This window comes from Uloborus diversus, chromosome 8, assembly GCF_026930045.1.
Source record: "Uloborus diversus isolate 005 chromosome 8, Udiv.v.3.1, whole genome shotgun sequence".
NCBI lineage: Eukaryota > Metazoa > Arthropoda > Arachnida > Araneae > Uloboridae > Uloborus > Uloborus diversus.
In genome coordinates, this window is record NC_072738.1 from 1,449,249 (window position 1) to 1,593,427 (window position 144,179).

Sequence of the window (144,179 nt, forward strand, 5' to 3'; positions counted from 1 at the left end):
GAAGGTTACTGAAATTCAGTGGAAAACGTTCCTGGTTTTTGCGCGATATGTTACTGGCAGAAATTGGGCACATCAGCTGCCTATTATTTTTCAGGAACGTGTCTGAATCGTTTTTACAGTGTAACATCTTAGTCGCCAGGAAATGAAAATAAAAACTTAAGCAAACAAAAAGACCTTACATTGAACTATTCAAAATGTGAATTTCGTTTTAAGCCGCAATCATTGAAAATACTAGGAATAAAAACAACAATAATGGTCTCAAACTACAAATAAAATTTCCTTGCTCAGTTCAAAATTTAAAAATGATATAGACGTACTATAACTGTAAAATTAGGCGCTATTAATGTTTTCTAATAAATAGACAACTTTCTGAACTTAGTATGGTGACAAAATAACTAAATTCTTTAAGTCACTAATTAAAGTTCAAGTAACAAACTTATTTCATTTTTTACACATACACATTAATAATACGTTGTTCAGAAAAAAATTTAAAAATTACCCGATTAAAAAAATGCAAATTTTTGAAAGTGTCAATATCTCTACATAGTATAGAATGAAGTCCCCAAAAAGCGTCTGTGTGTTTGAACTCGCAAAACTCGAGAACTACCCAGCCGATTGCGCTGAAATTTTCACAGTTTGTTCCTTTAAGTCCTGAGAAGGTTTGCAGACCAGTTCGAATAAAATTCGACGAGTAGTTCTTTTTTAATTCCAATTTACGTCCAATTTTCACATAAGTTCTGAAATATGGGGGTGAAAAATTACTTGCACATATTAATATTTCATATCGTTAGAAAGGGTAGAATTTTCCTCGTTCTATGTAATTTGTTCCAATGCTCTAACTTAATTGCGGCGGGAGTTATTTGCATTTTTAGCTCGAATTTTTTTAGGCTTAGCTGAAATTTAGGCACTTCTTTCTTCATTAAACAAATCAATAGAAAGTGAAGGAATTGTCCCACAGCTTTCTTTTTGACGCCATTGGAAAAAACGACCTTTTTTACTCCAGATCTAACTCGACCTATGGTCGAAAAAATAAGCTTTTAGCTCGAAAGGAAAAAAAGTTACAAGCCTTTTTAAATCAAGTGTAAGAAATCTCGATTTCATTCAAATTGTGAACCATTTTCTTTCGCATTTTAATTCCTTAAACTTATTTTATTTTGTATTTCCATGGTTACGCATTTTAAATCCATCTTTTTGGATTTCATTTCTTAAAAGTATTTTAATATCTGTTATTAATGTTTGGAAAGGAAATCATGATGTTTTTTTTTTATTTATTTTTTACGCCTGATGGTTAAATATACGTCACTTGACACAATTTTTATTTTCAAGGTGGACCGGGCAAAGCCGGGCAACGCAGCTAGTTACTTATAAACTATCACATAACATTCAATTTTAATGCAACAGAAAGAGCGATAATTAATGGATTAAGAATAATATTCGCGATGGATTTTCTGTCCCCTAGTCGCCAAAGAATTTTCAGTTACTTTTATCCTGTATATGTAACCCAGGAACAGAGTGTTTTCTGCATTAATCAGCAGCATCAATTACATAATCTAAACTTTATCTGTGACCGCCAAAATGCGAAACCGAAATTACTATCGTTAAAAAAAAAATCTGAAGTAATAGGCGTTTAATAATTAGACACTCTAAATTCTTTTTTTTTTCGTTTTAATATTTATCATTAGAATTTACTGCAGCATAATTAAAATTTATTAATAACACCTTAAAAAAAATCTTTTTCAAGGCTCTTTCCAGTAAAACCCACTTTTTTCAGCGAAAAGCTTGCACTGCATTGACAATTTCAATATAATCACTTTTTTTTTTAATTTTCACACTTTTAGAGCCTAACACTTCATTAGATATCAGAAAATGCTACGAATTTCCAAAATTACTAGTAAATATTTGCTAACTAATTTTTTGTTGCAATTTTCAAAATTTCCCTCCAAAAAAAAATTTGATTTTTTACGCCTCTCATCTTTTATTTATCATAATTTTAAAAAACTTATTTTGCATGTATATCAGATGTTAAAAACGTATTTCGCAGTAATGCAATCAATTAACATTTGCTCAGAGAGCTTTAAATTAAAAAAATAATAATAATAAAATTTTTGTGTTTACGGAGCTATTAGCATGACTAAAAATGTCGAAAACGTGGTTTTGAGAAAAACGATGAAGATAAAATTTATTTTACTAAAAAATGGTAGATTTACCTCTCATTTAATTTTTCATCATTTTATTGATAATACGTTTAATTGACTGAAAAACATTTTTCGGATTTAGAAAGTGGAATATTAGGCCATTTGATTTTCTTACACTTTCGGCAGCGATTGTTTATTTGGTTTTACGTAGTAAAGGAAGTTATTGTCAGCACGAAAAAATCTTCTTTCAAATTTCGTCCTAAATTTCCATTTCACTCACCCCAAACGAATGCTGGGTAGTTTTTCAAGCAAAAAGTACGTGTATTATGTACCTACGGACGTATGGGCTGTCGAAATATTTAACCCTCCCCGAGTTAATTACGTTTTATTGAGCAATCACGATTGCTTATTGTTCTCATTTGACTGTTTTGGCGTGCTATCATTTTATTGTCCCACCAGCACCCTCTGCCAGCACCACCGTCGACCGGCTCCTCACGATGCTGCTCCTATAGCGAAAACCGTCTCCAGGTTGCGTCAATATCCTGCACACACCCGCATACACACACGCGCATACAAACTCACACACCTACACACACATACACCTACATACACACACACACACACCTACACACACACGAACGCCTACACACACAGCACTGCATACAAAACATGCACACACATGCATACATACACACACACGCTCGTGATTGCGAAAAACATAGTTTGAATTCAAGATGCAAAAAATTCAAATTATTAATTTTTTTTCTTCTTTCTCTGACTTTTACTGGGAAAGTAGGCTAAAAAGTGATTTTTGTTTTCTCTTAACATCAGTTGATACGTATGTATTTATCCAACGTAATTCTAACACGTGACGTCGTATACAGATTGGAAATTTTGTGTGTTTGGTCTATATGGGGTCTTATTGTGCATTTCCTATTTTGGTTGCAGTCGAATTTGGTTAGTTTCACATTTCAACTGCAAACATATTTTCATTTTTGCTGCAAATGCGATCGTTCACATTTAAGCTCTCACATTTTTATGTGAGCCGAAGAAATTTATTTACTTCATATTCTAGGATCATGTAAATTCATAAAGCGACAGCAGAAATTCCCAGTAAGAATATTTCAATATAAAATATTTTATATTGTTTTGCATGCTATTTTAGTTCAAATAATCAATTTTCTGTTTCAGAGAGGAAAAATAAAGATAGTGGAGAAACGCTTTTGGACATGTGTATGGAAGGGCAAGAATTTCTGAAGCCTCGTTTTACATATGATGACAAGAACTGGGCTCAAATTCATGATGGATGGAAAAAGTTAGCTAAAAAAGGTCAAAGTTCTTTACTTTTTAATTTTTTCGCAAAATTATTTTTTTATCTAGAATTCACAAGTTTATCTGATAGAAGAATTAGTGTGTCTATAGAAGTTAATATTTTATATCTCTTTGCTAATAATACTCAGCAAGTCAGTTATAAATTTTCAAAATGTTTAAGAACATTTCTTTCAAAAAAAAAAAGTAATCTGTACTAGTTTGAGAACAAAAAAAAAGTTTAAAAGCTGCATTTTAAAAAATAGTAAGTTGTTAATGTCATTACGATGTATTGTCCTAAACCGCAAACATTGAACCTTAGTTTTATAAATTGGAGAGCTTAAATGTAGACACAAAGATTAATTATTTCCATACTTTTAGTATATTTGGAAGTTTACACGTCATAAAAGGAATTTTCTTTTTTTTATTCATTACTTTTCACAAAAATTAATACCTTGGGGTAATTCTCATTACCAATATGCAACAAGAACATAACGTCGCACTTTCATTCGCTTTCCTAACACTGTTGTTAGTCCAGGTTGGAAGTCATATGAACCAGTGAGAAGCAATGGGATGTAAATGGTATTTATAAAGTTTCGAAGAAAACGCGTTTAAACTTAAAGATAAATTCCTAGGAAGGCTTTCATTGAATTTTTTTGAGCAATCACGATTGCTTATTGTTCTCACTTGACTGTTTTTGGCGTTCCTTTGATTTTTCCCACCGCCACCCTCCGCACCATCACGGTCGACGGGCTCCTCACGATGATACACCTCTAGCGAAAGCCGTCTCCAGGTTGCATCAACGTCCTACACACACGCGCATACATACACAACTACACGCACGCACACACACACATACACATACACACACATACACCTACACACACGCATACATACACACACAAAAACATGCACACAACTACCCACACATTCATGCCTGCACACAGACACAAACACATATGCCTACACACACATACACATACCCCCCTCAGACACATACACACACATACACCTACATACGTACATACCCATACCCACACACTCATACCTGCTCACAGACACAAACACACACGCCTACATACACACACTCGTGATTGCGAAAAACATAATTTGAATTCAAGATGTCAAAATTCAAATTATTTTTCTAAATTATGCTGTATAGCAACACCTACCGGGGCTACTAGTAGCATCTCTTGACCCAAGACAGAGGAGAGGTTCACCTACCATCTGTACTGGTCATCTCCAAATTTGTAATTTTGCCACTTACATCCCTTTGCTTCTCGCTGCCTCATGTATTCTTCGTTGCTGCCTCTCACAGTGGATTGCAACCCAATGCTCCTACGTAATTATTCGTCGTCTAGAACGGCGCTATCACCCTCTTAATTTGTAAAAAAAAATATGATCACACTCTGTATGTCAGCCTCTATAAATTGACCATCTGTTAAGCTGATCCCTTAGGTACGGCACTGCAAGGGATCAACTTACACAGGTTCCATGTACGAATACGTACCTCGAATAATACGAGGCACGTTTTTAAAGTACCGTTTTGAAATAAAAAAAAAAGAACAAGTACAGATAGAACAAAGAAATTTGTTGGACAAAAATCTACCACACTTTCGCTATTTTTCGACGCTGCTCTTTGATTTTCTAAGCATTTGCCAAAGCGTGGTACAGGTTTTTGCATACCCTATTCGCAGAAAGTTGCCTCCTGTGAAGACAACCATGAGGATTCTTACAGAGCTTTGGCTGGGAAGTTTTTGAACATCCTCCGGAACTGCCCGACCTCGCTCGCAGCAACTTTTATTTGTTTCGGCATCTAAAGTCTTTCCTTCTCGGTCAATGGCACGACATCAATGATGATCTCAGAGAACATGTTACCCCATAGTTGACTACACAGGCGGCAACTTTCTACGAATAGGTATACAAAAACCTTTTCCATGCACTGTAAAAAAAATCCGAAGCTTTAATGGGTATAGAAATTAACATTAAAATATGAACATAGAAATTTGCTGGGATTTCGATATATAGAAAATTTCGATATGTGGAAGTTCGATCTATGGAGGTTCGACTGTAATTTATTAGTTTTTTGTTTCATTATCTTTTCATTTATTAAATTATCCTCTTATTTATTTACTCATTGTGTTCAAAAATATTTTTTTAAATCGATTAGAAAATATTTCATTCGAAAAAATTTTTATTTTCCAATTTGCCCCATGGAAAAGAAAGACGAATACAGCGAGAAAATACATATGCACGTGCAGTCCAGCCAAAACAAAAACTCAACATTGATCCGAATTTTTTATTTTTACTTCATGTGCTTCGTACGAAGAAGTTTTAAAATGAATTCACAGTTTTGAAGCATAAAAAAAAGACATTGTGGAATTGCACCTTTATATTGAGAAACGCTTCTCTTCAAAATATGCATTGAAAATCTCTCGAGATCTTCAAAACAAAGTTTAAACACACATACTTTTTTTTTTTTTGACACGTAATGAAAATAGGGCTTTTTTTACTTTCCGTAGTGCTTTAGTCTGAAATGACAACTGTAGTTGATAGTATATGCTAGGACTTTTCGTCAATTAATCTAATGTAAAGAAATAAAGTTTTAAGCATTTCTTCTGCAAACATGACATCTTCGGCATTTTCAGATCCAATAAATTTAACTCAATTGTATTTTGATCTTTACTCAAAATCAAATAACTTTATGACAGTGAGAATTTCTTCGGTTGAAATTACTCTTTCTTTGTTCAAGGCGACTTGATTAAGAATGCTTTTCAATCAAATGATTTACTTTTGCTCATATCCATCTGTCAATATACATGACAGATAATGGAAGGCCAGAGACAAACTTCAGACTCCGGAATGATTGACTCTTTTTTAAAACTTTTTACTTGTTTTTAAGTATTGCGTTCAATATTTTTACATTTTATAGTTTTCCATTTCATCTTGCCACTATTTGTCTTTTTACTTCCTTTTACAAAAAAGGAAGTATTGTGTTCGTGAAAATAATTTCACTCAAAAATCGGCCGCCTTAATTTCCAATTTGCTCACCCCCGAATGAATGTTGAGTTTGTTTTTCAACCCGACCACACGTGGATATATGCCTAAGAACGTACAGACTCCCGAAATATCCATTTTGACGATCCCCAAGTTAATTACGAGTTTTCTCGTGACGTGTGTATGTGTGTATGTATGTCGCATAACTCAAGAACAGAATGTCCTAGAAAGTTGAAATTTGGTACTTAGACTCCTAGTGGGATCTAGTTGTGCACCTTCCCTTTTGGTTGCATTCGAGTGTTTCTAAAGGAGTAGTCTTTTGCCCCTTTTTGGAGGAAAATCATTGTTAATTTCGATGTAAACTCAAGTGGTGTTATAATTTAGCGGATACTTGGCAATATATCGCCAGTCTTTTGGTCGCCAAATTTTGTCGCCAACTTGGCGACAAATTTGGCGATTTAAAAAAAAAAAGAAATTTAATCTGGTTTTAATTTCGCCACTGTTGGTGATATTTAGAGAGTAAACTATTGAATCCCATTAAAACTGCCAATAATGAGAAAATGACATTAAATTGGAGTAAAAGGAAGTCATGTGATGCACACATCAGCTCGTTTTAGTTTACATTCAGATTTACTATTCTGCGTGTGCGTTCAGTGGTACTTATGCGCGCTGTAGTCGATGACTTGTTCCTGTGCTGAAAGGCACTGTCAACTGTATAAATAGGCAACTGCTGAAAGTTTAGAAACAATAAATCTGTAATGTTTCTACTATGAAATACTACTTTTTAAATAGCTAATATACTTCAAAGACAATGTCTGCATTTTTGTTACATAATAGGCAGGATTTTATAGTAATACAGTGAAACCTGTTTAAGTTGACCACCTGCGGTGCATTACTTTAGTGGTCAACTTAAACAGGTGGTCAACTTACAAAGGTTGATTTTTATGATAAAGGCTAATTCCGTGCCTGAAAAAAGCGGTCAACTTAGACAGGTAGCAATAAAATCTGGTTACTTAAATTTTGAACTTAGCATTGTGTGCAAAAATTAAGCAATGTAAAATCGCAGATCATGGACCTGGGGATTTTAGTTGCTGTTACCTGCAGTCTGAAGCCAGCTTAATTCATCCTCAAAATTAAATACGCTTTCATCACGCAGTGTCAGTTAGAGTAAATGGAAACAAACTCTCCTACCGGAGTTGTACTGATTTTTGAAGCAAAACTATTGATGAGTTAAGAATAAGAAACACAAAGAAGACATTCCGAGAGTTCTGCTTGTTTCCAAACAATTGTATCTTAGGTGTCTTCAATGTTTGAAGATGGCGCAGTTTTTTTTTTAAGATTAAGGATTTTTTACACTTTTTTATGTAACAGATTTGCGAATTCGAAGTAAATGATTTTAACTAGTTTTATTTATCAGGTAGAAGGATATTATAAACATATACAGTTGGCTCTCTGTTTAACGACTTTCAGGAGACCACAAAAAATCGTCCTTAAATAGAATGTTTTAACACTACAGTGGATCATCTGGGACCGTGAAAAGCCATCGTTAAATAGAGAAAGTCGTTAAATAGAGCGTCGTTAAACAAAAAGCCAACTGTATTTATGAAATTCATCTTCCTTACAATTCTGAATGCGCAATTGAAGTGTTTCCATTTTCCCCTTATTCCGTGAAATGAAAAATGAATACTACAACTAAGTTTTTCATTCTTCTGCTTTAGGAAGACTAAATTTTGGTGTAAATTACTTTTGTGTGTGTTTTTATAAATTTAACTCATAATTTAATTTTTTGCATGATTTCTCTTTTTTAAATATTTTTAGAGTACATTTGAGAGATTTAGCGAGTCGCATTCGGCCTGGGGGTCCCAAATCGAAGTATGTTTGTGACGAACTTCTTGAGCCCCTGAACTGATTGTGTATATTGTGGTTATATTCCTACATCAAAATCATAGGGTGAGAAATAACTGCTTCTATATCACTGGGTTAAAAAGACACGCTGGGAAAATAAAAACACGATTTCATTCGCTAGCAAAACAGTGATAAAAATCGAATTTTTCATGTCTAGTTACTTTCTGACTCTCATCTTGGCTTCAATGCACAAAATTTTCTGTTTATTCAAAAGAAATGGTAATATCTTAAGCTGAAACATTGAAAATCTGTTTATGTTCGTACGAGGGCAAATCAAAAAGTCTTTGCGCCTATTTTTCAAGCCAAAGTGTGGCTGGGCATAAAAAACGAACATGTACATTCCCAGCAGTGACAGTTCCCTTAACCGTACCAGCCGTATCTGCTTTTTGCTCGAAAGAGCGAAGCTGCTATCAATCATTTAAGATGACGGTTGTCTTTAGACGTCCACAGCTTATGAGCAGCGAAGTGTTATTTGTTTTCTATGGAGCAAAAGGGACAACCCCCCTTGTGTCTCTTCAAGTGAGTCTCCAAGAGAGACACTTTTCCCCGTGCGTGGGGAGCATTCTCCTGTGAACTGCTATGGGCTTTCGTCCCTTGCTCCATAGAAAACGAATAACACTTCGCTGCTCATAAGCTGTGGACGTCTGAAGACGGACCGTCATCTTAAATGACTGATAGCAGGTCCGCTCTTCCGAGCAAAAAGCAGATACGGCTGGTACGGTTAAAGGAACGGTCACTGCTGGGAATGTACATGTTCGTTTTTTTATTGCCAGCCATACTTTGGCTTTAAAAAAAAAGGACGCTAAGACTTTTTGATTTGCCCTCGTACCTCAAATGACCTAATCGCGAACAATCTATTTAGGTGTTGCTGCTCCATCTATGTGTCCGATGGCGTACAGTGAAATCACGCTGGGAGCTCCAATTCCTCAAGACACGATCGACTGCGCCCTCATGGCTGAAGAAATGAGGAAAACTTTAGGAAGATGGTACGTGTACATAACATTTCATGAAAAATTATGTTCATATTAGTTTTAAAAAATAAAAACCTTGCTTCTGCTGCTAAGTTTGGTCACAGTTACATTGATATTACTTACTTGGCGATACCACACTTGTCTTTTTAGTGAACTTTAGATTAAAATAAATATTTTAGGAAGATAAGAAGTTCCACCAGGTAAGTCAAACAAATTTACATTAAATCCATAAAATTTCATTTAATTGTAAAATAATGAATCGAATTAAACAACGTTTAAAGCTCAACTAAGAAAGGTAAAATAATCCTCCAGATAAATATATCAGATTATTAAAAACCATTTAAATAGTCTGATAATTGTAAGATATTCAAACAATTAAATTACACAACGTTAAAAGCTTAACCATGAAACGTATAGAATTCTCAAAATAAATATATCAAATTATTAAAAACCATAAAATGTTCATAAAAATGTAAAAACATGGTGATGGCGCAAACTTTATACTCTGTTTTTACCGAGATAAATTAACAAGGCTTCAAACGCCAAAAAACTGCAATTCTAAACTCTCAACTTTTCTGGAAATGAAAAGAGTTATACGTATTTAAACAATTAATTTCACAACTTAAGCCGACTTAAGTGGTGTAACGGCGCAGGTTTGAACCTGGCTCCTGCCAGTGTATTTTCAAGACGCGAAAAATCAACTGCGTCCGTATCATTTAATAATGCAACATGTAAAAAATCCCTCCAGTAATCGTTTGGCTTTCTGTACTCTTGGAAAAATTAAATTCTTAGAATAGTTCGAATTGAAGGTGCCTCCATCTGGTGGGGAAATGGGATATCAAAAGCCTCATGAATATGGTAACCTCCGAAAGCAAGGCCGTAGCCAGAATATTTTTTCGGGGAGGGACATGGTCGGAGGCAAATGTGGTTCGAGACATGTAATACAGGAGGAAAATAGCGTTTAAAAAATATGTTTATTTTGTTTTTTGCAAAAATTAAACTAAAATAAAAAATATTATTAAATATTTATTTTAATTAGCAATTTAGTTCATTAATGTCTGATAATTGATTTATATTACACCAAAATTATTCATCAGATAGAAATGATATTTTTGTATGAGATATCTATCCCTATCAGGCCACTATCTGATGACTGCCCAACTCAACAAAATAAGACTTATATGGTCTATAATGTATCATATAGTTCATATTCACTATTACAAATGCATGCGACGGGGACTCTTAGAATAATTTTCGGGGGAATAAATAAAAATAGTCACTATTAAAAAGTAATCTACAATGCGTCAACTAGAAGGTAAAGTTTTTTGCATCAAAATACGTAAATCCTATATTCATTTATTTATTAAAATCGACCTAAGTCAAGCATTTAATCAAAAGTATGATTGGGTCAAAAATGATAGTTTTGATCATGTAAATTTGTTACGTCTCTTATTGAAGTTTTAAAAATATGATGTTTTAAAAATGTCCTTCTGTTTCGCTCTTTTAAAAGTGTTATTCGTAATAAGAGGCATTAACATTCTGTGATGGATCAAGGTGTAAAAAAAAATAATAAGGACTTCTTTGAAAAAATAAATAAATAAATAAATAAGATATCAGACATTTTTTATTTAGGTTAGATGTTTTGATTTTTAAAAAAGGGATTTAAAATAGTTGTTTTGATCCCCCACTTCTTTGATACCAGCCGCCTTTGCAGGCGGAAAATTAAAAATTTAAATTTTCAGGCTGAGTAAGAGAGTATTTGAATAGATAAAAATGGTCAAGTGACGATAAAAACGTATGGACAGAACAAAAATTATAGGACGAAAACATAATGGAAAATTAACTTAAGCAAAGGGAAGTTTTACTGACTAATTAAACGACAGCATAATTGGAATTCAGAATCTAAAAAATATGTATCCAAGAATTTCGGGGGAGGATTTGTCCCGACGGTCCCCACCCTGTCTACGGCCCACATAAAGAATGGATGCAAAATCAGAGGATCGCACTTATATCAGAAAAAAGTGAAACATCTCATGCAGCCCTATTTTTTTAAAAGAAGTAAACAATGCAAAATGAAACATTTACAGTTTTTTTTTTTTTTTTTTTTCTGAAAACACCTTGGGAGTTATTTTTACTGTGAAAAGTGTTTGAAAGTATTTTTAAAAACTAAGGAAAGAACTTCCGCATTTTAAGTAATCAAAGAAAGTGATACATATTTTTCTGACGTAGAGTTTTCATATTTTGCTGCAAAGGTTTCATCAGATCGGTAATGAAGTTTTTGGTTAAATTCCCTATGGTGATGCTTTATCACGTGAACTTTTGAAATGTTTTCTCCAAGTTTTTATGTAATTGCTCTTTTCTGGAATGGTTTGTGAATGTCTTTCTGAAATTGCTGTTCCAATTTCTTTTCTTAAAGTCGTCTTTGAAATTGAATTTCAGTGATACAGCCACAAAAAATTGAATAAGCATGGCTCATTAAATAATTACATAACAACAAAGCTAAAACAGGTGCAATAGACCTCCAGAAAAATCCAAATGTTATGTATTAAGCATTAAATTTTAAATTCATCATTAATGATTTCGGAAACGTTTGATTAGCAAATAAACACATCGTTTTGATCTTTGCAGAAAAATTTTGAAAATGCAGACTTTTGTGGTTTATAAAAAACTAGTGATACTCGCACGGCTTTGCCCGTAATAGAAAAATCAAAAGGTGTTTTAGTTCGCCTGTATATTTACAAATAATGTATGGTGAATTTTCTCGCCAGTTGGCTTGTACCCATCTTACGGTTCCACGTTATGATAATTTCGTATCTCGCCAATCGGCTTGTGCCCATCTTATGGTTCCACGTTATGCTAATTTCGTAATTTACTCGTCCTTCTTATGATTTTTTTTTCTTAAAATTGGAACAGAAAAAGAACCACATCGAATTTTCGAAAAATCGCTTCGAGGTGCACACCCCCATGCTACATACTAACTTTGTGCCAAATTTCATGAAAATCGGCCGAACGGTTTAGGCGCTATGCGCGTCACAGACATCCTACAGACATCCAGACATCCTCTGGACAGAGAGACTTTCAGCTTTATTATTAGTAAAGAAGAGTACTTTTCCGATGAAATTTATCGTTTCATCTAAACACAACAAAATTTGCAAAATTATTGTTACGAAATGGTTCATGAGACACGTTGCATTAAGAATTTTTAGATTTTAAAACATTTTCAATAATTTACTATATTTCATTTACATTTTCTGTTTTAGTGTCGACTTGTCCTTCTTGCCTAAGAAATGCAAGCCTCGGCGACGAGTGAAATGCTTTACGACTGATAGATATAGAAACGCTGACGGTACCTGCAACAACAAAAAACATCCCTTTTGGGGTCAAAGCGGAACTCCATTCGTTAGAATGGCAGAACCACACTACAGTGATGGTAGGAATTTTTTTTGAGCAATCACGATTGCTTATTGCTTTCATTTGACTGCTTTTGGCGTGCTATCATTTTTCCCACCGGCGCGGCGCCATCCTCTGCCAGCACCACCCGTCGCGTCGGCCGTTTCCTCACGATGCTGCTCCTCTAGCAAAAACGTCTCCAGGTTGCGTCCATATCCTACACACATACGCACACACAAACATATACACACACATACACAAACACCACCATACACACACATACACCTACACACATACACAAACACATACACACACAAACACATACACACACAAACACATACGCACACGCATGCATACAGACACCTACACATACACACACATACACACAACTGCCCACACATTCATGCCTGCACACAGACACAAACACACATGCCTACACACATACACATACCCCCCACACACATACACATACCCCCCACACGCATACATACAAACACACACTCGTGATTGCGAAAAACATAATTTGAATTCAAGATGACAAAATTCAATTTTTTTTTTTTTTTTTTTTTTTTGAGCAATCACGATTGCTTATTGCTTTCATTTGACTGTTTTTCGCGTTCCTTTGATTTTATTTTCCCACCGCCATCCTCTGCAGCATCACCGTCGACCGGGTTCTCACGATGCTGCTCCTATAGCGAAAGCCGTCTCCAGGTTGCATCCATATGCTACACACACGCGCATACACGCACAACTACACACACGCACGCACACACTCATAAATAAACACACACACATACACACATACACAAACACATATACACAGGCATACATACAGACACCCACACATACACACAACTACCCACACATTCATGCCTGCACACAGACACAAGCACATATGCCTACACACATACGTTTAAGTAACCCGTCCGCCAAGTGTTTAGAGAAATGCTTTCTCTACTTGTTAGCATTTTACTATGAAATGCTTTTATGCAATTTATATTGCCAATCCATCTCAAGGTGTTTGTTAAATAAAAAAAAAGATAAACAAATGAAAAAGAACGAATGTAGTACAGTTGTTTTGCAATGACATATTTTTACATTAGTACGTTGTTATATTACTATTTTTTTTCCAGGTATATCTGCAATTCGTAAAGCAAAGAATGGTGACGAACTTCCTAATGCAAGACAATTGAGCCGAAAGTTGTATTCTAGGAGGTTAAAGCCAGACGGAAACACTACGACATTATTTATCGTTTTTGGTTTGATGGTGGATCACGACGTAATTCAGACTGGCATTGATTCAAGTAATAGTTTTTATTTTACATTTGATGTAACTACTAAAGCTTGACCACGAAAAGAAGGCAGATGACCTTGAAGCGAAGCATCATTTGTACCATTTGTAATAGTGCCAATTGTTTAAGTGCCAATCACTGGGATCGTTACCCTATTTGTTGATGTGAAAATATTTTTTGATGTGGTATGTTTTTTAAAAATAGCATATCTTTACAAAAAGGTTCTATGAAAGCATACATCAAATTGCTAAAATGTGTTTCTAGTACAAGGAATCAATGAAAAATTACTGGCTAAGCATTTAGTTATAATGTGAGCATAAAACTTTATGTAAAATGACATGTGGAGTTTGTGCGTAAAAATTGTGCCTGTACGGGCATCTCATAAAAAATGCACAATCATAACATAGAGTACACAATTTTGAAGTATTTAACCCAATGAAGAGGTTAAGTCTTTAGTTAAGTCTAACAATTATTCTCCATCAGTTTCTTCTGTTCTGAAAATGCAGGCAAATGTTTTTCTAAGTTATCTAAATTGAACTGACCCATTTTTTATTACTCTTAGTAAAAAATTTGGGGGTGCAACCGCCCCCTCTGCCCCCCTCCTATTTGCCAACACTGCCCTATCATTAATGTTGTGAAAGTGACTCATATTCACGCCAACCTCACCCTATATCCGAAATTATCTCTGAAAAAATTACATCGTTCTCTGCTTTATGGATTTTATTTGGTGTGGTAAAATGTTCAAAATCACAAATTTTGTGTAGTGATGTTAAATTTTGTGTGAGAAAATATTAGTTTATAATAAGTTTTATTTATCATAAGCAGCTCCAATTACTTATTGTACTGCTTGTATTAACCACGTTTTTAGCGGGGGGGACGGGGGAGGTTGGCGGGATCACATGTTAATGTTCAAAGGTGGGTGCAGAGCCTAAAAGGGTGAGAATCCCTGGCCTAAGGCACATACATGTGTACTTGGATCCTGAAAGTCTAATGCTACCTGTATGTTTAATACATAATAAGGAATTTAAAGTCATATCTTTAAGAAAACTGTTATATCATCGAGCCTGAATTCAGGAGGGGTATCCATCAACTAATTTTACTTTCTTTTCAGATGGCATACAATGCTGTGATGAGCTGTATGAGTGGTATCCTCAGTTACGGCCCCGTGAATGTCTGCAAATTGAAATACCCGAGGACGATCCTTTCTACGGGCCGAGAAATGTGAAGTGCCTGAACTTACTGCGATCAGTCCCCGTACATGGGGAATGTATGGGTAAGCATTTAGTCAGTCAAACTTGAAATTGAACTTCCTGAGATCAGTTGTATTTCATGAGAAATATTATTTCTGAGAGCTGGAAGGAATGAGACAGATGCATTTATACTAAAAAGGGAGAAAGAATGAGAAATTAGTTCTGTCTTGTCCAGTTGAAGTAGCAGATGAGAACCAAGCACAAATTTAAAGCAATAAAATCTTCTGGGCAAGTTTGAAAATTATTTTTTTTTCACTTTATTTCGGCCTAATTGCAGCTGGTCCTATCCTTTTAGGTTATCTCCAATGGGTAAACATTCAAGCAGTAAATATTAAGACTTCATAGACTTATAAGATCAGTTCCAATTCATGGGTAATGTGTAAGTCGCATTGGTTTGTTCATAAAACTAAATATCTCCTGTATTAGTTTATTGCAATTCCGTGGGTAAATACTTCTGTTTATATTCACTTACATTTTATCAATACGTTATATGTATTTAATCCGTTAAATTCGAAATAAACCTTCCTGAGATCAGTCTTAATTCATTGGGAATGAGACAACTGTACTTATGCCAAAAAGAGAGAGGGGGAGAAATTAGTTTTTGCTTATTGATAGAATTAGCAGGTTAGAACCAACTAATACCAGTAGAAATCCACTACATCTACTGGACAAGATGAAAAATTATTTTTCACATTTTAGTTGGACATAAATGCAGCTGTCCCATTTCTCCGGGTTCTGCCGTATGGGTAAAAATTCAAGCAGTAAAAATCAAGACTGAACTTCATGCAATCAACTCTTATTCATGGATGATGTATTAATAAACGTTCAAGCAGTACACTGCAAAAAAAAAAAAAAGCTGTTGTTTTTACAGTAAAATACTGGCAGCTCACATTCCAAAGAAAAACTGCAAAAATTACAATTCTAAACTGTAAAATTTGCAGTAATATACTGTTTTATAACAGACTTTTACTGTGAAATTTACAGCGATAAACTGTAAAATTAGCAGTAATATACTGTCTTTTAATAGAGTTGCCCTGTGAAATTAACAATGATTAACTGTAAAATGAGCAGTAATATGCTGCTTTTTAATAAAACTGCCCTGTAAAACTTACAGTATCAAACTGTAAAATTAGCAGTAATATACTGCTTTTTAATAGAACTGCCTTGTAAAACTTACAGTATCTAACTGTAAAACTAGCAGTAATATACTGTTTTAGGAATGACTTGACCTGTAAATTTAACAGAGATAATATGTAAAATTAACAGTAATATACTGTTTTGTAACTGAATTGCCCTGCAAAATTAAGAGTATCAAACTGTAAAGTTAGCAGTATTATTCTGCGGAATTAACTGAATTGCGCCATAAAAACAGCAGTAGTATACGGTTTTATAAATGCTTTGTACAGTAAAATAAACAGCAGTAAACCATAAAATAAAGTTTTCAATTTTTATGCAAAAGGGGTTTTTTCACCCTATCGTCTCTTTTCATAGCCGAAATCACTGCTTTTACAGCTGAAGAACAATATAGAAAAGTAAAGCAATTGAGTCTGTATGTACGTTGTAGAAATCAGTCTACATACGAAATGTGTTCCTTTTCTAAAGTTTTTCAACAACAAAAATAATGTTTCAGGCAATGAAAAGCGACAAATAAAGAAATATAAAACACTTTTACATAAAAATAGTTAACTGCTGCTAAATATATGTTTTATTGATATTAATTTCCTTGTACACAAAATAAATCAATGCCCCATCTCAATATTTTATAAATACCTGTTAAAGAAGAAAAAGTGGTGCATTTTCATTTCTACAAAAAACTTTTAGCTCGATTGCTGACTTAAAAATTTACAAATAGAAGGACATTGCAAAATATGGTCTGAAGCTTTAGTTTAAGAACAGTTATAGCTTTTTCATAATACAAAACTTTTTGATCCATTAAGGTAGTAAAAATGAGAAAGTTTTTTATATATAACTGAAAATACTACATCGTATCTTCACTAAAAGTACTTTTTTCACTTCCAGCATTCTTGTAATGCTAAAATGTGCAGCATAACGTGAGAAATGTTTTGCAATATGCAATCCATTAAACCTTTAAGTTTATTTTAACTTTATGCATGCAATTATGTGCATTTATTTTTCTTTTATGGTAAAACAGAATATTTTCATGGTTTTCTTTTTTTTTTTAATGTTATAAGTTGCATCTTGATCTACTTTATTTGAGAAATACTAGTAACAAACTAATTTTATTTCACACCATATGTGCAGTATACAGCATTTAGACTGCACAGAATGGTTTTTATTCTCAACTGAATATTATAGATTAGATAATACTTTATCCTATTAACCTTTTAAAGTTTACATAGATGAAAAGTATAAATATGTGACGGTTTAGAATTCCAGAGCTACTAAACAGAAACAATTTTTCACTCGGTATAATAAAATCTGCAGGTTTATGAGTACTAGTATTAAAGTTAAAAATTGGTTTTACTACTCCAAAAATTATATAACTTTATATTATGTTATACTGTTTTCATGAGAAAAAATGAAACATTCACACCATTAAAAATTGCCAAATTATTTTATTTCGTATACATCACCTATAAATATTGATTAGTAGTTTTTACAGTGAAATAGCAGAAATTCATTTAAAACCGAATGCTCATTTTTTCAAGGTCAACATTTTACATTACAAACTTGATTCTTCTTTGTGACATCTTTGCCGACTTAGGTGCCATCATTAGGCCTTATATCATGAAAGCATCTGTCAAAAAAAAAAATGTTAGAATCTCATAAAACTTTTGGACACCAAAAAACATTCATGGAAAAATCAAATTACGTAGGTATAAAAATACGCCCTAAAATGATTAAAAGTATGACTCTGAATGATCTGAAATTAAGATTGCCTTGGGAGTTGCTTTTATTTTGAAACCGCTTAACATATACCTAAATTGTAATTGAATCGTTTATTTCAGGAACCAGTTAAGCGCTAAATATGTTGTTTTAAGGAGAAAAAAAATGCTGTGCAGCAATTTGGAAACTACGCATTTGAAACGGTGGTTTATTAGTGTCTAATTAAAATAGACCTAATCTGAATATTTTACATAAGAACTCAAAAAAGAAAAAAGAAAGAACATAATCTTACATTTTATCTTCCATGTCAAGAAATGCACTTATACTGGTTTCTGAAATCCTTATATATTATTTCTGTAGCCTGTTTTTGGTTTCTACGCCAGATTTTCCTCAATTCTTGATCGATTCCCTATTGGAAAAAAAAATGATACCGGAAAAAAATATACCGGCTTATGAAACACCGGAACCGGTATCATACTTCCGGTATGTCAGTATTTATACCGGAACCGGTGTTCCATAAGCCGGTATAATTCAGATCCCGGTATCCCATACCGGAACCGGTATTCCATACCGGAACCGGTGTTCCATAAGCCGGTATAATTCAGATCCCGGTATCCACATACCGGAACCGGTATCCCATACCGGAACCGGTGTTCCATACCGGAACCGGTGTTCCATAAGCCGGTATAATTCAGATCCCGGTATCCCATACCGGAACCGGTATTCCATACCGGAACCGGTGTTCCATAAGCCGGTATAATTCAGATCCCGGTACCCCATACCGGAACCGGTATTCCATACCGGAACCGGTATTCCATACCGGAACCGGTGTTCCATACCGGAACCGGTGTTCCATAAGCCGGTATAATTCAGATCCCGGTATCCCATACCGGAACCGGTATTCCATACCAGAACCGGTATTCCAATAATACCGGTATTCCATGCCGGAACCAGTACTCCATACCAGAACCGGTATTCCATACTGGAACCGGTGTTCCATAAACCGGTATACTTCATATCCGGGTATTCCATACCGGGACCGGGGCTCAATACCGGAACCGGTGTTCCATTAGCCAGTATACTTCAGATCCCAGTAGTCCATACCGGAACCTGTGTTCCGGTATACTTCAGATGTCGGTAGTTCCTACTGGAACCGGTGTTCCATAAGCTGGTACTTCAGATGTCGGTAGTTCCTACTGGAACCGGTGTTCCATAAGCTGGTACTTCAGATCCCGGCACTCCATTTCCGAATGGTTGTTCTATTTTGGAATTTATTTGGTTCTTCAAATCCCGGTAGTTTTAGCCAGAGTTGTTGTTCCAACTTCAGTTGTATACCGATATTTCTTTCTGGTACTGGTACAGCACATTTCGTTACTTCCTATCGCGGTAGTATATTCTGGTGATTCTCCAGAATGGTCTGTACTGACTTATGATGCGGGAATAGACACTGGTGCAGTCCATTTTGATGTTAAAGTGTACTGGCATTGCATAAGCTGGTACGGTGCATGGTGCCAGTAGCATACTGAAGTCACTAGAATACCAGCATTGCATTAGGTATATTTACGAAGCACAATACTTTAATGTAACATAATTAAATCGACTAAAAATGCAACTTATCAATATCCAAAACTTAAAAGAAGGGATGCAAAATTACAAAATTAATCGAAGCTATATGTAGTGCATTATCGAGTAAGCGATTAAAAAGTAAATATATTTAGTCAGAACAAAAATGTTTAATTGCAATATATTATTATGAGTCCAGCCACTTCAAGAAATTCTTTAAATGACAATAGTTCTTGAGAAAATAGAGAAGATTTATTTACAACAAGAAATATCGTTAGCAACTGCTAAATTAACCATAGCAATTAGGCAAATTCCATTAACACCGTAAACTCAATGGTCACACACGTATTTACATCACAATACGCAAAAACAAATCATAAATCTGAGCATGATACGCAAAATCTGAGCATGTTTGGCACCTCTGTTTTGTGCACAAAAAGTGCACTGTACAAACAGCACACTCTGTACAGCTAAATTGTACAATACTTTTCATATGCAATCACAATGCTCAGACTTAGTGCAATTTTTTACATAATGTTTTCATTGTGTAGAGACTACTTTTTGTCCGCAATATTTAAAATGAAAAAAAAAAGAAATTGAAAATTAAAGTTTCTTAATTTTAGCATGTTTATTAACAATAAATTTATTTAGGAGAACCTATCAAAAGTATTGTTCAGTTTTTGATGAAATATAAGAAATTCTAAAATAAAGCCTGTCGTGGAGTGGAAATCATCTTTGTTACCAAAAATCTGTTTATTACTCCTGAAATTCAGCAGCAGTTGTTACAACTGTTACTGCAGTTATAACTTTTTATTGAATACATTAATAAGTTAAAGTTGAACAAAATATAGATTTTAACTTACTAACATATATGGCAAGAATGTCCTTCCTACCAGGAATGATGATGAACCCCCCTCCCCCAAGCAAACAAGACCCCAAAGTTGAGATCAATAAACCCTTTAAAATGTCTATGGCATAATCTGGATTAATAAATCTGGATCACTGTGTCATAACCCAAATTTAATGCTCTTTCTTGCCACAAAAGGTTTTCTTGTGCATGCTTACGATATAAAACTATATAATCAATGGTGATGCATTAAAATTTCATAATTTAGAAGCAAAAATTTCACACATTCAGTATGCATTATTAATTTAGACAACAAAAAGTAAATAATAAGCACCACATTATAATTTTTTCCAAATATTGTAACATTCGAGTTTAAACCACTTAAAACTACTATTGTGTAGATGTTTATTCTCCAATATTTTTCAGCTGTTCGTGTCAGTTTTGTTGCTGTATAGCATAGAAAAACATAGTGTGTTATCTATATAACTCACAGCATGTTACTGGCTTCCATGGTTTGAAAATATATTTTGATACCTATCAGATATTTTCAAATTTAAATAATTAAATGTATTGTCAAATTGTTGCTGTTTATTTTCCTACATTATTCTTATAGTATATAGATTTAAAATTAATGTTTCTTTCATTACTTATACACCCAAACCTGTTTTTATGCGATGGATGGTGACCGCATAAAAAAAAACCCATTAAAAAAATATTGTTCGAAACTTCACAAGTAGTTATAAAAGGTTGTTTTTGCAACACAGTTAAAAAAAAAAATGTGGTGGATAGGGAACGCATAAAAAAAGTCTCACAAAGAAAATAACCCCAAAATTAAACAAAATCAAAATAAACCAAGTGAAGATAATTTTTCAGACTCCTGAAAAATTTCCTGAACAAGGAAATTTTTGGGAGGTCAGTGACTTCCCATCAGGATGCCCATGTCCTCACTTGAAGATATTACTTCACACTCGTTTTATAAATAATTTTCATACACTGCACAAAAACAGGTTTGCATATAAATAAACATGTATTTAATGTAAAAATTTATTCACTTTAAATGGTATTAAATCTAGCTGATATCTACAATTTTGAAATATAATTTAATATAAGAATAAAATATAGCATAACTACAGTTGATATTGACTATATTTTGGTTATTGACTATAATATTTATATACTCTATGAAACTGATTACAAATATACACACAAGCCTTGTAAAGAATCACAGTATCATATACACAAATATAATGTTTTATGTAATATTAATACATGAAAAGCTGATTTAAAATCATAGGTTATATTAGCTTAGTTTTATTGATTATTGCTTACATGTGTTTTAATGCTTATATGTAATTTAAAATTAATGTTTTACAATAAATTTTATTAAATTTAATTGAGTTGCTTTTGCAACAATAGTAAACAAATTTTACAAAATTATAAATTTTAGAAACTGAAAAAAAAAAAAAACAATACCAGTCAGAGTTGGCTGATTGGACCCAATGTTTTTTTTTTTAATAACCCATTTAAAAAACCCATTATTTAGCCCACTTTTCGGTTTTTTAAAATTTTCTGAGAAGTTTTTTTTAAAAACATTAAATGTTTTCACAATTTAAACTTCTTTTTTATTTGTTCTTCATCACTGACAGTGGACATAAAAAACAAATTTTGAACTTCAGTGGTTTTTCTTAACTCTTCATGGCATTAAAAAATACTTCAAAGATTTTAAATAAATATATTTAACTTTTTTCTTTAACTGGTCAATAAATAACTCAAATTGTCTTGACTAAGCCCTGTCACGTCTGATTTTCTCAATATTTGTAGTTTGTACAGAAACTACTCTAGCTAAAAGGCTCTTTCATTTGAATTATTTTCTGCAAACCAACACATCACAAATCTCGAATAAACAAGGTATATTTTTTAGAAGACAACAGGCATTACAAACGGTCAGACAGAAAACAGAATAGGATGTACAGTATTTTCATTATCTTATGAAAAAGTTTAATATTTCTTACTCTGTGCACAGAAATAGAAAATAATTTGTGGGTCCGAAAGTCATGCAATAAGTCCCTTTCTAGCACTTACCTTGGGTGGAGGGTATTGGAGACCCTCTCTCTCCTTCAGCAGCATATTGTAATTGTAGGGATATCAGCAACTCACTTGACGTGGTCTGACAAAGTTATTAAATTGGTAGATGCTGGCATCATTTGGGGCTAAGTGCAAAGACCCATAACAAAATGAAGTTAAAAAATGCTACAGGCCTATGTGAACTTAATGTAAATACAGTAACACCTTTAGTGAAAATACAGGGTTTTGTATATTTAATTTGAATTCTTGATCCTGTAATATATAAGTCATATCTTCTTATAGGAAATCTTTGAATAACTTCGTTTATTGACATAGAGTGGATAAATGAGATGAAAGTTAATTAGGTTGAAAATTAAAAATTTTATTTCAATTTTTAATTATTATGACAATTCTTCTGATTACGTGATAAAGCAATTAAATTGATAGTTGCAGGGGTCGTAAAAAATGAAGTCACAAAAGCACTACAGGCTTGAGTGCTCTTAATAAAAACATAATGTACCTGTAAGGAAAATATTGTGTATTTTCATTAAGAAATTTGAAACCTTGACCCTGTAATGTAAAAGTTCTCTGCTAATGGGAAATTTTTTAAGAACTTGTCGTGCACGGAACAAGAGTGGATAAATAAGATGAAAGGAAAGAAAATTTATATTTTTAAGTGACATAGTCGAACCTCCATAACTCCAATATTTCTTTATCTCAAAGTTTTCATCAGGTCTCGAGCTTTTGAGACTGTTGTGGAAACTTCACGTAACTTGAACGTTTTAGCTGGTGCCTTGGGACTTAAGTTATCAAATTTGAGTTGACTGTATCTAAATTTTTAAATTGTCATGATAATTCTTTTGAGGACGCATGCCTCAGTTTCCGATTATTATCTTTAGATATAGCAATAAGATAAACATATATTGACATATATATTTAGATAAACATATATTGACAAAAACAAATTTTTAAAATCAATATGCGTGCATTTGGAGGCATTCATTTTGTCTAACGCAGACAGTAGAGTTCCGGCACTTGAATGATAATCTGGCTGAATCTAAGAAACACCCTCAGCAGCAAGGACGGATTCAGGAATCCTTCGAGGGACAAAATTGCGCTTTAGAACTTCAATTTTGGAAAAATGGCAAGCCTATGAACCCTCTCCCTCACCATAATCCAGTATCGTTTAAAATAGTCCTTTTGGGACTGCAGTTTTGAAAAATTATCAGAGGAAAGAGCTTGAACTTCATTCCCTCACCAAAGCCTTCTCCTAAACATTACCAAAGATGATTTAAAATCGCATTTTTAAGACTTCAAGTTTGAAATTATTCCAAAAATCTTCTGATTAAAAGTTCCATAAAATTTTTGGCAGATTAACTAAAAAATAGTTTTGAAACTTTAATGTCGAAAAATTGCTTATAGAGTGCCTCCCTTGTATCCGTTCATGCATGCTCAGTAGGGCAAAAAAAAACTCTACTAGCAGATATTGATAAATACCCATTAACAATACATTTATACTGCATCGACAAAAAATTTATCTTTGGATGCCTGTTAAAAAATCATGACCAATAATTCAGAACAATCATTTAACAGAATTCCAAGATTCTGGAATGGAAAAACTGTATGAATTCAGCAGAGTCCAGAGTATTCTTGAGAGAATTTTCTGCTTATATGGGGAGAAGAACCTAAGACAAAAAATAAGTAAAATAAACCTTTTTTTAAAAAATGAAGTGACGAAAATCAGAGTCCACACAACAATCTAACAGTGGCCTGAAAACTGCGCAACCTATGGTGTAATTGTCTATTTACTTTGCACGTTTTAGCTAGTTCTCTGATTTGTTAACATGTCCTATTTCCAGTTACTTATAAATTAAGTCATGGATATTTTCCATTTGTTTTTGTAACACACATCTCATTTTCCTTACTGATGTGTACAGTAAGTAGAACTACTATTATCCAAATTTTTTCCAGAAAAAGAAAATTAAGACAGAAACTAATGCAAAATATTTGTAGGAGTGATTCGCAAAATAAATAATCTGTCTAAGCGCTTTTCCGTCTGTGAGTTAGTTAAACACTAGCTCACACTAGTCACTTTGACAGAGATATTTAGCAAGTAATGATTTTCATTTAGAGTACAGTACATCCTTCCCGACATAATGTTCAGCACATGTTACTACACGTAGCATGTAAAAACACTCTACTTTCATTTGATAAAGAATTTAAAAATAGTTTTTCCCCATTTCAAATACAAAAATTTATTAAAATAGCATTTCTTTTCGAAAGAAATTCATTTGTCCGAGTCTACTGTAGTTGAACATTGACCAATTTGTAATTTTTCTTATTTCTATACATTTGAATTTTAGCCTTATTCTGCTTAACTTGTTTCTTTTAGGTACAGTTACTTCTGTACAAAAGTTACTGCTACTCAACTGTGGTTTTATTTTTGTGTAAATCATGCAAAAATGTTTGGCGATAAATTTTACTTCACTGTATACAAAAAAACACCGTAGAAATATCCCCCAAAAATAAATAAATGTGAAAAAAAAAACGAATGAAACAAATAAAAGAAAAAGGGCTTTACCTAAAGAATATAAAAGGAACGTAACAAAAATTGCTTGTGAGTGAAATGTAAGATTTTTTTTCCCCGTTTTCTAGCGACGAAAATTAATATGGTTAAGTTCTCGGGGACTTATTTAATATGCTAGAATTAACTCAGACAAAAATTAAAAAGAACAAAGCTTAAAATTAACAAATATTTAAAAAAAAATTAACTTTATATTAGCACCTTAAAGAATAAAACAAGGACAGCGCAACACTAGTAAAGAAATTACACGACAAAAAATTGCTAGAAATAATAGTAAGAAAAAAAATAATAAAAATTTTTCGAAAGAGACATACTGAATTGAATGAACTAAAAAAAAAAAAAAAAAAACGTGCAAAGCATGAAGCAACAATGTAAACAAATCGACCGCATGGCTCTAGGTTGAGTTGACTTCATTTAAGTCGGAAACTGATTCGTTAGGAGTGAAAAATGATTCATAAATTATTAAATATTAGAAAATCTAGGACGAATACAAATTAAAAAAAAACTTCGTTATGCAAACCGCTGGGATGTAAATCAATTTTGTGCCAATTTTCATCATCATACGTTGCGTTGATTTTTCAGTAGATTACTTGACCCGAAAAGCTATTGCGCAATCAAAAGTTATTCGCAGCTCCAATGCTCGAATACGCTACCTTGCGGTGATTAGCAATACTAAAGAAAAAGGTAAAACATTCCATTCCACGGTTTGATTCATACAAAATTAATTTCAAATGGAAACGCGTGGCGCAAAACGAGCCTTTATTTTTCTTTCTCCGTTGGCAACAACCCGCTTTGTTTACGTACGATCTTTGTTTACGTTCTGCAGACTCGCTTCTAGCGTTAGATGTCTAGCGTTAGAATTTGATTTTAGAATGAGTGTTTTTAATCACTTGAATATAATTTTAAAAGAAGAGAGCAGTGGACTTGGGAGTCTTTAGATGAAAGATTTAAACGCAGATCGGTCAGAAATGCTGCCAATAGGATTAGGCGCGCAAACGCACGCCGTAAACCGTGAATTGCAAACCGAGTGAGTTCTGTAAGTGTTTCCAAACATATTTCCGGTGTAATCATGCACTTTACTGGAGAAAAGAGTTGAACTAACACTGACAGTAATAAAACTGGAGAAAAATATTAATGTATAAAAAAATGCTAATAATAACATTGATACTTATCCTCGAAATACCACTTATTTTATCCGATAGTAACGTGCCTTTTAATTCAAACGTGAACAATTTCCTGTTAGATTAGCCTTCCCAATAACTATAAATAATGCACAGAGTCAAACTTTTGATAAAATTTGTTTAGATTTTAAAAAACCACTTTTCAGTCATATACATGTCATTGTAAGTCATTCAAAGTCTTGTATCTGAAAACCCAGAAATTTTCAACTGTGTATGTAGTGAGGTATTGTGATTTTCTTCTTTTAAAAAAATTCCTTTGCAAAGCCAATGTTTCTGTCGAAAGGTTTTCCCTTAACCATAATACTTACAAAAAATTAAGCTCCCTACTTACTTGGGCTGTAGAGTCGGAGGAAAAATGTCTTACTCCCACTCCAGGATTTTTAGAGGCTCCGATTCCTTTACCCAAAATTAGTCTGACTCCAGCTGTGATTCCTCAAATACTAGCAGAGCTGCGAATTTTCAGAGAAAATTACCAACTGTCTCTTGAAATTTTAAACCTTTGACTCAACCTCTTTTACCAAAAAACCACTCCAACTCCACAGCCCAGCTAGAGCTTGATCACAAAAAGAAGACGGATGACTTTGATGCAAAAACATCCGTCATTTGTATCATTTGTAATAGGTTTTTTGTTAATATTTTGGAAGATAGGATTAGCGAAACCATGCCTCTTATTATTTGGTGCTTTCTGGCAGATTCTACCAATTACAAATGATGCAAATTATGTTTCACTTCAAGGTCATCCGCCTTCTGTTCGTGGTCAAGCTTTACTAACTGCAATCTGTAAAAACTGAAGTTTTTTTCCAACCACATTTTTGTATATACAGTGAAGCACCGTTTATGCATTTTTGAAGGGACTATGAAAAAAGCGTACAAATGAAAAAACATATACTTGGTAAAGGTTAATGTATATTAGACTCTCCAGGGACCAATTTAAAAAATGTATTATTAATTAAAACGTATAAAAGGGAAACGTATAAACTGTGCTTCACTGTATTATGTTATTCCACGTAGACTAAATGAATTTATTGGACAATTCTCATTGCAAAACATGTCACTTAGTTTTGCAAAGCATTGAAGTTAAGAACTGAGCAACAATGACAAAGTAAAGCAACAAATTGAATCACGAAGACCTGAAAAGCGAAACATTTCACATACTTTTGCAATGGCATTGATGTTAAGAACTGAACCACAGTGACAGAGTAAAGCGACAAATTGAATCGTGAAACCTGATTTTACTGCTAATACGTTTTCATAAAATCATTTTGACCCTGCTTTATTTATAGTCATTAGGAAGACGAATCTAACATGAAATTGTTTACGTTTAAATTTAAAAGGCATATTACTATGGAATGAAATAAGTGGTATCTGAGGTATGACATAAACATTAGTGTTATATAATAATCATTAATTTTTTTTGCTACAATAATATTTTTCTTCAGTTTTATAATTATCAGTCTAAGGTCAACCCTTTTTCTCCAGTAAAGTGCATGATCAATCCATAAATGTGTTCGGAAACACTTGCGGAATTCTCTCGATTTGAAGTACACATTGTGCATTTGTGCACCTTAGCCTATTAGCAGCATTTCTGACTGATCTGAGTTTAGTTTTTTCATCCAGGGCCAGATTTGGAAATGTGGAGGCCCTGGGGGAATGAAAGAGTGGAGGGCCCTAATCAGGGTTCAAAAAAAAAAAAAATCATCATATTTTGGAAAATATCCGATACATTGATATATATCCGAATTGATATATAGCCATTCATCCCTTCAGTGTGTCAATAAAATGAGTACGAAGCATTCTTGGGAACTAAACCCTGGGAGTTTTGCATTAGGCTGACCTCTTAACAGGAACATCTGCCTAGCTCCCAAGAGACCTTGGTCAGGAGGAGTGAGATGGGTACAGTAGGCCTTGGCCCTCATAAGATGTCATGCCACTGGGTTTGGTTTTTTGACTCTTAAAACACTCATCCTAACATTTTTTACTAAATCACTGCTTTTAGAGAATGTCAGAAGTTGCTTGCTCTTTGCAACTGTTAGGCATTTTAGAAAATATATACACACATTTTGACACTGAACATAGTATAATTAATGACCATGAAATGTTTTTAAGCTGCCTTAGTCTTTACAGTATGTAAACATTGTATGGTTTTTTTCACTAATTTCTTTTGCATTCAGTAAATGTAGGAAACAAAGATTATATTATGATTGTAATTTTAGTGCAAAAATGTTCCCTTACATACTTTTCTCAAAAGATAATGAAATTGCAAACTTATGCTTATAATAATCTAATGCAGGATTTGCATGTCAAATTAATTGTCCCCTTTAAATGTATGAAAATCATAAGTGTTATGAGATTCATATAAAAAACACTAACCTTTTTTTAATACAAATAAAACTAGACTAATGTATTAGTGACCTGTGAGCGAGTGTAACAATGGTATGCTTTTTGATAGGAACTGTATGGGGAAATTAACTTTAGTTTTGTTGCAAAATAAACCTTAAATTATCTGGCATGCCGAAAGATTCAAATTTCCGGCATGCTGGTCAACCTCGCTTTTCGGGGTAATATGGAATTAAAAAATCTAGATTAAATTGATACTCGTTTCAAAATTCCCCCGTAAGATTTCATACTGGCATTTAAATTTCCAGTGTGATTAGTTACAGGTTTCAAAATTTCTAGTACATTTAAAAACCACTATTAAAAATCCAGATTAAATTGATTCTGGTTTCAAAATTTCCAGTATGTTTAAAAACCGGCATTAAAAAATCCAGACTAAATTGATACTGGTTTCAAAATTTCCAGTATGTTAAAAACCGGTATTAAAAAATCCAGATTAAATTAATACTGGTTTCAAAATTTCCAGTATGTTAAAAACCGGTATTAAAAAATCCAGATTAAATTGATAGTGGTTTCAAAATTTCCAGTATAAATTGATACCGGTTTCAAAATTTCCAGTATGCTTAAAAACCGGTATAAAAAATCCAGATTAAATTGATACTGGTTTCAAAATTTCCAGTATAAATTGATACCGGTTTCAAAATTTCCAGTATGTTTGAAAACCGGTATAAAAAAATCCAGATTAAATTCATACTGGTTTTGAAATTTCCAGTATAAATTGATACCGGTTTCAAAATTTCCAGTAAGATTTCATACCGGAATTTAAATTTCCGGTATGATTTTCTTTTTTCCGGTACAAATCATACTGGGTCCGGTATCATTTGGATACTGGTTTTAGGATTTTTTTCCAATAGGGTTTCTTTGATTTACGCCTTATTTTAAAGCTTATGGTGCTGGCTACTGACGAAAAATAGACCCACGGTCTAAAAATTGTTTTTTTCAGCCGAAAAACCTGTTTTAAATAACCAGAATGAGGTTTTCGGTTAAACTTATAACTTTAATTTGCGCTATGCTCGACAGAGCTGAATAGCTTGATCGGCAGGGCGTTCTCTTCATAACCAGGAGAATGCGTGTTCGGGCCCACGTCCGGACCATCTGCAACAAAAAAATTAGAGAAATATCGCGCATTACATGAACACTTAATTAAGTGAATAACAACTATGAAGGAATAGAATTAATGAGAAGGAAACGCTCCTTGCTGATATGAAAACTTGAAGTAACTTTGTGCTAAATTACTTCGGAATTGTACGGTTTTTTTTTTTTTTTTTTCTTTTTAAGCTTTGGCTCTGGTAAGAAAATTAAAGCATAATGTAAGCGAAAATATAAGTGACAGGTTTAAGATTTCAGACTACAATAGAATTGTTTTTTGTTCAGAAAAAAATAATAAATCGTATATTGAAATATACATTCTTCTAATGAGTTTTTGACTCTTTGTACAAATAAAAAAATTACTACCTCAATTTGAAGGGTAAAATATATATTTTTTCTTCTTTTTGCAAAAAAACAAATAGCTTATCACATTTTTACTACATTCGAAAAGCTACGCTTAAAAAAGAGCATAGTTCAATTTATTTTGTATTTTAACCGTGCTGTTAAATGATGAACACGTGCTGCCATCTAAGTCATAACGGTTCAAGCAGCCTGCGGTAACAAATTGTAAAAAATTTCAAGAATAAAAAAATGTTTGTTCAATATCTTATCTTATATATTATTCCCTTCTCATTTTAAAACTTATCAGGCTGGCTAATGAAGAAAAATAGACTTACGGTCGAAAAATCAAGTTTTCGAAAACGACCCTTGCTGTTTCAAAACTTTGATGCTGCCTGTAGTTCTTATGCATTTTTTAAAAGCAAAGTTTTAATGCAGTTTTCCATTTTTTACGTTGCTTTCGGCAAAAAAAAAAAATAGCCTGTGTGTGTGTTCATATTTTAATAAAGCTTAAAAGCACTGGACTTAGTTGTTCGGTTAAATTGATAAGTTTTTTTCGGTTGAGCGTTCGGCTATAAACTATCTAAACTTCGGGCAAGTTTGGGCTGTCCGATATAATATCAAATTTATATTAGTATTACGCATTACATGTACTCATAACATACAAACGTAATAAAATAAATGCAGTGGGAATGCTACTTGGTGTCTCGACTCCTTTATGCAGGCTACAGTTATCATTCGGATAAGTTGACTGTTAATCGAAGAGTGTTCTTCCTTTTTTTTTAAGCTTTGACTACAGCCAGATCACTCAGCATAATGTAAGCATAAAAAAGTATTAGATTTACCTAAAGGAAATCTTTTTTGCGCAGAAAAACATTTTCATTGTATGCTGAAATGTAGATGTTTCTAATAGCAGTGTTCGACCTTTTGTACAAATGAAAAAATACTACGCCAAATTAAAACTACGAGTTTCACCCACTAAACCTTTAATTTTTTATTCGCGCGAATACGATATAAAGCATTGAAATTATTATCAACTTCATTAACAAGAAATCATTTTCTACTCCTCTGCTTTCTGCTGAAAAAAAAAATACATTTTGTCTACTTTCGAAAAATTACACTTTAAAAACGGACTCAGTTCAACTGGTTTTGGTTTTGAATTTTAAGTGTTCGATTAAAAGAGAAACATGTGCGGACATTTAAGCCGTAACTGTTAAAGCAACCTTCTATGTGAAATAGTTCAATATTCAAAGATAAAAACACTTATTTTCAATCTAATTTATTACTTCTCTAGAATGTTCGTTTCAATCGCTACATGAGATCTTCGTCATTCTTTAATCAAATTCAATGCTTTTCGAATAATTTTAAATCGTATCATGCTGGTTAATGGCAAAACATAGAAGCATGATCTTATTATTATTATTTTTTTTTTTTTTTTTGGCAAAAAGCTTTTTTGCTGTTTTTTACTACGCATTCCTTCACTGAATAGCTTTCGAAAAGGAAGGCGCAATTGCTAGGTTTGTTGGGGTGTCGGGCTGTTAATTAGAATGGCGCCAATTCGAATCCGTGCCAATAAATATCTCTTTAATATTTCTTTTTTTCCCGTCAGATGCACACATGGGCAGGACTATTTGCCACAACCTGTCTTTTTACATGCACAATTATTGTTTTTTCACGAGTCACTACTCAGCCACACTATTAACGATATTAATGTTTCATTGAAAATACGTACAACCAAAAGGTGAGCGATGATCAAATTATCACAACGTTGTATTTAACGAGGTTTTGTTACTGATGTCTCTAAATTACATGCCTTCTCTTCTGCGCATACTTTTTTTTTCGGTTCTTCTTCATAATGTTCTTACTATGAAATTCTTAAAGAGCGAAATACCTTATGAAACGATTCGAAGCACAGTGCGGAGTTCCGCACGGGTCTACTAGTACAATTTAAAAAAATCCTTCTAACTTTCGGTAGTTTTGAAGGATTTTGTAATACATAGGAGACCGTTGATTAAGAGTAATATTCATTTTTTTTCGATCGGATAACTGAAGTGATCGGTGATCGGGAGAATATATATCTTAAGGATAATAAAACTTGAAACTAGTTTCTTCTTATTATAGGCTCCAGATTATTGGATTGCAATATGTTTACTTCAAAGCAATAATTAGGATGCGGTAGAAAATTATTTTTTTTAGAAAATGGAGCAAGGTTGACGTTTAGGACAACCAATTGAGAAATATTGAGGTATTCATTTAAAACATTGAATAGTGCATATAGCCTCTTTTAGCAACCCCCCCCCCCTCCCCGAGTTGCTATAGTAGCACTGAAAACCATAGATGTTTTTTCTTTCTTTTTCTTTAACTCATATTCCATTCCAACACTTGTTAACAGCTCGAGCTATGTTCAACTGATACCAGCTTCATATTCTTTTTCTTTGACAGCTGCCCATTATTAGAAATCTGAATATGAAACAATGTGTGATGTAAAATAATTTAGATTTCTGTACTTAATATGAAATATTTTACTTATAATTTCTTAAAATATTTTTTTTCATATACTTTATTCCACAATTGTGTTATTATATTGTTTAAATTTAATTTTTTGGAGCTTTTTTCTAAGTACTAAGGAATTGCATAAAAAAATCATTTGAGTTGAAATAAAATAATACCGTAAGAGCATTCTATTTTATATCTGTCTTAATATTTAATCATAATTTAAGATGTTTCATTTATATTTTATGTCTTTTAAAATGTGGACCCCCCCCCCCCCCCCCCCGTTTTGAACAGCTATCGATGTCCCCATTTAATCATTTTTTTTAAGTGCTACTTCTTTTGATAGGATTTAGACAATTTGTCTTTTAAGTTTTTCAGAATTTACCTGAAACCCGGAAGAAACAATTCTATATTCCCAAAATCAAGATGGCTTAGTTAAAGTCAATTCAGTAAAAAGTGAAACTCGATCAGAAAAGTTGAAAGTTTTTAACAAAAGAATAAATCGACAAACATGTCAAGAAATAGATTAAATCTGATACTGCCAGTTCTAATCATTAAGAAATTGTAAGTCCACATTTGGCCCGCCGTTCTTGCTGTAAACAATGCTACCCTTCTTGGAAATGCTTGCCAGAAGACCGCACCTCTTTTAACTGTAAATTTAAATATGCTCACATTTGCAAAATAACTGCTTTTTATTTACATTACAATAAAAATAATCTATAATTTTGTTTGATAAGTGTCACAAGTCTGAATATACGAAGAAAGTTTCATACGCTGTAATACATCGTACTTTAAACTCTAATCTTTATTGTTGCTCTCATTATGAAGTTGACTTTAAATTTGTTCCATTTAATTTTTACAAACATACGTACAATAAATAATAAAGTACTTAACATTCTGATCTGGTTCCTTCAATTTTACTAACATGTAAAAACAAAGAATCAGTGCTCCAAAATTTACTGGAAAATAAAAATAAAAAAATAATGCAATAAATTACGTTTAATTTAGCACTAGCAACAGAAATTTCTATATTCCGGTGATTCTTGAAATGATATTATTCAACTACCCATAAAAACCAATATTGAATTACAAGTTTAAAAAACCCAGACGCAAAGGAATTGTATGATCCATCACATTTAAATCAAAACAAAATTTAGTTTATCTTGTTCCAATACATAGTTCTTGATTGTAACATAAAACCTGACAACGGGCACACAAAAATCAGCTTCGGGGGCCCAATATGGCACACAGACCGTAGGATAGGCTTTAGTGGCTAAGAACGCTCTAAAACTCAAAAGCATTTGTGATTACAAATTACATCCTAAAACATAAAAATATAAATGAAAAAGGTACTTATAAACTTCCATTACCGCCATTCATGTCACTAAGTGAATCATAACAACATCGTTCAGACTAGAGGCTTCTTTCAAATTCCAAGCGGAACACAACCACAAACTGCCATCTTGATAAAATGAGACCACCCATTCAATTCTGGTCACAACTTACGTAGTTCTTTACATTTGCATACCACTAAACTGATAGAAATAATATTGCATTAGTGAATAAATTTAGATGAAGGAAATTCAGGCGGCTAGAATGAAATACTTTAAGACATGAATAAAAAAAAATAGAAATATATTACAGGCCATCCGTTTGTCTGCACAAATTATAACTTAAACATAATGGAATAATTGAAACATTTCAAAAAAAGAAAAAAAAAAACCCTAGAAAAAATATGTCATTGCAATTCAAGCTTTATGTAAATTTTCCCTAGAGAAAGGTTTTGTAAAACAATCAGCTACATTATTTTTAGTTTCAACATATTGTATTTCAAATTTATTTTTATCAATCAAATTCCTTAGGAAATAGTACCCCAACATCAATCTGCTTAGTTCTGCAATTTCCTATTGCAGAACTAGAAAAACCGATTGCAACTAGATTGATTAATAGTGCTCTGTACTGTGACAATCTAAATTTCTGAACTCTTTTCGTAGCGAAATGAATTAAAATTCTTTAACCCACATCCTTAGATTATTCACTAATTGAAATATATTCCGCTTCCGTCGTTGACAGTTCTACGCATTTTTGTTTGAATGTACCACCATATTATTCGTACCCCATCCAAAAAAACTACAACCCCCCCCCCCCTCATTGAAATCCGATCGTCGTGATTCGAGGCGTAATCTGTACCAGGCATGACAATGATTTATTTATTCAATTTACAGACAAAATTTAGATTTCAGGGATGGACAAACCTTTCAGGTTGTCCTCACTAATCTCCTCTTACATCCGCATATAGATACGCATTGCAAACATCTACATGGAAATGGTCTCAATGTAGCTTATACACAAAAATTCAAAAGAAAGCCTCAATCAACAGGAAAGGAAATTACCGGAGAGAACACCTTGCAAAAAGTACCCCCCCCCCACCTGGTGGGTATTTAAAATTACCAGTCTGGTCTTGAAGCGCATTATTTCATTCTGCTCATTTGTTTTTAAATAAAAAAAACATCTGTACCCTTTTTTCTTTCTAAAACCTTTCATTCAGTGGAACCAATACGTAAACGTTTCTTTCTCATATCACCTGAATTTCTTGAGTCATTCCGTTTTGCCAATTTTAAATCTCGGAAATGTTAGCTTGTAGAATACTTGAATTATCCCCCCTATCTTCCTAAAAATCCTTATACTTTTCTTGAATTATCATCACAAAGTGAAATATAAATATTTTGTGTCATATTCAATTTTATTTTCAGAACAATAAACCTCGGCTTTAAGATTCGGACTTGAGAACCGTCATGTCAATAGAATACTTATCCCTCGCATTCTTTCTTTGGCCTTGGACTTTCTTTAACCCATTTAATTCTCAACATGCTATTTTATGATTTTCAGGATATTCTTCTTCTACTTCAGATTTACTCAGTAGTGAAATAAAACTGTTGTCCCTCTGTTCTCTCGTTCCTGGGGGGGGGGGGGTAGCCCAGAATTTATTTTTCATCGAATTTAACATTCAGCGTTCTTCTGTCCCGCGATTTTTGAGATCCCGAATTCTGTAACCTTTCGTATTGAAACCGCATATCCCTACCATGACTCCTTGTTGAGTCTCTCATATCCAATTTGTTTATTTTCTGTTTTGGAAGTCCAATGTACGAAATGCATCCAAAAAAAACCCCGGGAGTGTTTTAATAGATGGCTTTCTTACCTCAAATAGCTCAAAATAGGTTTTGTTTAATAGATGGCTTTATTCCCCCAAAAAGCTCAAAAAAGGGTTTGGTTTTTTCCTTTTAAAGCCGCTCTAGTCCTTTCCGTTATCGGAGCTTTGGCACAAATCTCTCTTATCTTTTTGAAACCTGACAAAGTGTTCTTAAACCTCACTTTTCTTCTTAAATAAATAAACTGGAGAGTTTCTTGAAAAAATCGTCTATTATTGTGAAAATAATTACCTCCCCCCCCCCCCCCCCCCCCCCGCTTTAAAGAACTCAACTGCTAAGGAACCCATTGTATTCAAATGCAAAAGATCTTACCGGGCGTTATCTTGAATCTCCGTTACAGGTTTAAACGAAATTCTCCGATTTTTTCATCTTACACGGATAACAATTCTGACAAATTTTTACTTTTGAATAAGCAGTGAAAGACAGTGAAGTACAGAATCCACACTTTTCATTATTTCTAATATACTTTTTGTCTTCATCCTGAACATGTTGATGCCAAAATTTAAGACTCACAGTGGTTCTAAAAGTTAAAATGTAAGGAAACTGATGAGTTTCAAGGTTATAAGAGTTTCAAATTCTACTGTAGTTCTCGAGCATCTACTTTTCTAAATGAACATGTCCTTCAAAGCGAATAAAATATATCAAACAATGCATAATAATGTAAATATCTTCTACTTTAAATTTAAAAAGCTGTAATTTTGACGAGAACGAAACACAGCCAGATCAAAAAATGAAGAGCTGAAAATTTTAAAAATATAGCCAGGCACGGCCTGAACTTAAATATGTTGGGAAGGCGTATAATCTCAAATTTGCCAAATGGAAATTAAAATATTTGCCGATTAATAAAATACTGGGTGAATGCACACATTAAGTACGCACAATTATTAAGTACAATATCTAATGAAATTTGGACATTCGAGAATTCAAAAATTGCAACATTACAATTATGTCCCCAAATTTGCCGAAAAGCCAGACAAAATTTTCCCAATATGGCATTTTTGGGGAGGTCATAGAGACTATCCGTGACCTTCAATTGAGGGCCTTTGAATATAGTTCTAAAATTATTTTTACTTTCACAAGTTTCAATGGTAATAGTGCAATTTTCCTGAAGTAAAACTTTAATTTCCTGCTGACGCAAATATAAAACTTTTAAAACACAAGGGTTTCGTGTTTGTATTTTAAGATGCCTATTTTTTAAGTTTTTTTTTTTTTTTTTTTTTTTTTGAGTTCTTTATTGATGATTTTTTTATTTATTATTATTTTACTTTCGACCGATAAGTATGAAAGCTGGCTCCAGATTTCAGAGAATTTTGAGTCGTTCAGACATCAGAGTATTGTATTTCCACAGTGTCAAATTCTTCATCAAAAAATATCAGTAAATTGTATACTGTTTGCATGTCTCTCTGTCACGTTGTTATTTTATTTATTTACATTTTATTCATCGAATATAAAAGCTACTGATGCTATAACGTAAAGTTTTTAAATAAAATGGTAAAATGCAAAATGTTAAAGAATTTAAAACTGAATATAAAAAAGAAAAAAAAACAGAAGAAAGAAGTCAATCGCGACATGCTAAAAATTCACTGGAGAAAATAAAAATTTAAATTTTAAGTACTGACATAGTATATAACACAAAATATAATCGTACACAAAGTTTAATGTTCTAATAACTCTAGATACGATCAAGAAAGGAATTGATTTATTTTTTAATAAAATTTGAGTTTCAGAAAATGTTTAAAAACTATCACACGTGAAGTAAAATATTCAGAATCACAACAACTACTCGGATTTTTGCTAGAAAGCAATCGCTACAACTTAGCAACTATAAGAAATTGCAAAGTCAGCATCAACGAATATTCGGATACGAATTGCGATTTCAAAATAAACTGTTATTTTACATACATTCTCGATGATAAAGAAAACTATATTTTGAGGAAAAGGGAATGAATAATATAACCAGCACTTACCTTTAACTTGGATTACAGTTGAACAGTCCTGTCCCAGCACACCCGAATCATCAAAAAACATGGCTGCCAATATCTTGAATTCATTAGTTTCTGTTCCCGTATGAAAGAAACACCTTTGCGCATCGTTTTGCGCAATCTAAAATATTTTTACAGTTTTTCTCTGTTATTCAGCAGAGCAGTATTAAACTGTAAGAAAAAGCAGTATATTACTATAAAAACAACAATTATTTTTTGCAGTGTAAAAACCACGCATGAGCGATCTGTTCCTGTTCATGTGAATTGTATGGATGAGCATTGAAAGTGTTAAAAGTCCTGGTTTGAAAAGCAGTTTAATGGTAGACGATATGTGGAAAACTCTTCGAATACGTATCGAAAAAAATGAATTTTTTTTTTAAATCGTTTTCAAAAAGGAGACTGTTATCATTTCATACAGTATTAATTTTTCTTTTTATCATTTAAATTTTATATCTTCAGTGATTTTTCCAATCTTAATTTTTTTCTTACTCATTCGCCTGACAAACCAACATTCTTTATCTGAAATATTTATATTCAAATTCTTTTTTTTTTATTATTATTTTCTTAGTAACTTTTGATTCAGCATAATATTTATTAATAGTTTTACTTGAAACTATACAGACATTTATATTTTTTATTTCTTTCATGTCACAAAATACATTAATGTTTTCGTATTGTTTTATGATTAATATAAACACTTAAAACCTTTAGATTCTTTATTAATTAATTATAAAAATACCTTTTTAAAGTATTTACACGAAATTACAGTTATCCTTAATTATTTATTATTTATACTAAACTTTATTTTATTTTTTAATTAGTTATAAATTATATCAATATGTTTAATGCTATTGAAATGCGATTAATAAATTGAAGTAGTAAAGTTTTCTTTCAAGATTCAACTTTTTGATTATTTTATACTTAAAATGGGCTGTAAATAAAGGAAAATTTAAATTTTCTTAAAAACGGAATATGTATTTGTTCTTATTATAAGCTTTTTGTATAATTTTAGCTTAATTATTAGTTTTAATTATATGATATAGAAATATGACTTCCTGCAACTAACAAGCAGGTATAGTGGTTTAGGGTAACTTTGAAACAGGTGTGTTAACTGTACCCTACTTTACATATTTCTATATATTTGGCTTCTGTAGGCGGCTCAGGGCTGCACTCTGTTGGAGAGGCTGTATTCTCAGTTTTCCATGTTTTATTTTACAAAATAAGTTAATATCACTGTAAGCGATTAATTACATCATCCAATCATTCTGAAGAAGCCAATCTTGAATGCTGATTTATAGTGGTTGATATTTCCAGTCATTCATTGTTTCAATGTATATACTATGCATAGGGTAAAATTATTATTTTTGTGAAACTATCTTTAATTGGCAACTCTAATTTGCTTAGTTATAATAAGAAATGTTTGTCACTCATGTACCTTACGATATCGCATTTGTTTATTCATAAAGGTAAATGTCTTATATTTGTTGTTGTCCTATGAGTAATGCTTCAGTTCATAAACAGCAACATTTTATCAATACCTTAAATATGTGATATAATAAATCACGGAAGACTTATATGATGCTATAAAATAAAAATGTAGGTTTCTTAAACATTTATGAACTAATTTTCTCGTTGAAAGTGATCAAGATTCGCAGAATAACTGAACAAGGTTGATGATTATTTTTATATGGTTTTAATAATTGTTATTTCTTAATGGTGCATAATTGTGCAATATTTTAGGATTTCTTCAATTTTCGTCCACGTTTTGTTTTAGGTTCTTGTCTTCAATGTGCTCATTTTTTACTGTCACTAAATTGCATATGCCACTTTTATTACAAGGTTTTGTCATCAATATCTTAATTTTTATGGTCAGTAAATTGCTTATGCCAATTTTATTACTAAGTTCTTGTCATCAGGGTGTCAATTTTTACTGCCACTAAATTGCATATGCAGTTACACAATCTCTACATAGTATTAAATGAAGTCCCCAAAAAGGGTCTGTGTGTTTAAACTTGCAAAACTCGAGAACTACCCGGCCGATTTCGGTGAAATTTTCACAGTTTGTTCCTTTAAGTCCTGAAAAGGTTTTCAGACCAGTTCAAAAAATTGAATATCATTCGATTAATAGTTCTTTTTTTATTCCAATTTAGGCCCAATTTTCTCATAAATTCCCGATGATGGGGGTGAAAAATTACTTGCACATATTAATATTATGTATCGTTGGGAAAGAGTAGAATTTTCCGCGTTCTACGCAATTTGTTTCAATGATCTAACTTAGTTACGACGGGAGTTATTTGCGTTTTTAGCTCGAATTTGTTTAGGCTTAGCTGAAATTTAGGCACTACTTTCTTCATGAAATCTATCAATAAAAAGTGAAGGGATTGTCCCACAGTTTTCTTTTTGACACCATTGGAAAGAGCTTCTTTTTTTACTCCAGATCTAACTGGACCTATGGTAGAAAGTTTAACCCTCTATTTCCATTAGAAAAAAAGTTACAAGCGAATTAAATCAAGTTCAAAAATCTGTTCTCTATACAAGTTTTTAATCATTTTATTTTCCGTTTCCACGGTAACGCTTTTTGAATCCATTGTTTATTTCCATCTTTCTCATTTTCAATTCTTATACTTATTTTACTTTGTGTTTCCATGGTTACGCTTTTTAAATCCATCTTTCTCATTTAAATTTCTTAAAAGTATTTTAATATTGGTCATCATTGTTTGGAGGGGAAATTTTGCATGATGGTTTTTTTTTTTCCTTTATTTAAGCCTGATTGTTGAATATACGTCACTTGACACAATTTTTATTTTCCAAGTAGACCGGGCAAAGCCGGGCAACGCAGCTAGTCATATATAATTATTACTCGCTTCATTATTTCCTTATTCTTTTATATTATAGGCCGACGAGAACAACTAAATCGAGCAACATCGTTCTTAGATGCATCAGTGGTATACGGTGCGAATTTACAACGAATGACGACGTTGAGATCTTTCCACAAGGGTAATATGATGGTTTAGTTATTTTTGTATTAAAAAACAATCATTTTAAAGGCATGAGAACATAGATACGTGATTCTTTTTAATTAAATCAAACTTCCACTGGTTGGACGTGAAGCAGTTTACCATTGGTGCAAGAGACGAGAAAATTTCCCTTCCCTTAGGGTTAGTGTACAAACTGCCTAAGTGTCGATGATTAATGGTGCCATCTATCAATGGTTAATCCTGTAACTACGATCTGACTTGACTTGTTTCTCTTAACGCCTAGTGGCGCATGAGGCCGCTAGCGTGGCATTCCATCCCAAACGGTTTAATGCCGCCTCCCAGGCACTACCCCCAGCTTGGCAAACCAAAGGCATTTCTTTCTTGTATGGCTATCTGAAGCCAGGTTAGTTTTGGACGCCCGCGCTTCCTCTTGCCATCAGGGGTCCACGTGAGAGCAGTTCTTGTAGAGTCTATTGCTTGCATTCTGAGAACATGTCCTATCCATGGACATATTCTTTAAATGCAGGCAATTGAGAAAGAACTACGGTATGTGTTATATATAATTATAGTTTCCTACAAAATGTCCCTTAGTGAAAGATCATCTCTTCCGCATTTTTGAAAAGGAGGAATGCCGGGTAAAGCGCATCTAGCAATCAACTTTCAGAAAACACAGCATTATATCATAGTACTATACATTTTCAAACCAATTTTATTACTCAGAAAATCGGTCAGTTAAATATTTTCTCAGTCAATTATGTTAAACGCGAAATTCAATGCCTATTAGTAAGTACCAATGATTCTGAGGACAAAGAACTTTGATATTTTGTCCTCACGGAATATGTCCTAACTTGAAAAAAATCTTTAAACACAATTAATTATCGCTTCTAAAATGAAAAACCATCATTATTATTATTGATTTATATTTTTAAAATTGAGATCTCTTTAAATATTCTAATTTATCTCTGATGAAATAAAAACTCAATTTTATTGTTATTCATCTACCTCTTGAACAAAAGCCCATCTTTATTATAATTGATTTATTTCTTCTACATTGAAAACCCATCATTATTATTTTCATTAATGTTTTCGAAAAGAGAACTTTTTACTCATTTATCTCTTATAAAAGGAAACGCCAAGTTTTTTTTAATTACTGATCTACCTCTTCTTAAATGAAAAACAATCTTTATAATTACTGAATTATCTCCTCTAAACCCCAAAACCCCCGATGAATTATTACTGATTATTCTCTTTTAAACGGAAACCATCTCTAATACTCTAATTTATCTCTTATAAAATGAAAACTCGTCTTAATTACTACTGATATTTCTATTTTAAAAATTTAACTACTCTCGGCATCCTGTGATAAATCAACCTGTAGTCATAAAAATGGAAACAGATGTAAGTTCAAGAAGTGTTTTGATTTTTTTTTTTTTTTCCTTTAATTTTCCAGGTCAGCTTGAGTCGCAGAGGATCAACAATGCTTCCTTTATGCCTTCTTCTGACGAATCAGATTATAAATGTGGTACTCCTAGAGAGCCGCTGAAGTGTTTTGTAGCAGGTAAGTCAATCAATCAGTGCAACATAATTTTATACAACAGCTGGAGCCCAAACGTGTAATTTTGTTTTTGCCTTTGTTAGAAAACCATAAGCTATATATTTATAGCTATTAAATCACAAGCTGCGACAACATACGTTAATTTTCATTTTGAAATAATGTAATGTCAAATTTAGTCTTTCTTTCTCTGTTTTAAATACGTTTTGCTTGTTATAATATTAAAAACTAATAGTACCCGCACGGCTTTGCCCGTAGTTGAAAAGTAAAAGGTCATTCGGTTCGCCTGTATATTTACAAATAACGGATGACGAATTTCTCGTCAATTGGCTGTGTTCATTCGCTCTCCCATTCCACGTCATGATAATTTCGTAATTTACTCGTCCATCTTATGATAATTTTGCTCCGAAAAATGTTCTTAAAATTGAAATTTAAAAAAATCGAATTTTCGAAAAATCGCTTCGAGGTGGACACCCCCATGCTACAAACTAACTTTGTGCCAAATTTCATGAAAATCGACAGAACGGTCTAGGCGCCATGCGCGTCACAGAGATCCAGACATCCTACAGACATCCAGACAGAGAGACTTTCAGCTTTATTACTAGTAAAGATAAAGATAAGTCTGATTTTGTGAATTTCCATAACAAATGCGTTGGTTGAACTGACTACAAAGGTTGGTAGAGCTATAAGCTGTGTACCTTTAGGTTTACATTTTTAAATTAATAAAATTAAAGCCATTCTGTTTGTTAATTTTCATGTGTTATAATATGAAAAGTGATAATCCGCTTTCAGGAGATTTAAAAGCCAATTTGTTCTGTACAATGAGCTATTAAACTATGCATCTCTCTATAATTGTTAACTTGCAATTCAGCAAAAACTATAAGCTATATAGCTTATAGTTGAACTTAAAAAGCCAAACATAAAGTCCTTAGTTTTGTTTGCTTATAATTTTCATGAGTTAAAATATTTGAAATGATAATCTGCTTTCAGAGGATTCAAGAACCAATGTGATGGTTGAATTGACAGCAATTATCACAAGCTATATAACCTACAGTTTTTTTTTCCCTTGAATTAAAAAATGAAGATAAAGTCCTTCTTTTTGTTTTTTAATAATTTCAGGGTGTTAAAAATAATAATCTGCTTTCAGGATATTTACGAACTAATATGTTGGTTGAACTGACAGCCATTACCACTGTGTGGTACCGAGAGCATAATCGCACTGCAAATACATTGCACAAGCTCAATCTGAGGTGGACAGATGAAACATTATTTCAGCAAACTCGAAGAGTTAACTATATATCTCTCTATAACTATTAAACTAGCAGCTCAGCAAAAACTGTAAGCTATATAGCTTATAGTTTTCGTTTTTGATTTTAAAAAATCAATTATAAAGTCTTTCGTTTTGCTTCCCAATAATTTTCACGAGTACGAATGTTTGAAATAAAAATCTGAATTTCAGGGAGGTTCAAGAACCAATATGTTGGTAAATTGACAGCAATTATCACAAGCTATATAGCCTATATTTTTCATTTTTTACTTCCTTTTTCCAAAAAAGGAAGTATTGTATTCGCGAAAAAAATTTCACTCAAAAATCGGCCTTAATTTCCATTTTTCTCATCCCCGAATGAATGTTAAGGTTTTTTTTCGACACGACCACACGTGGATATATGCCTGGGAACCTACAGACACCCGAAATATCCATTTTGATGACCCCCGAGTTAATTACAACGATTTTTCTCGTGACGTCCGTATGTACGTATGTATGTGCGTATGTGTGTATGTGTGTATGTATCTCGCGTAACTTAAAAACGGTATGTCCTATAAAGTTGAAATTTGGTACGTGGACTTTTAGTGGGGTCTAGTTGTGCACCTCTTTTTTTGGTTGCATTCGGATGATTCTAAGGGGGTCTTTTGCCCCTTTATGAGGGGAAATCATTGTAAATTTCGATGTAAACTCAAGTGGTGTTATAATTTGTCGGGCACTTGGCGATATATCGCCAGTCTTTAGGTCGCCAAGTTTTGTCGCCAACTTGGCGATAAATTTGGCGTTTTTTTTTTAATTTTAAATTTGATTTTAATTTGGCCACTGTTGGTGATATTTAGAAAGTAAACAATTGAATCACATTAAAATTGCCAATGATGGGGAAATGACATTAAATTGGAGTAAACGGAAGTCATGTGATGCGCACATCAGCTCGTTTAATTTAAAAAATCAAATATGAAGTCCTTTCTTTTGTTTGTTAATAATCTTCATGAGTTTGGGTGTTAAAGTAATAATCTGCTTTCAGGAGATTCACGAACCAATATGTTGGTTGAACTGACAGCCATTACCGCTGTGTGGTACCGAGAGCATAATCGCATTGCAAATATATTGCACAAGCTCAATCCTAGGTGGACGGATGAAACCCTGTTCCAGCAAGCTCGAAGAATTCTGATCGCAGAGTTGCAACACATAGTGTACAATGAATTTCTTCCTTTATTAATGGGTGAGTATTCTTCAGTGATTGTCAGACTAATTTCTTTATTTTCATGCAGCTTCTTCAACGATCCCTATTTAAATCCAATAGGTATACATACCCTTAGGGTAGATCCTCCGTGACCTACTTTCCGACATTAATCTGAGCCGATAAACCAAGCAATTGGTTGGTGCAAAGGTGTCAACTGTTAAAACCTTTGGGGCAGAAATATTGTGAGGCAAGATATAAAAATAGGGGTTTGTTAAACATTTATACGTTTTAATTCACTGGTTTCTAAAAGGAACTAGTTTTGCTACATTTATTTATTAAAAAAAAAATTTCACGTACGACTGAAAGTAATCCTGAATAGCAGGATAACTTTAAACCTGATTACTATTTTGTTTTTAACATTTTTTATGGTTGTTTTTTTAACTGTAATAACATTATATGCAATAACACTATAATTGTAAGAGAGGGAGAAATACAAACAGAAAAATAGTGGGCCAAAACTATCCTGAAGAAACGTAGTGCTTATTTTATCACAATAATTAGGGCGAGAAATTCGTAAAAATAGAGTGAAAACTGTTTAAAGGAAGGATTAATGAAATGAATTTCGAGATTTTAAAAACGGTTTTTAAATTAGGAGTCTGAAAATATTAGATTTATTCAAATTAAAATCGAGAATCAACAATTTTTTAACCGGTATGTAATCTATATATATAAAAATGAATGTTTGTCTGTATGTCATCCATGAACTCAAAAACTACCCGGCAGATTTGGCTGAAACTTTCACCGTTTGTTATTTTTGGTACTGGGAATGTTTATAGACCAGTTCGAAAAAAATCCGATCGATAGTTCCTTTTTTTATTCCAATTTAAGTCACAATCCATTATATAAATACGAATAAAATTATCGGCTGCAGAAATTAATTCGCGTGAAAGATCTCATTAATAAGAAGTTAGCTGTTGCCATTTTTCTTGAGTTTGAACAAATAAATTCTTTCTTTATTGTTTTATGGCAACGGGGGGATTTAAAACTTTTTCTATTTGTTATTTTTAGCGATTGATTGATCTTGCAAACTGCGTGAGTACAAAATTTTTAATATAGTCACGGCTTCACTTGATAATTGGACCGATTATTATGAAAATTGCTATATATATATATATATGTATTTTTCCACGGAGAAGGTGCATAATATGCTCAGTGAAGCCACTCGCCACCAGGTGGCACTGCAGAGTAGCAACTTCTGCCCCGTTCAACCGATTGTCATGAAAATCAGTATAATGATGTATTTTTTTGTTGGCGTAGCAACGCGCGTCGGGTACAACTAGTACGTAAATAAAATAAAAAAGAAAAGAAAAATCCGCGAGTGCAATAATGGATCAACAGGTTTTTTAGCTGCATCGAAACGTGTTTCGTAACTAGGGAAATTCCTGTCATTAGATTAACTAAATCTCCAATTCTTTGAGAAAAGTTAATTTATCTTGCGAATTTCGCAAAATCTAAAAATTGTTGCAACCTATATGCACATTGTTATTCGGTTGCAAAAATGTGCAACCTTATATTAATCCATTTTGACACGCTTGTATTTAGTGGTTTTCACCGGGGGAAAAAAAATTTAACAAAAAAGAGATATGCAGCTACAGCAGGGTGGAGCTAAGTTTTGAAGTATGAAATATAATTTCCTCACCTCTAATTTTGTTTATTTTTATGGAAAAAAACAATAAGGCAAAATTTTAACATGATCTAACACTATTTTGTTCCGTGATGGGAAAAGATGGTGATGCGCATGATTAATATTTGCAACGTATGAGGATTTAATTTAGTGTTAACAATATGTAAATACATTTGTTATTGCAATTTTAAGTCTTAGAAGGCAGTACTTGGCTATGTGAAACTATAAATAGTAGAGGGATGTGGGGCTAAGTGAAATGGTGAAATACTCACTCCGCTACCTACCCCTACCTACCCCTCCGCTAGGTTACACCGCTACCTACCCCTAATACTAACGTACTACTTACCTAGTAATATTTTAACTATGTAGTAACATACTGTTTGACCGCGGATTGTATGTAATTTGGCAATCAGCCAAGTGAAAGCGATTCCATCTAAATGAATCCAATAGGGGAGATGGAAAAATAGCGATGGGATTTTGAAGCACGCGTTTCATAATTTCACCAGGGCCTTATTTATTAATTGTCTTTATTGAAGTGAAAATGAGTGGAAACACAATGAGTTTCTATAGAAACAACAAAAAGGAAATAAAATGTTTTCATTTCGTTCGGAAATTTAAAAGCAAAATCGTGTAAACTCCAAATTATGTTGAAAATAAAATAAATCTATTAATTTTTGAGTGAGAATATCGATCGAATATAGTTTGATTTAAAAAAAATTGCAGTGAATAAATTGCAATTTTTATAAAAACTGGGTAGAAATAATTAAGGGACAAACGCGCACATCTGTCAGGAAAACTACTATCCCTAAAAGGTAATAGACGCGTCCATTTCCGTCTGTAAACCGGATATTAGCCTTTCCATACAATCCGTGGTCTGACAGTATATCCGTTCTAACCTGCAAGACCTCTGTTTTCGCAACAGTAAGTCCTAGATGTCTACTTCCATTTGCAAAAATGTTCAAAATCAGATGCAGGGTTTAGGTATTGAAAGTTTGGGGCAAAAATAAAAATGAGTCAAAATGTACAAATCTTAATTGTTTATACGGGCCCTAGGTCTCCCTTATATTCAGGGAAATCTCCATTGAAAAATAATTCCAACACAAAAAGTTTGACATTAGTACGATCAATATTCACAGAGATATGAAACGCAGTGTTTTGTGACTTACACCACTTTACACTCGCCGTCAATAACACCTTTTGGAGGAAAATATAGCAGTTAATAAGGGTATACATAAATTATATGTGCATATAAAAAATGATTTTTCAAATTGATTGAGGTTTTGTAGTGTCTATTTGTGAATTATAGCATAACATTTGCATTTATTTTTGATTAGCAATGAAAAATATAAATATTTTGTTTTTTTACTTCGACAACCTGTCATTCTTCTGACAGAGCTTTAAGTTCCTATCTCATCTTCAAAATGGTCCCTTACATTTTTGAACTCAAATACCTCCTTGAGTTTTGGTCGCACAAATATCAAATATTTTGTGTTAGTAATATATTTTAATTGAGATTATTTACCTAAATATAAGTTCGGGGACCTAGGACCCGTATAAAAAGTTAAATTTTGTATTTTTTGACTCATTTTTACTTTTGCTTCAAACTTTCACTATATTAACTCGTCATCCGGTTTTGAATATTTTTGCAATTTGAAGTATGCATCTACGATTAAAGGTTGTGGAAATTTAGTTCTTTCAGGTTAAAACGGAACACCCTGTATAGTGCATTTCAGTCAAGAAAAAATTACCCCTGAAAATCAAAGCACATAATAATAGAAGCACTTTTCAAAAATTGATACTCAAATTGTAATATTTTGTTGTAAGTCAAAAAATATTTTGATATTATCAAATGATAAAATTCTTGTTATTAACGTTTTGCATATTGATTGGGAGCTTCTAATATTCGGCGCAGTATTAGTTTAATTAATATTTAGCTCATTTGTATTTTAAATATTTTTCACAATTAGTTAAGTGCATGTGGGGTAAAATGGAAGGGGCAAAGTGAAATTAGTTTATTTCGTTTACTCATTCAATCATTTACTAAATCACTTACGTATTCATTTATTAACCAATTTATTTTTATTTCTTCAATTAATAATTCTCTGATTAATTCATTCATTCACTCATTTTCTTATTCATTCCTTATTTTATTCACTCATTTATTTTCCCTCGTGTATTAATTAATGAATTTAATTATTTATTAGTTTATTGTTTCTTTATCTTTTCATTTATTCATTTATCCTTTTATTTGCTCATTAATTTGTTCAAAAATATTTTTCACATTCAAATAGAAAATATTTCATTCGAAAAATATTTTCTTTTTCACTTTGCCTCATAAAAAAATGAAAATGTTCCACTTTTTTTTAACAACTTTACTGCCAAAAATTTAAAAAGAAAATTTCAATGCAAGTTTTATCTTAAAATACAATGTTCTTTGTTTATGTACTGTCATTTTCAAAGCAAATTTTCAATTTGTTAATTTTGAAAAAGCTCAATCATCTGAACTATTTCACTTCCACATTCCCCTATTAAAAAAAAACAGATGAGCTGTTTTCTGTGCATTAAGCTTCGTTTATAAGATTTTCTGTTTTTACTTAGCATTTAGAAATTAAGTCTGTTTTGGCTTAAGATCGAAGTCTTGGTTTTAGTTCTTAAAGACTTAAGAAATAAAACCGAAACTCAATAGTTATAAAAAGTTGTTAAGCTGAAGCAATAAAGCTTATTTAATGCCCTAAAACCATAGGATATTTTATAAATTGCAGGGTTGCCTACTGCTCCTCATTTTGCAGAGCTGCTCTGAAAAAAAAGAACGAAACTCCACAGCTCCACAAAGTAGTTATTTTGCTCCGCATTTCCCGTTTGGTCTTAATTCTAACCAGACTCACCAAAGATTTTAGCAAAATTAAACTTATTTTGAAAATACTTTGTTAGTTTATTATGACAGGCATGCAAATATGGTAAATTAAAGATGCTTATACTCAAAGCGTGACATAGCGTTTACAACTGTTTTATTAATTTAAAAACAATTATTTTTATGCCAGTGCTTAAAATGATTATCGAAGCTTAAAAACGATTTTAGATAAGAGGTTTACATTTTGCTATATTGATTTATATACAAAAGACCGAGCTGCTCCGCAAAATTTTAAAATGCTCCTCAATCACCACAGATGCTCCTCAAGTAGTTCCTACAAGGTTGCCGACCCTGAAGTAGTAGTTGGGCTGGAAAATGTAACCCATAATCTTACTGTAAACGAGAAAGTTGATCATTTACCAGTGCTAGTTTCTGGGAAAGAAATTTCTTAATTGTATGCAGTTCCAAAGCAAGACGTTAGGCAGCAGTTGTTTTTGAAGTACGGCAGAGTGGACAACATCTGTGCAATGTGTTTTGACTTTACCAGCTCAGACACTCGTCCCAATAACGCCCCCCCCCCCCCCCCCCCCGTCTCAGTTTTGGTCTTCTATAGAATACTAGTGGTACCCGCACGGCTTTGCCCGTAATAGAAAAATTAAAAGGCCTTTTGGTTCGCCTGTATATTTACAAATAATGTATGGTGAATTTTCTCGCCAATTGACTTGTGCCCATGTTACGGTTCCTCGTTATGATAATTTCATAATTTACTCGTCCATCTTATGATAATTTTGCTCTTAAACTTTGAATAGAAAAAGAACCACATCGAATTTTTGAAAAATCGCTTCGAGGTACACACCGCCACGCTACAAACTAACTTTGTGCCTAATTTCATGAAAATCGGCCGAACGGTCTAGGCGCTATTCGCGTCACAGAGATCTTGACAGACAGAGCGAGATCTGGACCGAGAGCCTTTCAGCTTTATTATTAGTAAAGATAATTACTCATATATTGCCGATAACGTAGAAAATAAATTTCATTCTAGGGGATGAAGCGCTGGAAGAGTATGAACTAAAGATCAATCCCAATCAGGTTTACAGAGGATATGACGACACAATTAATCCTAGTGTCTACAACGTATTTGGCGCTGCTGCATTTAGATTTGGGCACAGTTTAGTACAGGTAAAAATTTGTTTCATTATTTGCTTCATTAACCCTTTCAGACCTGGCGTCCGGTATACCGGACATGAACTTTAAACAGCTGCTAATCATTTATTAATTGAATAAATTACTTCATTTTTTTCGTAGTTGACTCTGTACAGTCTGCTTATTATTATCTGTACAAGAATTTTTCATTTTGGGATTGACAACATAAAGAAATAGGGGTTGGTAGAATGGGACTGGCTCATTTTCCCAACCAGGGATTCTCGTCGCAAAAGCGAGTTTTTTTCAGTAATCACGATTGCTTGTTGCTTTCATTTGACTGTTTTGATGTGCTATCATTTTATTTTCCCACCTGCACCCTCTGCAGCACCACCGTCGACCGGGTGTCGCAGCTCACGATGCTGCTCCTCTAGCGAAAACCGTCTCCAGGTTTCGTCAATATCCAACACTTACACGCATACATACACAGACCAAGGGTTGAGTGTGCCAAAAATGCATTATTTTTGGTAAAATGTGCGATGATGTAATCTGTTCCAATGAGGAAAAGGTTAATTTGGATGGACTATATGCTTTTTGCTACTTATAATACGATGTCTGAAGCAAAAGAATCCCGAAGCGTACATTTGGTTGGAGGCGGCTCAGTAATGGTTTGAAGAAGTTTCGCAAAGGACGGAATTTTCGTTCATCACTTCTTCGGTAGTAATTTTTATGTTTGTCTTCTGTCCTTCCATTAAACACATTTAAATCATGAAATTCATCAATTTTATTCCTTTTTTAATTGGAAAAGTTCAATATGCCTCGTTAAAGACTGTCTAGACAAATTGGTGGGGAAACCTCTCACAGAGAAACTTTGGTGAGATTTGAGGTATAGCAGTTGCATGTTTGGCAAGAAACTTTTTTTCTTGTAATTTTTCTCACTTTGTCAAGTGAGCTTTTAGTGTTAGGAGACTGGCGTTCTATCGAAGTCTTGCGCTTTTTCAATCGAGTAATGAAAAAACGCAGCATTACATTGTACAAACTATATCACGTAGTGTATAATTTTAGCTGAGTCGTAAAGTTACTCATGGGTTAAGTAAGTTACCTTGAACTTTGATCTTTAAGAAAGGAAAAAAACTAGAAGCTTTGAAATCTTTTAACTAATACAGCCAAGAGTAACACGTGCTGTTTTGCATTTTTCTAAGTACTATACGAGGGAAGGTAGTTAATCCCATAGTTATTTCTGCAGGTAATTTATAGCTTTAGCAGATATCTAGACATATAGCGAGACAGATAAGGTTTTCGAAAGACTTTGGAAGATCAAGTAATGTGCGAAGTTTAAAAATTGCTCCAAATATTCATAGGCTTGAACTTTGACCTCTGTTCAAGTCTAAACAAGGCAAATAACAAAAGAAAGCACTTCAATTTTTCTCATCACAGTACTACCAATACATCTCAATTTTTGTGAAACCTTTAGTCTCGACTATCACAAGTTTTAAAAAACTAAATGGCTCTAAAATTTTTAAAAATTTAATGGTGAAAACAACAGCTCTTTAGAAAATATGCACTTTTATCCAGTAAAACAAGCTCTCAAGTTTATACCACGACTAGTTTGTTTTCTTTTTTTTTTCCATGCCAGTCAAGAGTTTTGTTTAACCAGGTTTAAAAATTTGATTTATCTAGTTTCAACTGAACTTTCATTTAAAACACCCTGAAAACATCTCCTTCTATGCAAACAAAATTGAATTTTTTAGTACCTCTTTCCTAGAGGACTAAAAAAAACCTCTCTTCTCAAGAGAGACTAAAAATATTTTCTCCGAATCTTTTCTTTCTCTCAGATTACCGCCTAGCCCAAAGCCGAGTAGTAAAGCGTATCCTAGGCTCGGCCGAATTTTTGTTACACCAGTCAACTTTTGTTTCGAATGAATTCATAATATTTTATCCCAGTGGTGTCAACAGATCTTTAACTTAAAACATATTTATTTATATAGAAGATGAAACAGCTTCACATACGTCGTCGTTAAAAGCACGAACCCGAGTAGCATCAACTCATCGGCCGATCATCGGCCGTTCATCGAAATCCGATCAAACTTTGATCGGTCGATGATCGGCCGATGATCGGATTCCGATGAGTTTTCATCGGAAATTGCTCCAATATGTCTCATCGGCAATAGTAGAATCCGATCATCGGTATCCGATGAATTTTGCTCCCTATACCGATGAGATTTGGAGCAATATACGAGCAGTGCTTTTCCGAGGCGATGAACTTTGGATGAAAATACGATGAGATTTGGACCAATATACGAGCAGTGCTGTTCCGAGGCGATGAATTTAGGATGAAAATACGATGAGAAGTAATAACAACCGCGATATAGGGACAAGCAGGAGGAAAAAAAATTAACAGCGGTAAGATGGGTCCGCCATCTTGGATGATCACGTGACGGGTATTTTCGGATGACGTCATTTGGAACAATTATTTAATATACTTTAATTTCTTTTAATAACTTGTTTAGTTAATTTCTAATTTAACAACTTTTGATGAACGTGATTCATGAGCACAATCTAAGTCGCTTTAGCCGGGAATCGAACCCTAGACCTCTGGAATACGAGATTCATACGCTAACCACTAGACAAGCAATGGTTTCTCCAAGGAGGAAAATAATGTATTAAATGGAAAATCATTTGTGACGCCATCTATCGGGGGGGGCAAGGCCATGACAGATTTCTGAACGGAAAGTGAGAATTTTATTCAGTGAATATACTTGTGGCGCCAGCTAGTGAAGAGTCGGAGTCGATCATTTTGCCCGCAAACCGAGTCGGAGTCGGTAATTTTGGGAGTCAAATTGATCAGAATGGAATTGTTTTGGAGATAGAGAGAAATCATTCAAGAGTCGGAGTCTCATTTTGTTCGCAATTCCAGTGAGGTAATCGGGGTGGGAATAGGGAAGTATCAACCTATCAAATATTCCAATTTTAACTATTGCACAATGTTGACAGGCTTACAAAACACAAAAATTCACCATGGCCGGATTTTTAAAACCAACGATTGATTTTTTATGAATTTTTTAAAGAGCGATGCGCAAAAAAGAGGTGTGGCCTAAAACGTCAGCAGCTGACGTCATTTCCCTGTTCCGATCAGAGCTCCATTTCCATGCCGTGTTGCGCCTACCAGGAGGTGAATAGCACTGTCTTTTTCAGCCTTTTTAAAGCCTTTAACCAGCATCTTTTCCATCATGGAGCTAGGATTCACGAAAGGTCGATCCAATAACCTTCCTCAAGTAAAGTCATTCATGGTGTTTGACTTTTTTTCGAAAGGACGAGAGATTTAATGCCCTAGAAGTACGGGGAGTGAAACAACAAAGTTTCACCATTGTTATTCTTTAAAATTGTACGTACATATCCGTCTATGTTTGCAGTTCATATTATTCGCATTAGTTTCCCTTATCAAGATTGATCATTTCCATTTGTGTGTCGATGGTTTTTTTATCTGAATATATAAATTACAATGTAAGAGCGCTATTCCAGTTCTTACTTGGCGGCTTTTAATGAGGCGCGCATTTTGTAACAACCCTACTGCAAGTGATTTCAGTACTAAGTTTTAGAGCAGTTTTTGCATGAAAATTTTTCGCTTTGTTGGCAATAAAAGTTGATCTGCTTTTTTATTGTGGAAAATTGTTTTAAATCCATTAATACATGTTAATTATCCTTGAGTTTTTGTGCAACTTAGCAAAAAAAGGAAAAATATATTTTTTTGCTCTTTTGATAAAAATAATAAATTTGAAAATGGTGTTCATTTCATAAAATAAGTACCTTTTTGCATGTGAGAAAGGTCTTGTATATATAGAAACGCTTCTGGTGATAAACTGAAAATGTATTTTTAAATTATCAATTTGTAATAGTTAAAATTTGAAGATAGTTTGGATGTTAAAAAGAAAGTATTAACAGTTTTTGCATTGTTATTAAAATGGAAATAGTAATGCATCTATTACTTTCTATTTAAGTTTATTGTGCAGGGTTTAAATTCCTTTGTTTAATTGCATTTTTTTAAAAATATCTCATATGCTTATTAAACATTTATTTATGAACAGTTGTGAACATATATTTCAAACTGTATTTCTCACTTGACATAGTTTTTAATTAAAATGAAGTGCAAATTTTCATTTTCAAATTTTAATTAATAAACACACTTGAAAACACTTCTTTTGAAGATCCTGCTGGGACGGAACAATAACAAATCGCTTGTGAGGAGTTTTTTTAGATGTAGATACGCATCCAGGAACGAAGCAATACTTGTAATTGATTTACTAGCCATGACAAAGAAAATCAAATTAAAAACAATCGCAGAATGCATTAAACCCTACAGACAGCAAAGGATTTTCACTAGCCTTTTATGCGCGCTGCTGTTAGAAGGCTCTTGTTTTCCCGCGCCTTCCCCCAAAGCTCGCCAAGCACTTCTTTGTCCTAGCCAACCCCGCCGCCTCGCAGCGCGGCAGTGACGTCAGTCAAAGGACTTACAAGCAAATGACGTCACTCGCGCGTGAACTTTAAAAAATTATTTTAAAAAAAAGTATTAGTCGTATCGTAAAAATTTTTTCGCAGATGATGTTCATGTATGTTACTCTATCATATAAAAATAAAATTATAAAATCGAATACTTCCCTATTGTGGAGTTCAAGTTGAATTGATTTTGCAGCAAATCGGGGTGAACTATTCCAAAATCCAGGAGTCCGATTTGGAGTCAAAGTCTCAGTCATTTTTCCTCCGATTCTCAACCCTGAATGTTGATCCGTATAGCCTTACGTTTGATCAATAGTCGGATATTCGAATAATAAAACTTATCCTATTTTAACAGTTGGGAGATTTTCAAAAATTTTAGATTGGGAAAACTTTTATCGGAAAATTTAAACGACCTACCTCTTTTACGATGAAATGTAACTCGGCAAATTTTCATCGGAAAATTTGATCGTTACGATCTCTTTTTCCGATGAAATGTAGCTCGGCAAATTTTCATCCGAAAATTTGATCGTTAAGATCTCTTTTTCCGATGAAATGTAGCTCAGCAAATTTTCATCGGAAAATTTGATCGTTACGATCTCTTTTTCGGATGAAATTTCGCTCGGCAAATTTTCATCGGAAAATTTGATTGTTACGATCTTTTTTTCGGATGAAATTTCGCTCGGCAAACTTTCATCGGAAAATTTGATCGTTACGATCTCTTTTTCCGATGAAATGTAGCTAGGCAAATTTTCATCGGAAAATTTGATCGTTACGATCTCTTTTTCCGATAAAATGCAGCTCGGCAAATTTTCATCGGGAAATTTGATCGTAAGGATATAGTTTTCCGATAAAAAACAGCTCATCGAAAACCGTTCTCGGATTCTGATCGCAACGATATCAGCGTGAAATACGCGATGAGTTTAGGAGGAGTCGATGATCGGCCGAGCAAAATCCGATGAGTTGATGCTACCTGGGAATGGGCGTATCTCAAGAAAATCGAAAAATGAGTTTTGACCACCACAGAAATGTTCAAAGGCTATTTTATAATATGACCAACGGGCGTATCTCTACAATAAATAGTAAAACAATTAGTTCCTCACAGTGGTGGCGGTTCCCAAGCAATACAGTAAACTGAAAATCTTTAAATCGGTTTCTGTAAAATGCTTAAAAGTGAGATACGCCCACTCGTCTTTTTAGCGACGACATGGAGGATTGCGGAAAAGGCAACTTGCCTCTAGACACACACAGGAAATATTTACAACACAAGACAAGGAAATAAGATCCACAGCACCGGGGAGAATCGAACCCACGATCTCCGGCTTAGAAGACGAAGTTTCTACCACAGAGTCACGGAGGCTCGACAGAGCATATCTGCATTCAAAGAAATTAATAACTGAGGGATTTTTCTCTTTGAGATTTCCACCCGTCCTAAATCCTCGAAGAAGAGCATATCCTACACCTGGTAGGGTACTTTTCTTACATTACCCCACCACTTACCGATGCGTATTAGGTTTTAACCTGGTAGGGATAATATGGGCGGATTAGTATAATAGTTGCGTCCATCAAAAACTTGGCGAATTGAATTTAGCAAGGATTTGGGCTCTTTTTGTAGTTTCTTTATTTCAGCAAAAAGTACTGAAATATTTATATACCCCATTGTGAGCACACGAACATTCTGCGCTAACTGAAACTGCAGTTCAGGTGACACTGGCAATGACGTAAGTCAATTTCCAGGCCACTGATTAGATCAGCAGCACTCTCAGAAATGGACTTTCAAATTTGACGAAATTTTCTTCGTTTTTGACGAAACGACTTCCAGGGATATGCTCCGAGCGAACATTTCGTCAAATTGAAGAAACTGCTTTTGTTAGTGGTTTGAGGATGCGAATTTCGTCAAATGTAACAAAATATTTCTTCATTCTAGTTTTGTCAAATTAACAATCATTTTCGTAGTTTTGAGAGCATTAGTTTCGTCAAATTAATTTCGTCATATATGAGGACGTTAATTTCGTAAATTTTTAAGAAAATTTATTTCCCCTTTTTTTTTTTTCTTTGAGCACATTATTTTTTTTTTCTTTTTTTTTTTTTGAGAATACAGTCGAACCTCGTTAATTCGAACACGCTTAAAACAAATAACTGCTGCAATGAACTTTTTTGCAATCTTTGTCTTATTGTTTATTGTTTTTTGGATAAAGCGAACCAACTTTTTATCATAATCGATTTTAATGGTCCCTTTAAGTTCGTTATAACGAGGTTCGACTGTATTTTATAAGATTCGTGTGCGTGTGATCAAATCCTAACTTCAGAATCTTACCACCGTAGTTTCCCACTTTATTACGTATAGTCACTTTCACAGGCCCGTCATTTACGAGGTCAGGGGGTCAATTGACCCCCCCTCCCGTCTTGATTTTTGAACATTCATGTTTTTATACATAACTGGCCGTTGTTTTAGTTCGTTTTCTGTAAAATTTTTATTGAGTACAGACTCTTTGTCATATTTGGGAAAAAATTGAAACAACGGGCCTGCAGCCCCCTCCCCCCCCCCCCCATCAAAAAAAAGACAAGTAATTGTTTAAAAAAAGAGGCACATAAAATATGTCAAGCGAATTTTTATTTATGTAAAAATGCAAACAAACAACTTCTTAAAAAAGGTAAAACAAATCATTGCAGATTAAACTCCCCATGATATCTAATCAACCCCCCCCCCCCATAATGGGGGTTTTCCTTCAAAAAATCTAATTTTTGTCGGATATTTTCCAAATTTGGCACAGAGGTTCGTTATTGGAGGCTCGGGAATTCACACAAGGTCGTTTATGTCCCTCTATGTGGGGGGTGGGGGGGATAGACAACCCACAATTGGGGGTTCTCCGTATTAAAAAAAAAGTTTTTGTCCGATCTTTTTTAAATTTGCCACAGAGGTTCTTAGATGCTCAAGAATCACGCAGGGTAGTTTTCATCACTTTATAAGGGGAGGGGGGCGATGGGGGGGATCTTTGAAAAAATCCAATTTTTGTCGGATCTTTCCAAAATTTGACACATAGGCTCTTTGATGCACGGGGATTCACGCAGGGTAGTTTTCGGTCTTCTATGGGGGGGGGGGGAGGGCAACCCCTATGTTAGTTTTCCTACAAAAAATCTAGTTTTTGTTGGATCTTTCCGAATTTGGCAGAGTTTCGTTATTTAATGCTCAGGAATTCCGATCGGGTGGTTTTCTTTCCGCTATGGGGGCAACCCCCATACGGGAGGGGTTCTTATAGAAAAACAGTTTTTATCATATCTTTTCCAAATTTGGAACAGAGGTCCTCTGATGCTCGGGAATTCACACATGGTAGTTTTCAACCCTCCATGTTTGGGGTTGGGGAGCAACACCGCATTGGGGGTTCTCCTTATATAAAAAAAAAAATTCCGATCTTTTCTAAATTTGCCATAGAGGTTCTTTGATGCTCAGGAATTCACGGAGGTTAGCTTTCGTCAATGTATGGGTGGGGGGGGGGGGCAACCCCGATGGGGTTTTCCTTGAAAAAAAATTTATTTTTTGTCGGATCTTTCCAAAATTTGGCATAGAGGTTCGTTAATTGATGCTCAGGAATTCCCATAGGGTGGTTTTCGCCCCGCTATGGGGGACAACCACCAAATGAGGGGTTATCTTACAAAAAACCAGTTTTATCATGCCTTTTCCAAAATTGTCACAGATATCCTTTGACGCTCGGAAATTCCCGTCTTCGTCCCGCTATGGAGTGGGAAACCACGTGTGTGGGGGGGGGGGGGTCTTAAAAGAACCCAGTTTTTGTCTGATCTGTTCCAAATTTGGTACATTTGTCTTTTGATGTTTCGGCATTCTCATAGTGTAGTTTTCGCCCCGCTATGTGTGGCAAACCCCATAGGAGTTTTCCTTATTAAAATCCAGTTTTCGTCGGATCTTTTCCAGATTCGGCCCAGATATCCTTTGATGCTGGAAATCCACATAGGATAGTTTCCCATGGGGTAGTATTCATATGGGGTACTACCCCATGTGATTAAAGAACCTATGTGCCAAATTAGAAAAAGATCTGACAAAAGCCTGGATTTTTGTAAGGAAAACTCCCCTAATTGGGGAGGGGGGGGTGCCCCTAAAGCGGAATGAATATTTCAAACTGTTTGAACTACATCGCTACATCGCGATGTAAGGACGGCGATGCATCACGATGTTGAAATTCCTACATCGCCCTGCCCCTACTGGGAATATAAAAGTGCTACGTCCTCAGCAGACATTGGGTTCTGGAAAAATAAATCATGTGCCACTTTTATGCACAGTTAGATCGATATATGCTCGGGAGAAAATTGCTGAGAAGTTTCTTCATTGCATCGCATGAAAAATTTCAGAAAAAAAAAAAAAAAGATTTTTATCCAACTTATACCACAAATTTCAAAGAAAAAGTACAATAAATTGGACAACTTTAAGTTAGTACATATTTGTTCTAAAATTAGATACAGAAAATAAAATTAGATAATCTTAAGAAAAAGCTTACCTTTTTCTTTTTCTAATTAATTATTTGTTTTATTAATTTTGCTTGTATGTAGAATGTTTATTTGGCCACATGAAATGCATGCAATAATAAAATTCCTGTTTTTTAATACAGGAATTTTATTATTGCATGCATTTCATACTTCATACTTTGAAAACAATTCTTTGTCAAAATTGCAAAAGGTATTTGAAAATATAAATCTTAAAAAAATGCAGATGTGAAATAAATCTTTCGGTAAAATTAATTTAGTGTAATGTTTGTTAAATAATTATAAAAATATACCTTTGCTTTTCACCCCTAAGTTTTTATTTTTATTTCCAAACATGTGTAACATGAAATCAATGTATAATATACGAACATTTAGAATATTGTTATAATTATGAAAAAGTCTTCGTCTGTCCTTGTTCCAATTATCTCCGTGATGTTGGATCCATCCTAAAAAAAGTTTTAGAAAGAGAATATATAACATAATAAGTAAAGGTTTAAGTCCATAGGTGTATGCCCTCATGCACATGGATCTTTTTTCTATTTCGAGGAAAGTTTTACGATTAAATTCATCAGTTTATTTCTGAAATAAAACATGTTTTCACGATATCTTTCAAAATCTGAGTTTTTTTTTTTTTTTTTTCCCTTAAGTTAAAAAGCTACGATTCGCTTGTGACTTTGAAAAGCATATGATTTAATTTTCATATTTTACAAAATATATGATGATTTCAATGCTGACAGCTTTTTTTCAAGCAGATTGCAAGAATGAGTTATTTTTACAGCGGATGAACAAAATTTTTATTTAGGCAGATAGACTCTCAGTTAGTTTCTGAAATTAATTTCTGAATAATATTCTAGAATTAGAGTTTCTTCAATTTATCGAGAATCAGCATTATTTAGCCATTAAACGAGTTAATTCTTTTGCACATCAAGTCGTGAATTTTCATTTTTTTGAGCTATAAAAAAATCAAAAGTGCGAAAATTGTTGATCTGTGATTTTTTTTAAATTTATTTTTTATTTTAACCGATAGCCAAAATACACCGTTTTTCTTTTTTTTTTTTTTTTCGATTTTCGTGTTCCGTTTTCTTCACGAATGTTTTCTGAAGTACTCTCTCCCCCTACTCAAATTAGTTCCAATAAAGTACTTATGAAGTAAGTAGTACTGAAACTGGTGATTATGATTTTATTTGCACTTTTTTCAGAGATTTTATTGTGCTATGTTATCAATAAACAACATTTACTTACCGAGCTTTACCTCCTTAAACCATTATCAAATTCGAGTCAAAAACCCAGGGCTCCAACACTCGAAGCCAAGCTCCATTTCATAAGTTAACTAATAATTACATAGAGCTACCTTCTAGCTGATGGATAGGGATTTAGTAGGAAAAAAAAACTGATTTTTCTGCTATACTGGGGGTAGAGTACTTACAAAATGGGGCGTAGCTTAAGGGCTTTGTGTACTTCGGATTTTTTTAACTCAGCTGGTAATGATTTTAAGAGGGAATACTTGCCAAGTAAAGTTTTTAATTGATAGTATAGTACCTTGAAATCTTTAAAAAATATTCGAACAAAATCATAAAATCATGAGAATCAATCACTAGTACAAAAATATTCAAACGTAGCTCTACTTACTAGTTTGGGACGGAGACGAAGGGAGTATTACCTTTTAACTAAGCATATTTGATTTTTAAAATATGCAATTTTCACGCAGTAAATAAAAAAAAAAAAACGCCAAGGGAGAAGAGCTGCCAAAGATAGGGGAAACCCAATAACAAAGTGCATTTCCTTGTTTGTTTGTGTCTTGAGAACTAATTGACTGATATCAATGGATTTTTTTTTCCAAAGATTTATAATGAAAATAGGGACCAGTGTGGTGCAAACAAGCAAAGCTTGTTACTTCTTATCATATATTTTCATTATCCTTTTAATTTTTCATATATTTTCATTATCCTTTTAATTTTTCATATATTTTCATTATCCTTTTAATTTTTCATATATTTTCATTATCCTTTCAATTTTTCAATTGAAGTTCGGTTAAATTTTCAGACATTTTACTTTGTATCCAGCAAAATCACAGCTCCAACAAAAAATTTGGATTTATTGGAAGTTCATCTATAAAATGCTTCTTAGTCTGATTTAATGTAGACCGGGATTTCTCACTTTTTGTTGACAATACCTTCAGGCGGCAAATATGGCAATAAAATTAATGCTGCATTTATTTCAGCTGTAGAAACTATGTATAATGGAAAAATTCATAATTATGACAAATCATGTAACACAAACTGACATAGAAAAACCTATAAATTTAGTGTATGAAGTGGGAAAATAAACAAAAAATGCTTATTATTGTTATTACAATTTTCAAACATGCTGCTATACTATCTTTTCTTTTTAAATCGAGGTTAAACATTAAAACTCTACTTTCAATAATTTATTTTAATTTGCGGAATTTTTTTAAAAAATATTGAAAATATTCTGCTGAAATATCAAGCACAAAGATAGAGTTCTTTATGGAAATTAATATTTTCTCTATCTTAAAATGATTTGTATTAAATTGATATTTACTTTACTTCATGTTTTATGCAAGTAAAAAAAAAAGGGCTCCACAAATAATGAACATAAGCACTTATTGCTAGAAACATCTGCTGCAGGGAAAGAGATTATATAAACAACATGGGATAAGCATTTAAAAGTCTTGTCTACGAGCTTAACAAAATAAAAGACGGTATCATTTCGGATCCAAAAGCTGATATAAACGGTTTGCATTTATTTTTTATTGCATCAAGCGTTTTTTTTCCCCTCGAGTTTCATCGATTTTATTCAAAGATTGCTAAACAATTATTTTAAAATATTTTCTACGAACACTTTTGTGTTATAAAGTTCTTGATACTTTTTGATTATTAATTTCTTCAAAATCAATTTTATTTTGCTTCTTAAATATTTCATGAAGTTTTGTAATATTGTTTACCCATTCCAAAATATTAATTTTTACTAATGGGTATAGCAATATTTCATTGAAAATGATAAGTTTGCGAACACTTTTGGGAACTACTGTATAAATTATTATATTGAAAAAAACATTAAATGTAGAGTGGAAGAAGAAAAAATATCAATACTTACTGGGGGATTGGTACATAGTATTTTTTTAAGAAAATAAAAATGCGAAATGAAACAAATTTGAACTATTAAACTAAAAAATACACTTCGTTTAACAGAATTATTTTTGTAAAATTCATGGAGAAGAATGAAAACACATAACCATGTAATATATTCCACGTTGAAATTAAAAGCTTCAAAGTTCTATGCCATTTATAAAAGCGCTGTATATCATTTGTGTTAGTTTAGCTACGGTGGAGTGTTTTTTTTTTTTTTTTTTTTTTTTTTTTTTTTTTTTTTTTTTTTTTAAGTTTAAATTCGTACAAATTCTTTAGTCATGTTTGTAATTTTTTTAACGAAATAAAGGAAGTACGTTTTTGGAAATAAATGTCAACAAACCAATATTCTCTTTTTCAAATAAAAAAAAATAACGCTAGCTAAGCCTAACGTGGAGGTGACTCAAAGTTAACAACACACAGAATTCTAAACCTAATCGAACCGTTCGTTTTCAATTTTAATGTGTTTTAAATACAACAATAAACACAACACTAAACAAAAATCTAACAATACAAAAAGAAGGCACATTGCACATACAAATTTCAATAAATACTAACCTTTTTTTATGAATCCTGTAGGATAATTTCCGTAAGATAATTTAACGAGCAAGTACAAGACTGAAACGAAAATTCCCAGAATGCACTGCAATATGACGAAATTGGGACGAAATAATTTCGTCAAAAATTTGAGATTTCTGGTTTCGTCAAATATCACGTGATTCGGTGACGAAAGGATCGTCGAAAATAACGAAATAGTGCTCGAGGATAGCCGAATCGTCAAAATTGAGCGTTTCATTTTTGACAGTGAGCCAGAATATTTTTCTGCTAAGAGGACCATCACTTGGTCATAGCAGTCTGTGGCGTACGGATGTCGATAGCAGAGTGAGCGATGTGTCTTTGGTGAGATTTGATCCAAGGACCTTTCTGATGCTAACCCAGTACTTCATTGCTGAACCAAAAGGACCTCCAGGTTCGGGGCTCGGGGGGGGGGGGGGGAGTTGGGTAATGTGCTCTCTGAGGGTACGCCACACAGTTCATGCATGCATTTGACTTTCTTCAGAAAATGTAGAGTGACAGGGGTGTGAGCTAGAAACTTTAGGGGGACCAAGACGTTCTCTACCCGACAAATTAAAGAAAAACGGTTACTTTTCAAACCTGCCTATCTTTTTACAAAATTATTATTTAAAAGTTAAATTTTTCTGGTGCTTTTGGCTGCTATTAAGAGCATGTTAGTGTTATTAAAACTTTCACTTGTTGAAAAATGCTTTCAAACATTGCCTGAACTAAGATCTAGTTTTTCGAGAACAAAATAATCGATGTACAGTTAGGTACACTTTTTTCACAAATGACATAAAATTTTAAATTGAAATGTTATATTTATCTTTAAATATAATGCTATTAATGTTGCTAACCTCATTTTAATTTATTTTTAATTATTGAACTTTTTTTAAAAAAATTTAGAGTTGAACATTTAAAAATGTTCAAAATTTTCATCATCAAAACGGGTTTTTACAAAAAATAATCAACCAAATTTCTAAAATTTTTAGGTTTCAGATTACTTTTAGGTAAACTAGAAGCATGTGGGTACTATAAAGAATTGTGCCAAATTTCAAACATATATTAATAGTAGAATTCTGCAAAGTATACCTGAGAATCAAAAAAGAACATTTCGAGAAAACTGGCGAAAATATTTTCGACCCTTGAAGTTTCCCTTATTATCATATGTTTTAATCTTAGTATTTTGCGAGTTTCTGTCTACCGGAAACATATAAATTATATATTTTTGGAAAGGGAGAAATCTCTTATTTTTTAAAATAAAAAATCGATTTTTTGATTTTTTTTTCGTCTTGGTCTCCTTAAAAGTCTACACGTTACTTTCAATAAAAGTTGATACTTAATAATAAATAAAATTTACCTATGTTTGGATACAAATCTAACCCGAAACATTAAAATTTACTTTGTCCAGATTTGCGCGCAAATATTTTTACAAAACCTTCAATTATTCGAAAACATTTTAGGATATCTTTACGTCCCTCTTATTTTAACCACGACGTGTGTTGAACCTGACCATCTTCTAGCCTAAAACAGTGTAAATTTCAGTTAACGACTATTCTGTACATCATCTATGACTCAATGCTTTGTATTATTGCCTGAAAGCTAATTATCCATATTTGTACGATATTTGATTCTTTCTGGTCGTGTGCAAAGTATTATTTTAGTTTTACATCCTGAAAATTAATTATTGTTTGTTTATTTTTAATAGGATGAGTTGAAGCTTTATGGAGATGGATATAGTGAAGAAGGTCAGATTCCATTGCACGAAACATACTTCAATCCTCAACTCCTATACCACAATGGACTTGATCTGTTGTTGCGCGGTGCTGCTCTGAAAAGAACACATTCAGTTGACAGCTACATCACGCCAGAGGTAAATTGTTTTCAATATTTAATTGTTTTTAAGTAAATCGTTATAATAAGTAAATTGTTTTGTAGAGTAAACGAGCTAATGTGTGGCTCACATGACTTCCTTTTACTCTAATTTAATGTAATTTTCCCATTATTGGCAATTTTAATGTGATTCAACAGTTTACTCTCTAAATATCACCAACAGTGGCCAAAATGAAACCAGATTTTAAAAAAATAAAAAGAAAATCGCCAATTTTGTCACCAAGTCTAGGATAGACAACCATTCATAACAACACATTCACACAAAGAAAGGACGAGGACAGGAGAGAGAAAGTACATCCATGCCCGAGCCGGGATTCGAACCCGGAACCTCTCCATTGCAGTCAAACTTCTCAGACCACTAGACAAAGCGGCCCTCTCTTTTGATCCATAAAGTATATGAATGCAGCATTTTCAATAAAAGTTTCCATTGAATCCGAAATCTAGTTAAAAAACGAGCTAATTAAATCACATGACTTCCTTTTAAACCAATTTAATGTTATTTACACATTATTGGCAATTTTAATTTGATTCAATAGTTAATTCTCTAAATATCACCTACAGTGGCCAAATTGAAACCAGATTTTAAAAAAAAAATTCCCCAAATTTGTCGCCAAGTTGGCGACAAAACTTGGCGACATATTGCCAAGTGTCCGCCAAATTGTAACACCACTTGAGTTTACATCCAAATTAACAATGATGTCCCCCCAAAAGGGGGCGAAAGACCCCTTAGAAACACTCAAATACAACCAAAAGGGGAGGTGCACAACTAGAACCCACTAGGAGTCTATGTACCAAATTTCAACTTTCTAGGACATACCATTCTTGAGTTATGCGACATACATACGCACATACCTACATATGTACATACAGACGTCACGAGAAAACTCGCTGTAACTAACTCGGGAATCGTCAAAAAGGATATTTCGCGTGTCTACACGTTCTTAGGCACTTATCCACATGTGGTCGAGTCGAAAAAAAAACTTAACATTCATTCGGGCAAAATGGAAATTACGATCGATTTTTGAGTGAAAATTTTTTCGCGAATACAATACTTCCTTTTTTGCAAAAGGAAGTAAGAAGTAGATTCAAGCTAGATATTTTATCTGCGTTTAATTCCAAACATCAGATTCTTATTACTGTAAAAGTGAGGCAACATGAAAGATACCAATTATAACGTTTAAGTGATGATATGGATATACGTTTTCTGTGATAATAAGCGTTGAAAAATGAACTGTTTTCATAAATATTGACTTTGTTCTTAACGTTATGTAATTGTTAAATTCTGTGAAGCTGTTGTCGTTGTTTTTTTTTTTTTTTCCATGGATAACTTTGTCGCGAAGCTGCGATTGGAAAAACAGTTTCAAGTGCAATACTTGCAGTTTTACAAATGTTTAGTGTAGTATGCACACATTTGTACTTCCTTTTACAAAGTAAAGGAAGTATTGTATTCCCGGAAAAATTTTGACCCAAAAATAGGCCTTAATTTCCATTTTGCTCGCCCCCCGAATGAATGTTGAGTTTTTTCCAACCCGACCACACGTGGATATGTGTCTAAGAACGTATAGACACCCGAAATGTCCATTTTGGCGACCTCCGAATTAATTATAGCGAGTTTTCTCGTGACGTCTGTATGTACGTACGTATGTACGTATTTATCTCGCATAACTCAAAAACGGTATGTCCTAGACAGTTGAAATTCGGTACATAGACTTCTAGTGGGGTCTAGTTGTGCACCTCTCTTTTTGGTTGCATTCGGATGTTCCTAAGGGGGTCTTTTACACCTTTTGGGGGGGAAATCATTGTTAATATCAATGCAAACTCAAGTGGTGTTATATCTTGGCAAACACTTGGCAATATATCGCCAATCTTTTAGTCGCCAAGTGTTTTCGCCAACTTGGCATCAAAAAATTGCTTTTTTTTTTTTGAAAAAAATAAAATTGGTCTCATTTTGGCCACTATTGGCGATATTTAGAGAGTTAACCATTGAGTCCCATTAAAATGTCCAATACTGGGGAAAATAACCTGTATGATATGTTTTTTTTTTTTGCTTAAGTTCACAAGAAACTTGGGGCAAAAATATTTAAAGTGTTTCTCTGCTTACTCCAAGGCATCTATAACTATTATCATTAAATTGGAGTAAAAGGAAGTCATGTGATGCACACATCAGCTCGCGCGCGTTTTAAAGAAGAATTGCGGAAATATATTATCTTACTAGCTTTTGCCCGCGGCTTCGCTCACGTTGATGTAGTTTTTTTTTTTCAATTGATTCAAAATGGTCATTACAGGCAGAGGTCAAATAGTTACCAAAACATAATTTGTCTCTAGTTTCGCCGACATTTCAAATTGCCTGCCCCCTTAAATGTATCAAAAGGTATGATTAAAACTGAAAATTAGGGGGAAAGGGAGTAAATGAAATGTTGGCAAAACTGAGAAGAAACACAAAAATCACAAAAAATAAATCACGAAAACGTTCAGGAGTTGTAAAGAAGTCAGTTTGAGTAATTCCCAAAAAATCCAATTCGAGTGAGGTCAACTATTCTTAAATAAAGTGAAACAGTTCCCTTATAATCCCGATCTCCATCAAATACATAATATCCAGCGCTACACCGGCAATCTAAATTATTGTATAATGTGTAACTTCTTACCGTAGAAATCGTCCCAAAATAGGGTCAACAATGATGCTACCCGAAATGTTTCCAATAAACAGTAAAAATTTGGCAATTGTTTGAAATTGTGTGCAAAGACAAAGTAATGGAAGTTTTTGCGCTGTTTATGAATTTGCGAATTAGTTGGCGAATTATTTTACGTGTTAATAAATTTAAAGAAAGAAATATTAAAGAAATGGCGATATTTGGTTACATGGTGAAAACCGAGAAACAGTATTGCGTAGTCTTTAGCTTCAAAAACAGCGACAGTTGAAAAAAAATGCCAAATGCCTTAGCTATTGAAATGATTCCACAAAAAAAGTTTGGCTAGATTCCAGCTGATCGATTAAATACCCAGTCAATTCAAATAAATAAAAAAAACCATTAATTGCCTCAAAGTTGCATTAAAATGGAAAGAAATCAGCCAAATCCATGTATTATTTGCCAATCTTATGCAAAAATCTTACTTCAAGATTTGACTTGAGAAAAGCCTTGAACAGTCACGAAAAGCAAAGATAGTCAACAATACAACAATAGTCGTTATCGACAGGGAGTTGAGATGATACACTAAATATTGTATTGAGTTAAGGAAAGCCTTCGAACATGGAACTAAAAAGCTCATAACTCGTTTTTTATTCTACTTAGAAATTTCGAACAGGTGCCATCTTCAGCAGAAAAATCAGAGCTTTCGATGGACATATAATGTTAATATGTGCAAGTATTTTTTCGTCCCCATATTAGAGAATTTATACGAAAAATGTGTTTTATTGCCCCCCTAAGGGGTTTGCCCCCCATAATGGGACGAAAACTACCCTATGTGTTATTCTGATGCATAAGCTATATTATTGTAAAGTTTCATCAAAATCCATTCAGTAGTTTTTGCGTGATAGAGTAACAAACATCCATACATTCATACAGACAAACTTTCGCATATATAATAGTAGTAAGACAATCTTAAATCCTTTTATTTGTTTGATGCTGCTTTAAATCTTGAAACGTTTGTTGATATTAACATTGGGATTCCAGTACAGTGTGCAGTGTGCACACATATTTTTAAGTAATAATGCAGGAGAAATCAAAGATTTAAAAATAATTGTAGAAATTTCTAGACATTATGGCCACCTAACCCCATAAAAGCCTTTTACTTCCAACTGTTTCTTCTAGGTTCGTGATCATCTCTTCCAACCACCTGGGCTGGATTATGGCCACGATCTGTCAGCTGTTGGCCTCCAGAGAGGAAGAGATCACGGTTTGCCAGGTTACACCAAGTGGAGGGAAGTTTGCGGACTACCTCTGGTGGAAGATTGGGATGATTTGTATGATATTATGGACGCGAGAAGAGCCGATAATCTCAAAGAAGCTTACGAGTAAGGGACATTAGATATCCCACTTCCTAAAAACAATTAATAAAATAGCAATTGACTGTAGTAACATTATAAACATCCCTCCAGTTCACTTTCAGATGCAATACTTTTAAATTTAAAAACCTTGTTATTTTCAAAAAGAAATTATTTTGTTTAAAACATTTGATGTCACTCTATACACTCCGGCTGTAAAAATATCGCAGAAAAAGTAGCCCTACTTAAACAGAGTTCAATTTTCAGTGGTCCTCTTCTCCATTTAAATGGTGTAATTACTCATTTCATCCTCATATATTAAAATACAAACAAAAATCACTGATCGAGTAATGCTCTGACGTTACCAGCAATGAAGTTATTTATAAACATGAATTACTTTACAATTGAGAATGTTTGCTGAAATTTTTATACATTTTTACCAAACAATAGCCGAGATTCATTTTTTTTTTAACTGTTGCTAATTTTTGGCACCAAAAACAGTTTATGTACTTCGACCTCGAGTATTTTGCCAGAAAGGAACAATTGCTCAAAATCATACGACCTGAAATTTCAACGATCCACCTCCATTAGGAAGTTGCTTCACTCAAACGATGAAGTATTTTTCGCCCGTCATACCTTGATGGGCGATTTTCTAGTAAAGAATCGTTGAATATACTTTATATATAAATGTGCTTCACATAAATGCTGCTCATATTATGAGGTATACTGTTCTTTAGTTATCAAACAGATTTATAGAAAATTTAACGACTAATTTTGCTTTATATTCATAAATATCATGCATTTTTCGACCCGTAATCCACATTTGCGGTAAAAATTCGTCTCACTATTGTTGGCACTCAGCAAATTGCAAAAATCGGTGATTTTATTAAAAAAAATATTTTTACAATAATTTTACAAAAGTGTAAACAATCAACGATGCTTCATTGAGAAGACTTGCTTCTATAATGCTGTATTTTAGCAACCCCGATTCATCTCGTTTGCAACTGGTTTTTCAATAGATTCGTCTGAAGACGAATGATAAAAATCGTGAAGTATTATACAATCCGCATCACAATTACAATTATGAACATACAATATTTTTAACACATCCACAACGGTACATTATCTACGGATTATACGCTACGTGTCAACTTGGATTTCAGCGTCACGCCGAGTAGCGACGCCAAAGCTCGCTGATTTCGCTTCTAGGAAACCATAGCTTTAATACTATGCAGTGCATGACAAATTACGAATAGCCAAAAAAAATACATAATATTCAAAAGGAAAGAGAGGCATGTGAAGATTTAGAGCAATTCATTTAGCATTGAAAATTCAAGAAATACCAGGAAGTTTTTTTTAATGAACTGTTTACTATTTTTCTCCATCGTGTTTGGTTTAAGAATAACTGTTACATCCGGGAAAAAAAAAGATACAAAATTTAGTTTAATTGCAAATTTATTTTACGAGTTTATTCATTCCATTTAATCAAATATTTAGTTCCTAAAACGAAAAAGTAACTCAACGCATTTTGAAGCAAATGCTACTGCATTCAGAAGTGTGATTTAAACTGAAAAATATTTATATTTGTCATTTAAAAAAAACTAATTAACGTGCTCGTATCTGGTTGGTGTTATTGAAAGATCTATTTTTTTCACATATTAATCAAAATAATAATAATAATAACTAATTGTATGATCCACAACGGCGCACATTGTTTTGGTTAGTACAAGCTAGATGGACAAAAGTCATGTTCAAAATTCTAAACTTCGGTATTGGGATAATGCAAACAATAAACCAAAACATGATATTTAGTTATTTGTTTATGTGTAACTCCCTTCCGTCACGTGAGTACTAAGGTTCAAAGGTACGTATCTGTTTGAAATTGAGTAAATCGGTTGAGTTAAAGACATCATTTCATCACACAGAATTAAAGTGTTCCTAATTTCAAGCGATTTTATTGTTCAAGATGGATATTTTTAAAACTAGTAAGTGCTAGTTTCCCCTAATTTAATTAATCTATGGGGTAGTTAAACAATATAAATATTAATTTTCTTTTTTAAAAATGAACGACGGATTTTTTGCCTGTTTCAAAACTTTCAAGTGATGGTAATGACTTGTACCCATTTGTACCTGGGCTACATTTTCTGTATATAGTAGCAACAGCTTTCCCATTTATAATAAGACGTATTATAGTCAGCACACTAGAGTGCAACATTTTTTTTATCCCAAAGCTTTGGGTGCTTCAATAATTCTTCAAAGAAATCTCTACTTGAAAGAAAGTATTCTAGAGAAAAAAATATGTTGTACTCTAGTGTGCTGACTATAATACGCCTTATTAATAATGGGAAAAGTGCAGCTATTACATGCAAAAAATTTGGCCCGGGTACAAACGGGTAAAATCATTACCATCACTTGAAAGGCATTAAACGAGTAAAAACTCCTTCTTTTATCTTCAAAAAAATTTTAATATTGTTTAATTATCAGATAGAGCAATTAAATTAGGGAAAAAAAGCACTTACCAGTATAAATAATATCCATCTTGAACAATTAACTCATGTTAATTTAGGAACGCTTTAATTTTGTGTGATGAAATGATGAATTCTGAACTTGACTTTTGTCCAGCTAGCTTGTATTAATCGAAACACTGTGCGGCGTTTGAATACGCGACCCACACATGTGAAAATAAATAAAAAAAATACCGGAGTTATCCTCGGACAGTAGTCCGGACAATATTTGTGTAAAAAACTGAGCAATGCAGGGAAGGAAAAAAAACGAAACAATTCTAGTTACTCAGACAAAATGTGCACTAAAGAAAACGAAGAAGGTGTCATTCAACAGGAATTCAAACTGTAAAAATAAAATTTTTACAAGGGCTGTATTCATGTTAAAATCAATACTAACTCTTAAACTTCTTTTGAAACACTAAATTTTGACAACGAAAGTGAACTAAACCAGAGGTGAATCCTTCTGAATATAAAAATTTTATTGTTTTTGACCATTTGAATAAAAATAAACAACAACATCATTCAGTAAATTACCGCCCAATAGCCAGGGTTAAGCAGAAGTACATGAAATACACCGCCAGCTCATTCATTTCCAGTCGAGGACTGCAGTTTCGTGCTTATAAGCACATGACTGAGCTGGCGGTGTATTTCGTGTATTTCTGCTTTAGCCCTGGCTATTGGGCCCGGTAATTTACTGAATATACCATGCCTTGCCTTCAATCCTCGAGTTGAACCGAACCATTGCTTCGGTCACTCGTCTAGTCTGCGCTAATTTAAATTAGCTACCAGTTTGTTTGGCACTCTTGGCTTCCTTATGAGGTTCTCCATTTCCAGCTCACTCACTTTCCTATGCCGGGCTGATGAGTGCTAATAAGCATGAAACTGCAGTTCTCGGCTGAAAATGACTGAGCTGGCGGCATATTTCTGCCTTAGCCCTGGCTATTGGGCCCGGTAATTTACTGAATATACCATGCCTTGCCTTCAATCCTCGAGTTGAACCGAACCATTGCTTCAGTCACTCGTCTGGTCTGTGCTAATTTAAATTAGCTACCAGTTTGTTTGGCACTCTTGGCTTCCTTAAGAGGTTCTCCATCTCCAGCTCAGTCACTTTCCTATGCCGGGCTGGTGAGTGCTAGTAAGCACGAAACTTTAGTCCTCGGCTGGAAATGACTGAGCTGGCGGTGTATTTCATGAACAACAATATGCTTTTTGCATGCTAGTTACATGCAATAGGTTGAGGCTCATAAAGCAATATAAAAGTTGTTTTAACAAGACGAAACTTGGATAAATCTTTACATTGACTTTTAAGTAACTCTTTTCGAAACATTGATGATTCGAGATTGAATGCACCAGTGTGCGCAATATATTTCCGAGCCAAAAATACATGCAGCACACTGTGTGTGCTGCATAAATTTTTGGCATTGTGAGTTGCCTAACCAAAAAAAGGAGGGGGGGGGGGTTTAAGCACTTCGCGTGGGAAATTATCTGTCAGGGCGGAAAACTAGTTTGTAAATATTGTAGGTTAAGAGTTTTTGATGCACTAGTTAAGCAGGACTGAATTGTCTTTAAGGTAGGCGAACACCTGAAATGTTTTAATTCTTAATATTCATTGCCCCTTTCGAAAAATTATTGTTATTTGATGTGACATAAATAACACAGTTTGTCTGTTCATTTGTTGGGAAAAAAAATTAAGATATTTTTAGTAAAAAAAAAAAACATTTTTTCCAACAAGAACTATCATTTCTTTAACACTTCCATTGCATTCACTTTTTCATAATTCTTAACTATTTGTCTAACTCTTTGTTATATATCATAGAATGATATGAACCTCCATGTGTTTTAAGTAATAAACTAAAAACAAGTTTCTAGGTAAATTCACCCGGAAAACGTGGTTTCTGACCATTATTTCAAAATCACATATTGCATGTATGATAGTTTTCATACAGTAATGTGTTAAACAGTAATGTGTTTAGACAGTAATGTGTTACATCACAGTAATGTGTTAAATTGTTACTTTTGCGGAGTTTCAAAGGGATAGAATTGCTACTTTTTTTGCCCAAACTCTTCGCGTAAATAAAAACTTTGAAAATGTGGTTATGAGAAAATCAAGAAAGAACAAATAAATTTAAATCATAAGCACTGCATTTGAGTTCATAAAATTTCTGCCACTTTTCTCAATAATTCCTCGTTTAAAAAGATTTGCAAATTAAGAAAAAGGAATAGTGGGGCTCTCTAAATCTCTCAAAATCGACTTTTTTTGAAAATTAGAGTGTTCACTTACCTTAAGGTTAAAACTTTGTTTAGTTTTGACGGAAACTAAACTGGCTAGTGCGTCTAGAAAGGCAAGCATAGTTTTGGATTTTTTACCATGAATGATGATATGGTTATTTTCGATTTTATGAATAAGCTTTCGGTTATTCTTTCATTCCTCCACTGAAATTAATCTTCTCTTGAAGATCTGTTGACGACATAGACTTAATTCCTGGAGCTTTAGCAGAGCACCATGCCAAGGGATCCCTTCTTGGCCCAACCTATTTATGCATCATTGGACGGCAATTTAGGAAAACCAGAAAAGGAGATAGGTTTTGGTTTGAGAACAGAAACCAGCTCGGATCTTTTACTGAAGGTAAGATATCACTTATTAAAACTGCGAAGCGGTATTTGTATTGTAATGGATCCGGCGAGACTTCCAACTTTCTTGAAAGGACGACACAGTTCTTGATTAAAAGCACAGGAAATTTATTTACACTATGTGAGGCCCCTAGTTTCAAAACCGGATACTTGTAGGAGCGGACAAACGCTCAACTTGTAAAAAGTCCGGTTTTGAAACTGAGGCAGACCTTCTCGCCCCATTTCAAGGGGGAAAGAAGCGGTTTTTGAACCTAATATTGAGCAGGCAAATAGACCTTATGATTCTCTTCAAGATTAACAAAAAAAAAAAATCGAATTTTTTGCAAGTATCCGGTTTTGAAACTAGGGGCCTTATGTACAGGAAAGATCGTCAACAACTGCTAAATTAATCATCAGCAATTAAGCAAATGTCACACAACACCGTAAACTCAACGGTTACACACGTATTTACTTCCAAATACGCAAAACAACACAGCGAAATGCCTCGCAATAAACAGAGCTAATACACTCTCAGTACAAATTCTCAATCGAAACTGAACTCTTTATCATGCATAACGCTTTTTATACACACCGAAAGAGAACTCTCAAATACTCCACAAGATTCCAAATGCTTCTCGAAAATAGTAGACCGTTATTTTATTTCTTCTTTTTATTCATTCACGAATCTTATCGATGAAAAATAGGGGGACCCTATATACTTCAACTGAATTTATAGGGGCTGTATATTCATTACGGGAAACTATTTACAGGTTACGTTACTACAATAATTACTATTTACAGAATTTGTAACAGTATTTTAAATTTCACTATAAATATGCTTCAACTTTTTAAAAAAAATCATGTCTTGTAAAAATAGAGCATTTTACGGCCGGAATCACGGCCGGTGGGTAAAGTAGTATAAGTATTTTCAACACTTTTAGACTGTGGTCGAGCATGGGTGTTTCTTAGATAGTGTTAAGCTGTGTTAGATAGTGTTAAGTAGTTATAAGTGCTCAGCTTCTTAACTTTTATTGGAAGCTCAACCAGGACATGTGATAGTTCTTGAAAAAACATCATACGTGTTGTGCAATATCAAGAAGAGCGAACACTGTAAAAACGATTCAGAAACGTTCCTGGAAAGTAATGGGCAGCTGGTGTGTCCAATTTCTGCCAGTAACATATCTTTAAAAAACCAGGAACGTTTTCCGCTAAAATTCAGTAACATTCCTGAAATTATCCTGGAAACTTCCTGAAAAATTCAGAAATCTTTCCATTTAAACTCAGTCGTGTCTCTGGAACTTTAGAGTAAATTTAGGTATGTATAATATAATGTCTTGGCGCCTTCCTGATTTATCAAGAAAGTTCGAAGTGCAATATTGCACACACGGCCAAAAGCAAGACAGAATTGCAAGCAGGTAAATTTTACTCTCCTGCAATTATTTGCACAGCGACGTTGTCCATATCCTTACATTCACTCCCTTTGGGAGCTTAATCAACCTGGGCGGGCCTTAATCGAAGTAATGCTGATACACTTTATGAATCCTCTCAGTTAATCTTTAAACTGGGAGCTAGCAATATTTTTCACAACAGTGAGAAGCTACATTCGTGCAACTTGTAGCAATTCAGGAAACTTTTTGACAATAATACTTGATATTTCCAGGAAGTGGATAAAACCATGGAAATCCTGAACTGTTACATGGAAATACTCAGTAACGTTTCGGAATTTTTTTACAGTGAAAGTTAAAAATAACTTGTTTATATTATGGCTGTGATATATACAATGACATGTAAAAAAAATATTGAGAATGTACTCTTTACAATACTAAGTAGCTCATTGTACTTGAAATGACTTCTGAAGCAAACCTTCTAAGTCAAAGTATGAAACGTTATTTTTAACATATAGAGCTATGATATTCATGTCAAGAGTGAAAAGTCGAAGCTATCGGCAAAAACGGACAGCCTCAACTGAGCCGCCAAAAAACAATCAAGTCTGACTTGGGTTGAAATTAAAAAGGAAGAGAACGAAGCAAAGTACCGGGAGTTTAAATGTTATTGGCAATTTGTATTTTCTGCTGATGTGATCTTGCTGCAAGATAGAAAGAACGGATGAGTAAAAACTAGTGCAAATCAAGGTTAAATACTTTTTGAAAGATAATTTACCGCTATTCGTAGCGGATAGGGCTCTATATAAAAAGTTTTATGTAAATTCTGTACCTCAGAGCCAGAAGGACGTAAGTCTAAAAATTGCGATTTTCCGTTTATTAGTGCATTGAATATAGTATAGCCTATACGTATATGTAAGGATTAACGTTCACAGTCAACCATGTGAACGTAATTTTGTTTTTAAATCCTTTTCTATTTTTTACCAAGGTTAAAAGAGCACGAGACCCATCCTTCACATTCGCCAGAAAAAGTTTTTTCTCTCTACTGTAAAATTATCAAAATGTGACTTAAGTTCCTCTGGCTTTGAAGTACAGAACTGAAAGCTCAAACGGCACCCAAAGCCAGGGTTGGCCGGTACTCAATTGGGTTGGACCCAATGGGTTTTTTTGAAAAAACCCATTTAAAAAACCCATTATTTAGCCCACTTTTGGGTTTTTTGAAATTTTCTGAGAAGTTTTAAAAAAAAATTAATTAATTTAAATACTTTCACAATTTAAACTTCGTTTTTATTTGTTTTTACCACAGACAATGGACATAAAAAATGAATTTTGAACTTTAATAGTATTTCTTAACTCTTAACGGCATTAAAAAATACTTCAAAGATTTTAAATAAATATATATTTAACTTTTTTCTTCAACTGGTCAATAAATAACTCAAATTATCGTGACTAAGTCATGTCACGTCTGATTTTCTCAATATTTGTAGATTGTACAGAGGAAACTACTCTAGCTAAAACGCTTTTAAGTGAATTATTTTCTGCAAACCAACACGTCACAAATCTCGAATAAACAAGGTATATTTTTTAGACATTAACAGGTTTTACAAACGGCCGTACAGAAAACAGAATAGGATGTACAGTATTTTCATTATCTTACGAAAAAATTTAATATTTCTTACTCTGTACACAGAAATAGAAAAACAGGCAACATAAAATTCAAAGAAATGTCTTGATTAAGCTGGAATTCAGTAAAAAGGGATTTAAATTACTTGAGCTTCTACAGTAGTTTTGCATGACAAAATGAAATACAATAAAGTAAAATGAAAAAAAAAATGCAGTAATTAAAAACGAACAATAGATTTTATCACTCGAGAAGTAACTTTGCCCTAACTGTTGGTAATCATGGAAACTAAAAAATCTGAATCTTCACCATTCTTGGGTTTCGTCGTCTTTTTTACTTTTCTTCAGAAAATGCTGAATTTTCCAGCTTTTATTATCCCAAGACAATTTTTGTGCTTTGTCCATATACTTACGCTACAATATGCTACGAACAAACCACATTTTTCCTGAAAAAAGACAAAAAAAAAACATTTCTTTTAAAAACCCCAGCTTTAGTTGGGTTTTTTGGGGGTTTTATTTTAAAAAAAAACCAAACAACCCTGGGTCCGTGGGCTTTTTCTAAAAAAAAAACCGGGCTTTTGCCAACCCTGCCCAAAGCTGAAGCGAAACCTTTAATTACTTAAAATCTGGAAAATACTATAAATTGAATACCGGAGGTTGATAAGTTGAAATTGTAGTACTGTCTGACCATCTATTTCATGGAAAGGCTAATATCCGGTTTATAGGCGGAAATGGACGTATCTATTAGTTTATAGGGCTGTTGGTTTGTTTCAGATGTGCACTTTTGCTTCTCTATTATTTCGGCTTAGTTTTGTAAAAATGAAAATTTGCTCACAGCAGCAATTTTTGAATCTAAAGTATATTCGATCCATATTCTTACGGCAAAAATTAATTGATTTATTTATTCGCAACAAAGTTTTTGAGCTTACCATTTTGCTTTTACGTTCTTGAACGAAATGAAAATATTTTCTTTTCTTTTTGTTGTTTCCATGGTAACTATTTTTGTTTCCCCTATTTTATTTTTGAGAATGCAATAAATGAATAAGGCACTAGTGACATTATAAAACGCGTGCATAAAAAAATCCTATTGTTATTTTCCCTTCTCCCCTGCTGGATTCATTCAGATGGAATCGTCTTTACTTGGCAGATTGCCCAATTACATACAATCCGTGGTCAAACAGTACTTTGCTGTTCTTAACTGACAAGTTGTGTCAGCCTTATGTACTAGAGCCGCTATATAGACAGGCCGACGCATCAGCTTAAGTTTAGCCATTTTGGATCGGATTTTTCATTGTTGCACTGCTTGGGTTACCACAGCAAAGTTTCGGATATCGCCAAATTAGCAGAAAATAATATTTTATTTTATAACTAATTCACGTGCCGCTAATAATTGCGTACAGTGAACAATCACCAACGCGATAACTTGCCAGAAAAGACAACCACTCAAACACGCGTTCCGATCCAAAAAGGCTGATCTTAAGCTGATGCGTCGGCTCGTATATATAGGGGCCTTATTATGTACAGTGTCGGTGCTTTTCGCATCCGTAAAGGTGTGTGTGACTGTTAGCTAGGTAACTTCTTCCAGCATTATTTTGAAGAAATGCCTGTTAGTGCATTTCAACTGGGAACTATACAATATTCTTCCTTCGTTCAAAATTCAATTCATTTATACCGAAAATATTTTAGTGATATTTTGAGATTAGTATTTGTTTCTTTTTTTTTTAATTTCAGTCTTAAATAAAACAAACAAAATAGGTCAAGTTCTGTATCTCTCTTTATTTTCAGATCAGCTTAAAGAGATTTATAAATCAAGTGCAGCCCGAATTATTTGTGATAATTCAGATAATATTCGGAGTGTGCAGAAATATCCTTTTCAGATGCCATCTAGAAGGTAAGTCATTACATTAAATATGTAGGGGAATATGGGGCAAAGTGAAGTAATTAAAAATGACTGAGCTTTTTAAAGGGAACAAATTTGAAATTAGTTTAGAAAAAACATTGCACTTTTTCTAATAAGCTTGCAACTTCAAAGAAAACGAATTGATGTGTGCATCACATGACTTCCTTTTATTCCAATTTAATGTCATTTCCCCATTATTGGCAATTTCAATGTGATTCAATTGTTTAATCTCTAAATATTACTAACAGTGGCCAAACTGAAACCAAATTTTAAAAAAAAAAAAAAAATTAATAAAAAATGTCCAAATTTGTCGCCAAGTTGGCGACAAAACTTGGCGACCAAAAGACTGGTGATATTTCGCTAAGTGTCCAGCAAATTATAACACAACTTGAGTTTACATTGAAATGAACAATGATTTCCCCCCAAAAAGGGGCAAAAGACCTCCTTAGAAACATCCGAATGTAACCAAAATTGAAGGTGCACAACTAATCCCCACCAGGAATCTAAGTACCAAATTTCAACTTTCTAGGACATTCCGTTCTTGAGTTATGCGACATACATACGCACATACGCACATACGTACACACGGATGTCACGAGAAAATTCGTTGTAATTAACTCGGGGGTCGTCAAAATTTATATTTCTGGTGTCTGTACGTTCCTAGACATATATCCACATGTGGTCGGGTCGAAAAAGAAACTCAACATTCATTCGGGGGTGAGAACAATGGAAATTAAGGCCGATTTTTGAGTGAAAATTTTTTCGCGAATACAATACTTCCTTTTTTGTAAAAGGAAGTAAAAAAGTGGGACATTTTCTTCTTCCAAGGGGCAAAGTGAAAAATGAAATATTTTTCTAATGAAATATTTTCTGTTAAATATCTTTCTTCAAAAGAATCAGCAAATGAAAGGTAGAATGAATAAATTAAAAAATAGTGAAACAATAAACGAATAATTAAACAGATTAATTACACAATAAATGAAGAAAAATAAATGAGCGACTAAAAAAGTGAATGAATAAGAAAATAAAGGAATGAATGAATAAGCAATTGGATTACCAAATGAATTAATTAATAAATGAAAACGGATGTGATTTAGTAAATGATTGAGTGAGTAAACGAAATATAAACTATTTTACTTTGTCCTATCGACTTTGCACCGTATGTCTTGACTAATTGAATAAAATATTTAAAATATAAATAAGCTTAATATTAACTAAACTAATACTGCGCCGAATATTAGAAGGTCTCAATTAATTTTAAAAACGTTCATAACAAGAACTTTTGCATTTTATAGTAACAAAAATAATTTCTGACTTACAACAAAATATTACAATATGAGTATAATTGTTTTTAAATTGTCTGTATTATATGCTTTAATATTTGGCGGGGGTTTTTTTTTTCTGACTGGAAACGCCTATATGTGATACTACATAGCTAAAAAAAAAACGGTTAGGTAAGTTACCAAGATTATGTCATCAGAGACTGCACATTTAGCCTTGTTTTGGGCTCATCAGTCTGGAATATCCATAACTCGAGCTGGATACAAGGAGGAAATTGCAGTATCTGGATGTCGTGATCTGGCTGTCGGTGCATGCTCGCAGTTCTGCCATAGCTCCATCTTGGAGCAAGTTGAACAACTTTGCACAAGAATCATTCGAGTGATGTGACTTACTAATTTTCTCGAATATCAGTCGGGTGATACTTCTCTGCACATACCCATTGACTTGCTTTTTATTTGTTTATTTATCTTTTATTTTTTTTAACTTCTAGTAGGCGTCTGTTGCAATTCAGGAGAGATTGGATTTTTAGAATCGAGACAAGTATATAGTTTTTGTTTTCATTAGCACTAGCGAAACAAAAAAATATTTGAAAAAGCGTGCTCTTTCCAACATTTTCCATAAACCGCTCTTTTCACTTTAGTTCCTTCTTCAGAAAAAAGCCGACTTTAAGTATTCGTCGCAGTTTAAGCTGGAAAAAAAAACACAGCACTTAAGACAGCCGTGTTCATTAGCAGACTTCCTAACTAGCGAAACAAAAAACTATTTGAAAATGCGTGTTCTTTTCAACATTTCTTCCGTAAACGCTCTTTCCAGTTCAGTTCCTTCTTCAGAAAAAAGCCAACTTTAAGTAAAACTCCTTGCATTTGCTGCAATGGGGTCGTTTCCAAAACTTTAAAAGCATTTTTTCCTGAAAGAGCATGCTTAAAAACATAGGATCTGACCATTTTTTAAATAATTTCTTTGAGTGTAATATTTTTAAAAAAATTACTTAAATCGGTGCTCTTTCATCGTTTAACGCTTCTGCCGATGACATCACAAATGATGAAATGCCATTCAGTGTTGCCATTCACGGTCCAAAATATTTAATTCGCATCTTTACTCACGTCTATTGGCAACGATATAGTTGGTAGCAAGCGTAGAGCCAGGGCCGATCCTAGGGTGTTAGCCGCCCGTGTGCAAGGACCTGATGTGCCGCCCCTGAAGTCCATTTTGCATGTTTTGATTATAACGCCCATATAAATCTATATAAATCTTTCTTCAAATTTCTGTATCAAGTTCTAATTTTAAAAAAAATACAGAAGAAGGATGAATTTATGTAAAAAGTTAGAAAAACTCCTTAGGTACAATTTATATCTTTGAAGAAAGTAATAGGTACAAAAAATTTACTAGTCGTAAAAACGCATTTTATAGTCTGTCTTTGGTGACATCAGAGGAAAGACGGAGGAAGGAGAAACGGAGGGGGGGGGGGGGGGGGAGGGGCGGGGATCGTCCAGGGAAAATATTCGAAATTGGCGTATAAAAAATTGCTGTGATTAATCTTTAGTTGTGTTTGGTTGCAAGGACGAAAGAGTCGGGAACATTTAAGGTCCATGGAGAAACTTTCAATATTGACGTCAAAAATTGCAATTTTAGGAAATTTTTCGTGACTTAAGGGGAAAATAATGTTGGAGTTCTTTCCTAAAATTCTTTAAAAATTAATGCTAAATTGCAGCTATTTTTTGTGACTTTAGTTTAGAAAGGATTGACTCTCTTTCAGAAAATTTTCTGAAACGGAAGTTTTAAACAAGCAATTTTGGGAAATCTTTGTTGACATTGCTGGAGGGAGGGAGATTCGGTCGTCTCCTATCGAAAGTTTTCAAAATTGAAGTTTAAAACTCAAATTTAGACTGTCTTTGGTGACGGTAGGGGGTTTGGCATCTTTCCTCTGGTAATTTATTTGCACTATTGTTTCAAAAACACATTTTTTGCTAGATTTGGACACGATAGGGGAAACCGGAAAATATTCCGAACTGAGAGAAATATTTTTCGGAATTAAAATCAATTTCAGGCTAATTTTGTGAAGGAAGGGTTTTAGGGCTCTAAAAAGCGCAATTTCGTACTATCTTTGGCGACGTTAAGGAAGCCGAGAATATTCAGCGGATTTTTCTGAATATTTTTCGATATTAATATCTGAAAAATATAACTAAAGACTTGTCTCCGATTGATGGGGGATGATGTAGGCCTTAGCGCCCTGAAAATTTACGTAAGCCACCCGGAATTTTTTAGAAATGGAAGTCCCAAATTCGTATTAGGCATTGTTTGATAACGATGGGACAAAGAGCGGTTGAATGAAACTGAAGTCAATTTCAGGCTAGTTTAGGCAGGAAGGATTTGGTGGCTCACGGAACCATCTAAAAACAAAAGTTTGAGCTTTTGTGATTACGTTGGAGAAAAGGGGATCCGCGGTATTTCCCCCAAAGTTCTTCGAAACTGATGATTGAAAAACGCAATTTTAGTTTGTTTTAGAATACGTTAAGTGAGAGGGGGTAGGATTGGGGGCCTCTCTAGAGACGCTAGTTCAAACCATCTTTGCTAGTAATCTTAGGTAATGAATTTCAGGGCCCTCTACCGCAAAAATTTCGAAAAAGAAATTCGAAAAATACCATTGAGCAATTTTTGCTGACGTTAGGAAGGGCTGTCCCCCGAAAAGACATTTTGGACTTTGGAGCCGTCATTTTAAGGCTATGTTTGATTACATTAAGGTAGAAAGGGTGAATAAGAGACTTAACTGGATCCTTAAAATCGGTGGTTCAACCAGCGAAATTTTCTTGAATTAAAGTCCTAAAAACGCAGTTTGAAGCCTTTTTAGTCTCGTCAAAGCATCCTTTTGGATCTTCGTTTTGGAGTTACACTTGAAATTTGTAACCCGGGGCAAGGGCTTTGTCCTCCTACCTGACCTGAAACCGGGCAGTTTATTCGTGATTTTAATTAGAAAAAATTGCTGTAAAGGGGGAAAATTAAAAATTTTAGTTTGTTGATTATATATGTTTGACTCTCAGGGGAGTCGCAATTTTCCATTGTCTCTCCGGTCTCCACGTATCCACGACTGTTGAACACAGACTTTGTTGTTTGAAAATACTTGCGACTTGCGAGAATATCCTATCAGCATAGTTTTTTTTTTACATAAAATATCTCTTCATTGTTAAGGGTCAATAAAAGCTTGGAATGCTGGGGATGAGCATTAGTGGCCTTTAGAGGGCACCCTTTCATGCTTCGGGGGCGGGGGGACTTCCGTCATTGCTTCTCCCTGTATCCATGCCTGATTACCAGTTCTGTCTCAAATTTTGCAACCAAATGAAGCATGTCAGTAAAGAGTTGATATTAATGGATAATGGAGCAAAAAATGTGCTCTATCATTCCATTTTTCTTCATATGCTATGCTGTTGGAAAATTGGCACTTATTTTGATAATTGAACATTTAAAATTCTGCATATTTACTCGACTTATTATGTCATCTTGTGAGAATTTCTTGAGGAATTTTATTTGATTAAAAGAACTATATGATGCGGCCTGCGGCCGCCCCTTGGTTTGGCCGCCCTTGTGCGGTGCACACTCTGCACACCTGCTAGGATCGGCCCTGCGTAGAGCGCATATTTAATTCGCTTCTTGATTATCATAACGTGGATACGTGGTAGAAAGATGCGCCAAATTGCATCATTTGTGACGTCATAAAGACCACGCCTTGTTTGAAAAATCGGACATTTTAAAAAATTAATTTAAAAAAAACTGTTGGGAAAATGAAAGTATTTTCTGGGTCCATATATATATATATATATATATATATGCTCATTCTATCCATTTCAATGACTAAAAGTAATACTTTTGACTGAAGGAAACCACCTTATTCATGTTATCATGAAATAAAAAAAGAGTAGTACTTTAGACAGTCGTGCGACAGACTTGCATTTATATCATCGATAGAAAAGGAGCATTGTTTATTCAAATATAAACTTTTTTTTTTTTTTTTGAACAGTACTCGTATATTGGAGGGGAGAGGGGGGGAGAGACAAGTAAGTTGTTGTGGAAAGCTTTTGGAACGAATTTAAAGAAATTTCCTGCTTTCGCTTCTCTCTCTCTCTCTTTTTTTTTAATTCGAGAAACCTGAAACGAAATTGCTAAGAACAGCGTTTTTGTCGGACAAAAATATAAATTAACTAAAAGATACAAAATAAAACATAAAATGAAATTAAAATACAAAGTATAAAAAAATAATAATGTAAAGTATTGAAAAAATGTAAAGTATAAAATAAACAAAATATAAATATAATTTTAAAAAAAATAGAGGGTTGGTTGGGGGAAGTGGGTCAGTGGGGTAATGTGTCAACCCCCTAAAACTGAAATATGGAAAAGATGTTCAAACTTTTTTACACTGATCATGATAAATTTCATCACATGGATTGGTTTTGCACACATTAGGAATTCGGTGAGTTTTTTTTTTCCCGGGTCATAGCATTTAGTCAAAAAAAAAATAATAAATAAATAAATAAAATTGTGAAAAATATTTTTTTTGCAAGTTCAAGCAACATTTTTCAAAGAAGTGTTTCCAGGTAAGTTTTTATTATTTTTTTATAATTATTAATTTTTTCCGTATAGTTTAACTTAAAGATCCCACTACAACAAGAAATCTTAATATATAAAAATCAATGTCCTGAGATAACATATATACATATATATATATATATATATATATATATATATATATCAACCCACAGCCGAAACCGCTGAAGCTTCAGACTTGAAATTTGGCAGACATGTCCGCATGATTACGAAAGTAACCACTAAGAAAGGATTTTTCGAAATCTCAATTAGTTCGGGAGAAATTAATTAAAACCCCTTAATTTCAGCGAAATTAAAACCTGTCATTGAAATTCAAATCCCTTATTTTCGAAGGCTTTCCTCCATTCAAATCATTATTCAGTACTTCATCTCAACTTTTGGTCGTAGCGAACTATAAATTTGATATTGTTTTTGTTTCTCACGTGATTCTTCGAGGCTTTTCTCAAGTCAAATCATAATGTTTCTGTCGTTTGCTTTCGTTTTTTCAAAACTAGAAACAAAGTTTTTAAGAACATCATCACAGGCGGACTATCCTTTTGAATTTAGAAGAGTGCAGTTTCCTGTTAAAGTTTGCTTTGCAATAACCATTAATAAGTCACAAGGACAGACATTAAAAGTAGCAGGGATCGATTTAAGAGAAGACTTTTTTTCACACGGCCAATGTTATGTAGCTTGCTCCAAAGTCAGTTCATCAAGCAGCTTAATAATTTTAGCACCAGAAAAAAAACTAAAAATGTTGTATACAAAGAAGTTCTTTCTTAAACATAGGTATAACAATAAAATGTGGATGGCCTGTGTTTGCAAAGATAATCAATACTTTAAAAGGATCGTTAGTAACAGTTAAAGATCGGTTAAGGACAAGGGCATATATATAAGGAGTCCAGGGGCCCCGGGATCCTCCCCAAATTAGAAAAAGTTATAGGTAATAAGTAATTATTATAAGGGATTTTCGAAACTAGGTGCACCAAGCACTGTTAACCTCTTCTAATTCCATTACCCGAGAAATGCCGCGTACGGGAATGCTAGTTTTGTATAAAATATTATTAATAAGTGTTTAAGAGGAGGGGTCCCACTTATCCCGTAAGTTTTTGCTATAAGGGGTAAGTAGGTCTCCTCGCTATGGGGTAAGTGTGTCCCCCTATAATAATGAGGCTTCCAAAATCAGTAGCACCTCTGATTAAAATATTTGTATTAGTGAAGTACAAGACAACTATGATGACCTAGTAAGAATTGATAGTTCAGCTTCAAGAACTGCTAAAGCTGGTGATTATGTTATTTGTGAAACTTCTAACATTAATACTTTATGGTTTACTTTGATGTAAGTTGATGACTAAAATTTGAAAAAAAAAATACTGTTGCAAGAACGAATAGAAATGGTAAGTTTTTAATGGCCTGTTGCAGAGGATGATAAAGAATTATTATTGACGATGAAGCTTAGTACGATGATAGTTCTTCCTTAGCACACTTTAAACCAGACACAACCATTTAGTGTTTCCAATTTCGTTTTCAGCTGATAGTTTTGGCTAATTTACCGAAATTGACCTTAATCAACTGTATTACGTTTATTCAATACACCTTTATATGTTTAAGAAAAAATATGTACCTATGAGGCTTTCAATAAATTTTACAGATGTAATTGTTTTTTGTTTAAAAATTATCTGTCATACAAATTTACAAGGCAGTAAATATCTCTTAAAGAGATGCATTTACAAAAAAGTAATTCATACTAAAAATTTACATACTGTATCAAGTAAAACCTCCTAACCCCTTTTTTAGATATGCTTGATTTAAATTTAAATAAAAGAAGGGTGGCCCACTTACCCCTTATTATAGGGTAAGAGGGACACCCATATGATGGGTTTTCAAACTATTATCGTTAAAAATATTTAGAGCATTTTTTTAGAAAATAATAATACACTTTAGTTCATTAATAATGTCCAAGATAAAATAAAACAAATTTAAATTCTTTTGTTTCAAAACTTTTGTACAAGGTTTCTAAAACGAACTGTTCTCAAAAAGAGTCCCACTTACCCCAACCAACCCTAGAGTTTTTTTTTTTTTTTTTTTTTTTTTGTTTAAATTACCAGTTTTGGAGGAGATTTAACTTCTGAAATGAGAAGAACTCACTGATTTGAAGGCCAGCCAGATTCCATTTTCTATTTTACTGACTGCTTAAACATATAAACTTAGACAAAGTACAGATGTGTATGTGTGATATGCTTATAGTTTGTTTATTAGCAGTTCAAAATAAAGAAAAAATAATAACGCGAAAACTGCAACTTACATTCAATCTTCGCCTTATTACATTGTTGGAGTTCTCTTTTTATAACAGTAGACACAATGTAAAAAATTTGTAGGTAAATTTCCAAATGTTTCTTAGTTTGAACTCTCTTTAAAATATTCCATAAGACAAAACTACGAGGGCAAATCAAAAAGTCTTTGCGCCTATTTTTTTAAGCCAAAATATGGCTGGGAATACAAAACGAATATGTACATTCCCAGCAGTTTCCGTTCCTTTAACCGTACCCGCCGTATCTGCTTTTTTCTCGGAAGAGTGGAGCTGCTATTAGCCATTTAAGATGACGGTCCGTCTTCAGGCGTCCACAGCTTATGAGCAGTGAAGTGTTATTCGTTTTCTATGGAGCAAAGGAGACAAACGCCCCTTGTGTGTCTCCAAGAGAGACACTTTCCCCCGCGCGTGGGGAGCATTTCCCTGCGAATTGCTGTTTGCGTTTTTCCCTTGCTCCATAGAAAACGAATAACATTTTACTGCTCATAAGCTGTGGACTTCTGAAGAACGACCGTCATCTTAAATGACTGATAGCAGCTCCTCTCTTCCGAGCAAAAAGCAGAAACGGCTGGTACGGTTAAAGGAACTGTCACTGCTGGGAATGCACATGTTCGTTTTGTATTCCCAACCATATTTGGGCTTAAAAAAAATAGGCGCAAAGACTTTTTGATTTGCCGTCGTATTTTACACATAAATATACTTATATTTTCTTCTTGATATAGATTTTTCTCTTATTTCAGCAATCCCATCATGTCTTGTAAAGAAATTCCTTCTATGGATTTGTCCAAGTGGAATGAATAGATGGTTGGATTGATCTCATGAAGTGCTGAAAAACTTTAAAAGTGTTTTAACTTCATGCTGGAAAAGTGAAGACTTTTTTAAAAGAAACTTTGCATAAAAAGCAATAAATGTGAACTAGTTGTGTATGTGTATACCAAAAAGAAACTTATGTGTGATTTATATCCAGATGAATTGAACCCTTATATCTTCCTGTTCTAATTAATTGAAAAACTTCGAACAACGAAGCGAAGGACGAATTTCATCTGGGGCAGAAAAAATTCCTCTTCGGAATGCTATGTAAACGAAAAATGTGGCACTGTACAACAAGAACGGTGTACAAGAACGAAGCAAGTCCCAAACCCGCTAAGCAGACGTGGTACAGTCCTCGCTTCGTATGGTACAACCTAAGGTGTACCGCTAAAAGTTGGGTTGAGTGGAGAAAAGTACGAAGCACGTGGAAGATTCCCAGCAAATCACTTCTAAGTCAAAGATATTCTGTTGTATTTGGAAGTTGCATTCAAGGAAAAAAAAACTATTTGCAAACATTTTATAAGCATGTTGGTTTTATGCATTTGTTGTTTGTCTGCACCTAGAGCACGCTAACGCACAGTTTTGAAAAACTTTTTGAATCTTGAAGTATGTTCATTTTAGTTTCAAATTTCATTTTGAAGGATTATGAGACAAGAGAGATAAAGCTCTTTTCTTCGTTTTCATTTCATCAAAAGAACATGCATGAATGTTTTCTATTTTGCTTTTAAATGTTTTATTGAAGCAAATTTTAAGCATATAGGCTTTCTTAGTGATATTTTCAGTTTTTGTTTTTAAAGCTTTTTAATAGTAAATCCCAACTGGTTTATTTTATTATTATTATTTTTTTTTAGTGTGAGTTTATTCGTGAATCATAAACTGTTGTTTACTTTTGTTTGTTAAAATATTCTATTCACTTTCATGAACTGCGAGTTATTTTTAACTAAATTTGGCCTTCCAAGAAAGATCAAAGTATGAGATACAACATAAGTACCTTCGAATTGTTTTAAAGTATAGCTATATAATCATATTTCAAAATGCAAACATGTAGTTTATGTTGTCTTGCTTCTAGTTGACCTAAAGAAAAAGTTCAAGTTTTAATGCTGAATTCATTAATAGTCATATGTTTTTCATTGAACAAAAATGAACAAGCTTCAATGAGGAGTATACAAATTACGTAACATCCTTTTGAACGGGATGGACACCTGACAGGGCAATTAGTTTACTTCCTAAAAATAAAAATAAAAAAACGCTTCCGTCAGTGCCATGTTTCCTCTTTTTTGAATTTACATTTTAAAGGGACTTAAAATGTTTATTAATGATGTGTATTTAGGTGGAGTACTATTTAACATTTTTATGGTGCTGTTAAGGTTTTATTTAGTTGGCAAATTGCTTTGACTGAACTTTTCAAGCAATTATTGGCTTTTTTTTTTAACAAGCCAATTTTAAATAAGTCTTTTATTGCTAGTTAACATTTTAATGACTTAGGTTAACTATTTGGGAAATTGTTTTTTCACTTGAATGGAACTTTTATTTTTGTTCAATGGCATGATTTGTTAAAAAATTATATAAAAAGACCTAAATAACATACAACAATTGCCAAACGAAACATTTCTTTGTAACTTTGACCAAATATGGCACTAATTTAAAAAAAAACGAAGAAGAATCGCCAAGGTTAAAAATGCGCCAAGTTTCCTATAACGGAAAAGTACCACTTGAACATGAATACATGAGAAATATTAAGATAAAAAAAACTAGTTATTTTAAACTCTAACAAAAAAATTATTTAAAAGAAAATGAGTTTTTGCCACTACATTGTTGACAGGTGATTTCACTTGCATTATTTTTATAACTCTGTTGTTAAATGATTTAATAACTTTATGCTACACATAGTACTTTTTTTTTAAATAAACTCGCATAATTTTAAACCATAGCTACAATTATACAGCAATCTTCAAATATCTGCTAATGGTTTCTGCAGTACTTATTATTTCCTACTAGAAAATAACCAGTCAAGGTATGACGGGTAAAAAATTGCTTCAACATGTGAACGAAGAAATTGTCTGTTTGGTGATATTTTGATACTTGAAATTTTAAAACCCCAACTCCAGTGGATTAACCCTAAACTCCAGTAGATAGCGTTCATTGTAGACCACTTTTTCGTTTCTTCATTCTCCGAAGAGGAATCTTGCCAGTAAAATATTTAAGCTACCTCGTCAAAATAAAGCATTACACTGCCATGTCAAACATTAGCAAACCAAAAAATATTACCATATTGTCATGGAGTGGAGCGAGTTTCGTTGTTGATGATGTCAGGAGCATTACTCGATCATTCGCTGATATATATATGAGGATGCAGCTGACGACACGAAACACACAGAGCGAAATGCAAGGCTTTCTTTCTTTTTATAACTTTTTTTTTTAACGTTTGGACTGAAATAGTAAACTACTTATTTGATTTCATCTTTCTCAAATGAAATGCACTAAAAGCGCGCCAACTAACTGCACCCAAAAATAAATAAACTATCAAAATGAAGTTTAATAATTAAATATATAAAACAATAAAATAAAAAAACATAAAAAAAATAAATAAAATAAAAAAATTAATTAAATAATAAAATAAATTCTAAAACATATTTGAAAAAAATAAAATGAAAAATTTATAGAATAAAATAAAATCAAAAACATTATAAAATAATAAATAAAATTAAAAATTTATGAAATTAAAAAAAAAATTTAAATAAAATAAAAAACTTACAAAATAATAAAATAAAATTAAAAAATCATAAAATAAGAAAAAAATTAAAAATATATGAATAAAATAAAATGAAAAATTATTCTGTAATGAAAGTAGTTTAATTACAGAAAAATCTCTCCTCTCTCCTTTGCTAGGAAATTGAGGGAAACGCCGAGATTGGCGAGATCACGAGAAAATTTGGCCCAATTAGAAGAAAAGAAAAAAAAAAATGTAAGGCTACAAGAAACAGCAAATCAAGCGGTCATTAACAAAACTTGTAATTATGAAACGAATAAGAGTAGATTTCCAATAAGTTCATTTGAATCTAGCGTCAGTTTAAAAGTATTTATAATTTGAGTGACACCGAAAGTAATGGTAGTTACCGATGCTCCAGGGTGCACCACGTAGTGCAGTATCTTCTGGAAAATCTGTTTCACTCGTTTAACCACCTAATAATGTGTAATAATCAAAAAATAGTTCATATTTAAAGGATTGACTAACGTACTTGAGTGTTGCCTTCAATGTGACAAAAATGATATTAAATGTTCATATTCTACACTTCAAAATATCGTATTATAATAACTATTACGTGTCGTTACAGATTATTTTTCGAATATTAATAAAGGGTGTCCCAAAATTAACGCAAGATGTGAATTTGCCACAATTTTTGCTGTGAATTGTTGGCAGCCACGGAAAAAGAACAATTTGACAGCTGGGAGTTTAGAATTAGTAAAAATGGAGTGTTTTGCTATTATACAGCCAGCGAAACAATTCAATCACTGCATAAGGAATTTCCTGTTCGTGTACTCTCTCGTTTCGGTGATATGAATTGTACCCTAGATCGTGTGATTTTACATCATTAGACTTCTCCCTATGGGGTTATTTGAAGTCAAACGTCTATGTCAGCAATCCCACAACCACCTGCGCATTACCTAATTGCGATATCGAGCGCCAATAACAGTAAACTGCTTGACCCGCCCAAACATTCATAATTTTTCAAATAATTGTTCGATAATGAAAACGCATTATAGAATCGAAAACGCTCCATTTGTAATAACCCTAGACCCTCAGCTGCCAAATTGTTCTTTTTTCAAGATTGCCCACAATTTATTGCAAAAATGGCGGCAAATTCAAATCTTGTGTTAATTTTGGGACACCCTTTATAAATAATTATGGATTGAAAACTCAAAACCTGATCATCTTCCTTTGATAACCTGGATAAACTTTTTAAAGGCAAAAACTAGTCTGATTATTATTTCATATCCCCCCCCCCTCTTTATGCATTTCTTTTTGTGTCAAGAATATCTCAGTTATAACATTCGAGCCGTTGCAAAAAAAAAAAAAAAAACTTTAATGACATATCAGTCAGTATTTTTTAACCCGCTCATATATTTCAACATATGAAACGTATAACAGGAAATATACCCAAAATGTGAAGTCCCTGTGTTTTGCATTGGGGTTCGACTGCAATCTTTTACTATATATTGTATATTTCATTAAAAATACTGTATATTTTATTAAAGTTACTGTATAAATTATGTAGCATTTGTTGTAACCATCAATCGCCCTAAAATAAAAACCGTTTTGTTGTCCTAAAATAAAAATGTTGTCTTGCTATTTTTCTGAAAATGCGAATAAGTACTACTTTTGTGGAGTTGAAAAAAGGAAAACTGCTAAAATTGACGATTAATTGAATACATCTGTCCAGAAAATTGCAACCGACTTGAAATCCAGCACATAAAAACTTTTAAAGAAAGCTGAAGTTTTGTTTTGTGTGATAAAGCATTGTATATAGATTTTTTTGAGCAATCACGATTGCTTATTGTTCTCATTTGAGTGTTTTTGGCGTCTTTTGATTTTTCCCACCGCCACCCTCCGCACCATCACCGTCGACCGGGTCCTCACGATGCTGCTCCTATAGCGAAAGCCGTCTCCAGGTTACATCCATGTCCTACACACACGCGCATACATACACAACTACACACACACACTCACAAACACATACACACACATACACCTACACACACATACACCGACACATACACGCATACAAACACATACACGCGTACATACAGACACCCACACATACACACAACTACCCATACATTCATGCCTGCACACAGGCACAAATACATATGCCTACACACACATACACATACCCCCTCCCCCACACACACATTCATACACACAACCACCCACACACTTTTGCCAGCACAGCCACAAACACACATGCCTACACACACATACACATAACCCCTACACACAAACACATACCCCCACACACAAACACACACGCCTACATACACACACTCGTGATTGCGAAAAACATAATTTGAATTCAAGATGCCAAAAATTCAAATTATTTATTTATTTATTTTTTAATATCATTTTCCCTATTTTTCAGACATTTATCGTAGCTGCAAAGCTTTTCTGCTCTCCCTTCATATAGGTTTCGCCGGTGAAGCAGGAACTATCGGACAGTTTTTTAATCATCAATACTGTCGAAGTGCCTTCCTCCAAAATAACGCTTCAGGTTCAACCACAAGTGATAGCGAGAAGATACGATTCAGTTTCTTCCTATCACTTGTAACGACAGACAGAAGATAAATCGCACCTCCCTGGTACCTCTCAAAAAATCATTCAAAATTTCGGTTTTGAGAAGTTTGATTTTCCACGTTAAAGCTCCGATCTCGCACCTACTGATTTCTTATTATTCTTACGCTTGAAGCGTGATGTTGGAGGAAATAGCTTTGACCGCGATGACTATGCAAAAACAGTGTTTAACAGCTGTGGTCTTCACTAGTGGTATGTCTCTGTGAAGAGGACATAGAAAACTTATTTTCCCGCTGCTGCAAACTTCTGAACAATTTCGGTACTATCCAACCATAGATTGTATGGAATTGGCAAACATCCAGAAACATGAGGGAAGGAATTGTAGTATCAACATGGGGTAATCATTTTTTTTTTTTTTTTTTTGCATTTTCGAAAATTCTTTGAGTTTACCAATTTCTTGAAGGAACCTCTTAATTAAAGGACAGAAAAAAAAAGAGGTTAAAGCTTTATCTTACTCAAACTTACGAAACAAATACAATCACAATACAATCATCTTATTGGTAAAGCGGCTGGTGGAGCCTCTCGTTGGTTCTGTAAAACATATGAGTAACAAAAAAAAAGCAGCAAATAAAATATTATAATATTTATTTTTACTAGCAAACCACTATAGTGAACTCGATCTGTCATAAAAAGATTTCCTGATATTACAGCACACCGTATAAGCAAACAGGTTTACTTGTGAAACCAGTGTCAAAACTCCAAGAAATCCTGGGGTTCCGTGAAACCCAGGTTGAAGATGAGCGTGGCTCAAAAAAACTTTTTTTCAGCTAGAGTCTAGGACACCCACTATTTTTTTAGATTTACTACTAGTATTATGCTGTAAAAGTTTTAGCTTCTTACTCAAATTTTAAGAGGGTGCTCAATGACCTCTGAATTTAACATTAGCCGCAGCATAGAAAATGTCACAAATTTAGTAACATTTAATTTCTCCAATTGCATTTTGGTAAATAATTATTTTATTACAACGTATATGCATATTAGCAGTGTATATGTAGCTATTTTTTTCAGTTGACCCCTTAATTTAACATTATAGCCGTAGCATAGAAAATGCCGTATATTAAGAAACATTTAAATTCCCCAGCTGTTTTTTTTTTTTGTAAACAATTATTTTATTGCAATGTATATGCATATTACTAGAGTATTTTATAATGTGTAGCATTTTTTTTCTGTTCAATGTATTTTTTAACCCCCCTCCCCATACGTTTGAAGTTTGGGGGAGGGGGTTGAGCACCCTCTTTCAGTTGAAATAAGAAGCTAAAACTCTTCCAGTATATTACTATTCACAAGTCTAAAAATATTGAGGGGTGTCTTGTTATCTAGGAGAAACTTTTTTTGACATTTATTTTTGAACCACCTTATTGAAGATATTTGGTTTAGTAAAATATGTATCAAACTGGTTGAGATGTTACTAGTTACTTATTGATTGGTTCATTGCAGTAGCACAAAAAAAGAAAAAAACAATTCATTTGAATTTTGACCTCTTGAATTCAAATTATGTTTTTCGCAATTACGAGTGTGTGTGTGTGTGTAGACATGTGTGTTTATGTGTGTGTGGGGTATGTGTGTTTGTTTGTAGGGGGTATGTGTATGTGTGTCTAGGCATGTGTGTTTGTGTCTGTGTGCAGGTATGAGTGTGTGGGTAGTTGTGTGTATGAGTGTTTGTGTGTGGTGGGGAATGTCTGTGTGTAGGCATATGTGTTTGTGTCTGTGTGCAGGCATGAGTGTGATGAGTGTATGGGTAGTTATGTGTAGGTGTCTGTATGTATGCGCGTGTGTGTAGCATTTCGCTATAGGAGCAGCATCGTGAGGAGCCGGTCGACGGTGATGCTGCAGAGGGTGCTAGCGGGAAAATAAAATGATAGCACATCAAAACAATAAAATGATAGCACAAGTGAGAACAATAAGCAATCGTGATTGCTCAAAAAAAAACCCATCAGGGCTTCTCATGTCTCGTATTTCAAAATATGTTGTTTGGTTTCAGAAATATTAAAATGGCAAGGGAGAAACTTTTCTGAAACACGTTATCTACCAGCATGGCTTCTCATACTATGAGATTAATACTATAAGTAGGTCACTATAATTCTGTTTCTTATGAAAAAACATTTAGCTGTTGAGTTTTTATCACTGATTTTGAAAAAATATGAAGACTTGATTTTGATGTCATTAAAATACTACACACATATCTAAATTTTCTTCAATTAGAAGTATTTATGTCTTCTATAGAACAAAAATGTTCAACAAAATGAATCATTCTCTATTTTTTTCTTTCAAATTTGCAGCTACCTGTAATCACTACTCAGTCGACGTTATGTAACATCATTTGTAACACACTATACATCGGAATCAAAACAGCTTTGGAGACCAATTTGTTGAAAAAGGGATTTTGTAAAGATCACACATAAAGCCTCTTGACCAGTTTTTATTTAACTCATTTTGCTTACTAATCAAGTAATTAAAATGCAACTGCAGTTAAACTCGAGTCCTTACTACGCGCATAATATCTAGATCCCAGACAGAGAAACTTTTAGTGCTTCCACAAACGCATTTTACGCGTTGAAAATCGGAAATACGTCTGAAAAATTTAATAAAGTGTATTTCCTTTTCTTTTTTTAATTAGCTTCCAGGGAAAAAAAAAAAGAAAGAATTGGATTTTTAAAAATATTTCATTTAAATGTGTTGGTTCGTTGGTTGTTAATTTTGAAATGAATGCCAAAGATTCTAAATGTCAAAAATCAAAACAGTACACATCTCTTTTTTTCACCTGACCTGATCCATTTCATCCTCAGAAAATTTTATATATATATATATATATATACACAGTTGACTCTCTATTTAACGACTTTCAAGGGACCACAAAAAATCGTCCTTAAATAGAATGCTTTTAACACTATAGTGGGCCATTTGGGACCGTGAAAAGCCGTGGTTAAACAGAGAAAGTCGTTAAATAGAGCGTCGTTAAACAGAGAGTCAACTGTATATATATATGTGTGTGTGTGTATATATATATATATATATATATATATATATATATATATATATATATATATATATATATATATATATATATATAAATATATACATGTATATATATGTGTGTGTGTGTGTGTATATATATATATATATATATATATTTTTTTTTTTTTTTCCAATTAGTGTAGATGTAGATTTGTTCTTAATTGTGGAACATGAATGTAGTACTTCAACCAAAAAAAAAAAAAAAAACACGCAGAACTGATCATTTACTATTTTTGCATTCTCAATTCCCAAAATGCACTTTACTCCTCAAAAAAATGTCGAGTACTTTGAAAAAAAAAAAACGCTTTCCACCACCGCTCCCAGTTAAACAAATTGTGTGTATAAGCCTTCTAGCCACTAGTAGGATCATAGTCAATATCAGTAGTTACAATCACAGGGTGGCGACAGGAACTGTGAAAAAAAGTTCCCTGACTTTTCCCTGATTTCCCTGATTAAGTTCACCAAATTTCCCTGATTTACGTTACCAATGATAATGGTTTTCTTTCTTTGCTCTACTTGAAATCCATTGTATGTTTGAATAAAATGCAGTATTTTAAACGTTTTAAGTTGCGTAAAGTTGTTGAACTAAAGATATATTTTAAAAAGATGCTACTTCTTTAATAAAATGGTTAAAAAAAACATATCAAGTCATTTTTTGGGGGGGGGGGGGAGGGAACCTACAAAACAGTATATTAAATTTTTCTACAATAGAAAGATTATAGAAAATTAAAAAAAAAGAAAAAAACTTTACTTCCAAAAATCACTTAGCATAAGAATTTTAAGAAACTATTAAAATTACTCTTAAAAACATTTGTATTTATGATAGAACTAAGAAGTAATTGAAATTATTTTGAACTAAGTTTTCAAAGAGTATAATAATTGTTGCAAAAATAACAAGTAATAGTGAAAGAATAGAAGTAATGTAGTTATTCTTGTATAACTAATTGACATATTTATGCAAAACAGATGAAACCATTTGACATCCATTCATAGGGAGTTTTTCTCTAATCAAGAACATAGGTTTTACTGAATGAATACAGTATATAAACAGTAAAAAAATAAAGATATTTACTTAAGTACACAAGTTAACTCTATTTCAAATGATTTCAGTATGTAACGAAAAAAAAATCTTAGATTTCTTTTGTAACAAACAACTTTAAAATGCAAGAAAAAAAGAAAAAAAAAACAATTAATTAATTTCAAAATATATAAAAGAAGAATACAACTTGATTGTAAAATTAAAGAATCACTTCATTCTGAAGAAAAGAAAACCTTTATAATCTGCGGTGACATCAAATAGTATAACGGCTAAAAAACAAAGTTTTTTTTAATTGAAAGTTCAATTTTAGCAATTAAATTAAAAACGCGAAGAAGTAATAACTTTTAAGCTTTCATAGTATTAATTCAAAAACCAAAGATTTCTTCTTGAAATCGTGATTACAGTACGCTAATTACTTCGAGACAATGGAATAAAGGCAAAGGAGCTAAGGCATTAATGAATGCTTTCTCTTTGCCTGTATGGTTGTTTATTTTACGTAGCATTGAAAGCGTAAAAGGAAATTTCAAGCTAGGTAAAATAAACAACCTGACAGACATAAAAGCAATCTTAGGAAATTCATCCTGTGGTTAATAAGTAAGATTCAATACTTTGACATTGAGGAAAACAGATGCAGAAATATGCGGCAGTGTATAATCGCACCTCATTAATTTTACTTTTTTTTTTTTTTTTTTTTTTTTGAACAGTTAATTGGCGGAAAATGCGTAGGGAATTAGAGTACTTAATTTTGTAAAGCAAAAAAAAATTTTTTTTTCTTCATAAAATCAATTTTCCCTGACTTTTTGTTATTTTTTCAAAATTCCCTGATATTTCCCTGACTTTTCCCTGATTAATAAAGTTCCCTGACTTTTCCCTGATCTCCCTAATCTGTCGCCACCCTGAATCACCATCTGTACTTGATAGAACTGTGTCATCAACATCAGAATCATTCTGAGCTGCTATTTTCTTCGGGAAGTGGTCTTGGTTGTCCCTTTTTCTCGATGCAGCAAATTTCCGCTTAGCAGTTTCGGCTTTTACTGGAGAATCTGTTAACATGCAAGATTTTTCCCTTTTTGTTCTGCTATTGCTTTTTCGAGCTGAAGTTTTGATGAATGGGCAAATAATTCATGGGGATGTGACATTTTGAGAATGTGAAGATGATCTTGCTTGACCAGCTGTTAACTGTTTTGTCACATTTAGGTATTGCTGTAGGTTCATCTGTTTTGCTAAGCATTTTAGTTTAATGATTTGGTCTGTTAGCTACATAAAATGTGTTTGGGGAAGAGGAATTTTTAACATTTTCATTAATTGGATTAAGTCCTATTACTTCGAAACCTTTAATTATATTAGATAGTGTGAAATGAATTTCTCAGAACAAGTAATAAAAGAACAAATTTTACTTATTGAATCAAAAAACTATACATATAATATTATAAATATTTTTTAACAAAGGAAAAACTTTACCGGTGAGCAATTAAGAATTAATTTTTAGAAAAAAAGCATTAGAGTATTTCATTTATTGAATTAAAAAACATCATAAACAAATCATACATTCAACAAATTCACTGTAGCTTAATTCAAAATATGCAAGTTAAAACCAATAGAAATGTTGTTGTTGTCTTGTGCCACCTAGGCTGGCAATTTGGGGTGTGCTGCTTCACTTTTTCAACTGTACCGTAATTTGGTGTGAAGTCCGACTTCCACAGTACACAAATGCCATACGGACCCGTTTTATAGGGTAGGCAACCATTCACAGCACAACACATTCACCCAAAGGAAGACAAGGACAGTAGAGAGGAAGTACATCCATGCGGGATTTGAACCCGGGACCTCCCCATCACAGTCAGACTCCTCTGACTACTAAACGGAAATATAGTTGTAATAACATATTAAACTAAAAATATTTAAAATTAAATGTGTTTAAAAGACTACATCAGAATAGAACAATTTTCCATGTAACTAAACACATCTAAATTTTTAAGAACCATGCATATGTGTACCTTGGGACATGTCCTGAGATGCAACATATTTAGCTGTCCCAAGGTAGAAACACCACACGGTTTAAGTAAACCCAAAATGGTGGTTTATCTAGATGCACTATCGTTACTTTCTCATAACCAAAGTATTAAAAGTAGGGGAAAAGTGAAATAGCAGGGCAAAGTGAAAAGGTGAAATATTTACTTTGCTTTTAGTGCCACCTATCTGGTAATATTTTAACCATGTAGTAACATATGAAGTCAATTCCAGTCAAGAAAAAAATTACTATGAAAATGATAGAATTTGATAATTTGCAAAGTTGCGTAAAACTGAAAAATAATCAGCCAGATCCATGTATTATTTGCCAATCTTGTGCAAAAATCTTACTTCAAGATTTAACTTGAGAAAAGCTTTGAATAGTCGGACGAAAAGCAAAAATAATCAACCATACAACAATTTTAGCTATTGCCAGGGAGTTGAGATGAAACACTAAATACTGTATTGAGTTGAGGAAAGCCTTTGAGCATGGAACTAAAAAGCTTTTAACTCGTTTTTTATTCTACTTAGAAATTTTGAACAGGCGCCATCTTCAGCAGAAAAATCAGAGCCTTCGATGGACATATAATGTTAATATGTGCAAGTATTTTTTCATCCCCATATTAGAGAATTTATACGAAAATTGTTTTATTGCCCCTCTAAGGGGGTTTTGCCCCCCCCCCCCCATAACGGGACGAAAACTATACTATGGGTTATTCCGATGCATAAGTTACATTAATGTAAAGTTTCATCAAAATCTATTCAGTAGTTTTTCGTGAAAGAGTAACAAACATCCAAACAGACCAACTTTTGCATATATAATAGTAGTAAGATACAATGCTTTCTTCATGCACTGCAATTTTCAAAACAAGTTTCCAATTTGTTCATTTTGAAAAAGCTCCGTCATCTTAACCGTTTCGCTTTGCCCCACATTCCCCTACTTCTCTTTTACACAAAAGTAAAATTCAGTTGATGTATTTTACAAATACAAAGGCACAAAATGAAATAAAAATGAAGAAAATATTTACTTTACAATGGTGAAACTTTCTTTCTCTCACCAAATTATCAATTTCGTTTTACTGATGCTGACTATGGCACCATTTAGTGAAGGTTACTGTTAGAGATTGCTAATTTCTGAGAATCTATTTTTAATAGCCATGTTTTTGTAGTGTCCCAAGGTACAACTCTCCCCTATATAGTCTTGAACAAAGAGTAGGAGGGGATGGCTATTTATTTTAACTAAAATGAAAGATGTTTCTGGGCTAAATTCCTACACAGATGGCAAAACCAAGGATCATTGTTGCTTTTTTAATCCCAAGCTCATCTTGAAATGAGGAAAAATTACTACACTTCAACTGGGTTGTAGGCACTTTGAATAGTTCACCAAAAGCAGCTGTTACTTGCAATGGGTTAATTAAAGATGGCTCTTGATCTTCCTTGGCTGGTTGGTTGGTTGGTTTATTTAACTTTAATGGCGCAAGAGCCCATGAGGGCTATACTGTGCCAAAAGATTCTTTATTTTACATTATTTATTTTTCATTAAAGTATAAAGATCGGAAAGGTTAAAAGTAAATGTATTTTCAAGTAAAAGACAGAAAACTTCAAAGTTAAAATGAAAGTCATGAAGTACATGTAAACATTAAAAACATTTAAACAAAATAAAAATTAAGAAAAAATGGTTGGAATAATATCCAGACAATAAACCTTAATTAATATGCATAGGTGATTGATTAAATTGGCTAGGATCAGCTAAGCTTGGTCCCAGCATGTTGCTGGTCGTCACTTTTGTATTTGTAAAAAAGCATCAAGTTAGTGGACGTTGTTCGAAGATATTTTCTAATGTTTTGATCCTGTTATACAATTACAATTATGGATCTTCACATGTCTCGTAAAAGCAGAGTCGTAAAAAAGCATTACATCACACTTCAGCATCAAGCATACCTACCACTACTTGTGGTGTAGACGGTTCGTAGCCTGTTTTTTGATCCAGATCAAAAGCCGAGCAAACCTTGGTAAAGCACCCCCAGAGACATTGATTCACTTGGAGGACTTCGTAACCAGGGCGTACTGAATGTGCCTCAGTCTCCATTAAGTAACAATTGGAGGATCTTTGGCTGGAACGGAACCCGAGACCCTTCGCTACAAGTCCAGCGCCTTACCGATCAGGCCACCATGGCCAGTCATAAACAAGCGAATTTCAAAAGATTATTGCTTCTTCTCTCTGGGTGTATGAGTCCTCATATGGGATTTTAGGTACTGAAGACGAGCAAATCTGATTGAGCACAACTCGCAAGAATACGGTTTCTCGCCAGTATGGAGTCTGATATGGATTTTGAGGCTTGTTGGATCAGAAAATGCCTTTGCACAACAGGCACAGACGTACGGTTTTTCGCCAGTGTGGACCCTCAAATGCTTTTTCAAATTTGACGATTCTGAAAACGCCTTCGAGCAATATTGGCATGAATAAGGTTTTTCGCCAGTGTGAGTTCTTTTATGCGCAGTCAGGTTTCGCAATTCATGAAATGCCTTTGAGCAGCGGTCACAAGAATATCGTTTTTCACCAGTATGGATCCTCGTATGTACTTTTAAATGTCCTAATGCAGCACACTTCTTTCCACAATGTTCACAAGAATACTGTTTTTCACCGGTATGGGTTCTGGCATGCCTAATGAGATTTCGAGAGTGGGCAAATGTCTTTGAGCAAAGCTCACAAGTAACGGATTTTACTGCAGTAAGGATTCTGGTAGCTGCATCCATGTTTTATAAACAAAACAAAAGTGCTTTAGAGGAAAAAAAAAGCAGTTCTTTTATGCTATGATGGCCATCAAATGATCTTTCAACACCAGAGAAAAAAGAGATTGCCTTTGAATGAGATTCAAAAAAAAAAAAAAATGTGGACAAAATTTAGAAAAACATTCTCAGTCAGATTGAAAAAGTATACCTCTCTATCTCACAATGTTACTGCTTCAATCAGATTGAAAAAGTATACCTCTCTATCTCACAATGTTACTGCTTCAATCAGATTGAAAAAGTATACCTCTCTATCTCACAATGTTACTGCTTCAATCAGATTGAAAAAGTATACCTCTCTAATCTCACAATGTTACTGCTTCAATCAGGTTGAAAAAGTATACCTCTCTAATCTCACAATGTTACTGCTTCAATCAGATTGAAAAAGTATACCTCTCTAATCTCACAATGTTACTGCTTCAATCAGATTGAAAAAGTATACCTCTCTAATCTCACAATGTTACTGTTTCAAAAAAGTTTTTAAAATGTTGAACAGATATAATTAATATTGATAAAGTAAAGGTAAAAGCTGCAAGTTTTTCAAACGCTACAGCTTTCAAATCACAAATAATTCAATTTTTATGTAAAGTGGTAATTTCGACTTGATTCTGCAAAGATGTGGGCATGTGTAGATTACAATCCACTTTTTCTTAGAGTGTCGTGAGCAAGGAACGTACAGCTGTTTATTCCATTTCTAGTTTTACTATATACAAGAATTATTTTGCTTGCACTCAACCAAAGGCTTCTCTCATTGGAATTCATTTGTAGATCAAAGTTTGTTGTTGTCCAGAGCTTCGAGGTTAGTTAGGTTGCTGACATGCATTATAAAATCTGTTGTCATGAACTCCACATAATTGCTGAAAATAAATGAAAAAAATTAGAGGAAATTCAAGATCAAAAAATAACTTTCAGAATAAAATAAATCTATAACATGCACCATGGAGAAAAAAAGAAAGGTAAGGAGATGTATACAGGAAACCAGTGGCGAGGACTCCATGGGGCCTGAGCCCCCTCAAAAATATTTTTGAGTGGGCAGAGCGCCCCCCCCCCCCAATAAATCAAGAAAATTATTAATTATAGAATATATGCTTTCTAAACTCATCCCAAATCCCAAAGGAGTGCTACAATGCACTTTACATTGAGGTTTGTGAAATGGTGCAATCTTGCATTATTGTGCGGTTTACATCGACTGGACTCACACAGATCATCGCAGTTGAATAAGAGTGCTTGCTTTTATCAAACAGAGGTGAAACAAATTTTGAAAAATCAACTGAGTTTTCAGAAAGGACCTAGACTTTGAGAGACTGTGCTTATGCTTGAATATGTTAGCCGATATCACTAATAAAAAAACAACTGGTCGTAAAAGACATGCGTAAATTAAATTACCTTTATACAAAAATACTGTGCGTGTTTGTATTTATTTATTTATTAATTTTTTCAAAGCCAAAAAAATATGTGTCAGGCTCGTCGAGTTTTCGGGGTTGTAATGTTGATTATATAACTTTAAAATGCTTAAAAAAACTTTAAAAAATCACTATTTTGCATCTCAAATTTAAAAAATTTCCCGCCGAAAGACCCCCTCCCTCTTATTTTTTTTTTTTTTTAAGTCTGCGTCTCTGGGAGTGCCCTTCCATTCAAGTCAAGTGTCCTACCTTATATCAATGCCTAGCTACGGCAGCTCCCCATAAAATAGAACAAAAAATAGCTTACTAAGAAGAATGACATGATTTAGTTGAACCAGAAAATTTGTAAACCAATTTTTAGATTGTTTTACTTCGAAAACGCCATGTAACATACTGTTTGTTTGTTAAAATTATACACACCAGAAAATATGGCATTTTCAAGGTACAAAAATCTTACCTTTATTTGGGGGTGGGGGCAGGGGCATTTCATTTGGGGGGTCGAGTTTCTTAAATATGAACTACCTCGGTATAGAACGAAACACATATTGGCTAACAGGAAGTAATCATAAAATGGGTTTAATATTAATGCAAATTAGTTAATCATTTGCATGATAAAAATTGTGATTCATTTTATAAGTTATCCTACAAAGATAGGACAGTTTCACCCTTTAATTAAGTTTTAATGCATGATTTTTGAAATCCGGAAGAATAAGAAAGCTTGTTACTAATCCATCAATGCCCAGTGCTGTGTTCCTTTGTCAGTACAGCTACAAATAAAAGTTTATTTTGCCCATAGTGCTTCAAAAATACTTCTCTAAACTCCTAAGACACGAAAAGTATCTTTCTCTGCTAGCTGAGCTGATTGGAACAGTTAAAAAATAACAAAGTTACGTATGATAAGCACACCTTTCAGATCTTGCCCTTCAAATCCTCCATGCAACTTTAAAATTTGTGATGGTCTTAATCATCATCATTGAATATAGTCTGGTCTACTCTCTACTCTCTATCCGCAAGACAATTCTTTGTGCCGCATGCTGTAAATTTTACTCATAATCGACACATTTTTTTTTTTCGTTTTCAATATCCAATCCAGATATTGTAGAGCCAACAATAAAGAAAAATATTTATCATCAATATTTTTCTTGCATCAATTGTTGATATTACAAATTTTGTGTTAATTTTATTAGAAACTGAATCTATTATTTTACACGAAATATTAGAATAATGTTTGATTCTACATCATCATGAGCGTTTTGGTCATCTCTTCCAAATTCATTTGAATATTCTTTGCGCCTTTTTAAAATTGTAATTTCAGTTAGTAAAATTTTTAATTAGTTATTTTTTTGTAAAGTTCCATGCTTGGTTGAAATTAGACACGTACCAAATACTCGGTAACTACTCGGCACTCAGCCAAATTTTGATCAGATACTCGGCCAATACCGAGTAGTTGCAAAAAATTGAATATTGTCCAAGACAGATATAAAAATTTATAAAAAAGCTCAAGAATATATAATATTCTGCAATCATTTATACAATTCAAATTTACAAGTCAAATTCAAATTTTGAGAATAATGAAGTCTGTAATGCCTCAATGGAATATATCCTTATTTTAATGTCCCCAAAGTTAGTAACACTTATTTATTAAAAATTGTGCAAAAAAGCTAAATATAGAAAATATGGAATTTTCATATTAAAAATGGATTTTTGCTAAAAACAAAAATTAGTTATAAGAAATATAAAAATACGATTGCTCTTAAAAATAAAAGGAAATAAAACAACGTTAAAAGCACGATGCAGGAACACTGCAGACACGTGTTTTGGCGTTACAAGGAGAACCTTTTTCAATGCACAAAATGTGAGCTCATGGATTTAAAGGCATCTGACAAAAAGTCTGATTTTTTTTACATTCATTAGCTCACATTTTATGCCCTGAAAAAGATGTTCCTTGTAACGCAGATACACATGTCTGCAGTGTTCCTGCACATTTGTTTTATTTGCTTTTAAAAATTATTTATGTTTGGCGGACTAGAACTATAATAGATTGGTATAATTTGTTTTAATTCAACTTGATTAATCATACCTTTTATTTATTTATTTTTAATATTAAAAATAATTTTTATGTAAAATTTTTGACATAAACAAAGTTTTTTAAATAATGCGTAATTAAATTTCAGCAGAAATGTAGTTCTAAAAACAATTATATGCACAAGGAGGTCTATACTACTATTCCAATAAGTTCAAAATTCATCACATGTGTGTTGGTGGTTCTTCTTAAACATAATTGGTACTTGATAACTCGGCCGAGTAGTGAAAGGCCGAGTACTCGGTACTCGGCCAAAGTGCTACTCGGTACGCCTCTAGTTGAAATATACATCTATGTGAGGTTTATTAATAGTTTCAACTGATTAAACTGAAGCTTAAAAAGTTTCAAAATTAAAGTTAGCGGATTGAAAACGTTTTGATAGAGTAAAACCCTGTTCAAAAGCTCCCCATAAGACAAACAAAGCAACTAAAAATTTAAATGAAGACATGTTAAAGAGCATCAGCTTTTTCACCATTCAAAGAGTCGTTTTTCAAAATCACTGCTTTGAAATTATCGTGAAGGGTTTTAATGGTTTCCACTCCAGATCATTTTGAGTCACTATAAGATTGCATAGAAAGAGCCCCCAGAGAAGATATTTGTCAATGTGTGAATTTTTTTTTTGAGCAATCACGATTGCTTATTGCTTTCATTTGACCGTCCTTGGTGTCTGGTTCCTTTTTCAGCTTGGACCAGGGACACCAGCACCACCGCCCAACGGCCTCTGCAGGCGGCGCGGCTGCTCCCGTCCTGAGCTATGCGCTTCTCCTGGTCAGAGACGTCCATGTCCTACACACATGCGCGCTCATACACACACACACTGTTGTATAATACACAAATACAAATACAAAAGTGACGACCAGCAACAGGCTCTGGGCCCAGCTAGACTGGTCCTAGTGAATTTACAATCCCCAGTGAAGATCAATGGCCCTCTTAAAACTGTCTACTCCTTTGCTCATTACCACCTCTTCCGGTAAGCTGTTCCAAGGTTCCACTACCCTGCTAAAATAATAATTTTTCCTAATATCCATGTTAGCCTGAGATTTAAATAGCTTAAAACAATGACCCCTTGTCCTGTTTTCAGTGCTAAACTTCAGCCCCGTAACATCTTTCGTTTTAATAAATTTAAACAGCTGAATCATGTCCCCTCGGTCTCTTCTTTGCTCAAGACTGTACCTTTTTAGCCTTCTAAGGCTGGAATCATAATCTAAGTGGGAAAGTCCACTTATTAGCCTTGTAGCCCGCCTTTGAACCCTTTCCAATACATTAATGTCTTTCTTAAGATAAGCAGACCAAAACTGAACAGCATACTCCAAATGGGGTCTTACCAAACTTCTATATAAGGGCAGAAGAACTTCTTTAGATTTATTTGAAATAGATCTATTGATAAACCCAAGCATCTTATTGGCTTTGTTGCTAGCAATGCTGCACTGTTGGCTAAACTTTAAATCCTGACTTATTAGGACCCCCAGATCAGTAACTTTGTTCAGACATACTTGGTCTTGCCATTTAAACAACCCTCTATTACGTGAAATACACCGCCAGCTCAGTCATTTCCAGCCGAGGACTGCAGTTTCGTGCTTATTAGCACTCATCAGCCCGCCATAGGAAAGTGACTGAGCTGGAGATGGAAAACCTCTTAACGAAGCCAAGAGTGCGAAACAAACTGGTAGCTAATACAGAATTAGCAGACCAGACGAGTGACCGAAGCAATGGTTCGGTTCAACTCGAAGATTGAACGCGAAGCAAGGTATATTCAGTAAATTACCGCCCATTAGCCAGGGCTAAAGCAGAAATACGTGAAATACACCGCCAGCTCAGTCATTTCCAGCCGAGGACTGCAGTTTCGTGCTTATTAGCACTCATCAGCCCGGCATAGGAAAGTGACTGAGCTGGAGATGGAAAACCTCTGAAGGAAGCCAAGAGTGCGAAACAAACTGGTAGCTAATATAGAATTAGCAGACCAGACGAGTGACCGAAGCAATGGTTCGGTTATGCCGTGCTGATGAGTGCTAATAAGCACGAAGCTGCAGTCCTCGGCTGGAAATGACTGAGCTGGCGGTGTATTTCACGTATTTCTGCTTCTGCCCTGGCTAATGGGCGGTAATTTACTGAATGACCCTCTATTGTCAATAAATATATACGTATCAATTTTCTCATTGTTTGTCTCACTGTCCGGTAGATGGCGCCATGAGTAGGCACCAACTGTGTTTTTTCTGCGGGATATAAGAAGTAAGATCACAGAGGGTTTGTGCGGTATTTTGGTGTGTGGCTGTCTTGTAACATGGTACTCTTTTTTCCTCATGTCCGAATAGTGTGTGTTATTTAGAATATTCACCTTACAGGTATGAAGTTAAATGTTCATCCATCCTGTTTTGCAACGTATATTGTAATTTCTTTAACTTACCAACTATTTTTAAACTTTTAAATAAAAGCTTTTTGTAACAGACGTATCTTTCCTTGCAATGTGTAATATTCACTCTGCTTAGTGTTAGACAGTATTAGAATATGTCAGATATCTTCGCTAATGGCGTTTGATATTCTGTACATAACACACACACACTCATACACACAAGCCTTTACACACATCAGGGGTCTGGCCAGAGGATATTTGGGTCCGTTAACGGACCCTTCACAAAAATCCGATCAACCAAAACGGACCTTTCACAAAATCCCGATCAACAAAAACGGACCCTTCACAAAATTCTGATAAACAAGATCGGATCTTCAACAAATTGTTTATTGAAAGAGCAAATCTGAAAGCAAAATAACGCATATTTCTGTGTATAAAACCGATAACTTTTGGAACCTTTTTTGAAGTCAAATTAGAGGGATCAGCTTATACGAAATCTGCTAATTTTGCACAAAAAAAAATCGGCACTCTTGCGATGCTTTTGCAAGCGATAAATAATTGCTACTGCCAAATAAATATAATGCTTGTTTGTTTCTTGGAAAGAAATTAACAGCTGAAAATAAGTTTGGTCTTAAACAACTTTGTTTGTTTTATCACAGCTAATTAGCAGCAGTGTTGTTGTAAACTTTTCTGAAAAGGCGTTGGTAAGCACTTTTCTACCACTCATGATTTAATAAACAATAATAATATATATCTGCGAAATGAACTTAGCAAAAGGAATAGTAAGGATGAGGAAAAAATATGATCGCTTCAGATAGGGTTACCAACTTAAAAATTATCACCACTTTGCGTCTGGCATTGAACCTTTGTAATGACTTGATTAGAAAATATTCTCAACATTTTACCAGCTTGTCATTATTTGCGTTTTTACGGTGCGGTGCGATGTTTAACTGTTATTTTGGATGAAAATTATATGGGTTTGATTTTTCAATGCTAACAAGGATGATTAACTTTAAATAAACTCTTTTAATTACCTTATTTTTCTTTAGACGTCTACATTTTGAAAAATACAATCTTTTAACATCCGATATGAGAATTATATTTTGCTCTTTTTTCAAGCTAACTTCGCTTTATTAGGATGCAAATAAATGAAAAGTCTCTTTATTTTTGTTAGAATTCTCATTTCAAGTTTTTAAAGCAAAATTCCATTTTCTTTTATGAGTCAAAAATTAAAATGCTGAATCGATGGTTTAATTTTATTTTTTTTTTATTTATTTTTTTTTTTTTTTGCTTCAACTGTGTCCACAGATATTAATGAAATGTTTATCATAGGACTCTAAAATGCAATTTTAAAATAATTTTATAAAAATATTTCTTTTACTTGCCATTTTTATACTTTTGATGCCTTCACTTTGAGAATTGCGATCTCTTTGCAACCGCTATGGAAATCCGATTTTTCGAATTTTTGATGTTTATTATGCTTTGTTAAGAGGTAAAGAAATAAAATCTCTGTTTATTTTTGTTAAAGTCACGAAATTTATAAGTTTTAAACGAAATTCTGTGCTTTTTAAGAGTGTCTTGGGTCAAAAAGGTAAATGCTGAACCCTTGTCTGATTTTTTTTTTTTTTTTTTTTTTTTTGTTACAATTATTTTAAATACTGTACAGAAATATTTCTAGTATAATTTAACATAATGTAGAATGGTAGATAAATATTGATATTTGAGGGAGCGATGCCCCCCCCCCCTGCCAAATACAAGAAAAAAACTCTAAAATGGTATTCTCGACATAGGAGAGGAAAACACTCAAATTTAAGTTTAAATGATGCAGTTTGTGCCATCTCTAAATTCTAAAATTTCATTTTAACAAAAATTTTTTTTTGCGAAATTATTTGATCTTTCACAAAATTAATTCATTTTTCACAAAATATTTTGATTTTTCACAAAAAACGGACCCTGTGAAAAATCCTGGACAGACCCCTGCACATACACACACGCCTACGTGCATACACACAGGTCTATGCACACATACAAGCCTACACATGCACGCACACATGCCTACATATACACACACACATACATACACACAGGTCTACGCACGCACACATACAAGCCTACACGTGTGCCTACATATACACACACACATACACACACACACACACGCTCATACACACAAGCCTTTACACACATCAGAGTGTCCGCTACGGTCGCATTTTTCGCAAAATGCGAAAAGCCTATTTAAATTGCGAAAATAAAACAAGGCGTTTTCGCTTTTTTGCTCAAATAAAAAAAGACAGAAATAAAGAATTTAAAAAAAAAACTATGCATGAAGCATGATCCGAGAGATCATTCAACAAGAACAGCGATACTCAACTTAATCATATTATAATTCTTAGTTCAGAAAATGTTTCAATTACTATTAAGTTCAACAGCCAGTACTGAGTCTTTATTTGCAATCTGACCTCCTAATAAATGAATTTTTGGGCTTCATTAAATGTCAATGTTTTAGCATTTTGCTAAACTTTTTTTTCTAACTTTAGCTTTTTTGCTAAAGAAGTTTCAAACTCAGCTTAAACCCTGACACACATACACACACGCCTACGTGCATACACACAGGTCTACGCACACACACAAGTCTACACATGCACACACAAGCCTACACATGCACACACAAGCCTTCACATGCACACACAAACCTACACATGCACACACGCGTGCCTACGTATACACACACGAATGCACGCACACACACAACTATACACACGTAACCGCCTAGGAGGAGGGGTCGGCTTGGGAGGACAGGAGCTGTTTCTATAAACAATAGCCCCCAATGAGTAGGGCCCTGTCGCAACTCGTGATTGCGAAAAACATATTTTGAATTCAATTTTTCAGAATTCAATTTTTTTTTGTCAAAAATAGCATGTATTTTTAAGTAATTTTTATAAAAATATATAATGCATTAATGCAGTTGCTGAAATGTGTTTCTAGCAGAAGAAAGCAATTAACACTCACTAAATAAACACACTAAAAATATAAGTGTAACAACGAATCTAAAATACCAAGGAATTTTCTTGTGAAAATCATGCAGCCACGCCACTGCACTGGCCTCTCATAACCATCGTTGCACTGAGCATACCAGTATGAAATATTTATCCTTTTATGAGGAACTTACTTCCTCAGTTAAAATTAACCACCATTCTTTATGAGTATTTTCTGTTCTGAAAAGACAAGTAAATGCTTAATGAATTCCTAAGTTACAATCCAAAAAACAGAAAACACTTGCTGGAATGTATTGAGTTTCTTCGACTGTTACTAAGAACCAGCGAGATTCTTTGATCATGAATATTGATTTGCAATTTACATTAATTGACTTGATCCATTTTCTATCATTTTTTTTGAAATATTTGGGGGTGCAACCGCCCCTTCTCGCCCCTCCTATTTGCCGCCCCTGGGTGGGGGGACCTCCGAGGGATTACATAACCCCCTAAACCCCTGATGATGTCCGCCCCCCCCCCCCAATAATTTACAAGTCGGCGCCCCTGCAGGAAACTATCTCCTCATGCTAAGATAGCTGCTAGCCATACTAGCCATATTAACAAGCAAAACTCCTGGGTAGCTCCAAGCATCATACAAATCTGACTATCTGCACGCTTTCCCGAGGGTTTTGTTAGTTATAATGGTGAGCAGTTTTTTTCTAGTCAAGGTTGCGACTGTGACAACTGAAGATACGAGCTAAGCGGAAGAGAATTATTTTTCTAAATATTTGCTGTTTGGCCTTTGATCTGTACTTCTTATAAAGCAGTGGTGCCCAACCTTTTTCTGCCCAATGGTACTGGGACCTTAAAACACTGGTAAATAAACATAAAGGTTTTTCAACACATTGACATTGTTAACAGGGACTTAACAGGGCCCTAAGCAATTTCAGGTACGGGCCCATTTTGTGGTCTGGACAACTTTTCTGTCAGTGCCAAAAGACGGAGTGCCAGTGGACTTTGATTGTTCTTCCCCATAGCCCTTCATATGTAAATAGGTCTTGGTATAAATAATCAAAGAAATGATTTACTGTGATTGTTCAGACATTATTAATCACAAATAACCAAGAATAAATTCTTGCAAATTAATTTCCTCATAATCACAGTTATCTACTATAAATAACAGTAAAATTGAAATCATGCATTTTCAAACATGGAATGTATTTTGCAGTATCTACAAAAGATTCATAAGTCTGATGTACACTATACAACTTTAAAAACCAAAAGATCAACACATATTTTGTTTAAAGATTTTTAAAAAAACTATACAACTCATGTAATTTATTTACTTAATGTATCACTGACAACAATTATAGAAACAGAACAAGTAGGTTTTAAGAAAATCATTATGTTTTCCATTGTAAATATTATTTCTCTTGGTTTAATGCATTTAGGAATACAATAAGAGCACAGAATTACATGGATGTTTTCTGTTTTAATAATTTTATACATTTTCTTTTCTTGCTGTAACTGCATCCTCTATCGGGGATGCAAAAAGTGTGCAGGTATAAGCTCAACTTTATACCTACTCTAAGTATTCTTGAACTTTAGTTATTCTTTTTCTCTTGTCATTTAAACATTCTAATGTCAAGATATTTTTACACTATGCATTGTTTCAATGGTACATATTATATTTCAATTAAGTAATCAAGCAAATTAGTTGGTATATGAAGTTTTGGTTGAAATATGCTTTTAGGACTAGGGCAAAAGATTGAAAAATAATGATAATTAAAAAATTATAAAAAAAAGCTACTTGGATTTTTTTTTCCATGTAATTTTAGAAAAACTTAGTTGGTCTGCCTTATATATTTATGTACGTAATAGGAAAGCTGCATAGATAAAAAAGAAAAAAAACAAAATACAAACTGTTTTGCAAACGTGCATTACCTTAAAAAATATAAGTTTCTAAATTTGTTAGATTTATAATTTATCTATAAAGCTTTGCTAGTTACTTTGCATTAATTAGATTTTACTTTTGCAATTGTATGTAAAATTTATGAAAACATTTGGGGGGAAAACAATGAAATTTTTCAAAAAAAAAAAACATTTTTGAAAAAAAACCACTTGGTTTAAACCAACATGGTTTAAACCAAACAATCCTGGCAAAAATTATTCATTTGTCATCTCAAAAACAAATAACTGTAAATATAATGATTTTCATTTCAAACACAAAAGAAATCGAGCAAGATACAAGTATTAGATAATATTTAACATTGTAATTGCAAGAGAAGAATTTTCCATAAAATGGTTTCCCCTTGTGAGGGGAACTAAGTTACCCTGGGCATGGGACACGTGGCCCACTTTACGAGGATAATAAGTTAAAAAACTAAAATTAAAAAGTTAATCAATTGAACATTTTCAAAAAAATATCAGACAATCAGAAATATTTAATGAAACTAATAATGGCAATCAAAAATGGCATGAAGCAAAATGCTCTTTTAATATTTTGATGAGATAAAAGTGAAAAGGTAGAAAAGCAAACCAACATATCCCCCCCCCCCCCGCTACTGAATATGACCAGAAAAAAATGCATTCTGACAGTCCCCCCCCCCCTCACTTCAAAACTTTTAAAATTAGGACTATTTAAACATATATTATAAGATTAAAAAGATATTAACAACAAAATTTCTAGATGAAGTATTCCATGATTTAAGAGTTGATCATATGAGTTGGTTATTATATAAACACCAAATTAACTGCAGAACATTCATTTAAAATTCCATTAATGCTTCATATCATGTACTTAAAATTTGCAATTAAAAATATCTGCTTTTCTGGTACCACCAGTGCATAACTAAATTAATACAGTCAAACACTGATTTAGTGCCCCACTCTTCAAAGCGCCTATCCCGTTATATCACCATAATTGTGTCCAAACAAATCTTATGGGAATGGAAATTTAAAATTGATTGAGTTTTTCGATTTATCTTTTAAAAATTACACTACATTTAAATAAAATATCAAGTTCAAAAACTAGCAAACACATTTTCAAATCAACATTTGTAAATGAACAACAAAAAAAATAATTTGGTTAAAATGAAAAATTTAACTTGAAATTTAAAAAAATCCATATTTTGAGTACTATGTGGAAAAGTTAAATATTGCAAGAGAGCAAAAATTTCTATGTGACGCTAATTATTGACTTTGCTGTTTATATTTTTCAGCTTGATAGCTTCTGAAAACATACCTTACATTTAATATATATATAGAGAGAGAGAAATCAATTTTTTGAAGACAATTACAAGTTTAAGCCTCCTGCCTGGACACCTAAATATTTTTAATTTGGATATATTTTTTGAGGTACATATGGGGATATAGGGGCAACCTTTTATCAACATAAAATTCCAAAATTAAAGAAAAAAAATCTGATTAATGTGATAATGCTTTTAGAGCCTAAGAATTAAACCTTTGCTTCTTATTTCAAATAAGTTATAAATTATTTTTCATTGGCTTAAATAGGCAATCATCTGTGGCTTGGACCATTTTTGCCATGGTAAAAAAAAAAAAAAAGATTCGTCATTCGGACAAATGTCATTCTAACTGCCTTCGGTATTAATGGTATACGAATAACGAGGTTCATGTTTTGTGTGCACCATTTGTGTGCACAGAAAAATTCACCAAACTAAAATACTTAAAGATAAACTTCCAAGTTTAGAATTATTCTGTGGGTAAACAAAAAAGGAACCAAGTTTATTTTTTAAATGTTTGACAATGCAAATACTCGTGTTTCAAAAAGTAAAACATGATGAAAGTTAGTAACTTAAAGTATTAAACCCAAAAACCATTACACAATAACCAAGTTTTGAAAGCTATAACTTAGTGAGTAAGTGTGAGAACCAAAGCGAGTAAGATTTTAAAAGACTGCATATGCAATTCTCTAAATTTCTTGAGATGTCAAGCTCACAACCGATGTATTCTAGGTGAATGCTAAACTGCTTAAGCACATAGCTAACACTCGACTCACATCTTCTGCATTTAGTGAAATATTTAAACTTAGTTTTAGGAGTTCGGCGAAAAGAAGAAATGATAAAACAAAAATTAGACACTAACTTTTAAGGTGCGCTTTTTTAAATTGAAGTTGAACGAGGTACAATCGGAGCAATTAGTTCAAATGACAATAAAGATACTAATATTTGTTTCTACTTTAAATAGTTTCTTCTTTTAGTGCAGGTCGCTAAAAATCAGACACGAAATCCAGATAGATAAATGTTAAACGGCAGCACTTACGGAATTCACAAAATCAATCCACTAATTTAACAGAATTGACATTAAATAACAAAGTTATACTCTTTTTTTACTGAATACAAACAAGAATATGATTACGACACTAGAAGTGACCCACTAATCATCCGTCGAAACGAAACATCGGATGAACATTACTACAGAATCCTCCAATCAGGATAGAGTTCTGGCTTCCAATCAGGAATCCTTCCTGGTTGGATGCCAGATACATAAATGTTGTTTAGCTTGTAAAGCTACAACTTTACTTTCACTGAGGGCGCTTTACACCGTACACTCCCAAATATCTCAGAACAGATTAATGAATATAGTGTTGCTGTTTGTCCCTTTCTTAGGCTGCGTTCGGAAACGATCCACCGGTTACACCGCGTGGTTAGTCCGGTGTGGTTATGACGTATTTGGAATTTCTCTAGGAATTCCGGTAGAACAGCTGTGTTTCCGAACGCTCGTGGTTAAACCGCGGTAGTTCTAGTTCAGCAGCAAACGACACTCCAATCAACGCGTAACTTTCATAATAGGCAAGTCACGTGTGTTACGATCAAAACATGAAACACGACCGGATTGGCCAACACAGACTTTGTGACGTTTGTGATCTCGCTAACCGCTTCCAGACAGCGGTGCCACAGGTTGCTACCAAGTCGACCGCCAGAAAACAACCGCAGTGTTTCCGAACGCGGTTAAGTGACGTCAGCGGTTCCACCGCAAGCGTTTCCGAACGCTTGCGGTTGCACCGAGGCGACCGATCCGCGTTTCCGAATGCACCCTTATTTGAATGTAAAGAATGTTTGATAGCGAGAGGATATTTCCTGCAATTCAATATACTTTAATGTATTGAATAAGCTTGAAATAGTAGAAGTAAAATAGTTGAAAAAACAATGAACATTAATGTACAAAAAAAGTTTCTAGAAACTATAAATTTATTTTATATTTTTACTCTTCTTTTATAAAAAAAAAGTTCCGTTAAATGAATTTCCAAGTGTTCTACTTCTTAAAACTTAAGAAAAAACGATTTTATTCTACATGCTCAGACGATATTCCATTGGGCGCCGAGCATATTGAACGCTTGGAACATTTGGCGCCGAGCACATTCGTCCTAGAGTCCCTATATGAAAACGTAGTTTTCAGAGTTGCGACAACAGCTACGCTCGGAAAGCGCAACCGGTTACAGGGGGAAGATAGGGTTGCCGCCGAGTTGCAAGATTGGCTCCTTGTTCGCTTTCGAGTTTCATTTAAAAAAATAGTCTCAAACGGGAGCGGAAGGACTGGCTGAAACGGGTTCTGGTTCTGAAAGGATGTAAGCACGCGGATTCGAAAATGCATGCTTTTCAATAAGTGAAACGCTCGATTTTTATTCAAACATTAAAAAAAGACAAAATGGCCCTGTGTTAGCAGAATTAAGAGCAGATATTTTTTTCTTAAACCTTATTCTCTTTAATACGATCAATTTTAAATTAATCAAAAGATTCCGAGACAACGAATATTATATTATAATTTTAATTGATTCAAAATCAATGAAAGAATAAAGACTGATTAAGAAAATGAAAATAAATAAATAAGCAACAAATAACGAACATAAAAAATTGCTTGTTTTTGCTACATTAAATTAAACTTCATAAAGATTTTTGAACATAGAAATATTTCTTATATTGATATCAAAAGCATTACTTATTTTTTTTCTATAAAAGGAAAAATATACAATTTTCTGATTTAAATGGAACAATGCTTAGCATTAGCTTAAAAATTCTGAAAGGAAATATATGCCTGGAATGCCCACCTACGGGGGGGGGGCTGTTAGGGGTGTGGCACCCATGTATATGCAAAGGAAAGTTTGAAAGAGGAATACCAGAAATATGTAGAAGCTTAAAACAAGGTATCCTTATACATTTTAGGCCTCCCTGCAACAAAATCTGTATAGCCCCTCCCCAGAGGCCATCAGTGTATATTTGTAACGTTAAATAAGCTTAGTGCTAGGTTTTGTCAATTTTTGTCTTTAATTTCAGAGGCCGTTGGACCCCTTAAGACGTGGGGCACCCCACACTGCGGGGATCCTATCTCGCCCCAACCCACTCCAAAAAAAAAAAAAAGAGATTAAGAACCTCTGAATATTTTAATGGTTTAGTGGGCACACCTAGTTAATAGATTAATTTGTATAAAGTTGAAAACTGAAATTATATTAATCAGAGGTCATTTTTATTTGAAACTAGATGCAGATAGAAATATTCAGAAATAAATTGGGAAGTTAAGGAGGGGGGGGGGGTGTATTTCGACACATTATATTTTTTCAACATTCTTATATGCATAATAACATCTTTATATGCATAAGAAACAGATGTCTCCATTATTTTATATTTATTTCTTGAAAGTACACTATCTATTATTTAAAATTTTCAACAACATTTTTATACTAAAACAAAACTAGAATGAAAGGTAGTAAGATAGTAGACATTTTTTTAATGAAACAAAATTAAAACAATTCAGAGCACCAAAAAAGGACTTGTACTTATTTTGAATTTTTATGACAAAGCAAAAACTAAAAATTGAAAACAATTTAGCATGAGGAAAACTCATTTCTTTCATGCTAAGTTTTCAGATCAATAGCATGATCTTATTGTTGTAATCTTGTTGTTGTTGTAAACAACATAGATCTCTGTTGTTCAATTTACTTTTTGGTGTTATTGTATCTATAAACTTTATTTAAAACACAAAATTTTCAGCATTTTCATCCGAAAAAGAAAACATTAGTTTAATTAAAAACTTCAGTCACTAATGGGCTAATCTTCAAAAAGTGCAACTTTGCTATCACATGCCTTTTACAGTTATAACTAAGGAATAATTTATTATTTTTTAATTTCAGCAAAAATATATCCATTTAAATCTGCCGACAGTTTTTTTTTTTTTTTTTTTTTTTTTTTTGTAATAATTTTTCTTTTTTTGGTTTGCAGCATGTGAATTCTCACCTCCATGTGTTAGAATTTAATTGATTTAAAATAAATAAAGAGATAAAAAAAGGTAAGAAAATACACATTAGAAATTACTTGTTTTTGTTTCGGAAAGGCAAACGTTGTAAAGAGTTTTAAATCTAAAAATATTTCCTGTAACCATCTGAAACGCAATATCACTAATTAAAATGGTTTGCTATAAAAAAAAGGCTAATTAAAATTGCATGTTTTAGTTTACCCTGTACAATTTTCTGATTTAAATGTGATTAAGTTAAACATTAAAATATAAAATTTGAAGGATAAATATGCAAAGAAAAATTGGAAAGTTCAATACTAGAAATAGGTAGATGGTCAAAACGAGGTAACCCCTCCCCCCCGCCCCCCCCCCCCAAAAAAAAAGAAAGAAAGAATACCAAGAACCTCTAAATAATTTAGTGGTTCCGTAGGCACTCTTGGTTAAAATATTAATTTGAATAAAGTTGAAAATTATTACTTTAATTTGATGTAGATAGAAATATTCAGAAATAAATTAAGGAGTTGAGGGGTGTAATTTGAAACATTACTTATTTTCAACTCATATGAATAAGAAACAAATGTATCTATTGTTATTTATTTCTCTGCATCACATCATGCATCTATTACTTACATTTTGAACAATATTTTCAAATCAAAACAATATTATAAAGAAAAGAAAATAGACACTTTCTTAAAGAAGCAAAGAAAAAATCATTCCCAGCACCAGTAGAGGACTTGTACTCATTTTCAATGTTCGTGGAAAAGCAATGTTTACATTTAATTTTGACAGAGATTTTAAATACAACTTAGCATGAAGAAAACTCATTCATTCCATACTAACAGTTCAGGTCATTACCACATAAAGATTACAAAAGTCTCTAATGTTCAATTAATTTTTTTGGTGTTGTTACATCTTTACTTTATTTCAAACATAGAATTTCTAACATTTTTACACACACAAAAAAAAAAAAAAAGAGAGAGAGAGAGAGAAAACAAAGCCATTTTTCTCAATGAGGCAATTAAAATCAAATTCAGGGTACCAAAACAGAATTTGTAGTTTTTATAGATTTTGGGCAAACTATTATTGTCAATAACTGCTTAAGTAACAAAATAAGCAAAGATTAATCTTTGTGTTTTCTGAAATGCAATGTAAATTTAAAATATTCACATGTTCAAAATGTGGTTATTATTATCAAATTTTTAAAAATTCTTTACTCCAAAGTATCATTTCCTAAAACTAATAACTATGGACAAAACACAAGTTTAATAAAAAATTTCAGTCATTTATAAGCATAAAGAAAATAAATTTTGTTATAGGCTTTACTCCCATCTACTCAATTAGGGAGTCTCGATTAGACAGGGCAAAATATACTGATGCTTGTAATTTATTTTCTTTTATACTATTTGTGAAGTGAATGTTTGTGAAAAAAAAAACCCTTGATTGAAATAAATTGAAATTTTTTTTTGTTCAGATTTTTTCATATAGATTGCAATTTTATTCATTACCCTGTATCATGGATGGATGAACATGACCTATATTCCAACATCTTGAAAAATGCTTCCAGAATTTAGTCAGAAACAGAGAAGGTGCATTGACAGTCGGAAATGGACTAAGATAACAGTTGCTACCTATCCCTTTCAAAATTGGAGTTATTTGCAGTTATTCAAATCCTGTCCTGTAGTTTAAGTGGGGAGAAAAATCTCTTCTTGAGAGGGGGGGGGGGATTTTTGGATAACTACACAAAGAGAATAAGCATCAATGAACTGTTCATTTAATGCTGAAATAAACAAACCTAAATATATCTTTCATAATTTTATGTATACCTTAAATTACTTCAATTGAATACTGAAAAATTTATTAAAAATCTAAATTGAAAACAATATTTTTACATGACAAACAAGCATAAACCTTAAAGCATTTGTTTTACAAAACAAATTCAAAACTCTAAATTTAGAGAATCAAAACAGAATTCCAGCTATTTCTCAATTTCTGTTGCAAAATTGTTTGTTTTACCTCTTTACATTTCAATATTATTATACAAATGAATGATAATAAATATGATAATAAGCGTGACAAATCAGAAATACAGCACTGTTTGTATGAAGAAGATCAAAATTTTATTTAATTACACTATTTAGCATTTAAACACAGAATTTTTGTTGGTTTGTGTGTCATTGTTGAAAGTCCAAAGACCATTTCGGCAACAAATTTTCTGAAGTCATCAGCATAATAAGAAGCATAACAAACATGAATGGCATATTATGTATGGAAGTTTATTATTTTTTTAAACAACTTCATTAGTTTTGATAAAGCTGTCAAGCTAAGAAAACTTGGAAAATGATTTCTGGACATCCTTGTAAACTAAATATTGGAGATCATTCTATTATACAATTCTTTAAGCGAACAGTAAAATACTATCATGAGTTTTCTAGAACATCTGCATCAGGGCCATTCAGCTAGTAGTTGAGCTTTCTTCAAGTTTCAGAATATCTGGAAGAAACTTAAAAAACATTAAGGGCAAATAAATTTAAAAGCAGAAGTAACACTCTTCAAATGTGTTAAATCATCAATAGGGCTGAACACAATTGGTAGGAATGTTTTTTTAAACTAGTTCATAAAATTATAAATGGAAAATAAATAAACACACTTTAATTGAAATAGAACTGTATTTCAACTACTTTGCATTAAGTGTGTTGTAAAATTTAATTTCAAATAACAGGGTGTGTTTTAAAAACACTTGAAAAAGTAAAACACATATTACAGGGGAATATTTTACCTAATTCATCAATCTCTTTTGACTAGCATAGATTGTTTTTCATTTAATTATGTACATATTTATTACTGTGCATCATCTTTGCTCTTAAGAACAGGAATCATCAGTTTATGATGACTAAAATAAGTAATGAACGTTAGTGATTCTAAATTTTTTAGGAACCGTGAGAAAACTTGCTTGTTTTTTCTGCACCTTACTTAGGAATATCCACAATTGTAGGGGGAGGTGGGGCACATTGGACAGTGGGGCATGTTGTACGGGTTCGAATTATTTTAATTACATTAATATCTTTTATTTTATTTTCTGACCAACAAATAGCTCCTATGGGCCTACAAATCCTATAATGAAATCACATGGTAGTTATATTGAAAAAATTTTATTTCAGAAAGTGTTATTTCAGCAGTCCTCAGTACTTTTCAGAAAACTATGAATTAATTTTTTTAATGGTTTTAGTCAAGATTGCGGAAAAAAAATTGCACTCCTGTCTTTACATGAGTTCAATTTTTTCAATTTTTCAACTTCAATGAATTCAACTTTTACATGAATGCCACAACCTCATCAAAGCGCTTACTTGTGATTGTGATTGGAAAAAATGTGAGTGCATACTAAAGAAATTAACCATAAACTGTTATTGTTTGTTTTCAATATATAAATTTAAGTGAAGTAAAAATATAGGGAATGCAATATATACTGATGCTTGAATTTAAATTCTTTAAAATAAAGCCACATTTGGTTAGCAAATTCATTTATCTGTACCTGATATTTTAGCTGGCCAAATGAATCAGTTTTGAAAGCCGTATGTTGGGCACCACTGTTTTAGAGCATTTGAATTCCCCTTAATTTCAATGTTCTATTTCCTGACAAAAGTATTGATTTTCTAAAGACTTCAACAAATTAAGATAAGCTCTGATAAATTGAATATTCATTTATATATATATTTATTTTTATGAGTGGTTGAAATGAACTCGGATGCAATTGAATTACTTTTTGAGTGGGTGAGGCAAAATCATGAACATGTAATAAATGAATATAAATAATGAAAGAAAAATTACTTTTAAAGTTGATGCATTATAATAATAATATAAGAAAATAAATAACTCTGATTTAAGGAAGCAGTTACTAAACACTTTATTTTGCAATTGGTTGAAAACATCAGATAAATATCAATATATCCAATATACAGTCGACTCCCGCTACAAAGTGATCCGACTTAAGCGAAATGGCAATAACGCGATTTTTTCAACAGTAAAGAATTTTTGAGCTAGCGCGAATTCCTTGCCCGCAAAATGAAAATTTTCGGAAAGGAACCGCAGTGAGTAAGTTGTTTTCGTGAATGGACCTTCATCCCTTTAGAATCACTGAGAACAGAAGAGCCCACACTGTACTAGTCTTTTGTCGCTTATATAAATAACTACTTCTCATCTTCCATTATTTTTTTTTCATTCTAAATGCGAAAGTTAATGAAATATAATGACACCTAGGAGCGCTGCTTTATCTAAAGTTGGTGAAGATAGAAAGAAAAAGAGAACGTTTCTGACAATTAAAGAAAAGGTAAAGCTTCTTGAAAAGCTGAAACTGAACCAAAAAATGCTTCGAAGGGTAGCACAACAATTAGGTATGATGGTATGAGTGAATCTTCCATACGTACAATTAAAAGTCAAGAAAAGGAAATCCATAAAAGTTCACCGAGTAATAGTATCCAAGCAAAATGCAAAAATTATGAAAATGGAAGCTGTTTTTTATTGTAAATTAAAGAAACCAGGAAGAGGGGTAATGCCATAGATGGAAACTTTATAAAAGAACCAATGAAGCAACTGTATTTAAAAATATATTAGAATAACGACAGCATAAATCATCATTTTCACTTTTTTAAAGTTACAAATGTCATTATTGAATCAACTGTACAGTACAACTATAGGGCATTTGTTCTCCTTACTACATGCCGTACGTACAGTACTGGTTTATTTTATGTCTTTCTTTCCCATTGATCATTGTTTCTGTGCATCATAGCAGTATTTTATGTTGAATAAAACGGCTTTTTTAAAAAATACAAATAAACATTCAGTTCTTTATGTAAGAAACAGTAAGGTATGGTTAAGAAAAGGTTTTTAACTGTTTAAAGTTGTATTTACACGTGTTTAAAATGATTGGTTATGTTTATAAAAGTTTTTACACATACCTTTTTCCACAACGTGAAATTTCGACTTACGCGAGGGGTCTTGGAACGCATCCCTCGCATAAGTCTGGACTCAACTGTATATCAAAATATCGGATATTTTTGAACCCTGATTTTTACAGATAATCTCAAAACCCCACGATGACAGCCTTTATTTTAAAATGCAATTCCACACTAGTTAAAATTTAACTCCACATTAATTGAGATAGGATTATTTAAAAATCATTTTCCCACCAAATATCGAAATTTTTACGAACTTGATGTGGGGTGAGAGCTTCATGTACTTTATCTTTCTGCTGATCTAGAAGAGTAGAATTCTTCTAAAGTTTGATTCCAAGAAACAGGTTGTGTCATAATGACACACGATAGACGTGAAACATTTTAACTATTCATCAAACACTTTTGAACAGATTGTGTTTCTTATTCATATTTTTACATAAAATTATATACATGTGTCCACTGATAATGATCATCTTCTTCCTTCTTAAGAAGAGAAATGATCTGTTTACGATTACTAAAGTATATAATAACAAATGTACATATTGATCTCTGCGCTGCCTGAACGCAGTACATGCAACCATACAAAATGAGAAAGGAAGCGAGAAGAGTGTAATGTCTCACTTTTCTCCATTACCTGAAGGCAAGCAAGCCACTGCTTTCCTTCTAACCGACATTGCTTATCCCCACCACATTTCGTCACACAAAAAGGAAGGATCATAACTTCAAAGCCCTCGCGCAAAAAGTTTCACTTAAAAAATCTTTGGTTCAGCATTTTATCATAAAAGTATTGATACTTCAACCCGCAAAATTTTAAATGTACCCAATTTCTGACAAACAAGAGCTGGTGCTGGGAGGACTTTTACAATCTCAAAAACCCATGATAACGGTCCTGATCTCAAAGGTAATTCAACACTTGTTAAAACTTAATTATGTATCAATCATGGCCATAATTATTTTAAAATAATTTTCTCAATAAAAATAGAAATTTCTACTAACCTGAAGCGGGGTGATAGCATGTACTTTATTCTTCAGGTGATCAAGAAAAAGTAGCATGTAAAGGAAATAACTAGGCAACCTAAAAATTAGTAAACCCTAATTAGAGCATAATAAAAAGTACCAACACACTACTTGAAACGAACTTAGAACATCTCAGTTTTCTGTTTATGATGGAACACACAGCGAGTGACATGCTTGTTGAATAAAAAAGAGTAAATTACCAAAATAATCAAAACTGCCTACAATTCATTAAATTTTTAATAAAATAGTACATTTTAAATTGGCTCGCTCAACCTAAAAAATCGATAAAAACTGCCGTGTGTCAAGCAAGTGTTCTACTTCATATCCACTTCAAACACTTTGGCAAATTCATGTGGTGACATTAATTTCATAATCGAATTGACATTTTTTTAAAACAATTTTTAACTAATAAATATTTGGCAGAAAATCATAAAATCGTTTTTCCTTAAATCTAAACGTTATTAAAAGATACTGCCAGCAAGCATTGAAAGTTCTATAATTTATAAGCATTTTATTTCCTCTGCATCTCCTTTCAAAAAACAAAAATTTGACATTGTAAATACTTACGTTGCATAAAGAGAAGATTTAACTTGAAGTTTTATAGCTTGAAGGAATATTAAAAACGATACAAAATTTTTGTCAATGATCAGGAAAAATAAAAACCCTAAAATTAAAACATAAGTTAAAATGGGTTTTAATATCAAGTCACATTAATTAAAAAAAAAAAAAAATTCTGCAACACACAGCATTTATAATACAAATCAAAAGTTAAGACATCCTCACGTACATCACAAGTGTATGTTTTGTTTACTTTCACTCGTCGCCAAGCACGAAATTGATCGCGCCAAACCGAATACAGAGATCTATCGTTAAAAAAGTTTAATTTACACAATTTAAACTTTTGCCTTGTCTTAAAGTGTTGTTTTTCAATAATGTTGTGATTCGATTAAATGATTTAACAGGAAAACTAACTATAAAAGACCCAAATAAAGTGTCAGAAGGGAATTTTAGCACACCGGAACACATGTTCTTGATATAATTACGCGATAGTTAAAGAAATAGGAATGGACTCACTCAAGTAAAGCTACACACTTATAATTTGAACATTGTAGAACAGTAATATGAGCATTAAAATCTTGGACTCACCTTTAATTTTCCAGATTCTGGGTTTTTCTACAGCACTGTCATACGCTCCATGTTAATCCTACGGGAGAAGAAGAAACACTGCCTCAGGCGGTCTTCGACCAATAGGAAAATGATACCGCGTTGTCGCAACTCTGAAAACTACGTTTTCATATAGGGACTCTAATTCGTCCCAATTAGAATCGACCCATTTCGATATTCTAAATTGAGATCCTTATGAACTTATTTTGCAACTTAGAAATTCTTCTTTTTATTTCAAAAAAAGAAAAAGGTCTTTTGAAAGTTTTCAACATAGAAATGTAGCAAAGAATGATTCATTTGATACGAAAAGAGTTTTTTTTTCAATTGTACTTTTCGGATTATAAGCCTCTTAGATCCTTATCAGAAAATCGTTGAAAACTCATACCCTCATATCACTTATCTCAGCATTTTTCACCGAATCGTAAATCTGAATAGATGCAGGGCCGATCCTAGCAGGTGTGCAGGGTGTGCACCGCACAAGGGCGGCCAAAGCAAGGGGTGGCAGCAGGCCGCATCATATAGTTCTTTGAATCAAGCAAAATTCCTCAAGAATTTCTCACAAGATAACTTATAATAAGTCAAATAAATATGCTGAATTTTAAATGTTCAATTATCAAAGTAAGTGCCAATTTCCCGACAGCATAGCATAGTTTAAGATAAATAGATTGTTAGGGAACATTGTGTTGGTTCATTGTCAATTAATATCTACTCTTAACACACATACTTCATTTAGTTGCAAAATTTGTGACAGAACCGGTAATCAGGCATGGATACAGGGGAGGGGAATAAGGGAAATGCCCCCCCTCCTCAAGCATGAAAGGGTGCCTTCTAAAAGGAGCACTGAGGGCCCAGGGAGGCCACTAATGTTTACCCTCCCCCCCCCCACCCCCAAGCTTTTATAGACCTAAACAATGAAGACATATTTTATATATTATATTTAACAAAAGCTATACTGATTAAATACTGTCGCAAGCATTTAAAACAAATTCTGTTTTCAACAATCGCGGATGCGTGGAGAGACAGACTCCCCTGAGAGTCAAACATATATGAATAACGAACTAAAATTTTCTAATTTTCCCCCTTTACAGCAATTTTTTCGAATTAAAATCAACAATGAACTGCCCCGTTTTAAAATCAGGACTCTTGCCCCGGGTAGTAAATTTAAACGTAGCTCCAAAACGAAGATCCAAAAGAATGCCATGACCTCCTTGACGAAACTAAAGAAGGCTTAAAATTGCGTTTTTAGGACTTTAATTTCGGAAAATTTTGCTGTTTGAACCACCGATTTTAAGGACCCAATCAAATCTCTGATTCACCCCTTCCACCTTAACTTAATCAAACATAGCCTGAAAATGTTGGCTTTAAAATCCAAAATGTGTTTTCAGAGGACAGTCCTTCTTAATGTCATCAAAATTTGCTTAATGACATTTTTCGTGTTTCTTTTTCGAAATTTTTGCGATGGAGAGCGCCAAAATCTATTCCCAAACATTACTACCAAAGATAGTCTCAATTAGAGTCTTTAGAGAGCCCCCTAATCCCACACCCTCAGTTTGAAATTGTCTTCAGTTTCAAAAAACAGTTCGTGAGGGCACACTGAACCCCCGTCCGCTCTTTGTCCCATCGTTATCAAACAGTGCGTAAAATAAGATTTTCTAAAAAACTCTGGAGAACTGCCTGGCTTATGTAACTTTTCACGGCGCTAGGGCATATACCCATCAATCGTCGAAGTGAGATGGACAAAAGTCTATAGTTGTGTTTTTCAGATATTAATATCGAAAAATATCCGAAAGATCCGCCGAAGCTTCCCAGTTTTGTTAACGTCACCAAAGATAGCATAAAATTGCGCTTTTAGAAATATCCATTTGGGAGCTCCAAAACCCTTCCTTCTCAAAAATAGTCTAAAATGGATTTTAGTTCCAAAATATATTTCGGTTCGGAATATTTTCACGTTTTCCCTATCGTTTTCAAATATAGCCAAAAATGGGTTTTTGAAACAATAGTGCCGAGAAATTAGCGGAGGAAAGTCGCCAGATCTCCTAACGTCACCAAAGGCAGCCTAAGTTTGCGTTTTAAACTTTAATTTCGAAAACTTTCGATAGGAGATGATTGAATCTCCCTCCCTCTAGCAACGTCAACAAAGATAACCCAAAACTGCTTGTTTAAAACTTCAGCTTCGGAAATTTCTGTAAGAGCGCCGATCTTTCCCAAGCTGCGGTCACAAAAAATAGCTTCGAATTGATTTTAATTTTGAAAGAGTTTTAGGAGAGAACTCCAACATTACTTTTCCCCTGAAGTCTCAAAAAAGTTCCTAAAATTGCGATATTGACGTCAATTTCGAAAATTTCCCCATGCACCTTGAATATACCTGGCCCTTTTCTCTCCTTGCAACCAAACACAACCAAAGCTTACTAAAACTATTTTTTGTACGCCAATTTCGATAATCTTCTGAGAGCAATCCCCCCTCCTCTATACTTTCTCTGATGTCACCGAAGACACTATAAAATGCGTTTTTACGACTAGTAAATTTTAGTATCTATTACTTTCTTCAAAGATATAAATTGTACCTAAGTTTCTTACTATAAAACTTTTCTTCTTTTCTATGAGTTCATCATTCTTGTTTTTTTTTTCTTCTTTTAGAACTTGATATAGAAGTTTGAAGAAATATTTTTATGGACGTCTAAGATTAGTCAAAATATGCAAATTACTCTTGAGGGGCGGCACATTAGTTCTTTGCACACGGGCGGCCGACACCCTAGGATCGGCCCTGAATAGATGTTCATCATGCATTTAACGCTCAGAGATTATTAAATAAAACGAGTTTCTTCAGTGTTACTGCTGTAATATATTTCAGCCTTAAGCACTTAATTATTGCATTAAATGTTACTTGAATAGAATTGTAAATGAACGTGACTTTAGCTTTTACAAAAATCGTTATGCTCCCAAATTCACCTATCTGACGTGGAAGTGAAAACTGCGTAAAACAAAACCCTAGATATGAATCTAAACTGTTAACCAAAAAAACATTCCTACTCGCAAAATGTGTTTGATTAAGTTTCAAAATAAGGAAGTTTACTTGCCGCATTCTGTAAAGGTTGGACCATTTCTACCAAAACAACGGAACTACTTTGATATACCCCCCCCCCCCAAATCAGAAATTTGGCGACTTTTTCTTCTCGCCAAGCAAAATACTTCAACTTCTGTTTCATACCAGATCCACATTTCTTACACACTGCAGCCTTCAACAATCCAACCTCCATCAAAAAATCAATTAACATCTGCATATCCTGAGCCAAATGAACAAATAAACAATTAACAATACCTGGCCTTCCAACTGTCGGTCTACCCGACGAAAATGAAGAACAACTATCAATTTTCCGACTCAAAATTCCCTGAAACTTTTCTACAACACTATATACAGTAGGCATATTGAAAGCTAAAAGATAAAAAAAATTAATAGAAAAAAAATATAATTGGAAAATACAACCAGATTTGCAGCAAAATACAGCAAGTCAAGTCAAGAATCTGCTTGATCACTTCACAAAGAAATTGCGAATGAATGAAATGGCGCTAAAACATATATGAAATCCAAAAATTGTTGACACAAAACGTTGAAAAAAAACTCAAAAAATGGTACAAAATTTAAGAAAATACTAAATTTGGCAACAGCAAAAACCTAAAGGCTGAAAAAACCGAAATTGGCAACACCAAAATAAGAAACGGCAACTCTCAAAAGACCGTAGGGAGTGCCAGATTTGGCGCGTAATTTTTGGGGGGGTATATCAAAGTTATACCAAAACAACAAATTGGCTGAAGGAAATTTAAATCAAATAGATTAGGGGGGAAATGTACAGGTCGTGACTACGCGCCTCTATAAAATCAAATGTAAGTGGTGAGAAATAATAAAAATTGTTTCAAGTATCTTTCACATACATGGCTATAAGGGATAAAAGCATTCATAGTCAATCCCATAATTCTTGGTCGACAGACCATTTTTCCCTTCTAAAATAATCACAACATCGAACTTATTTTTATGTGTTTCATAATGTGAAATAAGTTTTGTACTAGATTTGGCGAAGCGATAAGCTTTATTCCAAACAACATAAAGTATTGAATACTTAGCTAGCGGTAAGTTACCGCCTCTAAGCCAGGACTAAAGCAGAACTATACATGCAAAGATACCAGACAGTCCGGTTATCACATACAGAGACTGCAGTTTCGCTCTTGTTAGAACTCATCAGTCTGGAATAGTGAATAGCCGGCACCATACTGCGGACACTCGCAGGCGAGATAAATTTACTTTATCCACCAGTTTGTTGGCGCTCTTAGCTTTACTGGAATGACATCAGCGTACAGCACGGTTATTCACCGTTTCAGACTGGTGAGTTCTAACAAGAACGAAACTGCAATCTCTGGATGTGATAACCGGGCTGTGTGATATCTCTGCATACTGAATACTTGTTACATGAGCCAAAACATTAGAGTATGTACAACGAAGAGTCGATATCGAAAAATTTAATTATTTGTCAATTTACTACGAAGCAAGCAGTGAATAATTTTAAGAATTAAAAGTAAATACAATAATATGTAAAAAAAATGTAAAACATTTCCATTTTATTTTGCACTGAATCACAAAAATTAAATGCCTCTCTTACTGGTCTATTAGTGCAAGAGTTCCATGTGGTATAATGCTAGGTCTCTGTCTTAAAGACGTCCTGAACTCAATCTTGGGCATGGGTCATGGAATGAATCCACAACCGCTCTAGTATTACACGGCAATCCTAACGTTAAAGTGTTAAAAGACAAGGAAATGGTGGATTCTGCAGTCTTAAACTTGATGAATGGGGAGGGGATGCATTTTGTAAAATTTTCATAAAAATACGTTGTTGTTTTTTAATTACTATGAAGGCACGTATGAATGTTTACATTTAAAGCATGAGAAAGTTCCTTAGATCAATATTCATATGAATGGTATGTGATGGATTTTAATATGTTTCTTTATGCGATAACAGTAAAAAAAATGCCTCAGAATAACATTTATATGAACACGGTTTTTCATTTTTCGTCAGTTTGGGCACTCATATGAATCTTTAAACGTGAAAAATAAGAAAATGTTTTTGAACATTATTCACACGAAAATGATATTCTCCAAAATGAATGCTAATGTGTTCCATTGACACAGAAGGATCAGAAAATGCTTTAGCGCAAAAATCACACGAATATGTCTATTAGCCAATATGAAACCTCAAATGCATTTTTTAAACTTTGGATTTGTAGAAAATGATTTTTCCTAAAGGCATTTAAACATCATTCATACGAATATGTGTCTTTTAACCATCGTGGAGTCTCAAATGTTTCTTTAAGTGGGAATGATTGGAAAATACATTTAAGCAACATTCACACAAATGTAGTCCTATGCCAGAACGGATTGTACGATGTATTTTCTCAGCTTCAAAGGTTAGAAAATTGATATGAAGAATGTGCACATGAATATGACTTTTCACCAATACATATTCCCAAATGCTTCTTGAAACTTGAAGATACAGAAAATGCTTTTGAGGAACAATCACATGAATGTGGAATTGCCCATTAAAGACTTTCAACTCTCTTTTAGTGTGAATGATTGAAAAAACTCTAGAACAAAAGTTACACTAATATAGCTGTTCGCCAGTTTTAGCTGTTCGCCAGTGTGAAATCTCTATTGTGTTTTTAAACTTTAAGTCGCAGAAAATTGCTTTGAACAAAATGTAAAAGAATATGCATTTTACAGTATCAACCCTGAAACGTCTTTTAAGTGCGAAAAATCGAAAAAAGTTTTTGAAAGATGACACTAGTTTAAAGTATAAAAAAAAAAGTGTTTCGAACAGAACTTCAACGAATATGGTTTTTCATCAGTACGGACTCTCACTTATATCTCAAAGTTTGAAGCAAGAGAAAACGCAAGTCAATCGCCAAATCAGTAAGACTATGTGTGTAATAAGACGAACAGTAAGGATTTCCATTTGTTTCTTTAAGCATGTGAACGCACTTGATTCACTTACGTCCTAGACAAATAACGACTTTTCTGTGTAAAACCGATGCAAATAGTAGCCTAAGATGATCTGCTCTTGAAATTCTCGAAAAATGCGAAACTTCATATGTCGCCCATTTTGACAGCAAGAGGCGCTGAACCCAATCCTGTGTAACCACCTATCAACGGCAACACTTCAAAGTTTGTTTATTTTTGATTGGGACAGGGATTGGACATTTTGACTGTAAGAATGGAAAACAAGGATTGCCTGTAGGCCCTCTTTGTTGCCATGAATTTCAGAGATTGTCACGGCCTATAAACGTAAGCGAATCAAGTGTGGCTATGAAAATAATGATAGAGAAATAATTTTGAGTATAACTCTCAGGAATATGGCTATTCATTAGCATGGGCACACATAAGAATCCAAATTGTATAAAGTATATGGTATAAAGTATATGGTATAATATAAAGTATTGAGAAAATGTTTTCAAACAATATCCACACAAAAAAGACAGTTTTCCAGGATGATTACTAATCTTTTTCATAATCACTGCTTTCGAGCAAAAATCACACTAATATGGCCTTCCATCAGTAAGAGCTCTCAAACATGAGTTTTAGTTTGAAGCATCAGATAAGGTGTTTGAACATGATTTTTCCCCAGTATGGACTAGCAAATGTCTTTTTAAATTCTGAGATTGAGAAAATGCTTTCGAGCAATGTTCACACGAATACAGTTTTTCACCAGTATGGGTTCTCAAATGTCTCTGTAAGTGCGCAGCTCTGGAAAAGGTCTTTGAACAAGATTCGCAATGGTACGGCTTTTCGCCAGTGTGGACTTTCAAGTGTCTCTTCAAGTGTGAAGGATCAGAAAATTCAGTTAAGCAATATTCACACGTATGCAGTTTGACGTCGGAATGGATTGCAATGTGTCTTTTTAAGCGGGAAAGGTTAGGAAATTTCTTTGGGCAATATTCACATGAGAATGACTTCTCGCCAGCATGCACTTTCAAATGTTTTTCTAAACTTGAAAATGCAGAAAACGCTTCCGGACAAAACTCACACGAATATTTCTTCACGCCGTTATGAACTCTCAAATGTCTTCTTAAATATGAACGTTTGACGAAAGCCTTTGGACATTGTTCACATGCATAAGACTTCTCTTCAGAATGAATTCTAATGTGTTCCTTCCACACTGAAGGATCAGAAAATGCTTTAGAGCAGACGTCGCAAGAGTAAGGCTTTTCGCCGGTATGGATCCTCAGATGTCTTTTCAGACATTTAGTCGTGGAAAACGATTTCGGACAAAGTGCGCACGAAAATGGCCGTTCGCCGGTATGCACCCTCAGATGCCTCTTCAAAGCTGAACTTGTAGCAAACGTTTTTGTGCAATGCTCGCACGAATGCAGTTTCTCGCCAGTATGGACGTTCAGATGTCTCTTTAAGTGTGACGGATCGGAAAAGGCCTTCGGACAAGATTTGCACGCGTATGGCTTTTCACCAGTATGGAGCCTCAAATGTCTCTTCAAGTGGGAAGGTTCAGAAAATGGCTTTGAACAATATTCACACGAATACAGTTTTAAGTCGGAATGGATTATACTATGTCTCTTTAAGCGGGAAAGATTTGGAAATTCCTTCGAACAATTTTCACATGAGTATGACTTAGCGCCAGTATGAATTCGCAGATGCTTTCTTAAACTTGAAGATATAGAAAATACTTCTGAGCAATACTCACACGAATATCGTTTTCCACTTTTTTCATCACTATGGACTCTCAAATGTCTCTTTAACTGCGAAGCTTGAGCGAATGTTTTCTGACAACATTCGCAGGAATAGGGCTTTTCGCCATTATGGATTCTCAAATGTCTCTTTAAGTGAGAAGAATCGGAAAAGGCCTTTGAACACACTTCACAAAAATATGGCTTTTCGCCAGTATGAGATCTCAAATGTCTCTTCAAATGTGAAGATGAAGCAAATGTCGCTGAGCAGTGTTCACATGAGTACCTTTCCTGTCTATCACTAATCTCAGATTGATGTGCCGATAAAAATTCATACTCCATATTGATTGATATGCCAACATATAAATATTAATAAAGAGTGTAATATCGCTTTTGTAAAAAATCATAAACATAGGGGATTTAAAGAAATTAGCAAATGTTTGCAGTAACGAAAGGTAAGAACGAGACTTCAATCATTAAGTAATAATAATAATTTATTAAAAATGAATGTTTACTCTATTTGTCACTTAAAAAGGTTATTTAACAAAGTTAGCACGGTGCTGCAAAGCGTTGCATTCCAAGTTAAGAAACGAGAGAAAAGGAGTTTTAGAAAAATTTTAAAAAATGCAAAACTTCCCTACACTAATTACTTGTAACTGCTTTTTGCAGACACGAAGATTAAAAACGGGTATCGTAGTATGATCCTTAAGATTGTCTTATATTGTCAATTTGTATGCCTGCCGGTCACCATGTATTGTCTTCATTGTGAAACTATGATCAAGATCTTGTTACTTAACGTTTTTCTAAATTGCTTAACTTTTGTACAGATATCGCACATGACTATCCATACCGAAAATATGTTTTAAATTTATGGTATTAGTTTTACAATTTAGTCTAATGTTTAGTAGAGATCAAACGAAATTTCCATGACAGACAAAGAACTTGTCATTTTTATAGCAGTAGGGTGAAACCATGAAATGTGTATATCTGGCTGATTCGCACATAAACTTGACGTTGCAGGCGTAGCGAATATAAGTGTTCACTAAAGGCACAATGACAGCTTAAGAATGGTTACCTATGTTTTCAACCAATGCTCAGTAACCGGAAACCAACCAAAATACATGGAACTTCAAAGACATTAATATTTTTTAAAATATGATTTGCTACCACCAACTTCACAGAGTCTCCTTCGGTAGACACGTGGTCAATACTTATTTCACAAATCAGTTTATGAAACTTCTTCCTTTTGATTACATTCAAATGAATATCTTTCTCTCAGCAAGATGAGATTATGCAATGTTTCACATAACTCTTAGTGACATTACACAGAGATCGGGCTTCTTGCTTTCAAATGTTTTGCATATCCACTAGAATGATATGTTGTTTTTGATTGGCTTAGCTGAGGATATATTCATACAAAGTGAAAGTCTGCCATCAAACTTGTTTCGTCCAAAGCAATGCAACCATGAATACAGCTATAAAAAAGAAAAGAATCAGTGCATGCTGGAAGATTAAAACATTAAGCACAAGGAGTACAAAACATGGTAATATAACATTGAGTAAATGGCCCCCTTGCATATCAAAGACAGCAGACAAGATTCATAACTAACCTTTTTTTTTAGCATTCAAAATAACAAATGGAAGCAGTTGAAATTACTTATTTCATATTCAGAGATTTGCTAGAGAAGACAATGTGAGATCACTACACTTAGGTTTACAATTTTTTTTCAGTGTCATCTGCAAACAGCAGTGACGCCTTCTCAGTTCTTTAGAAACAGCGGAACCCTCACATCGTGTGTTACCGATTCATTACTCGTCAGCAGTTTAGTTTTTTAAACAACCATGGGTGTGGCTTGTTTCCTCTTTACTCACGTTTTCAAACGCCTCAACTAAGAACTTTTGACTATAGTACATCATATACATACTACTACAGCACATAAGACATCAATTAACTTTTGCCAACTTATGTGCAGAATTGGACTGGGTTGTCAAAAAGGTGCACATGCCAACTTGCCTGACCGCACATGCAAATGGGAGGGGGTAGGGGGTAAATCAAAGAAAGACAGAAAACTACATCATAGTTTTTCGAAAAAAGTTTTAATAAACAAAATTACACAACATAAATTCATAATGCCTGCCGCCGGCTGCAACCACATGTTGCAATCGGTAGAAAAATCGGTGAATTCCAAAAAAAAATTTTTTTTTTTTTTTTTTTTTGATTTAGAGATTTGCAACGCCATCTAGTGAAAAAATTTTGGACTAAAATTTAGAACTCTGGGGGACGAAACTTACGGTCCACCACATGAATTTTCTGCAAAGATTATTTTTTTATGATTAACCATTTTCCCGTTATAAATTTTTTAAAACAGTCAGTCTTTTTCAGGACACCCTGTAGGTAGACTGAGCTTTTCCATACTAGCTGAGGAAAAACTGGGAAAAATTGGTTCACAGATACATCATGTGACCTGTGCGCTTTGGAAATAAGAATGGCAGCTTGTTCACTAGATTGGGGGTTTTATCTATATTTCAACGGTTTTTATAACAGGATCAATTGTCATTGGAGTTTTTTTTTCTTTCTTTTTAAAAAAAGGTTATTGATGTTTTGACGTTTAATGTTTGATTACATTTGATTTCATTAATTGAAAAAATTTAAAGTTAAAACATCTTACAAATGAATTGGAAAGATATGTTGCATGTCATGCATTTAAGGTACTGTGCATGTTATTTACAACAAAACAGTATATTTTGTCATATAACAAAATAGTGCAAAAGAGAATGAGTAGAAATATTGTAATAAGTTTTGCCAATCATAGAAATATTTTCCTTTATTTTTAGTTCAATATGCTTGAAATAAAAGGAATTCTCAAAACGTTTTCTGTTTATGAGCAATTGACTTTTTTTTTCGATGAGGATTAGTCTAAGAGCCCATGAGGGCCAGACCTACATCATAGTATAAAGGCCCAAAACTTTTTTGCTTAAGGATATCACAGCAGGTAAGAAAAGTTTGTTATTAATTAATCTGAGTCCCGCTGACTTTGGCAGGAAACAGGTAGCAAAGGTGCGTAAAATTGCTGCAAAAAGTTAAACATCATAGACTCATTCCACGTCTAGTGACCTGGTGGTCACCAGCCAACCATCTCCGATTTGGAGGACGTTCTACAAAGGGGCAGACATGTCTTTGAAATTAACCAATGCAAAGTTTCAGCTTCCAAGACACAAATCATGAGGATCTAGGATACCTCAAAAAGAAAAGAAAAAGTGGGCTCCAAAATGGCCTTTCCCGGGCTGCTGAAGGTAAACCCTGGGGGAGACTGTGCAATGAGTCCCACTGTATCCCGAGTTCTCCTCGAGCTGCTGCTGCGGCTGCTTTTAGACTTTTAACAGGACACGATTGTCTCAATGCCTATTTGTTCCGCTTTCATCTGAAGGATTCCCCGACCTGCACTTTATGCAACTCTGGACAAGTCATGGACGCTGCTCATCTGGACAACTGCTCTGCACTAACTAATTTTAATTGTGTTGTCGAGAAATATTGGAGAGCCCGCGGTTTTATGGCCTAATGGCCAATGTACCTGGCATTTGTGAAATAAAATAAATGGCCTCCAATGGTGAAACCGTGCCAAATGTGGCAATTCGTTTCACAAAGCTAATCTGCCGTTTTGGAGACCCCTTTTTTTTTCGATCCTAGATCCTCAGGATTTGGGTTTTGGAAGCTGAAATTTTGTACAGATGAGTTTCAAAGGCATGTATGCACCTCGATTAAATTTCGTTCAAGTCTGAGATGGTTGGGTGAAGACGACGAGGTCACTCAACATGGAAAGACTCAGTTTTGGACGCAACTTTGCTACCTGTTTCTTACCAAAGCCAGCGTGACTCAGCTTAAATAATAGCAAAACTTTATTACCTGCTGTGATGTTCTTACGCAGAATAATTTTTGGTCTTTATACTATGGCGTAGGTCTGAAACTCATGGGCTCTTACCCTAGATGTGTAAGCATTTGGCCTTTAACAGACCTAGTGCGCTTCCCGACAAGGCATCAGTCTTTCATGTGCCCTTACTAAGGTGCTGATGCACGCCACAAGGAAATTTTTGACGCCCAGTTTCCACCAGATGGAGGCACCTAGGCTCTCTTTGATGCGAAACTGCACTAGGAATTTTGCCGAGGGAATTCAAAGCCAAACGAACACCCAATGGATCTTTTAATATGCCGCATAATCATACGACATGGGTACTGATGATTTTCTGCATCTCGAAAATCTACCGACCGGCCACTTCAGGCCAGAACCTGGGTCCAAGGTGTAGAAGACCAGCGCCTAACCGTCACACCACCAAGCGGCTTTAAGCAATTGATAACTATAGTCATTTGATCCTAGTTGCCCCTTTGATTTTTCAGATTACCATGATGACAATAATAAACCAAGCATGTTGTTTTTAATATTTATTTAGAGCGACAAATTTTTATAGTCATTAAAATTGTCTGCGGTTTGCTTCTATTCTTTTTTGTTTTTCCAGGGCTGAACTTAAGTAGATTTAACATTTTTTTGTAAAACTTAAATGCATCATTCCATATAGTGGCAAACAAAACATTCAGACTCTGTTCCGTTACATAACAAGAGTTTTAAACTTTTAATAATAAATTTATTTGTAGTTTTTCGGAACTTAGTGAAAGAATCAAACTTCTGTGTCTTTTTTTCAAACAAGAAAACACAGAATAAATAACATAAATTGGTCTTTGAAACTAAATTATTATACTGTGCCGAAAAAACATTTTTGCAACCTTAATTATTTACATGAAATATATCTCTCAATTTCTCTCAAGTTTAGACAGATATTATTGTAAAAACAATGTATAACGTTATTTTCATTCCTAACTTTTATTTTTCATGCAGAACAACACTCATGTTAGCTTTTAATGTTAAGAGAAACGAATATGTATTCAAAATATGACGTGTGACGAACGCATTTCTAAAGACGAAATATTTTAGAAATTGACTTGTTTTTAGTTTTTAAGAGAGGTAATGTCTTAATATTAATTAATAAGTAAGCAGACACTTCGTCCTTGATCTAATATAATCTAATTTAACTAGAAAAAGTGTTACAAGCGGTTTTTAGCTACCGAGATATAAGAATTTGTCGAAGGAGCGGGGGTGTACGCCAAACCGCCACAGGCGATATATATATATATATATATATATATATATATATATATATATATATATATATATATATATATATATATATATATATATATATATATATATATATATTAATTGAAGACAGCGGTGCATGAGGGGGAAATCTCCACATTTTGGAAACTTTCTATATCACAGAAACTTTTTTTTTTGCTGTTGCTTTAATGTGCTTTACATTAAAAAAGTCTTAATGTGAAAGAAGTTTTGCAAAGTTAGAATATTTTATTCAAACCAACATAAAATATTAGACACAAGTGATCTACAGGATAAAATGGCCAATAACTAAAATCTGAGAGTCTAAATATTAAAACTTTTGATCATAGTGTGTACTTATTGATAAGCAGAAATAAAATAAGTAATATAGAAACTTATTCAAATAACTTATTTAACATATTAACATTTATTATTGTACAAAAACACAAAAATTTCATGTTTTCTCTTGATATTTGCCTCCTTCAATCCAATGAAAGTAAAAAATAAATTAAAAAACTTGCGAGCTAAAGCTACATATAATATATTTAGAATATTACACTTCACAGAGCACTATTTTCCCGGAAGCTCGGTGAACGAAAGCTTTTACTGTGTCTTACAGTATCTTTTTGAACTGCATGGATTATAATAGGAAAAATTTTGATCCTGACAAAAAAACAATTTTTAAAAACTCAAAGGGACATGGTTCCACTTCAGTGTAGATTCTCCTCTGAAATCTTTCAAATAGTAAGATCATCTTAGGGCATCATTGCGTTTGAAAAATATCATCACTAAAATAGCTGTGTTAACGCATCAACGATTGTAACATATCGATTTGAAAGACTGAACATTTATCATGGAACAACATTCACTAAATTCATGCTTTTTTACTATAATGGATTTTCATCTCTTCTAATAGCTGTGAATTTTTGAAAATGCAAATAAATAAATAAAATATATAAAAAATTGTGATATTGAAATACTCAAGTAGCCTCAGATTTTTATACAGAAGGTACAGCTTGATGTTCAAGTTATCATAGCCTAAAATCCGACAATTATTCAGAGGGGTATTATTAATCTGACTGCTAGAAAAAATATCTCGCCGATCACACCTCCTAACCAATGAAATACTCCGTTTTAATTGTCTATTCACCCACCATCTGTTAGTGGTCAAGCTTTAACAGGAAAATTACTTCGTGACCAGATGTAATCTCTTACTGCACATGTGCACGTTCTAAACTTGATAGACTGTTTTTATTACTTTTGCGTGTAGAAATCGGCAGATTATTAATATTATTATTCAGTAAATTACCGCCAAATAGCTAGGGCTAAAGCAGAAATACATGAACTACACCGCCAGCTCAGTCATTTCCAGCCGAGTTTCGTGCTTATTAGCACTCATCAGCATAGAAAAACACTTTCCTATGCTGGGCTGATGAGTGCTTATAAGCATGAAACTGCAGTCCTCGGCTGGAAATGACTGAGCTGGCGGTGTAGTTCATGTATTAATATTATTGTATTTTTTTTTTTTTGTGATTTTTGCATTTTCTTCTTATTTTTCTTCAAAAAAGAAATCAACTGGACTCGATAATGTCAAGATAGCGTTTTTCCTTTCTTTGCAACTTTGTAACACTCCCTCATCCTTACCTCACGCTTAAATCGTCAGATTTTCCAAATGTACTTTTTAGATAGCAATTAACTTACCCTATCCTAATCTGACGTGCTTCAATATTTCTGTCAATCCATTTTTTTACTAATCTGACAGGCTGCCCAAGACATAACCCCCACATAAAGGGCTTAAATTTTGTGGAGGTACTCGAAAGGATGCAAGGAACGCTCAAGTAAATCCCAAAAAACTCTTAGGGCTCCCATATTATGATATTCACACAAAGTTCATGGTATAATTAGAACACCCCCTATTTTTTCATTTTAAGTTGATTTTGGATTCTAAAATGAGGATTATCAGACATTTTAAAGTATCATCTGCGGGTATTGATCACTGAGTTGAAATTAAATAAAGTTGAATTTCTGATGCATAGCAGATGATAGTTTCAAGAAGAAAAGTAATAACAAGCAAGGGAGAATTTTTTTTAAAAAAAGTGAAGGTTCTCTCTGTTAATAAAAAATCCCTGTGTAATCATGGTTACTTGTGGAAAAATGAATGAAGAGTATGATGACTTTATGTACTCCGTTGAACCAGTGATAAAAACGCATTAAGCAAAAAAATGTATAATTGGGGTGGGCGTTCCAAATGGACTCGTGGGGGAAAATGTGTAATCTTTACCTTGTTTTTTCTTAACAATTTCATTATAGCGGGTTCCATGCAAACAATTTTTAAAAATTTACCTTTTGGTTTGCATTAGCAAAAAAAAAATCACTTCAGAGTTTTTATACTTGGACAACATAGACAATAAGACAAAACAGAAAGAACAACAAAATGGCTTCAAACAGCTTAGAAAAAAAAATTATCTTGGAAACACGTCGAAAAAAGTTTATCTTGGAAAAAACACCTTGAAAAAAAGTTTATCTGAGTCTTATAGAGGAAATATGATTTAAGGTAAACACACAAGTTGCCAGCGCTTGATAGTGCTTCAGTAGTAGCCACTTCAAGGTTTATATTTGAACTAGCTGCATTGCCTGGCTTTGCCCGGTCTACCTCGAAAATAAAAATTGTGTCAAGTGCCGTATATTCAACAATCAGGATTAAATAAATAAATAAATAAAACATCATGTAAAATTTTCCTTCCAAACAATAACGACAGATATTAAAACACTTTTAAGACATTAAATCGAGAAAGATGGATAAAAAACGCGTAACCATGGAAACACTAAATAAAATAAGTTTAAGGAATTAAAATGCGGAAGAAAATGGTTAACAATTTGAATGGACACGAGATTTTTTGAACTTGATTTAAAAAGGCTTGTAACTTTTTTTCCTTTCGAGATAGAAGCTTAGTTTTTCGACCATAGGTCGAGATAGATATGGAGTAAACTTTTTGCAATGGTGTCACTTTTTCCAATGGTGTCAAAAAGAAAACTGTGGAACAATTCCTTCACTTTTTATTGATAGATTTAATGCAGAAAGTATTGTCTAAATTTCAGCTAAGCCTAAACAAATTCGAGCTAAAAATGCAAATAACTCCCGCCGTAAATAGGTTGGAGCATTGGAACAAATTGCATAGAACGCGAGAAATTCTACTCTTTCTAAAGATATGTAATATTAATATGTGCAAGTAATTTTTCACCCCCATATTCGGGAATTTACGTGAAAATTGGGCCTAAATTGGAATAAGAAGAGAACTGTTGATTGAATTTTTTTCGAACCGGTCTGCAAACCTTTTCAGGACTTAAAGGAACAAACTGAAAATTTCAGCGAAATCGGCCGGGTGGTTCTCTAGTTTTGCGAGTCAAACACACAGACGCTTTTTGGAGACTTCATTTTATACAACATAGAGATAAATAAGATTCCAGGTTTCTTGATGGATTCAAAAATGCACGCTTAATGCACTTTTGAACCCATTGGGAGACCTGGAATCCTGTTATTTCAAATATAAACCTTGAAGTGGCCTCTACTGAAGCACTGGCCACTACTGGTGTGCTTACGTTAGACCTGTTTTAAGAAAAACATATTCAGCAGATTTTCTGAAAAAAAGTAATATCTGAAATATTTTATCACTTTACCAGGATAGCATTTTTTACGGACCAACAGAAAACAATGTCAGAAGTGAGATAACATATGAAATGAACACTCTAATCAACTGTATACTTTTTGTTGTAAACATTTATCATATTTTCATGCAAAATAAGTACATATTACTGTTATTATGCACACAAATGTGCTTATGGGTATCACCAGGGTTGGCCAGATTGGAGCCAATTGGGTTGGACCCAATGGTTTTTTTTTTTTTTTTTTTGAAAAAACCCATTAAAAAACGCATCATTTAGCCCACTTATGTGTTATTTTTAGTTATCTGAGAAGTTTTTAAAAAAATTAATTAATTTAAATAATTTCACAATTTAAAATTTTTTATTTGTTTTTCCCCACAGACATTAGTATTTCTTAACTCTTAATGGCATTAAAAAAATACTTCAAAAAGATTTTAAATTAATGTATTTAACTTTTTTCTTTAACTGGTCAATAAATAACTCAAATTACCTTGACTAAGTCCTGTCACGTCTGATTTTCTCAATATTTGTAGATTGTACAGAGGAAACTACTCTAGCTAAAAGGCTTTCATGTGAATTATTTTCTGCAAATCAACACGTCATAAATCTCGAATAAACAAGGTATATTTTTTAGAAATTAACAGGTTTTACAAACGGTCGGACAGAAAACAATAGGATGTACAGTATTTTCATTATCTTACAAAAAAGTTAAATATTTCTTACTCGGTGCACAGAAATAGAAGAACAGGCAACATAAAATTCAAAAAAATGTCTTGATTAAGCTGGAATTCAGTAAAAAGGGATTTAAACTACTTGAGGTTCTACAGTAGTTTTGCATAACCAAATGAAATACAATAAAAAGTAAAATGCAATATATATATATATATATATATATATATATATATATATAGTAATTACAAAAGAACAAAAGATTTTATCACTCGAGAAGTAACTTTGCCTTAACTGTTGGTAATCATGGAAACTAAAAAATCTGAAACTTCACCATTCTTGGGTTTCATCATCTTTTATACTTTTCTTCAGAAAACGCTGAATTTTCCAGCATTTTTTACCCCAAGACAATTTTTGTGCTTTGTACATATGCTTATGCTACACAAGTACCCCACATTTTCCCTAAAAAAAGACAAAAAATCCACATTTCTTTTAAAAAACCCCAGCTTTAGTTGGGTTCTTTTTGGGTTTTATTTAAAAAACCCAAAAAACCATGGGTCCATGGGCTTTTTTAAAAAAACCCGGGTTTTTGCCAACCCTGAATATCACTAAGAACACATTAAGTTTTAAAAGAAAATTTTAAACATTATCTATTAAAAAAAGCTCTGCATAGAGCTTTGTTTATGAAGCTTATGTTTACGTAACAAAGTGTCAAGGTTCATTTTGATATACATCTGATATTTTCAATCAGCACAAGCTACAGTCTTTAAAATAGTAAATGAGAATCTTCATAATCACTTTATTTTCTTACATTATTTTTGCAATATGTAGGCTTGAAAGTAATGTTTCTTTCATTATTTAAAACTAATATTTTATTTTACATTTTTATCGATTTTAACGGAGTTGATTTAGTATTAGCTGTTTTATTTATTTTTCTTTACTTATACAGATATAATCCAGAAATAACAAATATGCATTTTTAGTCGGTGCAGAGTCATAAGACTTTTTTTTTTCTGAACAACATTTAATATCTAACTAGGCACTTTTAATCAGTATTAAAATTGATACATTACAAATAATTTTATGAATATAAAATAAAAAAGGAAAATCATATCAATGATGCATTAATACATCATAAAAATATAGTACAAAATGTTTTGGTTATTTTTAATAACAAATGAACAATATTATTACAATTAGTATAATTTTCATACTGAAAGTACCGTAGTTGGAAAAATAAATATTGAAAATATCAAAATATCATGATATTTTCAATAAAAATATCGAATATACATTGTGATATAATATATCAACTGATATATATATATAGGCGAACCCTTCAAAGTGTCCAATTAAACAGAGTTAGGGAAGGGGGTCAGGAGAAGCATGATACTATGTGACAAAAGAACACTTAATAGATGTTTTTGAATTGTTTCAACGGTTTTAGATTTCAAAACCAATCAAATCATAACCAATTAAATCATATTTTAAGAACACGCTTTTTTAAACAGAACAAGT

The 144,179-nt window shown here is 33.4% G+C and overlaps 2 protein-coding genes across 2 annotated transcripts; one reads left to right on the forward strand and one right to left on the reverse strand.

Annotated features, from left to right (window-relative positions):
• Positions 1 to 9,233: 9,233 nt before the first annotated feature.
• On the forward strand, positions 9,234 to 88,043 carry LOC129227861 (peroxidase-like). Its single transcript, XM_054862480.1, has 10 exons — positions 9,234 to 9,331; positions 40,736 to 40,785; positions 42,269 to 42,376; positions 44,659 to 44,856; positions 50,395 to 50,531; positions 64,893 to 65,057; positions 68,887 to 69,089; positions 74,020 to 74,189; positions 78,961 to 79,066; positions 87,983 to 88,043. The coding sequence occupies exons 1-10, from the start codon at positions 9,234 to 9,236 to the stop codon at positions 88,041 to 88,043; spliced, it is 1,296 nt and encodes a 431-aa protein (XP_054718455.1).
• Positions 88,044 to 129,353: 41,310 nt separating this feature from the next.
• On the reverse strand, positions 129,354 to 133,506 carry LOC129227862 (zinc finger protein 70-like). Its single transcript, XM_054862481.1, has 2 exons — positions 132,510 to 133,506; positions 129,354 to 129,376 (listed from the first exon to the last, which is right to left on the reverse strand). The coding sequence occupies exons 1-2, from the start codon at positions 133,504 to 133,506 to the stop codon at positions 129,354 to 129,356; spliced, it is 1,020 nt and encodes a 339-aa protein (XP_054718456.1).
• Positions 133,507 to 144,179: the final 10,673 nt, after the last annotated feature.

Excerpts from the sequence above, each read along its gene's own strand:
- LOC129227861 (XM_054862480.1), top strand. The coding sequence starts at position 9,234 with ATGGCGTACAGTGAAATCACGCTGGGAGCTCCAATTCCTCAAGACACG. Across the intron at positions 44,857-50,394 it reads ATTTCTTCCTTTATTAATGG|GGGATGAAGCGCTGGAAGAG; the intron begins GTGAGTATTCTT and ends ATTTCATTCTAG. Across the intron at positions 79,067-87,982 it reads TTTCAGATGCCATCTAGAAG|CAATCCCATCATGTCTTGTA; the intron begins GTAAGTCATTAC and ends CTCTTATTTCAG.
- LOC129227862 (XM_054862481.1), bottom strand. The coding sequence starts at position 133,506 with ATGGAGTATGAATTTTTATCGGCACATCAATCTGAGATTAGTGATAGA. Across the intron at positions 129,377-132,509 it reads CGGCGTGAAGAAATATTCGT|CCATGTATGTGAAAGATACT; the intron begins GTGAGTTTTGTC and ends TATCCCTTATAG.